Source organism: Plectropomus leopardus, chromosome 14 (assembly GCF_008729295.1).
Source record: "Plectropomus leopardus isolate mb chromosome 14, YSFRI_Pleo_2.0, whole genome shotgun sequence".
Lineage (NCBI taxonomy): Eukaryota > Metazoa > Chordata > Actinopteri > Perciformes > Serranidae > Plectropomus > Plectropomus leopardus.
Window position 1 is genome coordinate 21,454,356 of NC_056476.1, and position 121,896 is coordinate 21,576,251.

At 40.3% G+C, this 121,896-nt stretch overlaps 4 protein-coding genes across 5 annotated transcripts; all 4 read right to left on the bottom strand.

Moving 5' to 3' along the window:
* Window positions 1–19,125: 19,125 nt before the first annotated feature.
* col12a1a (collagen, type XII, alpha 1a) lies at window positions 19,126–80,598 on the bottom strand. Its single transcript, XM_042501168.1, is given in 68 exon segments — window positions 19,126–20,047; window positions 21,626–21,796; window positions 22,990–23,067; window positions 24,161–24,343; window positions 24,432–24,498; window positions 24,598–24,633; window positions 24,720–24,791; window positions 25,367–25,420; window positions 25,745–25,798; window positions 26,776–26,829; window positions 27,170–27,265; window positions 27,668–27,721; window positions 28,170–28,256; window positions 29,131–29,208; window positions 29,497–29,655; window positions 35,174–35,283; window positions 35,757–35,899; window positions 37,174–37,312; window positions 37,446–37,484; window positions 37,729–37,893; window positions 38,155–38,298; window positions 38,413–38,536; window positions 39,163–39,302; window positions 39,396–39,470; window positions 39,624–39,776; window positions 39,894–40,010; window positions 40,156–40,302; window positions 40,433–40,552; window positions 41,163–41,292; window positions 41,474–41,616; window positions 41,836–41,965; window positions 43,363–43,505; window positions 45,818–45,947; window positions 46,045–46,184; window positions 46,325–46,383; window positions 46,385–46,452; window positions 50,169–50,308; window positions 51,185–51,217; window positions 51,429–51,561; window positions 51,822–51,905; window positions 51,907–51,962; window positions 52,047–52,176; window positions 53,301–53,437; window positions 53,556–53,685; window positions 54,207–54,352; window positions 55,198–55,327; window positions 56,161–56,300; window positions 57,416–57,562; window positions 57,669–57,833; window positions 57,955–58,074; window positions 58,172–58,321; window positions 59,999–60,123; window positions 60,215–60,407; window positions 61,245–61,511; window positions 63,072–63,341; window positions 69,295–69,567; window positions 69,658–69,933; window positions 70,028–70,306; window positions 71,061–71,663; window positions 71,786–72,076; window positions 72,215–72,388; window positions 72,632–72,796; window positions 72,957–73,220; window positions 74,494–74,547; window positions 74,977–75,120; window positions 75,232–75,348; window positions 78,973–79,078; window positions 80,436–80,598. Coding segments are annotated over 67 exon segments (9,357 nt in total). The 5' UTR covers window positions 79,043–79,078; window positions 80,436–80,598; the 3' UTR covers window positions 19,126–19,898.
* Window positions 80,599–82,561: 1,963 nt separating this feature from the next.
* On the bottom strand, window positions 82,562–85,380 carry LOC121953745 (cytochrome c oxidase subunit 7A2, mitochondrial-like). Its single transcript, XM_042500958.1, has 4 exons — window positions 85,285–85,380; window positions 83,998–84,087; window positions 83,046–83,130; window positions 82,562–82,809 (listed from the first exon to the last, which is right to left on the bottom strand). Exons 1-4 carry the CDS (start codon window positions 85,300–85,302, stop codon window positions 82,751–82,753), a joined length of 252 nt encoding a protein of 83 aa, XP_042356892.1. The 5' UTR covers window positions 85,303–85,380; the 3' UTR covers window positions 82,562–82,750.
* Window positions 85,381–85,639: 259 nt separating this feature from the next.
* tmem30aa (transmembrane protein 30Aa) lies at window positions 85,640–91,304 on the bottom strand. The gene is made up of 7 exons (XM_042501282.1): window positions 90,851–91,304; window positions 89,572–89,691; window positions 88,969–89,076; window positions 88,800–88,887; window positions 88,491–88,634; window positions 88,192–88,401; window positions 85,640–86,822 (listed from the first exon to the last, which is right to left on the bottom strand). Exons 1-7 carry the CDS (start codon window positions 91,097–91,099, stop codon window positions 86,629–86,631), a joined length of 1,113 nt encoding a protein of 370 aa, XP_042357216.1. The 5' UTR covers window positions 91,100–91,304; the 3' UTR covers window positions 85,640–86,628.
* A 1,014-nt stretch (window positions 91,305–92,318) lies between these two features.
* LOC121953675 (filamin-A-interacting protein 1-like) lies at window positions 92,319–118,124 on the bottom strand. Of its 2 annotated transcripts, none has more exons than XM_042500871.1 (6): window positions 117,967–118,124; window positions 104,218–104,512; window positions 103,538–103,711; window positions 103,160–103,338; window positions 94,137–96,936; window positions 92,319–92,959 (listed from the first exon to the last, which is right to left on the bottom strand). In XM_042500871.1, the coding sequence occupies exons 2-6, from the start codon at window positions 104,503–104,505 to the stop codon at window positions 92,753–92,755; spliced, it is 3,648 nt and encodes a 1,215-aa protein (XP_042356805.1). In that variant the 5' UTR covers window positions 104,506–104,512; window positions 117,967–118,124; the 3' UTR covers window positions 92,319–92,752. The 2 variants fall into 2 exon arrangements, with proteins under 2 accessions (XP_042356805.1, XP_042356806.1); XM_042500872.1 differs by having other exon boundaries at window positions 104,218–104,506; window positions 117,963–118,124.
* Window positions 118,125–121,896: the final 3,772 nt, after the last annotated feature.

Genomic DNA, 121,896 nt, shown 5'->3' on the forward strand with positions numbered 1-121,896 from the left:
TTACCACACATAAGAGATGTTGCCTGGCTGGTAGTGTGTGAAGTAGGCATGGAACATAAGAAAATGGAAAGTGTAATTTGCATATTGATGAGCGAGTTAGCTATCACATTAACTGGCATGGTAGTTTTCCATGTTTGTCATGTCAGGCACTACCCAAATTCAGCATGAGTATCCAAGGGTGTAGGTTTCATTTCAACATTGGTGGGAACATAAATTCAGTAAGCATCAAATACTTCATTTCCTGCATTATGGTGAAGTTTTAGGCATCATTTTATGAAAGCGAAACTCAAGACTCACATGATAGGTGACGATTTATAAGGGTTGAATACTGAAACTAACTGAAACATGTTTCATTAGGCTTGATGAGGGATAGATTGGCTCTTATTTTAAAAATAAAATGCACTGCCCCTAATGAATTAATACAGATTTGTTAATATGAGGTTAATTCAAAGAAGTCACTCAAATATTGGTAGGAAAATGCTGTCCTCCCAGAAGAATTGTAGGGACATGTCGCTATTCAAACCTACGCCCTTGCGAAAATCCCCTTGGCAGTCACCTCCGCGCATTTGCTCATGTGTGACCATATCCTGACTGTGTGTGTGTGTGTGTGTATGTGTATGTTTGTTTTATAGTTTTTGGGAAAAAGTTGATGAAGTAGCTTTATCAGGCTTTGGCTATACAGACAATAGATATACTGGATTTACTGACAGTAAGCACATCAGTACAAATGTTAAAAATTGACCCAGTCTCTACAGAGATGTTGTAATATGGAAGAAACGCCAAGTCACTTAGTTTACAGTGTAATAATTTGTTGAGTGGTGCCATTTAAATAGATTCGAGGGCAAAAACAGAACTGCCAGACCACTGAAACAGCCTTTTAATCACCAGTCAGCTGACATCTCGGGCTGAAGATGAGGCCCAAATTACAAACTTCATCAAACATCAAAACCTTCCATTCATGATTCATTCTAAAAGCATCATGAGATCACACAATGATTTGACTATTTCATACAGCAGCAGCACAAAAAGAAAATGTGATTAACTCTGGCAAAATGGTCAAGCTGCCAGTTAAAATGACATAGGGCTCTCAGCCTTAATCAATTTAAACCGGTGATTGAGTTTCCATTGGATTACTAGGCGGCGCTTTTCCCAGAATCATGCAAAAACGTCAGCATGTGATTTACTTAAAAAATAGAGCACGGTGCTTTATGAGACAAAGTGAAGAGAAACATCAGGCTACACTTCAAGCAACCTTGTTTTCAAAAGCCATAAACAGATGAAAAATGTTTGTCATTTTGATATTAAACTACAGCAGGACCGCATTTTTTAAAAAATGATCTTATTAATCATTAATTTGTTAATTTTTAACTGCACACAATTTTAACAGATTTATGGTTCCGCATCTTTATGCTTCTCCAGCATTGGGATGTCTTTCCGAATAGTAAACCATGAAAGGAAAAGGCCCTTGCTGTTGAGATGAAGATCTATTAGACCGTAATGATTAATTTTGTTTGAAAAATACCAGGCCCTAATTGCAGTAGTTAAACTAAATTACAGGGATATTACACTGTGTTCTGGTATTTTGCTGTGCACCTCATATTGAAACAAGAAAGGCAGAGGACATCATGAATCAGACTTGTTTTGACAGGGGCCAAACACAACAATTTCAAATGAACTATTGAATGAGAGTCGGTCGATTTCACTAATTGACAGTTCGTGAAACCCCTCTGCCGAACAGTAATTGTCCAATCAGAGCTTAGCGACCGTAACAAGGCACAGCAGTTCTCTCAAGCTTTGTACTTCTCAACCTGTTCTTCTCCTTATATTGATACATTGTGCATGAAGCTCGAGTCAGAATGATGCTGAGTTTGGAAGTTGGTGTGGTTTCTAAAACTTTTTACAGCTAAAATATAAACGCAAAAATGTAAGACATTGATTGAACAATGATTATTTGCCCCTTAGCAACAATTATTAGCATGTGCGGCTAACTATTAGTAGAAACCAAATGCTACTTCCAAGGCCAACTAATTCATTAGTTCATTGAATTAGTTTGTGGAGTTCAATTGTTTCAAAAAATTACCAAATTTTTCAAGCGGTAGATCTGCTACAATTATCAAAGAGTGCAACTAAGCTACATGGACATGAGTAACCTATTCATGATTGGGCTTTTGAAGTGTCACGTTAAAGTTTTTGAGCTTGTAAAAACAATATCCTGTTTTCAAAAACTCAACTCAACTCAACTCTGCTTAAGACTATTTTTACACAGCTAGGCTCTGCAGGTCTCCAACAGGTAAAACCTACATAGATCTGTATAAATAAATGTGTACAGTGTCTTTTACAATGATTCAGATGAATACTTTCTTGTGCCAGAAGAAATGGGGTGCAGATGATCAACCTTGTGAGTGCTTTTATATTTCTAATTAAAATAAATCAATCAATGCATGCTGTTGTTGAAACAATCCAGTTAATTAATAGTTAATATAGCCTAAGCTTCCAAATCCTGCATAACCAATTGCATTGATACTTGAAACTGAACATACGACATGCTACAAAGATGGAGTTTGTGAGGAAAGTAAAAAAAAACCTGTTTCGTCCTCTTTACATGATGTGCCATGTCTGTGCCCCTTGTATTTCAACCATTCTTCAGGGATCATTCAGGGAATAACATCAGCTCAGGACATAGTGTATGTGTGTGTGTGGGTGTGGGGGGGTTAAGAGAAAAAGAGAGAGAGTAGATCGCATTCAGTGCAGACAGTTGTTGGCATTCGAAGCATAGAATAACTTAGCAGTAACATTATTAAGAAAGTACATGAAAGTATGTACAATAATATTCAAAATTTCCTGTCTCTTTTCCTCCCATTTCTGGTTTGTTTTCGTAAACATCAGAGGTACCTGCAAAAATAAACTGCAGTAATCAGTAATCTAGTTACTAGTAATTCTCATGATAGGCTACGGGGAATATAAATAACCAGATTTTTCTTTGCTCATGTAAACACATTCTTGAATATGATCATAACACAAATAAGTCTCATAAACAGCTTTTTCACATCCATTTAAACTGCGTCTGTGCTACCCTGGATTGGAAAGCTTGGCTGGCATAGCAACAGTTACTAAGGTGCACCGGCCTTAGCAAATGTTCAGTTGTACAAACAAAAGTATATCTCACATTTTATATGTGTATGTTGTTTATGTTGTTCACTGTATATGCAACAAATTTAAGTGTGAATATGGCGGTTGTGTTTCACCTCTGCAGAATATGCACAGCACCTTTATTTTCCATCAAATCTAATGTCCTGAAACATTGTCAGTGTATTAAATTCAAACCAGAACCACCTGCTGCCATTCCACATTATTTGGTGAGGACATATGCCTCTTTGGGGAACAAATGGGGGTGGAAAAGGGGAGACTCCTCCGCTTGTCATCCGGTTCCTCTGTAACAGCACAGCGGTGAACAGCAGACAGTGATCCTCTGTGAAATCCATCACTGATAGGAACAGGATTATAAAACCACCACTATCATCTGCTAGGAATGTCCCTCCCAGAAGGTTAAAGACCATCAGGCTTCATAGCACCTCTATCATGTTACCCTCCCTCCTTCACGTACATTCAGAGGAAGAAATTACTCATGTCACAGTAAAGTTCAAAGGAGAAAATAAACAAGAAACATGATGATTCATGTTAGAATTTCAGGTGTTTTATCTATAATAAACTCATTCCAAATATTACTAAATGTTGTTGCCACATTTCTTCATGGTGACAACTTTAAAGGCTGTGATGGAAACGTCAAGTCAACACACCGAGTCGTGATGTACTACTATGTTCTGTAACCTTAAACTAACATGTTCCACCGAGACGTTTGACAATGACCTCAGTGTGAAGCTGTAAAATGCCTCCAAATGGCTAGTGAGGGACATGGAAAGGCTGCAGCGCCTGTATAGTTTTATTCCGCTGGCTTTTCACTACCTGTTAACTGCAGCAGTATGGATGGAATTAGACCTGTTTTCTCAATCTTGTAGAAACAATGTGAAGCCTTAATTCAAGCATCCTGGTGTCATTTTCGTGGATAGGAAGCGCTGCCTTCCCTGCTAAAATCACAACAAACCAGTTCTCTAGTCTGTCATGGTGTCAAGACTCCCTTTCTTTAGCAAGCTGAAATAAGTGACAGTTTAATTTGACTAAGATACTGTTTCAGTCTATGACTTAAACATAAAAAGACACTCAAATTTTGGTCACAAACTAGGAATGACTTTGCCGAAAAATGATGTCCTCACAGATCACTGTCATCTACAACGCTGCCTTCGTTAAAAGCTACATTATTTTGACCTGCTTAATCGTCTGTCATCTGTGCCAGTCACAGACTGTATATAAAAATGAACAATATGACAGTTCCCCTGATATAAAGTTGAAACATTTCAATTGCCCCCTGGTGGCTGGCTGCAGCACAGGCCATAAAGCCCGCCCCCTCTATGTTAGTGAATGGAACATGGGCCAACTAAGTAGACGCCAAAGAAATTTTTCCCAAAGATGGTTTCTGTTATTTAAGGTAGTTCTCATCACCCTGATGTTTGTTCCAGTGTTTGTTTATCTGATGGGTTTGGTTTTAATGAGTTATTTAATTGGGTATGTGGGCAGAGACGATCACAATTTTGAAAATAAACATAGCTATTTTTGTATTTAAAGGGAGGATTAGAGCCTTGAGGATGGCAATGTCAGATGGTAAATTGGTTTAATACTGAGATCAACAGTCAGTCTACCATGAAATTAGGTATGAATAATATGTGGTCCCCAGAAGGTGTTCTAATGATCTGGAGACTCCCCGCCACAGTGCAGTTTCTCCTCGACTTATTTTGCTCGTAACAAAATTTAATGGTCTGAGGTTTACTGTAGGTTTTGTAGGTCTCCCAAAGGAGAAATCCTTGTTTTGGTGACCTCCTGACCTTTCCTTTAACGCCAACCATCCATCCATTTTATGACACTAATCCGAGGTCTGAATCACGTAGGCCACATACTCAGCATGGTAGCCCGCACATCCTTCTCCCTATAGTCTTGTTCTCCAGCTCTCCCTGGGGTATCCCAAAGAGTTTGAGCCTTTAATGACCTCATGTGCTCTTCTCTGGCACACTTAAAAATGTTTGGCTCCCTACTAATAAGATTTATTAACAGCTAAATTCTCCAGTCATCTAGTTAAATAGTTGTTGCCAGATCTGACTGGTGTTATCTGCGCAACGCTTAAGTTAAGTCTGATACAAACATAGTAAATAAGTTGATTCAACCCAAATGAATCAAGTTAGACTTTATCCTAGAAAATAACCCAAGTCAGTAAAGTTGAACTCCATCAACTCTAATAAATGTAGTTGACCAAACCCAAGTACATTAATCCACAAAGGTTTACATGTGTTTACTGGACGTTTCTATTCAGTCAGTTAAACAGTGTGTGACAGTGATCCAAAAATATTAACTCAGGAATCTTTGCTGTTCTCCTATTTTTTGTCCTTATTCTGCCGTTATTCATGACATGAGGGAGATTTGCAGTCTAATAACACAAATACTGTTATTTCTTTGTGACACCAAAAAACATAAATATACACATCAGAGGCATTAAAATGCTGCTTAAGAGCTGTGTAAGGACGGTGGTTGCATGTTCCTAGCAGTAGTCTACAAATAATTGTTCCTATCTGAGTCAGTGTATTTGGTACATAAATGGTTAAAAGATCTAAAAAGTTCTCGCCTGTGAGTGCCGCCTCTCACACACAGTATAGTGGGTATAATAGAATCATCTTTGCCATTTCTTGCTATCGTGAGAGGCCATAGCGACATCTGGCTCTGTCACTTAGATGTGCATCCTCTGACATTAATGGTGCATTATAGAAGATGCTGGAGTTTTGTGTGCACAGTAAGCCACACAACGGGGAGATTTACCCCAGATATAAAGTGTTTTCAGTTAGTTTCGGTTTTCCACCGCTGATGAAGAGCAGTGCACAGCTGCTTAAACTTCATCTCATCCAGAGTCACAAACAAGGTTCTTTGTCCGTCAGCCTGTCTGAATAAAGTAATTTATAGCAGACTATAGGGCAGGAAATATTTTGACTATTCTTATTAAATCATGAGTTTACTTTTGTGACATTACAACTTTATTATCAATACAGATATATAGAATATGTTTTGAAAGTGCTGAAAGTTTTAATTATGAGCAGAAATATTGCTGAAAGGTGTATGAGCTATTAAAGGCCAGGGGTTTATATTTGAATGAATTAATGTGTCAATGATATGAATGGGTGCCATGTGCATATTTTAAGACATTAGTTCCCCAGAAAAATAATACAAAGAAAGATAACATTAAGATAGATAGATTGAGATAAGATTAAATGAGAAAAGTTGATCTACAGGAGAATAATTATTTGATAGATATTTTTATATTTGAGTGTCTGAGAACCTTCCCTGCAATATATGTTGATTTTTGTGTTTTCCTAAAATTTTCCCAAATAACGTAATCTCTACCATAAATTGCTGCATAAAAAAAGTCACAAGAATGCAGAAAATTAAGTGTATAACATTTCCTGCGAGAGCACCCTCCCCCAGACATCCCACTTAATGTTAAAATGAAAACTACATAGTTAGTGCTGCATAAACTTTATTCAGTCATTGGAAATGTATGTGGATACTGATGATGCAACATGACAATCACCAAAACTGTTCATTCAAGTTACCTGTAAGTGTGTATCCATGGTTGGTTAGTTTGTAAAAAAGTGAACAGGAAGCAGACCAGAACTAAGATACAACAGTGTATCATTTTTTTCCACATTGGTCCAGACCAAATAAGCCAAACTACAGGTGTGAGCGCAGCCTTCTGTTTTAGATTCATAAAACGTTCCCAACTAGGCTAGGATATTACTACAGACATTCCTGTAATCTTACATTGTAATGACAGCAGATGTTGTATTTACTCATGTCAGTGATGACTCGATACTTTACTGTCCAGGGGAGAAGACGTAAGAATGTTTTCACAGACTCAATTATCTAACCATCTGAGGTTTTATCTCAAAAGAAAAGAGCCTGTTTCGTTCCTAGTATCAGTGAGTGAAAGTAAAACATAAAAACTACTCTCAGAAAGAAAGAAGAAACTTATTTAGCAAAATGTGTAACTTCTAAATTCATACAGTTCAGTTCAGTACATTTAAACCTGTACACTGTACTTACACATTTCGCAGTGATATTTACTGTAACCTTAGACAAAGTAAGTTAGAAATGCTGACCTTGAAAACAGTAATTTTATGAAAGAGGATCTCTTACTTTTTCTGAGTTTTGAACATTTCAAGCAAAGCTAGTTCAGCTGAATAAAAAAAAGCAAAAACAAATTGATTAATTTATCCTAACTATAGTTTATGCTTATCGAAATCACACACAAACAACTGACCCAAATCATAACCAAATAGGTATAACAGCAAATTCATGTATAATTTTGGCATAGAAAATAGTGCTGAATTTTTCAGTCAGTCACAGAACAACAAGTACTTTGTTTTCCATTCCTTTGTTGGTCAGTGAGAGAGTTCACAATCGTAAACCTAGATTATTTGTGGTCATACTGAAACGTGGGAATCCTTCTATAATTGAATGAGGCTTTTGTAATTACTCTATAGCTCTCAAATACCATTTGATGGAACATTCAAGCTGTTAAACCCCTCTTAAGCAGCTTTTACCGTCTATATATCTTAAAATTATTGTAATGTTCATACCAATTTCCAGTCAGAGATAAAAAGGAGTGAATGACAGCATAACCGGTGCTGACACATATTTTATTTATTTATTTTTTCCTTTTTTTTGGTCTTTCCTGGAACAGAAGGCCCTTTTTCTTTTCTCCCTGACATTCACAGACACCTCTGGGAGCTGAGTCATGGAGACTCTTCCTCCGCTGAGGGTTCACAGGTCATCATGACGGCTGCTCTGCCAGCTGCTGTGGCTGGAGGGGAAACTGAAGAGTGTTCTCAAAGTTGCTGTTCAAGGAAACGGTGTCACAGCATTACGCTGACCCCAGTGAGCGTTTTTCCTCTCTGCCCTCTGGGGAGCTTTGACTGTCCAAGCCCACACAGTCAGACCCTCTCACCATCACCCACAGAAACATCTGACTCTGCGTAATGTCTGGTTACAATATCAACTCATTTCCATCCATTCTGATATTTATCTTTTTTCAGGCCTGGTATTTTAGGGTTTCCACCAGGTCAGTTATCAATTATTGATAATACTGCATGACTGATTTTGATCAGTGGTTTGCAGCCTCAGGGATGGGACCTCCCACGCGATCACTAGATAAATCTGAGGGGACACCAGATGATTAACGAGATAAGTGAAAAAATCTGGTACAGACAGTCGTTTATTTTTTCTAACTTTTTTCATTTTTTTCTTGTGAAATGCAGGATAATTTTAACCCTGCAGGCCCCTAAAAGTCCTTGCATTAAAAGGGCCTGAAATACTGGATAGTTTCACTTTTTAGAGCTGGGACAAATGCCACATCTTTTACCACCTAGAAAATGTGAGGCTGGACACTACTCCTGTGCCTACTCTGTGCCATCTTTCAAGGGCGCGAAGGGAGGTTGTGTCTGTTGTTGCTAAGCGACCTTAGGTAGCATTGTATCACAGCCTATTTACCAGAAGAATTCGGTAAATACTGTCCTTGTGATCGATCATAAAGCTCTGGGTAGCCCTACACTAAATAAACTTCTATATATTTAACATAGACTGATATTTATTGAAAAAAGGCTGTGATTGGTTATTCTCAGAGGCTATGTCCATGACTGAAAAATGAAGCCAGTGTGGAACTCCTGAAAACTGCAGTTCCTCTAATGACCACTTGAGGCTGACTCCAAAACAGTCAATATTGATATGTTAAAATGTCCAACTATACAGCAGAAATAAACATATTTACAGCCAGCCAGCTAACACTTGGATTTATTTATAACTCACCAGGCTACACTTCATTAAGGCCCAAAGTTATGCATATTAAAGGGCAGGTCTGCATTAGTACCAGATGTTTGTGAGGCATCACTACAGTCTGTGAGTTCCTCGCTCCTCCACAGCTCCAGCCTCCCATCCAAATATCGTCACTTCTGGCTCCAAAATACCAAGATGGCAACAGCTTCAAAATGGCAGTCCACAAACTGATTGGGTGACATCACGGTGGCTCCATACATTTTTAAATTCAACTTATGGTTGTTATTTGTCACGTGAAATATGGTTGCTATGTTCCAAAAGTTTAACTTCCTTTTAATCTCAGGCTGTCAAGTGGTCTATCTGCAGACACACAGTAGTTATGGTTAGGGTTAGAAAAAGATGCTGTAGGGGGTGTCTTGCAAATAAGTGGGTCATCTGTGAGACTACAGCCAGACACTTCTCAAGGCGGGGCCATCGCACCCTGAAAAATCGGCACTCGGGATTGCTTGGGCTGTGACAGTACATCTCGCTTTTGATCACACCTTCCTCATGTCTACATCGATAACAATGGATATCAGAGCAAAAAACAACCAAAAAAAAGTCTCGACGTGTCAGGGCCCTTAAGGCTTGAAGGAGTGATTACACTTTTTTGGGAAACATTTATTAACTGTCTCGCCACGAGTCAGCTGAAAGCATAAACTCTACTTATGCGTCTGTCCCTAGGAGACTAATAGCTTAGTATATCCCAAAGACTGGAGTCTGAATGGAACAGCTATCCTGTCTCTGTCCAAAGAATTATAAAAATCTACCCACCGACCATAGACTGTATAAATAATGGCACTGCGACGTCACCCATTGGTTTAAGGACTTCTGTTCTGAAGCCTCAACTTTGACATTTTAGCTGTCACCATGTTGTTTTTTTGGGGTTAGGATTGATCATATTTGGGCGACACGTTGGTGTGATGGAGAAGTAAGTGGTGGATCTGACTGAGAAGGCCACTATCAGCAGAGAAGCCTGTCACTCAAAACAGCCCTCCCATAATTATGCATAACTTTAAGGCTTAATAAAATGTAAACAGAGTTATATTTTTTTAAAAAAAACTTTCCTCGCACATTTGTCATGAAAGGGAAAATAAGCTACAGAGACCAAAACTGTTTTTGTATCAGGCTAAAAACATTAAAAACATATTTCAGCTGTAAAGTTTGGCATTTTAACATGGGGGACTGACTTGCTTGCCACTTGCTACAAACACATCTAAGCTCCCGCATCATTGCTCATGATGGGCAACTCAGTAATGGCAAGACTCTAGCAAGTCACCACTGCAGGCCAAGAAACCACAATCTGTTGTTTTTACACTTAGATTTTTGCACAGACAGAACAAACAACATATGTGTTAATAACAGAGCTTTAAGGTCTGGCCTGGTATCACTAGGATTTTAAAATTCAGGATTTATCTGTCTTAATGTGCCCATTCCATATAAAAATACATATTCAAAAATATCTGTCCATCATTTAGTGTTGTTTATTGGAGCATCCTGTCCCCACAACACACTAAATTCTTCAAAGCATACTGCATCTCATCTTGTTTTACAGTCAACAACTCATCACATGAATACATGCGTCCTGTTCCCAGCACATCAGAGGACAGACATTTAGCATACCACAAACTTTCGAAACAACTTCCTCAGTCCTTCCATGAAATCAGTCTTCCTGTATTTACAAGTGGTTGTAACTTTATCAATAGGAGATGACACAGATGACAGCTTCCATGTTTTTCACACCTAATTTTTGACTCACGCTACATCACTCTGACAAGCAGCTTTGTTGGGATGTCGGAAATGCTAACTAGAGGCATTGGTGTGCTGCCACAAGACTTGATTTCTGCATCATTTGGCTTGTAATACTGTAAAACCTCGCTGGGCAGAAAGCACTGGAAAATAAGGCTGAACTAAGTGAGCTCTAATAGAAGCAGATGGACCATGTCAAAAGTTGGGATCACTTATTCCAATAAAATATTTCACAGCTGCCTTGGAGCATTTAAACAGCCCTAAAAAAAGGAACGAATAAACATGCAAACTGGTTGCCATCTGATGGAAATGTGTGTGGGAGAATGTTGAATCAATCCCATTTGAAAGACACCTACGCTCCTGGATGAATAGTGGACATAAAAGGAAGCTGAATTTCATTTTACAATGTGCCTGCATACACATTCAACCACTATCTTGTGTTCACAAAGATTCCCTGGATATGCTTCACCTCATTAGCCTTCCAGTCACAACAACAAAACATCTGAGACCACCCTCGTATCTCAATACACCATCAAAGCTCACGCTGCAAAAAAGGTCAGACATTTCATAAACATCGGTGCAACCTTTCGTGGGATAGGCAGAGGAATCAAAGCACTTGTGGCTCCACAGCTGTGCTCCCCATGAGCTGCTTCCTGCAACAGAGGGCAGAACTCTGAACTGGGTGGAGGACTTTTAAAGATGATCCTGTCTTGCAAAATAGATAACTTTAACTTGAGACCCTAAAGCTACAATCTTTACAATTTTCATTGAATCAAACCACATTTTTTATGATATTTGTGGTTTGCATTTTTCAGCAACGGCCATTTGATATATTTACATTCTCTCTATATGGTAGTGGTGGGTTCCACCATTCCCGCACTGCTAAATGTCATTGATATCAGTGTCAGTGTTTATTCTACACATTCCCACAACCGTATCAGACCTCTATTAAGTTACTGTTAATGCAAACATAGCAGCTCCTGCTGCTGCTGGTTTTTATTGTCAAGCAGCCACAACAAACACAATGTATGTGTCCTAGAGGTTAACACTGACAGAGATTGTTTCTGAAAACAAGCCAATTTTTTGATTGACAGATTATTTCTTAGTTTTGCGCAGTGCTAACACAGCAAGAAGGAGCAGCCACAATGAGCTGTTAGGTGAAGAGTTGCAGGCTTCTCAGCCAGGTAACCTTACATTGCCCTGCTGTTGCATGGAAAACTACTCATGTACTTTGCAGCATAAAATCTGATAGTGGCTGGAATTATTTTGGAGTGACGTATTTTTTATTATTATTAAAACAACATGAGTTTGTTTGGCTGCACTGCAACAAAATACACCAGTTGCTCTTCTCGTGTATTTCTGACAATGAAGCTGTTTAAGAAGTCTTTCCAGTAGTATTAAACTGCTAATGCTGTTATTACAGCAACAACAGGTGCTTCCAAATCAACTGGGACTGAAATTTTAAGCATTACAGTTTTAAGACACTACTCTACAACTTCAACTAAAAGCATTATATAACCTTGCTGATTCCTCCTTGCTCCCTTATTTTAAACCAAGTCTTTTCTTTTTTGTCATGTACATTATTTAATATATACAATACTATGGACGGGTGGCATGGTGGCGTCGTGGTTAGCACTGTTGCCTCACAGCAAGGGGGTCTCTGGTTCATAACCCTGTTGGAACGGGGTTCGGTCCGTGGGCGGGGGCCCTTCTGTGCGGAGTTTGTATGTTCTCCCCGTGTCTGCGTGGGTTCTCTCCGGGGTCTCCGGCTTCCTCCCACAGTCCAAAGACATGCAGGTCAGGGTTATTGGTGACTCTAAATTACCCTTAGGCGTGACTGGGAGTGTGAAAGGTTGTCTGTCTATATGTGTCGGCCCCGCGATAGTCTAGCAACCTGTCCAGGGTGTACCCCACCTTCTGCCCGATGACAGCTGGGATTGGCTCGAGCCCCCCCGTGACCCTTATGAGGACAAGCGGCTACAGAAAAAGAATGAATGAATAAATACTTTGGACAGCAGTAACAGAGACCAACTGTTATAGTCATCTACAAAACACATTGCAAGGCGCCTTGTTTTGTTTCTCATCTGGATGACATTTTAGTGACAGGTAACATGGCAAATGAGGACACAGAGTTTTTAAGAGGATCCCAATCAAAGCTCAGTTTTTACAAGGTCAGCTGGAGAGCTGCTGGTTCTCCTTTTCCAGTATTCAAAGGGGAGTGCTGCTCCACTGTTGCTTTTGGCATCTCTCTCAGTGGAAACCTACTGTCTGAATACTGACTGAATATTTGCCCTCTGAGGCGTCAAACCCCCCCTTCAAGTTCAAAAGGACTACTTCATTCCTTCCTCAGGTTTTGGTTGGCAAGAATCAAAGCCACTCCGTTCTAATGGGTGGCTGCTTCAGGCGAAGCGATTTATATACATTTGTGTCTGGTTCCCTTTGTGTGGCGAGTTCCTCTCTATACCACATTAAAGCCACGCTGAGATTAGACACAGTACAATATGACAGTACTGTTTACAGGAATGTCGTAACTTTCTTACAACTTACTTTTTTCTTTTTTTGAGTCTTTTATGGGTTTCCATAAAAGTGTTCATATCAGTAAATTATTCTACTGCATTATCCTGGAAAGTTGGAGTGTCACATATTTTAAAAGCTGCTTCAGAGGCTTGTCCACTCTGCCAAAAGTAGAATAAAGACAAAGCAAACAAAACATAAAATCAGAATAGAATTTTGGCTTGTATTACAGGCTGACCAATGAAAAAGCTTTAATATTAGTGGTCCTCATAACCCTTTTTGGTCAGCCTCTCTAGTTATCCCATAATAGGTTTGAAAACTCAGCTCAACTCTTGCATAAGACACTGTATTAAATATATTAAGTTACAGTATATGTGTAATGGAGCCCACGCTTCAGTCAGGCAAAAAACATTTGACAGCATGTTGGCCCTTTGAATTCATATTGTTGAATGTGAGTTCCTGCACTCTCAAAGGAATAATTCAACATTTCAGGAAATGGTTTCGTGCAAAGATTTAGATGAGGAAGATTGATACCACACGAGTGTCTTTATGCTAGTTTCACCCCAAAAACCTTTTGTAGGGGTGGCCAAGATGGGGCCACCAAAAATCTTGGGGTGGCACACCAAAACTAAAAGCCAGAACTGAATATCAGAAATTTGCTGCTTAAGTAGGATGGACTAGTTTTAAACTATGAAAATATGGAGTCAGCAATAGCATACTAATATACTTCCATTGCTGATTTTACAGTCAATATTGGCTATATTTTATCTGATGTACTCTGGTACAGTCAACATTTTTGTTGAGTTTCTTGAGTTCCACATCAAGCCTGTCTTAATATGTCTTACATGTGTTAGGTGATTCATAGTTTTCCAAATATGGTTGTCCTTTTCATTAAAAAGACAAATATACAGCTTTAATTTGAAGGAGTATCTTGATTGTGAGGAATAAAATATTTACTGAAAAACAAGTCAACTCAGATTTAGAGGACACTAAACTTTTCATCCATTTTCATTCAGGTATCTTGAAGTGAGACTTCAAGGGACCCCTTTGAAAATGGCAATGCCAGTAATTCCCTCGCCAAAATTTAGGCTAACTTTGGTACATAATATAGCCCTCTTCCCAACAAGTTATGCCAAGATTGCTCAGTACCAATTGATGCCTGAGGTTGTCCAGTTTCACAAGATACCACTACCTTCATGCCACAGCCTCATATGACAGTAATATTGGTGTCCAATTATCTTTGGCTAGGCGAGCAGTTGCTTTATGCCAAATTATTACATTATCTATACTGTATGATGTTTTATTTTGTTGGTTTTATTCTATAGTAGTCTAATTTGTTTTGTGCAATTTGTTAGTTGGCACCTCAATCGCATAAAACCAGAGTATACATTTATACACTTCCATTTTTGTTCAGATTAAACAAAATATAATGTGTCAATTTTTAAGCTTACAGCTGTCCACACTGCAAATGATGCATAGTTCGATGTTGGCACATCAGAGCAACGTGTATTTATATTTGCCTTCCTTTGCCAGAGGGCTGTTTCAATACTGTGTTCTCTATCTCTATGCATAGCTTACGTTGTAATGATTAATGTACTGCGGGTTACATTATGAGCACATCTACAACATGTTTTCATGAACTAGAAAAACTTTCCACATGTCTCTGTGTTCCACCGCATGTGATCTCCATCATTTTGCTGTCATCCCACCAATTCTAATGCTTGTGCTTTCATAGCGGCCCTAAAAGTCCAAATAAAATTCTACTTTTCATTCACTTATGATTACTTTTCAATACAAGGCTAATTCAACTCATCTGCTGCCCAGTGCCCACGCATGGCTCCATTCTTTTATGGCACCGATTCTTTATAAAAATCTGTGCAAAAATTCACGGTAAATTTAGGCTGCTCGATTATTGTAATGAAATGAATCGTTTAGCAAAGATATAAGGAAAATGTCTCCTGGAGTTCTTTAAACTTTTACTCAGTTACGCAGCTCCACAGTTAATCCAAAACATATGAATTGTTGTGGTGAGTTTTGCTTTCTTTCTTGAGGTTCTTTGAACCTCAGGCAATTCTTTTTTGATAAGCAAATGCTGGGTCCACATCACACACTTGATATAAACTTGTGTGATGTGATATCATACTAAGACGTGTGAAAGGTCTTTGAAAGTTTAGACTGAAGTTTGAAAATGTCTGGCCTCCAGAAAAGTACATAAAAGTTTTTTTTTTTAAAGAAATTGCATAAAGCATAGCCTTAAATATAGTTTTATTGAAGTTTCATCATCCTTTCCCTCATTGAATATGCTGACATTACGGTAAGTGTCTTGAGATTTGGAGCAGGTGGACCAAAACGCAGAAGATGACAGACAAACAGATAATTTTTTTCCAGGTCAGAGAAGGGAAGTAGCAAACAGAAAATCACACAAACAAGTCAAGGCTCAAACTGAGACTGAATCGAAAACCAGGACTTATATCCAACCAAACTGACGAGGAGCTGAAGTGCAGGTGGAGAAAAAGGACAGAGACGCTCAGGTGAGGGGAATAAACTGATGAGGCAGGAGAACAGGCAGCGAGCTGATTGGCTGAGAGAAACTGAGGCGCAGGAAGGACTAACGAGGCTGATGCAGGACAGGTGTGTGGATGGGTAACTGAGGGCAAGGCGGGAGGGGGGCACAGTAATCTGAAACCCAGAAACCAACAAAGTCATCTAAATAATAAGCCAACCAAGCGAAAACAAAGACAGACTAACTGATGAAGGCAACTGAAAAGAGCCTTAAACGGACACTTAGTAGTCTAGTTTTCCCAAAAGTCTGACAGATTCAGGACACAGCAGACTGTGACAGTAAGAGATCACAGATTAGACTTTTTGACTGGTGAGGCATTCACTTACTACAGTTTGCCTGCACATTCATATTGAATCAGCTTCCTGTATTTGATTTAGGAATATCAAAATCACTGTGTAAAACTGCTCTTATCTATATTTTTATATAAACAATACATCAAATAATTAAGCATAATGTGAGAGCTTCATGTATCTGAAGAGAATGATCACCAAACTCATTTCCCCTCATCCCTGTGCAGTATTTCAGATTATTGTTTGGATTTAAAAAGGAATTTTTTACCCCCAAATCAAAGACACATATTTTTCCTCTTACCTGTAGTGCTGTATATTAATCTAGATTGTTTTGGTAGGAGGTATTGTTCAATGCTTAAAAAATTCCCTATATAGCCTATTTTTCTTTTAAAAAGCTGTTTCCAACCAATTTGTCCACCTTGGTTTATCTGTGTTTTTTAAATTTTTCCCAATTTCTTTCAATGGACAATGTCAGTCATAAAGCATAAAAAATGCATCTAAAAATGCATCATATGAGTTGTTAGTTTCCTCTGCTTAAACATCCTACCAATTATGATTTATAAGATCTCTTTTAAGAGCCATAATTGCTTCTGGTGATTTTAATCTGACAAAATTATGAATCTGCTCATTTTTTCTTAATGTTAATTTACTGCTTATATCTCACACTGCAAATACAGGCAAATGGTCACTAACATCAGTCTCTAATAGTCCACCTTTTTATCTCAGTAATATTTACAAAATTATTGTCAATGTTGCACTTTCCTTAGTTATTCTGCCAGGCTTTACAATTAATGGATAAAAACTCAAACCAAACATAGTATTTACAAACACCTCAATTTTGTGGTGTCAGTTCACAAATTAAACAATGATGTTTGGCCTTTTTTGGGGGTATGATGTGACAAGCAGTTATATTTCTACTGTCTTAATGAATGTAAATAAATGAATGAATGTTTTTTTAGAAGTTAATGACTAAGCTTAATTGATCAATTAATTAATTGAGTGCAATTCACCTTTTGGTGGATCATCACCCTCCTTATCACCTGCTGTGATCCGTGCATTGGTGCGGTGAGTCGTCTCCAGCCCAGATATCACCAAGTCATCCATTTTTGTATATTGTTCCAGATCTCCAACTCTTCTTTCAAGCTCTTCAGTTTCCTTTTTCTTTGATCGCAGCCTTCAGCTGACGCACTTTATTAATTAAATCCAGTAGGCCCATCTGCTGTTTTGCCACCTTAACACAAATTCCCCAGACATAATATTCAGAGACTTTTTAACTTCTTCCATGTCTTCTGCTAATGTCTTTGTTGATATTTCTTTTGGTCAGTTATTCACTCAGATTATTGGTTGATTATTTGCTCAGACTGCAAGTAATCCAGTATTGCTGGTTGTCAGGCACATGTCATCAAAAGTGCCCAAAATTTAAAAAGTAGTATCAAATAATCCTGCAATTTGAAGCTTAATATTCTTGTAAAGCTAAAAAACCTAACTTCATACTTAGATGTCAAATTGTTGACATGATATTTGATGGATTGAAAGAGCCGAACAACACAGTGCATCTCACCAGCAGCCATCTTGCCCATTTAAAAAAAAAAAAAAAACAATTCATGAAGGTTTAAACCTTAATTTGTGAATTAAATGCCACATAAGGCCACCAACAGTCTTACCCACTGCTTTGTAAGAGGCACTTTGTCTGCTGTTTTTTTAAGGGGACAACCGGAGATAAAACAGGTTAGTTAAAAATCTGTAACAACCGCAGACTCTGGAACAGCCCCCTTGAAACTCTTGCCACAAAGTGAACACAGATGCACGCTGAAATTGTCAACAAAATCAGCAGACAGAAACCAGACAGGGTTACGGTGAGGATGGTATCAGGCATCACTGAAGACAGTTTTTATGCAAGTTAAGAGGGAAGCACGGTATAATTGGTCATGGTGGAAAAAGGGGACTTGAATGATGCAGCGCCGCCTTGGACAGTGTCATAAAATGATGATAGAAAACAAAATCAGAGCTTGATGTTGAGAAATATTGTGAAAAGCGTATCACTTATAACAGGTGTGAACATATTTCAACAGGGCCAGTATGTTTTCAGTGTTGCTGTGAGGTATTGAATTTATAGAAAAGCCAGATCATGAAGTGTGAGCCGAGACCATACCTGTGGTTATTTTATGTTCTCCCATATATGACAATGTCCTGCTAAAGGGAGATTTAAACGGGGGACTGTACTTTACATTTGTAAGCACTTTTCTGTATGTGAAATGCTTTAGCAGACTCTTGTCCTCTCCTTTACAGCTAACATGTACCAGCTGTTCTCATCCTGTGCTTTACCTGCAAGAATTCACAAATCTCATGAAATATAAAGTTCTACAAAATCTATTTGATGCGCTTCTTGTATTGCTTTAGAAAATAAGAGTAACGAATTAAAGGGTTTCTTTAAAGGATCTCTCCTATGCCTCCATGTGGTGATCTCGACCTTCACCTCCCCAGTCCTTATCTCTGGCATTCATACAGACCTCCTCCTCCTCAAACATGCTCTCCCTTCATCACAATAAACAGAAATGGCGTGAGTTGTTCATTACCTCATTCATCTTTTATATCACCATTAGATACGCATAATGTGTGGAAATCTGTGAGTTTCTCCAGCTGTTATCTGCCCAGTCTCATTTGCATTGCTTCCACATGGAAGTCTATGCATAATCATTACAACATGATAGGACGAGAGCCAACCGGGTGCATGTTAAAGACTGTGAAGTGGCTCACATGTTGAAAATGTTTGTTTTCACATGCTCTTCTTTCTCATCTTGTTGCCATGATATGACATTCAAAATATCTTTAGCTGTCAAAATAAATAAAGGTTCAAACTTCAAAGCGGATTTCTCAAGGCCAAATGTTGGGAAGAAACAGTTCGTCACTCAAATTAAATAAATTCTGTTTTGTCTGGAGGCGTTTAGTAAAAAAATGAAGCATGTTGAGATGTCAGGCAATGTGCAGAAAGTGTGAGAAGAATTAACAACAAAAGACAAAAATGACTCAACGCTGAAGCAAATGTTACATTTTCAGTAGTTTTATTGAAAAATGCCTCTTCTGTTTCAGAAATAAATAAGAAAATAAGGCTGTGTGGAATTCACAAAATGTGCAGTTAAAACATGAGAAAAGCAATTCTATGTCCATAGTCTTGCAACCAAATCCAAACTGCATAGATAGAAAACAACAACTATATTCTGACTTAGAAATCCTCAGTAAATATACAACACAAACATGCAATTCCACCTTTGGTAACAAAACAAAATAAAACAAAAAACAAAAACAAAACAAAAAACAAGTTTGGTTTGTTACAATAAGTCAGATTATCATTTGGTTTACAGGCCTTACAAAACATCACAATAAACAAATCTTTGGGGATCAAATTGGTTGTCCTTTTTTTGACCATTGGAGAATCTGAAACAGCTTTAAAAAACAACATGGATACTCTGAAAGTGTTCAAAAAACACACATATTGTACTTCCTTTGACATACGTTCTGCTGGTTTTCACATGATTAGTGCATTACACATTGGAGTCCGTTAAACACTTGCAGTTATATTACAAGCAGACACTTAGAGGGAACACTTAGCAAGCACACAGGTTTGTAATGAGAGAACATGTAGGTTTGTTTTCATCTTGCTAAAATTTCTCATGTCAAAAAAATATATATGTTCATTATAGTCAGGGGTATCAAACCCATATAAGTACTAGTTTTGTTTGGAAAATCACTTTGTCCTCACATGACATGATCATGGAAGTCATTTCAATATTACACTTTCTGAGAACTCCTTATTGCAGCTATGACGCTAGCGTTTCTGTTTTGTCTCGTGGTAGTGATCTCTTTCCTCGTTGGTTTCGTGAGTAACCGGGCGACCGTATCGCCTCAAACTCTCCAGCTGGCTCCACCGGTAAAGACTCTACCACAGGTTCAGGCTGGTAGTTGTTGGCTAGAAAAGTATTTGGGACGGCCAATCAAAAAAAAGGGTTCTTTCTACAACTTTTCACATGCACAATTTAAATTATATTGCACTTTGGAATTCCAAAAATAAAAAAAAATGCCTTGTGTCAAACTCCTAAAGTACCATAAAAGCTAAATAAAAACTGTTCCAAATGCTGCGGTGACATTTACAATAAAATCCATCAAGCTATTGGATAATAAAACGTAGTAAAATAACCAGCTCATACTACTTAGAACACACTGAAAATGGCAGGAGAGCAATATTTAGCACCAACGTACACAAAAAACATGATGATTAAAAGTACAAATGGAACATGCTTCAGTATGGACCAGAGCTGTCTAAAGTCACTTAAGGCGTCGTAAACAGAGGTTATGCTGGTGGTAAGTAAGCAGAGGGTTATGAGGCACAAGCTCAATTCAGATGTTAACTTGATTTTTAGTGAAATGTCCTGGTTCATACAATCATTTACAAGGCACAAAATTAGTTTTATTTACACACCTCACCTCTACATCAACACTGCTTTCAGTTATGAATTCCTCTTTGTTAGTAGTTGTTTTGGATTGTTTTTGTACATGCTCCTTCCTTCGTAGAAATGCTCAGTCTCTGTTTTACTTTATTTTTTTCCCCAACGGTTTGTGCTTCAAGATGCAAACAGGCCAGCAGGTTGCCATCACTGTAGCTTGTAGCTGTGAGATGATGTTAGTGCCAGTCCGCTCCGTTCTGCGTTTGTTTTTTTTTTTGGCTTTCGTAACGACTGTGTTTAGTGTTCAATAGTTATGTCCATGGTGATTAAATCCTTACATGCCCCATAGCAAATGGGCAAACATCTCAGAAACAGGACCTCAAAGTGTAAGCGGCACAGGTGACTTAGAGCGTTTACTATGCCAAACCTGCAAATAGTTCAAAGAGGGTGTGAGTATTTCTCTGTAAGACAAAGTTATAAGCATCTCATTTGATTTAATGTAAGTCATCATACATAAGTAGAATGCTTTACATGCCAGTCTCTAAACTGTACATCAAATGTATGGAGGTATTGGAATATTACAGGGTTGTCATTTTATATCAAGTCACCTTAACACATGAAACAGCCAGAAAAAGCTATTTCATCTCTTTCAATAGCACTAGCGTTAGCTATCTTAGCTATCTAGATACAGCGGTTAAAATGGCCTAGCAACTGTTATCATAAGCATCAGAAAAATCATTGGTCTGTGGCTCAAAACCAGAAGCCCTCATTATATACCTGTGTCTGAAATCAAAGATTTACTGTTTTAGAGTCTTGGTGTCAAAAGCACCGTTATCATTTTAAACTTTATTATGTTCCATGATACACATGTTGCAACAGTACGCAGGGTGGGGTTCTGCTAAGGGTCAGTTGAACTTTTACTTGAAATAAGTTTAAACAAATCTCTGTTCAAGACTCCATAATTTGGAAAACGTACACCTGTACCTCCATACATTATCAAAGGAATGAGTAGTGCACTGAGTTGCAAATTAAAATTAGTCTGCATACACTTAGTCTTTTCTCTAATGTAGTACCATGCAGAAGCTAGACAGTGCTGAGTGTACCTGTGTATCCTTGTCCATTGTAAGGAATGCCAACACACTGAGAGGAGTCGCAGTATCCAGGGGGTCCTGGTGGTCCCCTCACGCCTGAAGTACCCTGGCGACCAGGAGGGCCACGAGGCCCAGCGGAGCCAGAGGGACCTGGGGATCCTGTTCTTGACTCTCCTGGTGGCCCTACAAAGAAAAGAGAGAAGGTGAGTAACAGTGAAAAGTCTCCGGAGCTCAGAAGAAAAAACCCACTGACGTAATGCATAAATCTTCGGTGGAAACGGTAGGGGTAACACGAGGCTGCTGCACCGTATTTGAATTTTTCAATGGCTCAATTAAAAGGCTTGACCAAGAAAAAAAAAAAAAACAAGTTTGAGGCTGTGTGGAGAACCCCCCCCCCCCCCCCCCCCCCCCCCCACCGGCCCCGTCTGTCTAGACGGTAAAACTCGGGATGGAATTTTTCCCCTCTCTCTTTTTCTCTTCCTTAAGTGAGCCCATGTGTTGTCAATGAAGCCACCAAAGAAAGCTCATTGTACAACAATCAGATTCTCACACACACACACACACACACACATACGAGGCACATACACACAAACAGAAAGTGAATCATCTGTACGGACGTCCTCCCACTGGTCCTCAGTTGTTTCTCACTTCATTCACAGAAACAGACATGTCAGTGTTTGGTGTTGTGGGGTCGAGAGTTCCTGTTGTTTTGCAATAGCTTCCCTTGGGAAAGTAAATTGTCTAGCTTCTTAGAGAAAACATAATGGATATCCATTACTACTAAGGACCTTTTTCAAATGAACAAATCAGCCTAATAACATTTTTAATAATTGTTTTGAAAACTGCATTATGACCTCGACTAAAGACTGTCTGGAAATCGTCTAAACTCTAGACACAGAAATCCTCTCCTTAATAATGGACATAAAGACCTTCCATAACTGTATAATATTTCATGATGTGCACAGTGTTTGGAGAAGCTCAATATACACAAGACATAAATTAGTAAGAAAGGAAAGAATTGGGATTATGTTGGGGTTTCTCCAAAGAATTTATGCACTGCAGCTGCCCAAAAGAACGTGTCTGAGACTTACTGTATATACTGTTAGTAAGTTTTGGCTCTCTGGTTGGAATATGTCATTTTAATTGTACTAATGGGAGAACTGAGAAAGGTCCACGAAAAGGTAAAAAAGCTGTCAGTGAAAGTGTGTTTTAATGTAAAAATAAAGTTTTAAGATAACAGTGGGAGACCACATTCTGTCTGCAGCTTCTGGAGAACAGTGTTTGATAGAAAATGTGGTCGCTTTTCTTCCTTGCCTCACTGTGATGGAAGAGTCAACAGAAATTGGTTATTTCAAACAAGAAACCATCTGTGTTACCTGGGGGCCCATTTGCGCCTCTTTGTCCTCGGATGCCAGTTCCAGGAGATCCTCTCTCTCCCTTCTCTCCTGGCAAACCTGCATGAACCACGGAGAAGAAGAAAAACCAATGTCACACCAATGAAGTATGTTTTCGGAAAACTCTCTTATATCTGTAAATGAGTAGAAATCTAAAGGGCATCTGTGAAACATAAGGAGATTCAAGACTGAATAATATTTTGCGATGCTAACTTGAATCATGTGTAGACCACACAAGCTAATGCAGTTATGTTGTTATTCCACTCATGTTGGACTAATATAACAGTCTACCATCATGACCTTAGGAGACAGTTCACCCCCAAATCAAAAAGAAATATTTTTACTCTTACCTTTAGTGCTCTTTATCAATCTAGATTGTTTTTTTGAGTGTTGGAGATATTGGCCATAGAGATGTCTGCTTTCTCTTGAATATAATGGAACTAAATTGCACTTGGTTTGTTGCGCTCAAAATGCCAAAAAATTAATTTGAAAAACTCAACAGCAATGTCTCTTTCTAGAATTCATGACCCTGTGACTCAAGATAATCCACAGACCTTGTTGGGAACAGTTTCGTGTAGGAACTATTTTCTCCGTATCACTGTGCAGGAGGACGTGTGCATCTACTGCTAGCTCACCTAGCAACACTGAGCTAGCTAACTTTAAAGCTCAGCCGACAAGAATGCCATTAGGTTTTCATCTGGCGCTGTAACACGCAGGAGCCTCTCATCCATGAGTAGATGTACGCTTCCTTCTGCACTGTGATACAGTTAGCGGTTGTAGTTCAGCAGAAAGAAAATAGTTCCTACATGAAACTGCTCACAACAAGATCTGTGGATTATCGTGAGTAACAGGATCATGACATCATAGAAAGACATCGCTCTTGAGTTTGGCAAATGTATTTTTTTAGCATTTTCTTTGAGCGCCACAAGCCAAGTTCCATTATATTGGAGAGAAGGCAGACATCTCTACAGCCGGTATCTCCAACAATTTGCAACTCAAACCAAAATGATATAGATTTTTGGGTTGTTTTTTTTTTATTTTGGGGTGAGCTGTCCCTTAAAATAATCCATTGCTCACCATTTGATTATTATTCCCCTTCCTTCTGTTTGTAACACCACCTAACATTCAGAAAAAAAGAAGAGCGATAGAGTACCTCTTTCTCCTTGACTTCCAGGTAAACCTGGGTTTCCAGGGAAACCAGTTCGACCAGGTTGTCCTGGCTCTCCACGGGTTCCCTGGTTGCCAGGAGGGCCAGGAGGACCAGGTGGCCCTGGAGAGTTGCTACGATATCCAGAAGGAATCTGGTTGAGCATCATGTCAATTCTGCTCATCTGACCTGCAGGAGAAGAAGAAAATCAGTGGGTTCACATCGAATCAACGCTTTAACGACTTGAAATTAAAAGATTTGTAAAAATGTTCCTCACTGTTCACAAGCTGTTCACAGACTTGTCTGGCAATGGAGCGCATCATGCTCTGGGATGCAAAATCTCCCTGGAAAACAAAGACAATTTTATGAGGAAATGGCCCTGCTTCTCTCAACAGTGACATATATGACTTGTAAACAGTCATTTGATAAAACACAAAATATACCCTCTCTCCTTTCTCTCCTTTAAGGCCAACAGGTCCCTGTAAACAAGGAGAACAGTGTTACAATGACCTCTTCTAAACAATGTCATTTGACCATTATTTGCATCCTGTTATGCAGTACATACTGGGTTTCCTGTGTCTCCTGGTTTCCCTGGTTTCCCAGTAATTCCTGGTACACCTGGATTTCCAGGGCTTCCCTGAAAACACAGAGGGAGTAGTGTTTATTTAAAATTACTGCACAGTAAACATAATTGCAATGTTTAACTCCTGGTCCCTGTAAAAGGTTGAATAACAAGCTTTCAGTTGAGATCCATTCTTTGATATCTGCAGCAGGGGGGTGTGTGGCACGAGCTGCCTAAAGAGGAGATGGAAACACTCGTGCCCAATAACCAGCCTGGACAGGATGCACACACACACACATACACAAACAAACACACACACACCAGGCACCAGGCACTGCTAATGGGCCTTTGGAGCACTCAGGATGGTATAGTGTGTGTGAATTCTATACTGGCATGTTGCCTGTTGGCATGATGGCTCGATTAAGTAGATTCAGACCTTCCCCAAAAACCACAGAAGAAGAAAACTAGATGCATGCACTATCCTCAGTGGAGGGGCTTATAGTCTGCTTTTTTTATGTGCTGTTCCAGAAGAGTGCCAGTGTGGAGCCAGAGGAATAATTGTTGCAGATATATCAGGAAAGAAAGCACGCTCCAAGGAATATTTACTTGGCTCTTTTCTGCACAACACAAAGACACAAACACACACTCACCATGGGCCCTGGTGGGCCTCTGGGTCCAGATGGTCCCTCCTTTCCTGGTGGCCCCTGAGTAGAAACAACATACAATCACACATGGGTTACAACACACTAGGGACCCCGTTCATGCAATACATCAGTGTCATGACTTTATATTGAGTTCAGCCTAGAGTCTGTCTTTTTAAATTCTATTTACAAGTTGGTGGCTCAATTATTCTGGCTGACGCAAGTGAGAACATGCAGCAACATTGCAAAAACTACACGACAGTGCTTTGGTGTTCATTGAGCTACATGGGTGATCACATTCAAAACATGTGTTTAAGTAAGTGTTGGATCCATTGTAGGCTTTGAAACGCAGTGTGTACATAAAGCAGGGCTGGAGGTAGATCTTACCCGCACTCCACTCGGTCCAACAGGGCCCAGAGGACCACGTTGCCCGGGAGAACCCTGGGAAAAAAGCAGACACACTTAATCAAACGCTAATGATCAGGAACAACATATTATACAGCTCCCAAATGCCTCGGTTGAACTAGAATTTAAAGAAAAAAATACAGCAGTTTCCCAGTTCTTTTGCCAGAGATAATATATCATCTTGTTGCTAAAAAGTAGAACAATTTCCCTCTTGTCTGTTGACACATGATGTCAATCAGAAATCTGAATAGACAGTGCTGTTACAATAAGCTTTATCGTGTAAAGACAGTGCTGCCAATAAGCTCCAAAGACCCTAAAGTGGGACTTTCTCCCATGTCTGAAGTGACTTATACAGATGCCAGAATAACCAGTGGTGAAGTTCTCTCCAGCAGAATGGTGGGAGTTGGCAATATGACCTAAGCTGGATGAATGAAGTTTGCCTGGCCAAGAAATGGCTATGTAATACCATCCAACTCAAAAATGCTCTTCCACCAATAAGTTCCCCTGCAGTGTAAAATTGGTTTAGCTTGAATTCAGATTTGCTTCTGACTTGATAAAGCAGCAATATCAAAAATTAACTTTGAATTCTAAATGTTATGGCAACGTTAAGCCTGGTTTTATTCGACTTTCATTTTCATCCAAGACGTCCTCACAATGACTTCGACTGTAAGTCAAAGATGCTCAAACTTCAGAAAGTCTTCCCCAAGTCACGATCATCTTCAATTACAAGGCTAGGGTAGAACATGTTCCATTCCCTATTTCCCCTCTGGTAACACGAGTCTATGCTCCATAATAATTTAACTGCATCACTGGCCTTCTACTGTTTGTCAATCAACGGGGCTGATTCGAGAGTGTGGGTCTCCCCAGAGGATGGCATGGTAAACCTCCCACTCTGAGTGTGGTTTCAATCTCAGCATGTGGAGCGAGTCCAGGCTCCAGTAGCAACGCTGCTCTCTACGGATAGTCTCCTGTTTCCTGTTCATAAACCACAGAATGAGAGGGGGAGTACTTACTTGCAGGCCAGGCAGGCCCGGATCTCCAGGATCTCCCTTTGGTCCCGGGCGACCCTGAATGTGGAGGAGGAAGAAAAAAGGTTTGCAGAAAGCTTTTCTTTTTGTTTAATCATTTTTTAGCTTGTGATTTTGATTGACTTCATGTTTTGACAAGAACATCTGCAGGTAAGAAAAAAAAGGAGCTGTCTAGCTGGGTAGAAGCAGAGGGGAGCGTGATATGTTTTGACTTTAGCTGCAAATCCCACTCATCGGTGGATCGGCAACAAAGAAACACAAACTGCACTTTTATATCATCATGAGCACTAATCATGATAGTGTGTCTCACACATCACACTCCATTTACCAGTTAATTTTTTCTTCACTGTCTGAACTTTTGTAGTGAAGGTTAACTTACAGGTTCTCCAGGTAGAGACAGTCCGTTAGGGCCCTGTGGACCTGGTGGTCCCATTGTGCCTGGGGGTCCAATGTCACCACGTGGACCCATTGGACCCTACAACACCACAGAGACAAAAAACAATGGCCACACTCTTACAAAAGAACAACGCTTATCAAACTTCTTACAGCACAAATAGTAAAAATAAAACATCAACGGTGGAAATTGGTCTGTTTAAATTAAGTATGAACTAAAATATACAGTCGATAACTAAATTCAGATGCGTAAAACTCGCTTTTACTGCTGGTGGAATTTATTTTAAGGCTGCAGCAGAGCAGTAATAGCTTCTGAAATACAGTGGGAGTGCGTAATGTGTGGATTTAGCATTATCGATAATGTCCACGACCTTTATCAGGTATGAATTGGTTTAATTTATTATGTTAAAAAGAGTTACAACTTCAAAGTCTATAAAAAGAAAAAACGGATCATGTGCTTAAAATGATGTAAGGTGTTACTCACAGGGTTGCCAGACTCTCCTCTATCTCCTCGTGGTCCTTTAGAACCTGGGCTGCCCTGGAAAAGCACGGAGCCACAAACATAAAGTGAGTGTAACAACAGGAGCTGATTCCAAAATCCCTTAAACCCCAGGCCCTACCAAATCCTCACAGGGGCTTAGTGAGGTTACCAAGCATACATATTCCAGACGTCTCCTCGAGGTTTTTTTACAGTTGTTTTTCCGACAGGCATTTATCTTTTGACACTTCTTCTTGAGCCCACATTTCACTGCATGCCACAAGTCTCATCCTCAACTACTCGTTTCCAAAGGAAAACAAAACACCGCTCCTGATGTGAAGGACATTCTCAGTCTACTCATGACCAAACTGTGCGGCAGGCGGATGTAAAGTAGCTCATTATAGCTGCACAGTTATTATAACACTAGCAGAGGATCATATGGCTTTATCATCATCATCATCACATCAAAACAGACAAAGGTGAGGGATGATGGTGGGCGAGTCTTTACCGAAGGTCCAGGAGGCCCCTGAGGGCCAATGCTGTCTTGTGTGCATGTGCAAGAGTGGGGAAGGGATGGGCACTTGGCTTCATCTCTCTGAAAAGGAAGACAGAAGGTGAAGAAATTAGAGAAGAGACATAAACACATACTTCAGAAAAGTGATCTTATAGTCCATTTCACACTAAGCCACTCATAATTGAGACCATGTCTTGGCAATCAATAAAATACAAGGAGTAATAGAGAAAATCCTTGATGTAATTTTTGACAGCATCCTGGTAAAATGTGGTTTTGACTTTGCTCGGAGTTTAAGAAGAAGAGACAGTTTAGAAACCCACAAAGGTCACGATGGAACAGTGGCTCATGCAAAGTCAGCGTGGGGCTTTAGGACCAGATGTTCGCTGACAGCTGCAAACTTTGTCCACATTTTCAGAAACGAGTCTATGACATCATGAGTTATATAACACTGTAGTCATTGACGTGATGTATTAATATCTATTGCAAATTGTAGATGAATTGCTCATAATTGGATAAATGTGGATGCATCCGGTATTTACCATACTAAATCATAATAAATGTCACTGACTGTCTGCTCTGTGATCTAAAGGAGCGCTTGTTTTCATGTAATTGGGAGATCATACTGGCAACAGTCCAATTAGCACAATTACACAGGATACAAGATTCTATTAATTTTAGCTGAGGCAGTCTCTTTTTCAACTGCAATCTAGATATCATATACTTAAACCTATGAGAAAGTATGCATGCATACAATAATACAATGGTTCTTCTTCTTCTACTACTAATTCTAAGAACCAGTAAAGTATGATTTATGGTCTTTTTAACTACAAATTAGACGTACATGTGCATCAAAACGTGAAATAAATTTCCCAAAATATCCCTCTAGTGCGCCTACAAATGGACTTTTTTACTTGACTTTGTTGTTAAATAGTTCTAAAGTGACACTTGTCCTTACTGTGGCGGGCAGGTCGCAGCATTTGTCTCGGCTGATCCAACTCAAGCTGCAGATAATATCGAACATCTGGAGCTGGAACTACACAACAGAAGAAGGGAAAAACATTGAAGGGTGTTACAAATGGCTCCCATTCTTGATGAAAATACACACTACTGAGAACAGAATAACAATGAGTCCCTCAGAGAAAAGGAAAGATGCGAGAATTTCAAGCTTCCAGCAGTCACTGGGAGCAGTTAAAATTTAATTGTGCATCTACGCACAAGAGGATTTGGATATTCATTCTTTGGAAAGTTGTGCGATGCTCTTCCAAACGTGCTTTTCTGAGCATTTGCGTTTTTCACAAGTTTTTTTTTTTCTTTCGCTTACTGTCGCAGACTGCTTTCTTCCGCCTCCAGACTTGGACAACTTGCCGAGCACTTCATTGCCTTCCAGTGTGATGTTGTTGGCCTCCTTGATGGGCTTCTCTGCCACCTCCTGGCAGTCCAGGTTGAGCTTGACTTTCTCCGGAGAGATGCTGATGTGGATCTGCAGCAGAGAGAGGATGGAGAGAGAGCACAATTAACGAAACATTCTTGTCTTCTCAATACTTCACAACTGCCAGCTTTGTTGCAACACAATTACTTGGCAATGAGTACTAAGAACAGTGGAGCTTTTGAAAAGCTGGGTTTGGCATTCATTTGTATCTGGAAGGGGCATGATTGCCCTTTTAAAGAGCAGGGAAATTCTTTAAGATAAGTGTAACCATAAGGCCAGGAACAACTTCACTGAACCTTTTGAAACCATGTTGTCTGAAGCTTATAAAGACGCCGATACTGTATTCCACATAATTGCTAGATCGAGTGAATTGTTTAGTCTTTGCAGAACCATGGTAAGTATAGCTTCTGATATCACCCCGCAGTGGTTACTGATTTGGCATGGGACTGCTTTTTGATGCCTCTACAGATGAATGGACCATTAAAAAAAGGAAACTCACAACAGTTGCCATGTCTATGCAGCTTTAAAGCTGTGATTGTATAACAACACGGGACGACAAAGAGCCAGATTTTTGAGTTTTCTGTCCAGAGAACCCTTCTCCACATCTTGAAGCAATATCATTTGCGGTGTGCCATCAAACGTCCTACACTTTCCATACTTTTCCCCACACTGTTGCAAATTTTCCCCTTCTCAACAGTCAGACAAGCTTTCTTTATGTCAGGAAAAGCAAGCTACCATTTCTTTCTACAAAACCATAGCGACCACAGACTAGGGCCATAGTTCTTGGCAACCAATCACAAAATTACAGTTGACTTCCTTGGCAACACAACAAACTATCTGGTGGACCACAAAGAGAGAGGGGTGTCGTTTATCCCAGGGTTCTAGCATGGACATATATTATACCATGATGCTCCTGGGGGCTTACCATAACTGCTCTGGATGATATACTGGGATGGCACATAATGAGCATGTACGGTATATATTACCTCACTGACCAGTAAGTAAACACAATAAAATCACTGGAAAATAAGGTCTCAGAAGAAACTAGATTTCTAGTGACCACTGCTTCCCTCAGCTGATGGTATTTGCTGCTGAGTGATCTGGTCCTACTGCAGCGAAGTGTTGACAGATGAACAATTTTCATTCATCAATTGTTAACACAAAAGGTTTCACTGTGCTCCGCTGTGTCAACACTCAGTCAGAGTCCATATGGTAGGATTTCAGCCTGACACCGTCCCCACTGCAATACACTTGACATATTTCCATGATTGCTATCAGACTCAATTTTATTGTTCTTGGCTCTCTCTTGAATGTTCCCTCGTTTTTATAAACCTGGGCTGTAATTTCATGCATGCACTAATAATTAGGTGCGAGTCTTCTCTATTAAAATGCATCCAAGATTAAGTTAGCTTTCATTCCAAGGAAGGGGAAATACATGATCAGTATAAATCTCAATTTGATTTGGTGTCTTTCAGTGCAAACACTGCTGCGACTGATCCTGAAATTCACAGTTGGGCTGATCATTTTCATTGTATCATTCTAGATGTGAAGCTCCCGTGTCTGATCTGGCACTTCCAAACTGAAGAGAAGTTAATATGTCTTTTCCTGTATTTCTAGGGTGGTTGTTAGGGTCAGTAAGTCTACTCGTCCAGTTCACAAAAAGAAGATGTCTTCATGTCTCAAAAAAAAAAAAAAGTAATCACAATGAGTGCAGTCAGTGGACAATTTGGCAAAAACCTTCCTCTCTCTCTTAATGAGTGTATGCAAACCTTGGCACAACCTTCCAAACAGTCCCCGAAAGGAAAGTTTTAAGGACTGAGTTCAAGACTTCTCAAAGAACAATAGGATTTGTGTCTTTTTCAGCGTGGAGGCATACTGCAGTGCACTGTTCAGTGGCAATAGCTTCCAAAAGTTCTACCAGCGTAACTCTGAAGACATGACTAGTCACTACGGCTTCTGGAAAATGCCTTCTTCACTTCCGTTAACAGGAAAGCTCCCTCTATGGGCTCCCACCATGTGAGTGTGGGAGGGGAGTCCCCAGTGGGCTAGTGAGTGGCTAGCATCTGCTATAGTCATCTCTGAGAGCTTTCCCACATGTTCTATTAGTGGTAGACCACGACCTCTCCAGCCTGGGTTACTCTTTATTAACTATCACAAGAAGAAAAAACCAAATCTGTAAGCACTCTCTGACCCAGCACTGTAGCATGAAACCACATAAAGTGCATCTAAAGCTTGATAGAAACTGTAGTTTAAGTGAAATAAATTCTTTGTAAACTATGTGCAAACATTGCACAAATTTGAAACTGAGGTCTGTGTCAAAATTCTGACAAAATCAGCTGCCAAGAAAAGTCATAATTTAAGGTACTGAACATGCAGCCATAAAACTAAAGAAACTTAAACAATCAGTAAATTAAAAGATTACGCAGTTGACAGAAAATCAATTGCAACAATTTTGTTCGGGGATTTATTTAAGTAATTTTTTTCAAATTTCACAGATTCCAGCCTCTCAATTGTGAATATCTTCCTGTTTTTCTCTTCTCTGATAATGTACTAAAATTTTGGGATTTTAGATTGCAGGTTGGACAAACAAGACATTTGAAGAAACTGTAGTTCAAGTGACACAACTTCTCAATGAAATATAAACTCCAAGCAATTGAGGTTTATGTCAACATTCTGTCAAAATCAACTGCTAGGGAAAGCTACAATTTAAGGTACAAACAGTAATACAGTAAGGAAAAAAAAAAAAAAAAAAATACTGCTAGTGTTATATTAAAAGTCACTGGAATGGTTGGCAATAGATCTTAAATGATAAGTACATCAATAGATTACATGACTAACATTTTGATAATGGATATATTTAAGAATTTTTTTAAGCATTTTATTTTAAACTACTTGCTGACATTTTATACATGCTGAGGAATTAATCAATTAATTTGGGGAATGTTCTGTAAATTAATAAAAATAATGCCTATAGGTGAGGCTCTATGCAGTTGTCCTAAAACTTAACATGTGAGTTTATTGCGTTTTGTTTTGTTTATCTTCACACATGGACAACAAGCTGCCATTTGTGACAACACTCATGTTTGGTCACTCAGGTTTCAGCACAAACACACACACACACACACACACACACCTTCACATTTTATTACAGAGGTCACTTTGTCTGTAATAGCCACGGACAAAGTGTTAGGAAACCACTGACAACATGTAAACACACACCACCGCAGCTGTCGGCAGTGGCACTTACTCAGCAGACCAGTAAATAAGCAGCTAGGTAGACCGCTGCAGACTCGCCAGCTTATGGAACAACAACTACTGCGCCACAAACTAGCCACCCAGTGTACATTCAGACTACAGTCTCCACCACGGCCACAGACTGAGAGAACACACACACGCACACACACAGACACACACACACACACACACAAATCAGGCCGCTGTCCAACTAGACCAGTAGTGATGTCATTTACATCCATGTCCTGACCCAACATTTTCCAGGGTCCTATTCATTCATGAAGTCACCCAGCAATTAGTTGTGTAGATGCTAAATGGTCAAACAGAAAAGCCATTTACAGTACACTCTGATCTGAGGGCCAATTTATCGCTGTCATCAGTTCCTCAGCCCAAATAACTGTACTTTGTAAAATCAGGAAGTGGGCGAACTTTGATGTTGGATAAGATCCTGGTACATTGAAAAGGGTCATTAAGTTGACTACCTTAGAATTAGGGGAGGGGGGGACCTGTGTGTTAAATAAGCGCCAACCTGTCATTGGGAACAAAGTCAAATTCAATTGGACGTGACTTTAAGCACGTCGATTCCTCCGATGATGAAACTAGCATCTTAAGTCATTCAAGGTTACTATGAAAATATACTGTCCTTCATTGTTCTACTCTACACCCTACTGCGCTGAAAAATAACAGAGGATGTTTTATATTCGCTGCTGCTTTGAGTTGGACTTAAAGGCATTTGATGTCTCTTTTTTGCCTCTTGCTATGGCCGCATGAGACTGTACAAAAGCTGTTTATCACAGTTGTAAGCTTGGCATGTGGGCCTAATGTAGTGGTTTTACCACTGAATAGAAACAGAGAGTTAGCAAAACAATAACACCATTGTGAGTGCTTATTTCAAGCTAGATGACAGATTGTTTGAAGAGTAGTTGATGCTAATGAATCTTTTAATAAGCGCTCCCTGAGGGGAGTTCAATCATATTTGTTTCATAAAAGACAGGGCCGCTGATGGCACAGATTAGTTTCAGACTCAAGAAAATGTATCATTTGGACAGCTGGAAACATCTGGATTCAACTTTTTAATCCATTGCTTACAATGCATGCTATTCTTACTTCCACAGCTACTAAGTGTCCTTAATCCATCTGTACAGTCTACAGTTGTCTATTATTAGAGCTTCTGCAAAAATTTTAAATCAGTACTCCGACAATTCTACACACAAAGTTAAGCTTAATCATCCTGGTCAGTGCTACTCAGCCTGTCAAAGTGGCAGTATAATATCTGCTGTGGCTCTGGCGGAGCTTTGTTAAGTGTAAGACCATGACCCCAATGATGTCATCAGGGTTATCTCAGACTGGGCTTGAGATTTCAAATTTATACTGTGACACAAAGCCTTTGTTACATACTGCAGCATGGAGTTTGACAGATTTGGGCATTAACGAGGACACATTTAACAAAAGAGAATCTACAGAGTTGCATTATGGGAGATGTGGGACCCAGGATATGGAGAATGATCCATACTAAGGACTCAAAGTCAGGATATCCTATGGCTCAGTTGCATCGACTTTGGAAACTCTTTTTTAAATGTCTTCCAACTTTCTGTAAGAGCAAAACTAAATCTCTGGAGAACTTCTTTAAGTATTTAGTCAAGCATATCCAGACTTTAGGTTCTATTCTTGAAATGCCATATGCCATTTTTGAACCCAACTCAAGCTGGACCCTTAATTAAAAACGATCAGGTCCCCTGACTGGTGCTACAGTTGGAGCAGATTCGTTTGGAATTCACTTAACAACTACCAGGATAGTCTCCCGTCTTGATGTGGTCAGACCTCCATGGTTAACTGTAACAGTTTGCACATTATGCTGGGTCGTTGAGGTATCAGAATGTCCCTCCAACATCTCTTTGAATGTATTCATAACCACCACCACCCATTCATCAAATTAACTGCCTATGGTATAAAAGAAACACAGCTTAATGTCAAATCCTAAAAAAGGCCCTGAGACCTTTTTGACAGCAGATCAACAGTCTGAGATGGATAGTGGGAAACTCTTGACAGCTGACACGATACAGCTTCTTGGCATTGGCTGTTTGTCAGATTTTCACATTAAAATTCAACTTAAATGAAGCACAAAGCTCACACAGAGACATTCAGTATGAAAATACTTGAAACCAATCGGTGAAATGAAGTGAAAAGAAAGAAAACAATATTCTGTATGTAACAGGATCTAAAAAGCATAATCAAGCCAAAGGGGACCACAAAAGCTCCTCAGTCTGCCCTATTACAGTCAAACTACAATAATTTTATAGCGGTGAACACAGTAAGAATCATGCATTGTATTTACCTTGTGGAAGCTCCCATGGAAAACCCGCTTCACTTGCTCCTCATTAAACGTGGCTTTCTGGATCTCTCCTCGGGTGTCCTTGTTGTAGAACGTGATTGTTTTGCTGGAAGCTGAAAAGAGAAGAGCCTTTGATGAATCCCTGACAGTGCGTTACGATGCGGTGGCACGCAAAGCACAGACAGGACTATAGAGAACACATGGCTGTAGAGAGCAGAGAGGGATAAAGGGGGAGGCTAGGAGGGATTAGGTCCATGCTTGTAATTATTTGCATGCATTTACCACGTGTGTAAGTGCACATTTGTAAAAGATACTTATTTAAAAATGAGGGCTTTCTATTAGGGAATAAAAGAGTCAAGCCAAATCCAAAATCAGAGTGTAATTCAGAGCAGTTACTTCAACATGCTTACACTGCCTTATTTACTGCCTGTTGTATCTGGCAAAGATTAATTAGCTTTGGCTGTCTGCAAATTGAGAAAGAAAGCATCTTAAGTTGTTAATAAAGAGTGTACAGCTGTGTATATGTTGGGTCAGGTACAGCAGCTTCCCCCTTCAGCTGAGGGCCGCGGAAGGATAGGAGGCTTACGGTTGACGGTGACCCCGACCTCGGGGTTGTTGTTTTTGTCAGCAATCTGCCAGATATCAAAAGGTTCAGAGCCTGTGTCGGGCAGCAGGCGGAAGAGCAGGATGATGGTGTAGGATGGTGGAAGACCCTCTGGATGGATCTCCCTGTTAGTGTTAAAAACATACATCATGATTAGTCAGAGTTGTGTCCTTATCCCACTAGCAGTCAGAATATCACATTAGAATATCAAAGACCATCAATTCTTGCTACAATGCTCTGAATGTCCCGATCCGATCTCAAACATTGGTATCGGGTCCGATCAAGGCATTTTTTGAGCACTCATTTCATTTTAGCTCAGTGCGTTTTGCCTTCAACTATTGCACACAATGTTTTTTTTGTAGGACATCCCAGAAGTTTACATCACCTGGTTCCCTCAACAAAAAGCCAATGGGATTTCTGATTATTGCTCTGTGGCAAACAAATTATAAATTATAATATAAACAAAAGTTTATACATGATACTTATACATTTTATTCAGCAATATAATTATCAGAAACACACACAACTTTTATGAGTTTTGAAGCAAAGATGTCATTACCAGGAGTAAACAGATAACGTTAAACAATAAGCAAAGTACACAATGGTCATATGACACAACGAGGCTGTAAAGCCGTGTTTGACATGATGGCGTCCTGTAGTCTCATTTAGCCACTTCAAAATTCACATGTGGACTATTTACTGTCATATTATATATCTTTTACATACATCTTATCAAAAACCCATTCAATAAATCCATGGACTTCAAGACAAGAGACTGAATGTGCAAAAATGCTAGCTCACTTCAGGGCTTGAGGACTTGCTCCTGCAGCATTCTGTAAAACAACATTCAGTCTGTCACACTGTCTGCAGAACCTGATTGCAAGTTTTCCTCCTGGCCTTGCAGAAATTGCTCACATATTGAAAGTATTTTCTGTCCCCTCTCCATTGCTGCAATTCAAAGTGTTTCCACTTACGCACATTATGGCAATGGCTGCACCCACGCACAAAAAGTACGCATCATTATAAACATATTAACAAAGTATGCTGAAGAGGCTTGGATACTCCTGCAATTCTGCAGTTGCCTAACTACTTAAACGAGGCCCAATAAAGCGACAAAGCTCTTGACCCAGGGGTGATTTGTTTGCTCGCAGGTGGGAGGAGAGCCCGGTCCAAGAACTTTTTAATTCTACAAGCAAATTTTGTTTTTCCTGCTCGCACCTCACCTCATTGTCAAAGGGCACTGGGGAAACCCCGATGACTACAGAGGCATCATTATTAATAATGACTGAGGGTTGGGCAGGATTATAGCGCACAAGAGATAGGGCCAATAGGCTGGGAAAATGTGCATAGTAAGACTCCCTCTGTTTGACACACAGTATTATTTAGCTTGAGTCCTTACTTGGTGGGCTGGTTTATGAAGGCATCCTTGTGCAGCCTGTAGGCAATGTAGCTGTTGAAGGAGCCCGGCTCCATGGACACACCATTCATGCCAGCGAATGTCCGGTCTGTGATGTTGAAAGCCTCAAGCATCCTGAAACCTAGAAAGGATATAAAAAGGAGACGAGTTGAAAGCATGGAAATAACAAAACATTTAAATTACGTAGCATAATAGCTAATGTCTCTGGAGGAATTATTTAATGTGTAAGTTGTATGGTGAAGCTGTATGCTTACCAGGTGTTGTGAACCCATTGATGTAGATCAGAGGGCAAGCTGAAACAGGACAAAAAGTTGTAGAGGGTTGGAAAAAGAGATTAGGGCAAGTGATTCATGTCTGCTTGTACATTTCCTGGCAGCAGATCAGTTGTGCAGCAAAGGGTGAGATTCCTATTACCTCTGCAGGTGCACTAATCACCAACAACAGCAGTAACAAAATCAAGGTCAAAATATTTTCCTCTTGTAATGCAGAAAGACTCAACTATAATGGTATTTTGTGATGTATTAATGTTTGTCTTACTGGAAGTGGCTGTTTCACAGATAAAGGTGATCAGGTTGTCCTGGATCTTGGCAAAAGCGTCATAGTCGTCCACCACGAACACATGTCTCTCACTGGGCTTGCTGCCGATAAGTCTCAACTCCGTCATGTCCACATCGGCCACTCCAACCACAAATACACTGTAGCCTGTGGGGGCAAAATACACACACACAAAACACAAAGACCATTGTTAAGCTTCCAATAACCATCAGCAGTTTTATCACAGTAGGGACAATAAAAAAGTTTATTAAATCAGCCATTAAACTGTGGCTCTGATGGTGGAAATCGAAGTTTGGGAGAAAACGGGAATATGGATAATTCAAAACAGCTCTACAGCTACATACAGTATGGACTGTGTGTACACCAAAGACCAAAACACACAACAATGATTAACAATTCCATACATACCAGCATGCTGCAGTTTTTCTGCACTCTTCTTGACGTCGTCCTGGGAGCGTCCATCTGTGACCACCACCAGCACCTTCGGGACGTTCCTCCTCATGCCACTGTCTGAGGTAAAGACCTTCTCATAGACGTGCTTCAGAGCAACACCTGGATGAAGGAGGAGGATGAGAAGCAAGGAGAGAGGACAGAAAACATCAAATTTAAAGAATTCACAACAATTTACTGTCTGAGATGCCACTGTTATTTTTTTCAGTGGTGTACCTGTCTTGGTGTTGCCTCCTCTGTAGCGCACAGTCTGCAAAGCGGATATCACTATGCCCTTGTCGTGGTAGGTGTTCAACTTGAACTCAGTCTTGGCATCATCACTGTACTGCACAAATGAAACCTGTTGAAAGAGAAGAAAAATGATGAGAAAGTAACAATGACTTTCTTATACAATGCACAGGCATTAGGGTGCTTTTAAGGGTACCGACAGGATTATGTTGGTACTACCAAGTACTGATTCATGTGAGACAAAATTTCGGCACCTAAGAGCAAGGATCAGACTAGAGGCTGAAGCTCTGAAGCCTGAAAGCCAGCCATGGAGCTCCGCAGCTGCTCTTTTAGCTTCCCAGCAAGCAAACACTATCGCTGCAGCGCTGATCTGCTGTGACAGCTTTGTTGTCTGGTCTATTTTCTTTTCTATATTATTTTGGTAACAGCCTAGTATCACTGCTAGACAAGTATACACATACAAACACAAGTGAACAGACAGAGACTGAAGATGAGCTCTATGTGTCATTAGTAAAGACTGGAAAAGCAAAGTTGCTTTTAAGTCTGTTACTTTTATTTTCAAATTACTCTTTTGTAATTCCAGAGAAAGTGGGGTAGTGTAAAAGGTACTGTCGGTACCTGTAACCTGTATTGATTCATATATAAACAGTCCCTTATATTATTACATTGCATGTAGTTAGTTTACCTTGAGAAACGTACAGAGAAATAAACATTGACGATATGAAGGTTTTTTCTGACCTGCATGCCAGAAGGGCTGATGACATCAAAGGCTCCAGTCATGCTTGTGACAAACTGGATGACCTTGTTGAAGCTCTCATCTCCGATACTCCAGGAGCCATCAATGAGGAAGACCAGGTCTGCCTTGGCACCTTTGCACACTGTGGAGCGGGTACAATGATATTAATGATGACCCTAATCTTATCTGAGTCACAAGAATGATTATTTCAAAACACTTAAACAACAAGCTCTACCATCGAGTGCAGGCGGGACTGTGGCAGGAGGAGGAGGGGTGGGAGGCTCCGTTGGCACCTCTGTCGGTTTGACCACTGCAAGAGAAAACAGAAACACATGCAAAACATTTACACAGTGTGACACGCTTAAAAGAAATGGAGGATCCAATAGTTTCAGTAGATAAAGTCTGTGAGAGTGCCGTCCTTTTATACATTGGCATTAAACTGGCACAAAGGATGTTATCTTACATGTCCTCTCCTTAACGCTGACTCCAGGTCCCTCCAGGTTTGGGGTTTGGACGTAGACAATGGTGTTGTAAAGAGTGTCGGGGGTCAAGCCATCAAAGCAGTGACTACTCTCCGAGCCTCTGACAGTGATTTCCTGAGCTCCTCTCTTGGAGGCTAGAGGAGAGACAACAAAAGAAAGAGGATGAAATGAGAGATATTCAGGTTGCAGTAATCCAACAAATTGAAAGTCTATATCTAAATCAACCTTTATTAAATGACTAAAGCACTTACGATCAATAGGATTGACTTTGAGTCTGTAGGAGGTGGCCGCTCTGTGAGGGGTCCATCGGACGCAGTAGGAGTCATAGCCAACATTGTAGGTGGTCAGGTCTGTCACGTTCAGGTACACTAAAGAGAAGTCATTATTATTAATTAGCACATATTCTTTTACAGCACCACCTATTTTTGCAAGATGGTAGATTGGAGCTGGAAACATCCATAACTTTGAGCAGATAAACCTGTCAACTAATGAATAATAGCATTATTATCTTACATGTGGTGCCTTGTCCAACAAGAGGCCCGCTGAGGCCTGTGTCGTACTGTGCCAGCACCTTCAGGTCATAGGTGGTTCCAGGTTTCAGGTTATGCAGTTGGTGGGAGGTCACGTCTCCAGCAAACACTTCCAAGGACTCATCAGAGCCTGAAAGGAGATATAAACAAAGTGTAAAAGTGTTGAAAAGAAAGTCTCCCTTATTTTATAAATGTAACTTTATGAAATATTAAACTACATATTTTCTCAGTAACTAACAACTATAACAGCATCTCCATACCCTCAGGAGAATAGATAATCTTGTATCCGTTGACCCTGGAGGGGGCAGGATCCCAGGACACCCTGAAGCGGGTGTACCACTCATCAGAAACACGGAGGTTCCTGGGGCCGAGCATACCCACTGAGGGAAACAAGTCGAGACAGCAGAGTCAACACGGGCTTCTTTTCATGGCAATGAGATGACATTCCTGTGTATTCAGTGTTGTCAGCACGGTAATTACTGAATTATAGATTATTGCTCATTATGGCTTTTGAATTAAGGGTGAAATATCTTATGTTTGATCAAAGAGATGATAAATTCCACCACATCAGAGAAATTACTTTTTAAAAAAAATAAGCCGCCTCAAGGAGCGGAGTGGCATTACATTATGTAATAGGGTTTCTTTTGTTTGAAAGGCAAAATTAGTCAGGGCACCGGCCAGCACGGGAAGCATGAGATCTCCCTCACTGGAGCACAGCCAGTTATAATTATCTGGCAAAGGCTCTCAGTGCGTTTGGCCTTCATGGAAAGTCAAAAATTTCACTTATGCTACAATGATTCAGGATCCTAATCAATGGATCAGTCTATTCAGATTTTCTGCTGTGGATTCCTCATTCTGGTGTTCGCTTATGTGTGTGCAGCCCTGCATGATATCCTTAATACGTGTCTGTCAGTATGCTTAGTTTCATGTCCTTAAATGATCTCTGGATCAGTTGGAGCACTCTGATTACACTGATTAAATAATTCGTACCTGTGCGTCCATCTCCTTCAAGCTGTCCTCCGGCGCCGTCAGCATATATGGCAGTGACTTTGATATTATAAGGAGTGTCTGGATCCAGGTTCTGCAGGATCACGTTGTTTCTGTTCCCTGGTACGACAGTCTGTGAGACATATCAGAGAAAGAAAAGGATTAAAATCAAGGGTATGTTAGGAATAAATTTGTGTGAGCAATTACAGTTGGTTTGTCACGTAGGACTATGAGTAGAAAACTGGACAGTTGCCACTCTAAAACGAGAATTTATAACAGTAACTGGAAATAAGTGAAACTATAAACATGCTTACAAATTCCTCAATGGGGTCTCCCGTTGTCTGAGCGTAGGTGATGCGGTACTGCGTGACAGGACCTTCGGCATGTTCCCAGCTCACAGAGAGAGTGCTGGTGGTAGGGTCATAGACACGCATGTTCCTTGGGCCGCTGCGAGGCACTGAGCGAGGAAACATGAAATAAAAAGTGTTTGCATTGTAGATTGCAAACATCCCTGTATCTCAGAGGTGTTTTCTTTTTGTGTACTAACAAATTAGGCTAATTGTTTATCACTAAAATACCTATACTAGATATGTTCTTCTACTCTAAGAAGCATAATACATAGGGTTGTTAGATTGTTTTTCCTAGTCTCTTTAATCACACTGGCCCAGGTTCTTACATGTCTTTCCAGCATCACTAATGGTGGGTCCTTCGCCATCACTGTACAAGGCCACCACTCCGACATTATAATCAGTGTCAGGGAGCAGCTGCTGCAGCAGGGCCTCGTTGGTGTTCCCTGGTACCACAATCTGCATAGAGACACGGTTCATGTCAGGTATAGACAGTTTTGACAAGTTTCAGTGCAAAATGTGTGGACTAAACAGACTAGTGAAATCAGAAAAAGATCATATCAAATATTTATTTCCTAAAAAAAAAAAAAAAAATGAGTGATTGTGTATGGGTGCACAGATGGAACGTAATTTCCGTTGCCAGAACACTTTCTCCTCTCTCCTGACAGCTGCCTGTGTCGTACACGCGCTTTAACACCACCCATTTGCCAAGCTGCCTTTTGCTGTCAGCACTAAGTCAAAGGAAGAGCCAAATAATCCTTTGATGTTTGACAGCTGACATCGCCTTTTAGCCCGGTCTGACAGCGAGGACAGCTGATTACATAGGAATCACCTCCTCCTCACGCTCTCTCTGTCTGTGGGTTAGGTAGTTTGACGCAAGGTCACACTGTGTGAGCGTTACACCAGCAAATGGGTTTGCTGAATCTGTTTACTATTGTTTCATAGCACATGTAAATGCAACAAGGATGTGTTGTTATCTACAGACAGCTCCCATCGGCCCTTGCCAACATCATACTGAGGTGCTTGAGATTCTCAATATAAAAAATAACATCACAGGCAACATCGGTGACGCTGATAATTCATGCTACAAATCTGGTGTTAAATATGATGGCGGCAGCTGGTAAAAGCCACATCGCCGCACATCGTTGGCTCTGTTGATGGAAAAAGGGCCGAGCCTGTCATAAATGTGCACCTCTCTATCAATAAAGTTGAATACGTATGGCTCACTCTTCAAAGACGTTATTATTAGAGGCCCAGTGAAGAAGCTGTTCTTAATGGCGCAATCTTTCCAGCAGATGCTCTTGAGAGCTAATGGTGCCATGTCAAAGTAACACTTCAGAAGTTCCTTGTGGATTTTTTAAGTAACCCAGAAATCCAGTAGATGTGGGCACACCGGTGCCAGATGCCACCTATCCTGTCAAGAGTGGGATTTTAATGTGATTTAATGAACACAGTCTAGGTTAAAATCTTTATCGGTGTGTAAAAAAAGAGGAATTCAGCTGGCAGTAAGTACACACATGCATTCACACATGGACCATTTGGTCAACAGACTAATGTTTATTAAAAGTTAAAGAAGAGGCTGTTCATTTCTGATCACATGTGGTATACAGTGAATGCTTGTCAACATTTTAATTGGTTGCTGCTTCAGAGACATGCTCCTCCTTTCTAATAAACCCTCAGTGTTTGTGTGTGTATAATGGGTGATTTAAGGGCATTAGCAATAATATGGTTACTGATGGGCTGTGATGAGACAATAAAAAAGTAGTGCCATTGTGTGCCAGTGTGAAGATCTTTTTATGCATATGTTCTATATATACTATACTATACATCCTCCCACACAGTGGATGGAAACTCACCGACTCAGAGGGCCTGGCGCCAGTCAGAGGAGCATAGACCACCCGGTACTGCTGGACTGGGCCTGTGGCATGTTCCCAGCGAACATTCAGGGTGTTGGTCGAGGGGTTGAAAACCCTGATGTTTCTGACAGGGCTACGCTCCACTGCAGAGCCAGGAATGATGGGTGGCAAGGCCGTGGTTCGAGATGAGGAAGTGTGAGGTTAGTGGGAGGATCAGGGTTAAGGTAAAGCAAAAATGGGGTACAAAGTGGAAAGAAGTTTGATGAGAGGAAGGTTAGACAAAGAGGAAAAAGTGGTTGACGGGGTGGAGTCATAGGCCAGTATGTCAAGTGGTTTGTAAAGATTGGGAGGATAGATGAGAGACGGGATGAGATAAGGCAAGAGGAGACAAAAAAAGATTGATCAGCTTGGGTAACTGAGAGGTCAGTAAAACATTAACTACATGAGAAAAACATACAAAATATTGCAACCCAAAAGTGACTGTGTGTTCCTATTTGTATTTGTGTTTGGCTGCTGTTAACTTTTCTGTTATGTAGTTACATTGGGGTTATTTACAAGTGTTTAAATAACACCTTTAAGTCTAACTAGTGTCATTCTTTCTTTGTCTCATTTAACATGGTCTAGACTAGTTTTGTGGACAGCCAGAAGAGCCCGATGACTACATGAGAACATTTCAGTGAAATGGGAACAATTCTGGCCGGCAACCAACAGAGACAAGTTTAAGACATTATTTAACAATACTGCTATCAACGGGACGCTTCCTGTCAGGGCCCTAAAGGTTAATGAAAAGAATGTACAAGGCAAATGTGCAGCCCAGTGTGAAGCTTGCCTTCTAACAAACCAAAGCAGATGTTTAGAGGCTTTGTGCTGCTTCCCATTATAACCCCATAAATGCAGAGGAAAAGCGCAGTGGGCACAACACAGTGAGCGAGCTTCCGTACTTTAAAGTTTCATAAACCAAACCCTTGAAAGCTGCTTTGAATTTGAAGGCACAATTAACAGCCAGCAGCTTGCAGAGTTAGCTCAAACAGTGAGAGCAGATGCAAATGACAGAAAATTATTTGCAAATTATTTTGATGAATTTTTAATTTTTGTTTTTTAATTTGGAGTTTTGGGGGGTGTTTTCAATTTTGTTCATAGCTTTGAGTTTTCTTTTAATTTTTTTTGTCTTTTAGGTATTTTTGGGGTGGTTTTTTTTCCTTTTTTTGTTTTTTTTTTAGTTTTGGGTGTCTATCTGTTTTGTTTTATTTATTTATTTTAAATAATTTTAATAATTATGATTATTTGTTTTTTTTTCCTTTTTTAAATAATTTTGAAGGTTTTTTGTGGTTGTGTTCTTTTTTTTTTTTTTTTTTACCTTTTTTAGATTTTTCTGCATTAGTATCATATTCAAAGTACCATATTCAAAGCAGGACTTTGACTTAGAGTTTTTTTACAGTGTGGTATTAGATCTTTAAATCTGAATGTCTTTCACTACTGTGGAGATGATACTATAATCTACAGACACAAAAGAGTCACAAGGTTAGCTGTAAAAAATAATAAATTTTGTAACACTATGATCTCATGTACTGTACATACTGTATCAGAGTTTGGTTAACATGTCGAGGAAAAAAAGCCACAGAACATGAAGGACTATTGCTCCAGGAGGGAAAATGGGGGTAACAGTAGCAGGCATGGAGCATGACCTTAGCCAAGTGAGTTGGAGCCATAAAACTTATAATGCTCTCTATTCATTTCTACCTCCCCTTAACTGTTTCTTTTTCCCAAAGGAGCGCCAATTTCTCCCCTCCCCCATTCCAAGCCCCACCATTATCCTGACCACTACCCCTCATTCCAACCTATAAATGGACAATATTACCGTAAAGAGAGAGGAGACACCATTATAATGTTGCAAAGTCAGAGGAATTCCTTCCTACGCAATCAGCCCGCAAAATGCTGACTCATTCCAGCAGAGATTGGTGGTTTGAAGTTGTGGGAAAACTGGAAAAGTCTGAGTTTTTCAAAGAAGTTTGAACTAATCTGACAAAGTTTAATACTGTCATTTTATGTTAGGGCTTATGTAGCATTTTATAAGTGAGGTGTGAATTAAGTGCATGTTAATTCACCTCCTAAATAACCAATGGTATTTGATCGGTTTGGCTTGGCTTAGAGCTTTTAGAAGGATTTGGCTGATCTGAAACAATATATGGCTGCTTCATTGAAGGTTTTCTGACAATATGTAACAGCCAGCCAGCAACTGAGGCCAGTGAGTTCATTCTGGATGGACATGAATGAATTCCTGAAATCCCACTGCCGTCATGCAATATGTCATTCTCAGAGGTCCTCTAGTCAGTCTGTCTGGTCTATTCTAGACCCTGAAAGCTGTTTTCCAAGGATGTCATGACTGCTTTTAAGTGTTCATGCATGGAGCACCATTTGTGACTGATACCAATGATTATATGCATGCAGTGCTTACAGGTTTTGCCATTCTCAGACATCCTTTGTCCCTCTCCAATGGAGTAGACAGGAACCACAGTTACAGTGTAGACGGTATCAGACTGCAGGTTCTTCAGCACAGTGTTGTAGGTGCTGCCTGACACCTGGGCCTGGATAGAACAAGACATACTTCAGGTTGTGCTCTGGGCACTATAGAAGAGCACATTTCAATGTGGTCTAAGCCTCTAGAACTGTTTTCCAGCTCACCATCTCTTCAACTCCTCCAGCGGCAGGAACATAGAAGATCCTGTACTGACGCACATTGCCCTCAGCAGCCTCCCACTGGACATTCAGGGTGCTGGTAGTGGGGTCAGTGACACGCAGGTTCCTAACACCGCCCAAAGGCCCTGAGGTGAGATAGAAGTAAAATACGGTTTAAGTGTCATACCCTGGTGAGTCTGTATTTCTTCAACAGTATACATTTATCATTAGGTTTTCACTGTTATCACTTGTCATTTTTGAGTACCCTAAGAGCAGCACAACTTACTGGTCTTTCCAAGGCCGTTCAGCTCCTCGCCAACTCCTTTGGCGTAGACCCCACCCAGTAATAGAGTATTCGGTGTCAGGGGTCAACTTGGGAAGCAGGACGGTAGTTTTCTTTCCTCCAACTTGGGTCTAGTTGGGGAAGAATAAATGTCATCTTAATTGGATTTTATATTGTGAAAAAATACATAAACATTAACATGACTCTCTCAGAAACATCTCCAAATCAAAACTATGTTATTTTCCTTTTACCTGTAGTGCTGTTTATTAATTGCTTTGGTGTGAGTTGCTGAGTGTTGGCAATATAGGTTGCAGAGATTTCTGCCTTTTCTCAGATATAATGCAACTAGATTGTTCTTGGCTTGTGGTGCTCAAAGCACCCACAAATACATTTGGAAAACTCAACAGCAATGTCTCTTTTCAAAAATCATGACCTGGTTACTCAAGATAATCCTCAGACCTTGATGTGAGCAGTTTTTAGTAGGAACTATTGTCTTTTTGCTGCTCTACATCAGCCAACTGCATCACCGCACAGAAGGAAGCTTGTGTCTATTGCTAGCTTACCTGGGACCTATGTGGAGTCAAGCTCAGTTCAGGAGAATGCCAGGTATCTTGCACTGTCACAAGCACGAGCCTCTCATCCATAAGTAAATGCATGCTTCCCTCTACACAGTCATATAGTCTGCATGTGTCATTTGGTAAAAGAATAATAAATCCCAACAATCTGCAACTCACAACAAAATAATTTAGATTGATGAATAGAACTACAGGTAAGAGCAAACATGTATTTTTGATTTTTGGGTGAACTGTCCTTTAAATGTTAGTGAATTCTTGGTGATGATGTTGAATGTGAACATGATAAATTTAGCTACTCTAATACTTTACTAGTTCAGTCGTTTACAGTTAAAGCCAATTAAGTTATTCATCCTCAGAATTTACATTTTTTTTAAAAAAGTCTAGCTATAGCTTTAAAAAACCATTATCATCCCCAGTGCACACAGAGGGAAAAGATATTTGATGTGTTTATCTGTTGGAATAACGAGTTTAACAAACTCTCCATGGGTGCCTTAAATTGATTTCAATAACCAAGTGGAAAGAATTGTACCTGAAAACTGCTGGACTGTCAACATTTTAGAGGAGGAATGTTTTTTAATGTGTTTTTGGCCAAGATTAATACACAGCAGACTGGCCAAGGTAAATCTGTGCACTGATGGCTGAAACAGTCGGATGTCTTGTCATAACGGTCATGACAGGTGATGAATTTACTACATAACTTGTGGCTGTGTGTTTGCATGCAGATTTGTGTGTAATAGTGCTTTTTCTCTAATCACTGTACAGCTATGTGTCTCAACCAACTGGCTGAAACTTTTATCAGCAACAAAAAAAAGAAAGCCAAAGGAAGGGAGTATTATAAATTGGCACTGCGATAGTTTTTTCTTGTACACAATTGCAAAATGTGTGTCAGACATTTCCGAAAACAGACTTGTTGTCCCACACGAAACAATGCAAAACCCCCTTTTAGCTGTACTTGTTGAAATTCTAACAGTGAACCAAGACGACTTGGCTGACGTTAGCTTGCTAGCTTCCAGTTTTCCATCAACCTTTCAGTGTGATATCACCCAGGCAACTAAATTTCATCAAGTACAAAAGAGGAAAACATTCCACTTTGTGTTAAAAGGGAAACTAATAGTCAACCAGTGACATACAGGATGTAACACCAGCAGAGCCCAAACTGACTTTTGCACTGAACTTCTATTTACAAGGTCATGTTGGATGCAATGTGGAACTTAATTAAATAAGTGCAATAACAGTGAACCAAAAGTCAAAGGTAGGCACAGCAACTTTGTGCATTACTTAAAACACATTATATGACATCTGTGGCACAGTATTTGGTTATTACACAAACATACACTGACCTGACTGGGCAAGTACATTCCAGTTTTCATGTACACAAACACACACACACATACACAAAACGTACAAATGGCCAATAGCACACACTGCATGTGAACCATCAAAGTTTAAATCTCTGAAGTATCTGTACTCTGTCTCCCCACAGAGTTGTTAAATTATCAGCTGAATCTGCTGTGAACTTTTCATGACATCAAATTTTGATCTTTAGCAACTCCCCAAACCCATAAATGCCAAGTACTGAGGATGAAATATTTTTCACCAAAGTTGTTTGGAACATCTACCATTGATTTAAGGGGGGTTGTTTTGCATCTTATCTGTGTGCCTATCAGTCTGTGTTCTTGTGTATGGGTGTCTGCATCAGCACCGTTTTGCTTTTGAAGTGGGAACATCACCTAAATTAGGAATTCCAGTATGTTATTTTCATAGCCTAATGAAGTTTAATCAGTTCTTATGAACACGTATTTAATACCATTAATGATAGCTAAATTCCACTTAGTGGAGGCCCAGGTGTTTTGCATGCTGGCTTAATAGCTTACTGGAACATTTAATGAAACTGAGCTATCATTAATGTATCACCTGTGCTTTTCCCACTATCACAAAGTAAAAATATCTGAACTACTTGGCTCTGACCGCTGGTCTGACAGATTCTTTTTAGTGAGGCAGATTAAAGTACAAAAAACAAGATCCAAGAAGTCTTAAATTAGTGCAGACAACCATGAAAAAAACCCAATGCATTCCATCAGTTGAAATAATTTTATTTATTTATTTATTTATTCTTTGAGCATGGGCAATCTGTCAGACTAATAGCTATCCACTCTAGATCATATAATCAGATTGAAATATATACCAGGCATGAGTAACATGCCCTAGACTCAGTATGTGTTTATGTTATTTTTGAAAAAATAAATTATATGAGATTATTTCACCTGAAGATTGTGTGCTTTGTTTTTTTTTCCATGGTTGTCTTAGCCAGTTTAAGACTTCCTCGATCTTGATTATTGTACTTTTACAATAATCTCAAACTTGTCATCATGTATAAAGTCTGGAGCTGCTCCATAGACAATGAATGGGACAATGATTTTGTGGACCCACAGAACGTTTTCTTTTTTCATACCCAAATGAGCTTAAATCTGTAGTGTTCTCAGTTTTGAAACAGAAAAAGTACCTAAATAGTCAAAACAAACATCTTTCCCAATTCATTGTCTATGGAGTAGTTTTAGTTTTTCATACTTAATGGCATCACAAATTTGAGTTTTAGCACTTGTTTGGGTTTACTAATATTTTCTGGACTGTCTTCAGACAGTTGGAATAACATGTATGCATTTAGAAATGAGCATAGTTCCCCTTCAACTCTCTGTGGAAGCAATGAGAAATGACAGCAAATTGAAACCAAAACTTCAACTGTCATCCAAAAAGACTTTTGCACTTTCAGTAAGGCAGCCAAAAATGAATGTGACCAGTGGGAGAAAGGAAATATGGAGAAAAACTAGGAAGGGTTTTTGTCCACATTAATGCTGCCATATCCAAACAACAGATTAAGAGATTTGACTTAGGATAAACTAAAATAATGCAGAACTGGTGGCGGCTTTTAGCTACACAATATATTTCTTGGAGGCAAATAAAGCTAAGAAGATTAAGGAGTAAGTGGCTAATATTTTAATGCCTCATACTGCTGCTACTGCTGTATTTCCTTTTATATATTATTCTTTTTTTTTGTCATTTAACTACAGGGCATACCTTCCTCTGAGAAATGCTTATTTAACCAAAACCTCAATCTGTTTTTTGGTATTTAGCAAAATGAAAGCACCTCGTGAATGATTACTATATATGTCTTATGTTTAAATTTATGAAACATGATAGCTACACAGAGCAGTATTAAGACTTTGTGTATTGTGAGTATTGTGTATGGTATGACTGTCCATTGTGGGACTTACAGTCTGGCTTCTGCCTCCAGCTGTGGGGACATAAGTGATCCTGTAGTTCTGGACGCGGCCTGGAGCTGGATTCCACCTGGCATTCAGGGTGGTGGTGGTTTCGTTGAACACGACCAAGTTGGTTGGAGGTCCCATAGGTACTGGAAAACACACACACACACACACACACACACACACACACACACACACACACACACACACACACACATATCACAGTTACAACCATGTCAATACGTGTCTGTCCATTACATGTAGTAAGAGCATTTTTTTCCATGGTTTTCCTTGAAAATATCTTTTAAAGACACAGTCCTTGATACTTTGGTCTGCTCGTGTTAAAATGTCCACTCTGTCCAGAATGTCTTGAAATGCTTATCTGCTATCAAATATCACTTCTAGATAACTTGCTTTCTTTACCTTATGGTAAAATAAAGAAGATTAAAAACTGACTTGTATCAAGGATTGCAGCTTTAAAGAAGAAAAGAAAATCCGTCTGTAGGATTTTGACTTTTCTGAAGCAGGGATGGATTCTCGCGAACAGCAATGGATTGATGGAAGAATGATAATGGATGGACTCATAATGCATGGATAAATGCAATGGATGGATGAATAGATGAATAGATGATGGATGGATGAATACATGATGGATGATGATATGGGCTTCAAAAACAAGGAGTCAAATCCCTGTTTTGCAGTGCATGCATAGTTCATATCCATCTTCAGCCATTTGTCATTTGACTGAGTAGGAACATATTCAGAAACAGCCATGGGATGAATGGTATGGATGGTATGGACAATGGGACAGACACAGATGAGGACAGACAAACACATTATATAATCGGCTGCATCAGGTGCATCACAGCACCACTGGCACGATGGATGGGTTATGGGCCTTGCTTGATGATGTAATGATGATTGTTCAATGGAGAAAAATGCTGATGACTGGTTGAAGTAATAAAAACATGCTGTCATCACTTGAAAGAAAAAGCATCCTCTTGCTTTACCGCGAATATACTTACGTCTGTTACCACCCTGCGTGGACCCTATAGGCACTGTAGCAGAAATAGAAAGGTATAATGGGCATACCTATTGCTCAACATTTCACTCAGCATATTTCCAGAAGGCAAATTCTAACGGTTAATGATTGTTTTAGCCTTAAATCAAGATCCAACAGAGATTCTGTCAAAGCAACTGGCGCAAAACATTGTTAACTGAAGTGATTGTTCTGTCGCCATCACAGAGGTGCTAGGGTGTGCATCTTACATGTCTTCTCAGTGCCCAGCAGATCCTCGCTCTCTGATTCATCTGGATAGATTGCGGTGACGGACACATCATAAGGCGTATCTGGCTCCAAGTTCTCCAGGACGTGGGTTGTCTCATCGTTGTTCAGAATGGCCTGATGAGGAAAACACAATCACAGCATGAGAGAAGGTGCTTTGCAGAAATTTTAGCCAATACAAACCAAAGACAAGCAACACAAGATCCATATTAGAATAATTATGATTGAATTGTTGCAAAATGTCTGTTTCTTAGATGTTCTGCCTCGACTGGAAATCTTTTCAAAGCATCGCCAAAGCACTTTCTGTTGGATTCATCAAGAAATACCTACTCAGAATATAAAAATGTAAACATCTTGGACAGCTGGTTTTCTCTTACATATTGGAAGTTGGAATCACCCCTCTTGGTCCAGCCAATGCGGTACAGAGCCACGTCAGGGGCTCCATGCTCCCATGTCGACGACGGTAGAGGTCTGGGTCACTTCTGAGACTCTCAGGTTCTTTGGGGCAGGAACCACATCTGCAGAGGAGAAGAAGAGAGGTTAAGTGTGATCTACAGTGCCATTATCTCGAATGTCCCAATAATGATGATTTTAATTCTTACCAGTGATTGCATCTCCCAGCATGGTCTGACCAGGTCCCTCATCATACATGGGAGTAACAGTAAGGGCGTACTCAGTCTGGGAGATCAGGTTGTCCAACTGCCTGGTGGTCACACTTCCTCCTACTTCCAGCTATAGAACAATCAAACACACTTGTTTAATATTAATTCACAAAAATGCAAAAATATATAACGATATTTAAATGCACAAAAACTTCAGATTTTTTTTTTCTCTGGCCACGTTTTGCCAAGTCTTGCGAAATTTTTATCCGTTCTCAGCAAGTATTTCCAGGAACACTGGCGACAGTAGGAATGCACTTCTAATAAGACCAGTAGGAAATTCGACCAGAGGGTATAAAACTGTGTTTCCAGAGGAAAATGGGAACAAAAAGACACACAACAAACAAAAACAAAAAAGGCATTAGAAAAACACCTGGAATACATATAGGAAACACCACACTGGTTTTACTGCTCTTGATCTCATTAACTTTTATTAGCTGATTTTCAAGTAATTGAACTTAAGGGATTCATTCTGAACGCCCATTAACTTGAACAGTTGCTGCATGTTTGTCTGATCTTCAGCATTTTAATTTGAGTTATAGCTATAAACACACACCCTATTTGTTTCCTTGGACTATTAAACCATGCAAAATGCTTCATCTGGAGGGAATCTGTGCTACAGTTTTTGTTGTGAGTGGCACACTCTCAATTTTGGGGCTGTCCCCTAAGGTCCAACATGACATTCTACTACTTTCTGGGCAGTGAGCTCTTCCTCCCCACACAGTGCATTTTTGCTTCCCCCGCCCATGAGTCACTTTCACATGTGTGTTTCCATCAGAGGAGCTTTGCGGATCACCTCCACCTGATTTACGGCTAAGGAAGTAGCAAAACGCAGACCACAGAGTTTGCTGCTGTAGCCCAAGAACTCCTAAAAGGGGATATGCGACCATAAAGTAGCTGTCCAGTCCTTTCTCTGCAAAACCATATTCTGATAGTTTCATAATCTTTTCACTGGGCTCAGAAACATTCCCTAATGTCCATCCAACCAGCTGCGGTCTCCATTACGTGGTCTCAGCCAATGTATAAAGAGATCAGTGAAAAATATTTAGAAAAATTCATCGCCATCAAACCCAATAGCTCAAACAGACACTGAGAGTTCGTAGGGAAAACATGAAAGTATAGTAGTGGTAAAAACATAGGTTGCTAACATCTTGTTTGCATGTATTCTATGGTTTTAGCTCTATGGTTTAAACTCACTTCTTTAGCATCTCCATCCTCAGGTCTATAGGTGACAATGTACTTGCGAACAGGCCCAGGAGCAGCATCCCAAATGAGCCTCATGGTGCTGTGGGTGATGTCACGAACCGTCAGTTTGCCGGCAGGTGGCAGGGGCACTGAAGGTTAGAGGGTTGGTGTTAAATCCAGTATTAAGCATTCATGAAGACAATGTTATGTCCACAGTGGACCCCACTGATAGATATCACCAATAAACAAGATTCGGTGAGTACATACGGGTAACTCCCTGCTTGGTCAGTGGTTCGCTGGCTGATTCTCCATGCAGGGCGAAGAGGGAGAGAGAGTAGGCAGTGTTGGGGAGTAACTTCACCAGCTGGACATCAGTTGTATCCCCTCCAACTCTGATCTGTAAGGAGACCAGACCAAACCAACAACATGAAGTCAGAGGATGACGGGGACTCCTCAGTGACATAAACAGAGATATTTGAACAATGGGAGAAATAATCTGGTTGCGGCACATCTGCCGATTCCGGTTTTCTGCCCACTGGGGGTTGACACTTCATGAACAAATGATGATGTTCCCTTGGCAGAGTGAGCTCATGGTTCACCCACTCCTTTGTGACTAACAATGTTCCTCTGTGTTTCCCTTCTGCCTTGTCTGCTGAATGGTGAGACAAACACTGGTTGCTTTGTAAAATGTTATTTCACTATGTGACGTCTGTATTTTGTCAAGAAGTGCTGACAGTGCGACGAAGTGTTTACTCACCTCCAGTTTTTAGCAATATGTTTGGTGCATACAAGCATTGCATCCCCCCATAAACATGTGCATGCGTTCATTTTTTCCTTGTCTAAATCTGTCATATCCACAGCTGATTGGCTCTTTGCCCTTTGGTTTATTCACACTTTTTTTCCGGTGGTGTATCTTACCTCCTGCTCAAGGGTGGGCTGAGTGGCATTGATGGCGCTGTAGAGCAGCATGTAGCCAGTGGCACCAGCCGCCTCCTCCCATCTCACCCGCATGGTGGTGGTCTGCTCATCATAAATGTCCATATTCCTCACGGCACTCAGGGGCACTAGATGACCAGGCAATGATGTAAGAGGCAACAATTATTGGCATAGTGAAACTGAGATTACACACACATCTCTATCTATTTTCCCTGACACACACATTTCATTTGTTTCTTTGACTGCAGAGAGCACTTCTCTAGTCTTTTTGTATGCCGTTCACACTGCACAAACATAAAAATCAGTGCTGTTTTATGTGTGCTTTTATAGATACCATATAATGCTATTAAGTCTCAGCCACTCTTAAAAGCACCAGTAAAACAGAAATTAACAACATCTTTAAAATAAACAAAAAAGAAGTCAAAATTGTGCTTGAACCCCAGAGTAATCACATGAATTGCCTTTGAATTTGCATCTAATTAAGATTTACTATTGCTGTCTTTTTGAGAACATATAGTTTTATAAACAAAACCAAGATATATGTATTACTTTTGAGTATTTATAATGGGGATCACGCAGGAATCACAGTCACTGAGTGCATACAATTAGTGTTCACGCAACTGAGTGAGAGAGATTCAGTGATGGAGACTGACTCAAAGAAAAAAGTGCAGTTTATAGTCAGTGAAGACTGGAGGTTTACGAGTGCTTAAGAGGGTGAAAATTAATTAATTAAGGTGAAATTTAAACTGTTGTTTTTTGACAACCCCATTTATCTGAGCTTCCTTCAGTGGGAAATGGTTGCATCTATAACTAATGATCATGATCATGAAGACCAGTCAGACAGTTTTTGTTAGTTTAGTTTAGTTTGCTTACATTCCCAACTTTTACCATAAATGGATTTTTATAAGTGGATCTTTAAATCACATTATGAGAGCTGGAAGCCAAAATTAAAGAGAAGAAAGAGAAGACATACGTGTGGTCTCAGTTCCTCTGAGAGGCTCGCTGCTCTCCTCTCCCACCACAGAGTAGACGCTGACCTGGTACTCAGTCAGAGGGTTGAGGGCCTGGAGAACCACTGTGGTCTCAGTGCCATCCACAAACACCTAATGCAGATGGTGGTGGTTAGAAGATAAAGGTTAAAGGAATAAAGGTCTTAGTTAAAGGAATAATCTAAGAATACCTTTCAAAAGTTTTAATTTGATGAGTTTTGAGTGTCTGTAGACTTTATGAAAATATTATGAATCATTACTTTATGTATACATGCCTAAATTATATTTTTGCAGTCTCATATGTTACAGAGCTAAAGGGCAATTATCAGTCTAGCAGCATAACAAGCAAAAGCTCTTTCTGTTTACTGAGCATTTTGTACAGCTCTCCAATGAAAACAAGAAATACATCTGATAAGTTTTTTACTGGACTAAAACACTCAGCATGTTCTTCAATTCCAGATCCATAAACAACAATAAAACCTCATCCACTATGTTCACTATTAAACAAAACAATGGGAGCTGGACAAAAAGCAAACATCTCCCGCATGTAATTAGATTCAGACACCACAAATGCATCTTATTCCACACATTGTGGAGCCAAGACACTGTTGGCCGATGAAGCTATCACTCACTAAGTCATTATTTGCTTTCTAATTCTCTAAACTGAGAGCTGTGTGTTTTTGTTTCGTCGCCCTGCGTCACATCATAATGTAATTAGACACCCAAACAGCAAAGGGGCCAACACAAACAGGAGACTGGAAATAGACATTTGAGCGGAGTTTCCCATTAGTGTATGAATCAGTGGGTCAGGGCACACTGAAGCCAAAATCCCCTCAACACCCACACAGGGAGATATACTACACTTACTCCACCTTTTATTGTGATTCAATCAGTGAAATGGAGACGTTTGTTGTTGTGCATTATTGTACTGTATCAGACAGGTATACCTGCTGTGGGCGTCCAGACACAGTCATGTACTCCACACGGTACTTCTCCACTGGGCCATCAGGGGCAGTCCAGGTGGCTCGGAAGGACTGGTGAGTCACCTCTGATGTCACCAGGTTAGTGGGAGGATCAGGTGGACCTCCTGCTCAGGTAAAGAAAAAGCGGAAACTTTAGTATGGGCCATCACATCATGCAAAAGCATGCCTGATTGCTTTTCTTTCTTTTGCATTTTATGAACTTTAAGTTTCTTATTTGTTTCATGGTTATTTGATATTCATAGTTTTACACTCAGAAGTGGGGAATATAGTTTGATGTGGCAACAGACAAAAACATGACTGTTTAGCAACAAGTCCTAACAGAACCTTGTACATGCTGCGGTACTTATTGAGGCTATAAAGCCACATCCTCTCCAAGGGGTTCCCCTTCAGTATCCAATAGCAGCCCTTTAATTTGATTAAGGAGCAGACAATTTCCTACTCCAGGGAGGCAGAAATAATATTAGCGGAAGATGAAAATAATAGATCTGCAATTATTTTCAAGAGCTTGGCAGGTTCTTTGCTTCTAATGTTGCTTTCCATGATGGGCCAGGCATGTAACTGTCTGTTACACATTATATTTATTCTGCTCATCAAATGTCTGGGGATAGAGCCATTGGCCGATGCTATATATGGCTGACGTTATTTTTTGTTACAGGGCATTTGTCCTTGCGATCCAGTGTACTGTTCCTCAGGGATTCTATTAATTTGATCAGTCATGTGTGCACATTTTGATATAAATAAGCACTTTCAATATAGTACCTGAAACTGATACATAACCTGTACAGAAATATACCTAAATCCTAGATCTGTTTAGCATTTCCATTGCAGATAGTACTCTTAAATGTAGGCAGTCTCTTGCTCTTTTTTCCTTTCAACGATGATTCAAAAAAATGTCTGCACCTCATTGAACATCCACAGGGTTCCATGTCAATATTTTTGGAACAAAAGGGACAGGCTTGTGTGTTTAGCATCTCTGTCAAAATTCATTGTACACTACAAATAGCAGGTTTGAGTTCTTGTCAAGCAAGAGTCACGGTTCTCTCTTGACCAATCCACGGACTTCAGTGTTCGTCGAGCTCACCATTCAGACAGAGCGGAACAGTTCTATTACTGCTACCCACAACTTTTGACAATGGAAACCCCAAAATAATCATTTTAATGTGTAAAAACCTGAACTGAACCAAACTGGACTGCTTGTTAGAGATGAGGCTACACATACCTGGTCCCTTGACACTGTTACAGAGGTTATCAGTAAGGTTGTCAACGATGTCCAACAGGAAGGAGAAGTCAGCCACGTTGTACATGTGAATATTATCCGGATCAGAAGCAATGGACCGCAACTCATTCTCATCTGCGTTCTTCACACCTAAAGAGCAACAAGAAAGACAGTAGTCATGAGCACTTGATACATTCCACAGTTGTGCTTCATACATTTAGTTTGTGCAATTAAGCAGAACTGATTTTCACTTAACCGATGGCGTAGAGCTCGATGCCCTGATCACGCAAGTTCTGAGAGTTGACATTGACATCATCCTGGGATTTGCCATCAGTGATCAGCACACCTATCTTTCTAGAGTTGGGTCGCATCCCAACGTTCTCTTTGAAATTGTTCTGGAGGAGGTAATTCAAAGCCAGACCTGCAATGAAGACATCCATGTTCATTTTTCATCCTGACAGTTACACAAGATAAGAATTACAACTGTGCTAACAGAAGTCCAAGCGGCACCGCTCCAACTATAAATAAATAAATCAAAATACCAGTCAAGGTGTTTCCTCCTTTGTAGGGCAGGCTAGCCACAGCATCCAGGAGAGACTCCCGGGTTTGATGAGCATCCAAATGCCATTCAGTCTTTGGGTCTCCACTGTACTGAGCAAGACCTAAGGACGCCAAAAAATGTTATGCAAAGATGCCTCTTTTTGTTTTATTGGTAATAACCAGTTGACTTTTTTGATTACTAATTCTGGGAAGACCCACCAATTTGGACCCTTTCAGGACCAATGTCAAAAACTCCCACCATACGGGCGATGAAGGCACGAATTGTCTTGAAGTTGAGACGTCCGATACTCCAGGAGCCATCCACCAGCAGCACAATGTCCGCCTGTGCAGTGGTCTTACACCTCACCTCTGAGAGGGCAAAATTTCAGTGTGTTAACTGGATGAAATCAAAAGTTTAAAACAAGATAAACAAAAGAGAAGTCCATGCTCAAGTAGACACAATGGTGCAAGTGATGAATTGTAAAGAAAGAGGTGCTCAAAGAGGTGTGAGAGGTAAAGGAAAGAAGGAGAGAAGAGTTCTGCGACATAAAATTTCATTTTTGGCATTGAACCAAACAAAATGACATCAACATTCCTAACAAATAATGTATTCACAAGCTAAAACATTCAATGCTTTCTGAGTTTTTTTAATCAGTTTTATTTTCCAGGTGTCATAATTATTATCTTCTTGTCTTCTGGCATGTTGAAGCAGTATTTCTCTCAGTTCTTCTTTATGGATCCAAGCATCCCAGGGGTAAATCAACAGAGTTCACCGCTAATGGCCTGTGACATATCAAAGCCCTCCAGCAGTAGGGTAATACTCAGATCCTGTTTTCCAAACACCTGTGTGATGACAAGGAAGGCATCCCATCCTGGTTACCTAAAAGAGGGCTGCAGATGTGCACTGGAGATAGGCAGATGTTGCACTAACTGCCACTGTCTGCAACTGAAAACAGGTTACATGTTTGATTTACAGATTGGTTGAACCCAAACCCCGGCCCACGACAGACAACCAACTGTCAAGCTTAAACTGACAGCAAGGGGGAGAATAGATAAAGCCAGAAGAGGTGCAAAAACATGTCTGCTAACATACAGTATCCCCAATGGGTAGGTCTGTTCAAGGTATTAAAGGTATATTGCTTTATATGGAAGAAAACTGCTATCTGAGACTGCTGATTATCTGTTAGGATCAAATGCAAAAAGGGAGAAATTATGTGAAGGTACACTACAGGTATAATTTATGTTCTACTGTAAGTTAAAAAAAAAAGTTCTTGGTAAATTATGGCAAGTAATGAAAGAGAAGGACCTTCCACATCCACAACTTTTTTTGGCCTCAAGCTCCAGACTTGTTGAGAACTGGCCTGTCTTTAGCAGATCGTACAGTGGTGAGTGGGATTCTCTCACCTTTTCTAATTTATCTTCTGGAGCTGTCACTGAATCTGTATCCGCGTCCTTATTAGGACTGGACCTGCCGCCGAGCGGTCAAGCTGACCTTTCCTGTTCCTTCCAACAAAAACAATTTTTTTTCCTCTTCTCATCCTTGCTGCCTGCTGTGCTCTGACTCACAAGGTAGTTAAAAACATTTTATAACTGCAAACAGATTATATGCGTATGGCTTGAATCTGGCCTGTATTTGGACTGGAAATAAAAAGAGGAAGCCCAAAGTGTCACAATGAAGAAAGCGAGAAAAAGGGCAGACAGATGGAATAGCCATTACATCTGTTATTTTCTGAGACAATTAGCTTTGAGGAAAAGCATTTGGGGAAACTCATCAGCTTTTATAGGGCATGGGTTTAGAACGGATTTTCCTAAGCAAAAATTTACTATGTGATACAGAATCCAATGTTTGACTGTTGCTGCCCGGAGACATAACACACTGGAGACGCTGCCTTAAAGGTGATGACAGGCAAAGTAACAGAATGACACAATCCATTTCAGTTGTTCATGTTCTACTTCATTTTAGTATAAAACATGCTTTCTCTGTTATTTCTTTGGAGATATTGCACATTCTTATTATATATACATTGTAAAGTAGGATAACATTACCTGATAGAACATAAGGAGGAGGGTCAGGTGCATCAGAGAGAGTGGTTTGCTCCTCTCCAGCCAACGGCACACTTTCTCCTCCATCAAACATACCAAACACACTCACTGCGTATTTGGTATTAGCTCTATAGAACAAACCAAAAAAAAATTTGTATTGTTTTTTTATGATATACCAGTCAGTATTGAGAAATTGAGAAAATGAGAAATCAGTCACACCTCAGCTCCTCTAGCACCACTGTGTTGTCATAGGGACCAACCAGAAGTTGTCCCAGGTCAATGTCTTCGCCAACAGGGTGGAAAGTGACTTTGTAGCCCCTAACATCACCAGGAGCATGGTCCCATGTCACACGGAAACTGGTCCTGGCAGGCTCTGAGGTCTGGAGGTTTCTAGGGCCCTTGTAAGGTGACACTAGGGAGATAAGAGAAATGTTTAGATTGACTAAATGATACAGACCTGGACGATGAAATATTTGAACACTAATGCTGTGTCTCAAATCAAATACTTCAATATATACAGCATACTTGCAATTTTGAGTGAATCGTGTGTTCACGATTAAAAATATGGCAGAATGCAGTGCACTTTGATTTCCTGAGTGGTCCACTCTAACAGTCAAAATGTTGAATGTGAAATGTTAGACACTTTTCACCCTAAATGGTTGCGGAACAGGCTACATAGAGGAAGGAGCAGGGCCAAATTTGTGAAATGTTGGCAGGGAGGGGTAGACTATCTTGGTGAGCACTGCAGCATTGTAAAGTTGTACATGTGTATTTTTCACGACCACCACACTGTTGTCAAAAAGAAGTAACCAGTTTGTATATTGGGTTAATTCTGTAAAAATTTAGCACCACAAACAATGACGCAAATGCTAACATTAGCTTGCTAGCTAACAGCAGCTCACTTTATCATTAGGTATTGACTTTACGTAGCTTTATTGTTGTAAGCGATATAGGGTGTAAGTGACATGTAGTGTTTATGAATTGCCCTCATTGTAGAAGATTTGAGTATTAGATCCATGGTCAGTGCACAACAGCAGTGTTTGATTTGATTGATGAAATTTTTGCACTATGCAAGTAAGTATATAATGTATACCGTGTACTACATGCAAGTGAACAAGTGGACATATCTGATTTGAGACACACCATTAATCTTTTAAGTAAATGAGTAAGAACAAATAAGTACTGTAATATTGCTTTAGTCATTTAGTAGAAGTGGTAGCGAGGATTAGTAAATAATAAACCAACGTACGTGTTGTTCCCTCTCCTTGTCTTGATTTGCCCTCTCCAGAACGGTAGACCGGCAGAACAACAATTTCATAGGTTGTGAGGGGGGTAAGTCGCCTCAGCACTGTGAAGGTGGTGCCACCGGGCACCTTGGCTGCAAGTTGGCGCCCTCCTGCCTTGGGTTTGTAGGTAACACGGTAGTTGAGTACATTTCCAGGTGCCGGTTGCCATGCCACCTTCATGCTCTTTTCTGTCTCTTCTGACACAACAATTGCTCTGCCAGCGGCTGAGACTGCAAGTGAGGAAAAAAGGAGCAAAAGGTTAAATAGGAGAAATGATGAATGGATGGTCTTAGGGAAAATGTAGACTTTGGGCCTTGATCAGGTTGGAATTTTTGTTAAATGTGTGCTTAACCATGTATTTTTCCAGTATACCTTTGGAAATATAAGCAGTATGGCTTTCCTGCTGGTAAGTAAACTAAACAGTAACACGCTTGGCTACCTCACAGTCTTTCATCTGGGTATCTGCTCAGTTTCCATATGCATGTGGACACAAAGCTACCCAAATAGTTCTGATTTTTGGAAGAATACACTAAACAGGCCCAAATTTACATGATTGATCATGTTTAGTTGGCGGGTTGGTTAGCCAGACATAAATGACTTGTGAATTTGAGCAAAGCCATAGTTCTCATTTTTCCATTGTGCTCCACAGAGTGTTTCTTATTTTCAGAGCAGGAAGGGCAAGTGTGAATTGTCAGAGGCCTCGAAAACGAGCTGAGGAAAATATTCAGAAAGCTGTACTTCAGAGGGAGGACTTTTATTAACGGAAAAAAACAGCACATCCAAGTTTGCCGTGTGTGGCTCAACCCGCAGAGATCTGTGATTTGTGCAGGGCGCGAAAAAAGAGAGCAAAAGATAGTGGGTGCAGAGCAAAGGAAGAAATGAGTAAATCGAGAATTTTAGTTTACAAAGCTGCCTCATGGTTGTGTTCGGTGGGTATGCCACATTTCTCACTTGCCAGAATCAATAAACAGTAATGATGGTTGGAAATACTTTTTTCCTTGAGCACATTCCATTTCACTAACTGGTGGGACAAATTCCCTCCCAACTGGTGCGATTTTCCACTCAATGTGCTTTTCTCATCCAAGCATGAGCACAGTCTAACAAGGGAGAGGCCAGTGTCTATCTGTCCTGCATCTCCCATGAAAAGCAGGTGTGCTGGACACTACGTCACCTCTGGACATACATATAACACACACGCACAGTCTTAAAGATGTGCACGCGAAGACTCTATGTTCTTGATGGCTCAGGCGAATGCCAGCAGCAATGACGTTATCTCTTAGCTCAACACAGTAAGTGCCGCTGACAGATCTCTTTTTCTACCTAACACCCAAAAGTGGAGCTTACAGCCAAACTGTATTTCATAGATCATTTTAAACCTGCGTCACTGCCCCATATTTCTTACAAGTGATGATCTCCTAAATTATATCTAGAACTTTGCTTTAAAGCTGAAGATGACAAGTAAGTCTAGAGCCGCATTCTTGGCTGTAAAAACAATAAAAACACATGGAAAAAAACATGCAACTGTCCCTGTGTGGTCATAGAGCTTTTATGGCTTTTATGCTTTTATGGTTGTAGAGTTAGATCACACTTACCATAGCTTCATACTTTCTAGATAACCCCAAGATGAGACATTAAGAAATTCAGAAAAGAAAAATAAGAAAGGGGGACAGCATTGGGAAAAATACCAAGAAAAAGAAACAAGAGAGAAGGGAGCAGATGTAGAGAAGGTTGAGCAAGGGATCGGGGAATAGGTGTATGTTGGAAGAGTTAAAGCAGCTAAAGTAACTTACCATCCGTGGTTTCCTCTCCAACCAATGGCTGACCCTCTCCGTGGCCATAGATAGCAAACACAGAGACCTGATAACGTGTCTCTGGGGTAAGACCCTCCAGGATAGTGGTTGTAGTGTCTCCTGCTATTGTCTTTTCCCCAGTCTCTTCGGAGAACAGAGACTTCCACCTGATCCGGTACTGACGAACATTACCAGGGGCCGCAACCCAGGACGCAACAAAGCTGGTGTCAGTGACGTCTTTGGTCACCAAATCTCTGGGTGAGCCAAGCTCTGTGGATAAATGAAGTGGAGCAGCATTAGGAGCAGCCTGTGTGTAATGGATATGGAAAATAAGTAGCAAAACAGTGTTACTTGTGTTTACCTAAAGAATTTCCTTTTTTTTTTCTTTGGTTTGATTTGCTCCAATGCATAATAATTGAACTAAGATGGTAGTGTTAGTGCTTAAATGCAAAAAGGCTTCAGAGGGCTTCAGCCCAGCAATGGCTTTGCCCATTGGGGTGTTGATTAAAATGCACATATATGGAGGTTTCAGGAAGTGAGCGAGACATATAAATGGACAAAACTGAGAACCCGAGCGATAAAACCCAGGAACAATCATTCATCTGTCTTTGCTTTAACCCCTCAGGATCTGTTTGAACAACCTGATTTTCTCCCTTCATAATCAGCCACTGCTGGAAAAATCTCTGCAAAACTAATCGTAAATCACATATCCTCAGCGCCTCTCCCGGCTGCACTCTAATTTTCCATCGAAACACAGGAAACCCGATCCACAAAAGTGTGTTTGCTACAATCGCAGATGTTGCACTTTCCCTTCACTCACTTTGAGAGACCAGCATGAAAGGAGAAAGGAGCAGACATTCAGTGGAGGGGAATTTTGTGGTGGTGTTTCATGATGGCTTGGCTGAGAGGGATGTCTATGCTGAGATGGACTCTTTACGCTCAGGTCCAGCTGCCATACAGAGAATCTGCATGTACCGCAGGAGGATATGCTGCCACACATACCCTTCAACACAACCTCCGGGATCCTGAACCAAGCCCCCTAAGTCCCTTCATGCCAGGAGCTATAATCACAGGCAGAGCGGTGCAGCTGGGTGGTCTCTCTCCCAGACCTCATTTATCAACCATCACCAAATAAGACTTAACAAAAAAAAAGCCAATTGAGAAGAATGAGATGCATCACAAATGTACCACAAGTGCAGTGCAGGATCATTTGGAAATATGAAGCGACCATAGAGCAGAAAAGGCAGCCACTGTGTCTATCTGTCACCCTATGAGTCCTTCTAGGCCTCCATCTATTATGGAAGAACTGGAAACTGATCTAAACAGGAATAACAGCAGCCTGCCAAGAAGAGCGATCTGCACCTTGACAGTGGAGGCCAGATATGAAGAGTAATGGCCACGACCACAAACTAATGAAGAGTTCCAGATTTAACAAACAGTGTGGGCCACTTATAAAATACCAAGATCATTCCATCAAAAGGGTTCTCCTCGCCAAAGGCAAAGGATGAACGTGACTGACTAATCCGGCTTTGTGTGTGTGTGTGTGTGTGTGTGTGTGTGTGTGTGTGTGTGTGTGTGTGTGTGTGTGTGTGTGTGTGTGTGTGTGAACCAAGGGCAGAGAGGATCACAAGATAATGACTTCTGCAGACAGTGGCTCACTTTTCATCAGCACTTGCAGACAAACTAAAGAGAAGGGGCCAATCCTGGAAGCAAAGCCCACATACATGAAACACATGGTCAGCAGACCTAGCAAAAGCTTTGGCTTGCATGTAACACATGCATTTACACAATACTGGTGTATTAATCGTCTTTCATATTTGTTTATAGCAAGTATTTTAAAATCTATGTGCATGGCTTTCAAATAGAAGAATTAATGGCTTCTTTATAAAAAAATACAGATGTGTATACAAGCACACACATGTCATTTCACGCCAGTAAACACATTCTGGATCTCCTTATCTTAGTTGCTGTCTCAACCCCCAAAACTGCATCCCACACTTCAAGGAGAAGGGTACTCTCAAATTAGGACCTTATACAAGACCAGATCACAAATGTGAATTAATGCCTCACCCACGTCCCTAAAAAACCACATATGACACAAGTGAGGATTATCTGAGGGATTTCCTGCAGGGCATGTGCTGACATAACCTTCACATCTGTAGCCAAAGATTTCTAAAGCTTGAAAATATAAATGACTTGCAAAAAAAATTTTAAATGCCAGCAGGCAAACAAAACACACAAGAGACAAGCTCATGCTTTGAAAATTATCCTAATAATTGTACGTGGCTGGTGGATCCACCATTCTGTTCGGCCACTGTATATTCTGATTCACAACACTGGTATTGGGTCAGCCTTAGGACTGGTTAGTCAGACACTAGTCAGTTAAAAGACCCAGCTACTGTAAGCTCTGACTTACTCAGTCTTCGTAAAATCCTCTAAATCACTGCAGGAAACACATCCTCCCTTCAAAGTGCCATCTCAGCACTGGCACCCCACTTCAAACTTCCCTTACTTTATTGCTCTTGGTTCACTGAGGCATACATCTGAGCCACAAAGATGAAGTCTTCAGTGTCTTCATGCCAAGGTTGCCTGTCTCTGGCCTATTACCTCAAAGGACCTTCAGAGCGGTGGAGAAAAACAGTCTGGCGGTACCACTTAAAGAGCCTGGCGCTGCCTAAAAGTTCCCAAAGGCATCGGTTTAAGAGGAAATCAAACCAAGATGCTACAATTTCACCTGCTGTTATGCTGCTTTTAAAAGACATTAAAAAGAATCCCCTGTGGCACATGGGAAAATATTTGCTGTGTCATGCAAGTAGTTAATTAATAGAGGCATTGGTACAATGGCTGCTGCAGGGGCTGAACATTTGACCTCTCAGTTATGGGCTGAGCTTCTTATCCAATCTAAAGCATTCTAGATCAAACTCTGAAGAACCTTTTTCTACCCGTCCATGCCCTCTCTGTCGCTGCCTGTCTGATGCCCCACCCTGGAGGAAGAAGAGCAGACAGTTCTCCCTGTGACCAGACAGACAGCTTACAGAGCTTTCAGTGTCCTCTTAGGTAACATCTTCCACATGCTGGATAAAACTCCCTCTTCTTAAGTAAATAATTTTGCCATGTTTGTGTATAATATCCCTGTTGGGATGTTCATCAAAGCATTCGCTATGACACCTTCTCTGTCCTGCTTCTGAGTCATTCCAGGATGTTATAATTCTGTCCAACTCAAGGCTTCTGTATTGGCTACCATTCACTCTTTGCCACAAGGGATGACTTTGTTGCAAGCCACTCTCTTCCAGTTCTCGCCCACATGGACTTCACAGAGAGGGTCACTCAAAGTGAGTGGCACTCAAAACAATGAGATCAGTGTTGAGGCCTTCTGACGTCATTGACAGCATAATAGAGCTGGCTAAATAAAGTGCTTTGTCATGGAGCTTTTTCCTGTGGGGGTGTATGCTTGATGACAGCACAGATTTGACTTGTGGAAACTAACTCTATAATCAAAACCAAGCCTATTGGTCAGTGTGGGAACAGAGGAAAATGCAACAAAACAAACATTTCTTATTGAATTCTAGCACTCATCAAGATTTAAACAGACATACATTACTCCACTTGTGAATTTATGGTTGAAAAATTTCTATAGGACACAGAGAGAGCCTTTTACTCAACCTAGTTTACAGGTCCATGTGGTCAGCAATAAATGTCCTTGTTATATGGGGACAAGCCCGTCCCAGAGGACCTCACTACTGCCATGAGTATAAGGAGGCGACATCAAGGAACAGGAACTGTACTCTTGCTGTTATGACGAATAGTGGAGCTTTGATGTGTTGTGGGCTCAATGTGCTTTCAAAGAGGAGTCCATTTCAGGTTGAGCTAAGCATGGACACAATTAAATACGACTGCTGTTTTCATCCTAGCAAACAAAACGTTGAATAAAACAATGTAACGGGTTTTAGTTGCAACCAAAAGCTCTAAATATTTGTTGGTCTGTTCTCAAAAATTTTCCCCAGCCGATTGGGGCAGTTTTTTCCCTAGGAGTCTGAAATTTGGTATGGAGGTCAATTCTGTGTGCAAAGGTGTGTGTTTGTGTTCATGCCAATTGGCTAAGTGGATTCACAGACTTGCACAAGATTTTGGGAAAAGACTGGACATGAGCCAAGGGACAGCTGGTTAATTGCTCATGCCAATAAACGTAGAGGCAAATAACCTTGGATTGAAACATTACCAAACATTGCTAAAAGACACGCACACACACACACACACACACACACACACACACACACTGTTAGACAGATATAAATACCATTTTGCCACGTCCCCTTTCCTAGCTCATTAGCCAGTTGTTGCAGGGAGGGATCACTGGACTAGTTGGACTATTGTTTATGAGGTTGTGTGCGTGTGAAAGCATGAATACATGGATGCATGCATGTACATGGTTGGAGCTATCGCAAATTTGCACTTGTTTAGTATTGATGCTCTCACATTGTCTCAGATCCTCAAATTATCCTCACTCTAATGCACAACCCGGCCTGCCATAAACAGTTCTGGACAGTTCAGTATAGTGGAGCTAACTCATAATATAATACATGGTTAGGTAAGCGCCTATGACTTCAAATATAGTTTACTGGTTTAGTAGCCATACATGGAACTAGACTGAAAGCCAGAGATACTCCTCTGCTTGTACCTTGATTGTTGTTTTGTCCCCCCCCCCCGGACCTCAACCGCCCCCCTTCTCTCTCAAAAGAGATCATTTGACTTCCTTTCCTGTAGTGTGACACTACAACAAACTCTCTTCCCACTCTGTGTGAAACCAGCAGAAGACCTGCCCCCTGCCTATAAACATCTGTACACAGGAAAAAGATACTCAAACACATATTTGCATCACTGCCCTCAGTTAACCCATATGTAAAGTGTAATTACCATTGTCAGATGTAATGAACTTGAGATGGTCAGCAATCACCAGAAGTGGGACTATGTCATTCTTTTGCAAGTCACAAGTGAATCTCAAGTCAATGCACTCAAGTCCCAAGGGAAGACAGACAAGTCTGGAGTCAAGTCCCAAGTCAGGACTGCTAAGTACCAAGTCAAGTTCAAAGTCCTGAATTTTGAGTTTCGGATCCTAAACAAGTCATTATGCACTCTTCACCAAATGCATACCATTTTAACAACAGAGTAATGATATATTAACTTTGTAAAAAAAAAATCATGAATGCATTTTCAAAATTTGCTTTTTTGTTTGTGAAAACAAGTTTGTTAAAAACAAATGCTGCTGAACTTAATCATAAAAAGTTGTATTGACATCACACTTTCATAGAATATAGCACTGTTAACCAGTACCACAACAGAATGCATTTTGTATGTTTCTTTCCTGTCCTGATGTTTTTAACTCATCTTATACAGTAAATATGTCTGTAACTCTCCTTGATTTTGTCAAGTTTAATAAAAAGTCATCAACTTTGTGACTAGAGTCTGATTTGAGTTCATGTCATGTGCCTTGAGTCCATATGTCCCCTGCCAATCACTTACTCTGCATTAAAATGAATGGAACAATATCTGACATTAATGATCAAATATTCCCCACATGCCTTATAAACCACTGTATAACAATAAATTCTACTGCTCAAACATGCCAGGATGTAAAGGTATTACCCGCCAGGCATATGGCTGTCAAAGTCTGCTCCAAGCCCTTTCATAAGTTCTCGAGGTTTACAAGCATCCCCCACCCATTTCCATCTCATTGCCTTCATGGGCGGGAAAGCCACCCTAACCTACACTCAGTGCCAAAAGAATTACATCAAGTACCACATTCCTGTCTTTCCCCTCTAGCCACAGCCCATATACTCAACCAACCTTGCAAAATAGAAGCTCAACTTCCCTAATTCTGATGTGAGCAATGATGTGAGAAATACCAGATGGTTAATTCTTAAAGGGACTTGGAAGGAGACAACTGGCCTTATTTAAGTTTAACATCAGGCAGGATTTCATTAACTTAATTAAATATAAACCATAATTAAATACAACAATATTATGTGCCTAATCCACAGAGTTCCCTTGCATCTGGAAAAAAGCTGAACACAACAACTTGCTTGTCCACTCAGCAGTACCCACTTGCTAAACCCACAGCCACAAAGCATGCTTCACATTTCTGTCACACATTGGCTATAGAAATTATCCTCCTGTGTTTGAAATGTTTCAAATTAGACATTAGTAATGTGACATTTTCCCTTACCTTCTAAGGTGGTTCCTGTGCCCAGAAGAGGATCACCCAACCCAGAAGAGTAACGAGCACTAACAAACAGCTCATATTCAGTGGCTGGTTGGAGGTTCTTCAGCGTAGCCTGGGTATTATCTCCCTTTACGGATATCTCCTTCCTGTCACCACCTTCGGCTGGTTTGAAGGCAATGCGGTACTGAAGGACATTTCCTGGAGCAGCCTGCCATGCCAGTTTCATTGTAGATATGGTCTCATCAAAGACACGAAGGTCACGAGGAGAGCCACGGACTAAAAGTAAACAAATATGGATCAGACATTAATTCAAATCTAATGTACAGAAACCTAAGTTTCACATAGTGTGTAGTTTTCCTGACTTACCTTCCTTGGTAGTCCCATCCACTTGCATTTCATCCCCAATGCCTGTAGCATATTCAGCAGACACAGACACACGGTAGGTGGTAATGGGGAAAAGCTCTTGGAGAACTATGGTAGTCTCTGGTCCTGTGGTTTGGGCCTCCAGTACTTGCCCATCACCACCTATTGCAACGTAGGACAGTCGATACCTGATCACCGAACCTGGAGCAGCTTGCCATGACACCCTGAAACTGTTGGTTGTCTCTTCTGTAACTCGTAGGTTTCGCACAGTCCCTTGTTCTGCAACAAAGATAGATATACTATTTTAGATTCTAAATATTCTCATTTCAATGTATATTACAGCATTAGGCAAGGTCTAAGCAATCTTCATTACCTTCCAGAGTGGTCTCTTCGCCGGTCAAAGGGAAACTGTCTCCTTTCTCATACTGAGCAAAGACATTGACCTCATAGGTGGTGATGGGAAATAGATGGGGCAGAACAACTGTTGTGGTATCATCAGGCACTGCCATGGAAATGTAGTCTCCGGTGATGTCTTCAGCCTTGCGAAAGCGCACCAGGTAAGACATGACATCAGCAGCAGCAGGTTCCCATGTGGTACGGAAGCTTCTGGAGGTAACCTCAGAAAACTGAAGGTCTCTGGGTGGAAGCAGACCTGAAAATAAAGGGTTAGTAGTTATTAATGTCTTTTAACAAAAAGCAATGCACAGACCCAAATCATTTTGTTGTTTCAGACTATATTTAGCTAGATTTTATTACTTTCTCCCCTCTGTCCATGTCTTCGCCCAAGGCATTACCTCTAATTATTGGCAGCAATGTAAAACAAAGCGTTGTTGTAACCTTGTTCAGTTAAAGAGGTTTTGGGGAAAAAAGTTTCCATGAACGGCTTGCTATACTCACTAAGTTGTGTGTGTTTAGCAACCTAAGACTTCAGTATCAATAAGCATAGTGTATGGTGAGATGTCATTCTACCACTTAGTGGAACAACCAGCTGCTCTCTGTCTCAGAACTGGCGTGGCTCTTTGAACCCAAATTATGGGTTATATTGTTGTTCTAGTCACTATTGTGTTTTTAAACAGTAAGTGATAACAAATGGTGTGATAGAGATAGTCTAAAAAGCATGTATGTGGTTTTGTGGTATGCCTGTGCCTTACATAACAGCAATTTACACCATGTTATACTGCTGTGTTTTGCTTTTTTCTTAATTGCATTGGCTCTTTGCCATTACACCATCCTTTAAGGACCATGCAAACCAACAGTCAGTTGGTATGCTGTCCAATAAAGACAGTGTTGACAGTTCTACCAGCAAATGTTGGCCATCCAAACTGATGCAAAAAAGTTATGGGCATATCATGTGGCTACACTCATGGTCATAGTTTTGAGTTTGGATATTTTATCCTCCAACTTACTTCTCTTTTTGATGTTGAGCAGTTCCTGTTCAATTCTCAAACAGATGGACTGAGTCAGCTCCTTGGAGATCCTCTGGAAGGCATCAAAGTCCTCCACCTCATAGACATGAGTGTCTGATGGTTCATTAGCAATGGCCTCCAGCTCAGATCTCACTGCATCCTTCACACCAACGGCAAAGATCTCCACGTCAATATTCCTCAGTTTGGTTGACGCATCCTTAAACGAGTCTGACGACTTTCCATCTGTGATCAGGACCATAACACGTGGAACATTCTGTCTCGCTCCACGGGTGGGGACAAAGATCTTCTCCCTGACATAGGTCATGGCCTTGCCAGTGTTAGTGGAACCTCCACGGTAGGGAAAAGTGCGCACAGCTTTGACAACAGCGTTAATGTCATGGTGAGTGTTGAGGGCAAACTCAGTGTGTGGATCACGACTGTACTGGACCAAGCTAAGCTGAACTTTGTGAGGTCCAACATCAAAGGAATTGACCAGAACCTCCAAGAAGGCACGGACTTTGGCAAAGTTTTGTAATCCAATACTGTACGAACCGTCAACCAATAGGACCACATCAGCCTGCACATCCACTCCCAGAGAGCACTCTGCCAAAAGACAAGAAATACTGGGTCATTTAATAGCCTTTCCATAATGAAACAAGGTAAAGAGTGACACATTGAGTACATCTAAGAATAGTCAAGGAAAGATGCACAACAAATCATCTTACCCGTTGACACCTTGACAGGCTGGGTCTTCTCCATTGCCATGATGGGTTCACTGGGAGTCAGACCTTTCAGGGCAAAAAGGCTGATCTCGTACTCAGTCTCAGGGGAAAGATCACGGACATTGATGGTTGTCTGGGTTGACCCTGTGTACAGCTCTTGGCGTTTCATTCCAGGTAGCATGGGGATGAAGGTGAGCTTGTAGCCCGTGATATCACCCAGGGAAGGATCCCATGTCACCCTCATAGATTTAGATGCAATTTCTGTGACCTGCAGGTTAGAGGCTGGCTCCACCACTGGGGAAAATGGGGAAAAAGTGTATTATTACACAACCTTTCAAGATGTTTTCAGCATCAAAATGTTTGCTTGGCTGTGAATTAGCAGTGAAACATATAATATAATGTAACGCATTTGATTAAGGTCTCTTGACTTACTTTCTTCTCCACTGACCAGAGAGCTGAGCTGCTCATCAACACCGGAGCACACCTCTGTGATGATCTTTTTTGTTACCTCTTGGATCATGTCAAAGTTGGGAACGTTGTACACATGTTTGTTGTAAGGGGTAGAGGCAATTTCCCTTAGCTCATCCTCATCTGCTCCTTTGATACCTGAGGGAAAAAATGTGAACAACATCAACTCATATGTTCTTTTCTCAGTGGCTGCATTACAGATGTGGTAGACTGTTGATGGTTTTAGACTATTGCGTATGTTAGAGACATCAACAGTACTTGACTTTTACCAAGTCAAATGTGGATATTAACAATCAATGGAAAATCGAATGGTTTCCAAGAACAGGCAGACTTTCACATGGGAGAGCACTATTGAACAAAACACTGAATAATAAACCATACCTAGGACAAATATTTCCACTCCAATGTTCCTAAGCCTTTTAGCATACTCCTCCACTGGGTCCTGGGATTTTCCATCAGTGATGATCATGGCTACCTTAGGAAAAGCTTTCCTGGAGCCAGCTGCCTCCGTAAAGATGTTTTGCAGCAGGTAGTCTATGGCATCACCTTAAGACAAAAATGTAAGTGTATTTTTAACTTCAACATGATAGTCAGATTTGCAGGGCAATTAAAATCACCAACAACCATGCAAAAACCAAGTTGGCTCCATTACAGCGTGGTGCAAATCTACAAATGAAACTTTTCCATTTTGCGATAAACACCATACCTGTCATAGTATTTCCCCCTTTGTATGGCAGGGAGTTAATGGCTTGGAGCAAGTCTCCTCTTCTGTTGTAACGGGTGAGGGGGAACTCTGTGCGAGTGTCTGTGCTGTACTGAACCACGGCCACCCGGGTCTTGTCCTCGCCAATGTCGAAGGCCCCAGCCAGGGATGCAATAAAACTACGGATATGTTTAAAGTTTTCTCTGCCCACACTCCATGAGCCATCCACCAGAAAAACCAAATCAGCTATTGCACTGACCGAACACTCTGGGGAAAGAGAGCAGAGACATAAGAGTCAGTTAGGAATAGGCCCATTAGAAAAATGCTTCAATCAATATTTTGATTGAAGTTTGGTCGATGTTTTACTACTGGTTAATGATTGGCGTAAAGCTTAAAATGCAGAAAAAGCACATCCTTTATGTCTCAAATGAAATTTCCGTGCGAGAAATCTGCCAATAAAGGTATGGCAGCAACAGCTTTTCCTTGGAACAATATTTTTATACTGGCCCATTTCTTCTCCTGTCCATCTTAATAAAATCATATCCCTGACAGCTTCTTGGATGGCTCAGAGATATGCATTCTGACATCAAAGGATATATCTGCCAGTGCCAAACAGCGGGCTGGTATGGTCATTCCAGTAGACAGAGGCAAAAATGTGGCTTTATAGACTAAACATTTAACAGAGGTTCCACAAGCAAGTTCACTTTTATACTTTCAAATCCTACGGGGCTTTAAATCATCGATGAAATTCCCTGGAACATTTAAGATGACTCGATTGATATAATTGGCAGGGCTTCTGTGGACGGACTTTAATCCGTTTTTCCCCTAGGCCTCATTGACTCTAAATTCTGGTTCTCATGTCACATAAGCCCCGTTATTAAAAGGGCATAATTCTTTTCTAGAAATTCACTGACCTAATGTTGAAAATTATGCCATTTAAGTGGGGGCTTAGTCAAACATTTTGGGTGGTTGTGGAGGAATTTGTAAGTGTTTCACCGTGAATGAGGGTTTAGGAAAATGTGGAAATTTGGGTCTAGTTTCCAGGAGAATCAATAGTTGGGGCAGGGTTTAGCATGCACACAGATTGATCTCATGGCATAAGCAGAAGACAGTTTGACAAGGGGATACCATATTAACAAATTTAATAGTTTAATGGACAGCACTTGCCTCCAGGTGGCACAATGAACACGTCATTGCTTGACAACCCCCTCCTGCTGCCCTCCACTCAATGACGCATAACAGAACACATGTCTCCTAGCTTCAAGCCTTCCTTTCCTTTTTTCTTGATGTGCAGACTGGTTTCAATTATAGGAACCAATGTGTGCCCTCCCAGTCCCTGTCTGCTTACTGGGTGACAACCCCAACAGAAGGTAAAATGTATGCCTGACCAAATTATTCCACGGGGAAAAAATATTTGGATGACAGTCATGAAGGGAGAAAAATATTTTTAAAAAAATAAAAAAATAAAAAAAAACTGGAAAGCTGCATAGAGGACAGGCCCTGTTAAGATTTTGGTTGACACTACAATAAACATACTCACTGATTGCATCTGACTGTGGCTTCCTGACGCGTCCGCTGGTGTTACTGGACTGGACTGAAACACAGGAAATACTTGGTGAGTTAGCGCCGCACATTGCCTGCCACATTGTGTGCTTTTTTACAGCAGAAAAGGGCAAGAGAGTCAACACATCATAAAAGCTGATTGACAGCATTGAAACCACATTCACACAAACATGTGTATTTGTGCTGCATTAGCTATAAAAAGTGAGCAATTCCAGGGGTAGTAAACATGTATGATTTTTCCTTACTTTGCTATATCTCATGTTGGTGTAACATCACAGTAATTACTCAAACTATAAAAAAAAATCAAAAACTGTTAAAACTACACCAATGTCTAAAGAAACCTGACCTTGTACTTACATTATAAGCCAAAATAGCCGTGCACTTCCATTTGTTCATTAAAAATGTCATGGCATAACTTTATCCAAACTATTTAAATGAACCCACTGGGAAATGTACTTACTGGTCAGTTGTCCAAAGATGGGAATGCTCTCCTCTGACCCATAATAGGAGTTTATGGACACTGAGTAGTCCAAGTCAGGGGTCAGATCAGTGATTGAGGTCATGGTGGCATATGGATCAAGAGTAAAGTCTCTGGACGGTTCATCTAGGAGAGGAAATTTAACAGTAAATCAACTACTGTGTGTACAAACTGTGTGTGTAATAACTGTTTGGTACAGCTCATCAACATACTGTAAATGCTTACTCCCATACGAACCTGCATCTGATACAACTTGTAATCTGAAGCCATCTATCCTTGACGAGGGTCTTACCCATGACATTTCCACTGTATTCTCATTTAGAATTTTAAATTTCAAGTCTGAGGGGGGTTCCACTGCAAATAAGAGGTTAAACAGTGTTAAATCACAGCAAACATAAACATGTGTATAGATATGGTGATATTTATGATCAAATCAAAGTAAGGCATTTTCTATCAAGCATTCACATTGATCCCAACTACAAACACTTCATGACTGAAGTGGACTTGTTCGTTGTTGGGGACAGACACATAGCACTAACGACCATTTGTGAGGGTAACAAGTAAAGAACAAGTGAAGAACATGACAACATTTAAAGTGTGAGAAGCCATTTTTTGAAGTAAAATGGCCTTTGTTTGAGTTGCTCAACCAAGAACGGCGAGCAACTCAAGCACTAGCATACACAACATGTGCACGACTCCACGCAAACTCTACCAAAGTGCAAACACTGAGTGAACCATCCAACACATGCTGAGTGCAGTCATCACAACGCATGCCCCGACCACATACTGAACTGCTTTTACAATGGAGCTGGTCTCAGCATTACAAAAAATACAACAGTTACTGATTATACAATGGAATCAAGGTTGCCATAAAGCTGTTGAACTCTAGACAAAATTAAACACCATATGTTATATATACATTGTATATAAACATATTTCAAAGACAAAAAGTGGGTTGATGTTTATTTGGTTAAAACTCTTTACACGAGTGAGTGGCACACATCCATTGCAAACCTTTTAAAAAGAATACACAATTCGTCACCAGAGACCCTTGTGTACTTTTTCATTGGCAGCAAAATGCATGGGAAGGCATGAGAGAACAAAATTACTCCAGACACTCAAAAGACTTTTCAGATGTACCAAAATAGAGTGTGTACATCAAAATAAATATAAAAAAACATATACATTGTGACAAGGCCACAGGCCTTTACATTGAGCTGACTTTACAGTGTCATGCATTATGTACATGAGAAAGTTGTTTGGTTTAACAACTTTGATTGACTGGACGGTAGTTTCCATGTACAGTTGGGACCACACAGACAGAGATGACAAACATATTTTAAAATGATATTCTGTTTTTACAGCTTCTAGGCTAACAGTCAAGGGAAAGGGCAAATGGTAATTAGTGACAATGTGCTAACATTTAGTAGTCAGTTACAAAGTTTAAGGTTAGAGTTTAAGAGCGAAATTCCATTTTTTAAGAAAGTTACCCTATGTCAATTACATTTGTCATACGGTTAGTTTTAATTTTATCTTCCTAATGTAATGAAGTAAACGAAATTCTCGTTTCATGCAACCTAGCTCAAATATAATATTGTATAGCAAATTAGTGTTTGATGACAAGACATTTTCAAAGTTAGACAATGGCTGAAAGACAGTAGAGAAGATATGATAAATTAAATGAATTTTGTCTAAAAATCAAAATGTTAATGTGGTTAGCATTAGGTTAGCATGAAGTTATTCGCAAAGAGTTGTGGTGCAAGGGCAAGCCCTATTTTATCTACAGTGGTACCAGTGGTACTGTAGCATACCATGAGGGGGGTGATGCAAGGTAAGCGAGCATGCATTAGGCTTTGAGGCATCGGCAAAGACCTTTGCCATGTGGGTTCGTGCTAGCTGTAAAGTACAATGAGAGTGCCATGGGAGGCAAGAATATCATTTTAAAATATACTTCGAGGAGGAAGCCATAGCTTTGGACACACTGAATGCACAGGCAGATGACAAACAGGAGCCTGCCAAACGATTAAAAATTGGGATTGGAGGATCACCAACCTGGCATATCAACTCAAGGAGCCCCGATGGGCCGCGTTCCACCAGATTTCTCCGCGAGTATTCATCTCCAACACCAAATGGTAAGGGGTATGGACGTGTGTTTGGGTGTGTGGGTGTGAAGTGGGGGTTGGGTAGCAAGTAGCGATGGGTGGTGGATTAAAAATTTTGGATAAAATTGTTTTAGGCGGAGGCTCACTTGCATGAGTGACCTCTTGTTGTTTTGGTATGAGCATGTCATTTCAATTTGTTCCGATTTCTTCGACCATATGTCCTCCTGGTTTTAAAATATACTTGAGGAACAAAGGTGGTTTTGTCAAATTAACATCTCTGGTATGTTATTTGGACCTTGTGGTTGCTCTTGTTATATGGATGTCTGTCCCATCAGTTCCTAATAAAGGACACCTCTGGCTCCCAAGGGCCAGAGTCTGGCTACTGTTCTGTTAGGAACCTCTGCCTCCAGCCAGCCAGCCAGCCAGCTATCCTGGCCTGAGCTCTTGCCAGGAGGAGAGACCAAGAAGAGGAGGAAAGAACACCGTCTCTCCCAAAGAGGCAGGACAGATGCCAAAGTAATTCCACAACATGTGCTGACATTAAACATTACTGCATATTAACTTTCCATATGTATTGCAACTCAGCGTTTTTGCGAATGCCCGCAAAGAAGCCCTAGAAAGGCTCTTTGTCTTTGCGCTGTCTGAGGATTAATTTGCTATTCTCGTATTTCATCTTTCCATTCCGTTGGTGGAGATATGTGAGAGTAGACGTTAGACTCCTCTCACGCCGCCAGAGAGCTTTCAAAGGGAAAAACTCAGATGGTTTCCATACCATATTTCCATATTTGCCATTGTGTTGGATTGAAATGTTTGCATATGAAATTACTTTGAGTCATTTTCTGTCAAAACTACTGACAGATTGTTAACAGTCTATGACAAGTTGGCTCTTGTGACATTTACGGCAAAAAATCCATATTTAATAGCTTCTAAAATAGTAATATATAAGCACAAAGTCAGACATAGAAACTAACAAACTTATTTGAATATGATACTTAAGTACAATTTTAAAGCACTTGCTTTTTCCTTAGATATTTCCATTTTTAGAGTCACGCAAATTGTATTACATTACTCTACTTTTACGCAAGTAATTTAATTACTCAAAATACTGCATTTACTTACTGCTACCATTCTACAAGCACTGCACAGAGATTTTCACAGGTTTACACGATCCTGCTACAACCTCAGCATAATTATAACATCTTAAAATATGTGATCTAGCATTTTAATGCCTAATTACCAAGGACTTGGCAATCTTCTAAATTTTGCTTTGGAAAAAGTGCAGACGCTTGCTGTCATAAAAGTGAAACAGCAACAGCCCTGCAAAAACATTTATTGGGAAACATTTAGCCATGAAATGACTTTTGATCTATTTTTGCCCTGCTGTTTAATGCATTCAATTAGAAATTGGAAATGAAATAAACATACTAGTGTGCAAGCTTTTCTAGATTTGCCAAACATGAATGAGAAAATTGGTCTTGGGTTAATTGGTCTAAACCATTTAAATTACAGCCTAAATTCAAATAAATGACATCTGGATTTTGATTTTACAAGAAAGTCTGTAACAGGTCCTGACTGATAAATCTGACAAAATACAACACAAATACGGAATAAAACCATGACAATTATCACAACATCAGTCAGTAGTCCAAAAGTTACACAGATAAATAGCATACACAAACAAGAATAACTTTATTCAGTTTACCAATACAGAGAGTTCAGTGTCCATATGATGACACTCTGACATTAAAGTAAAAGACTAATCCCTGTAACACAGAAAACCAATGGAGATTTTTAGGTGGGAGAGAAGAAGCAGAAGATAAAGAGACAGAGTGGGATAGAGTTTGTGAGTGGACTGAGGCCAAGTGGTTTCATTTACCTTGAGCATCTATGGAGGACAGCAGGGCTGCCAAGAAGGCAGCCGTGGCCAGTGACAGCCGTATCTTCATGTTTGGCCCTTAAGGGTCAGCAGAGCATCAATCAGTCTGAAGATAAAGAGAGGAAATGCGTTTAAGCTGCAGTTCTATGACTAAGTGGTATATGTCAAAGCAGCACATGCAGGGTATACAGGCATGTCTAATATATTCACAGTCAGATTTAGCTGGAGCTGAGGAGTACAGTTTGCCCTTTACCAAAAATGCATAATGCATTTATGCAACTTGTGCAGTGGACCCAAATGCTCTCTGTTTTTTTAATGGAATCAATATTGATAGCTCTCATTATATAACCATTACTCTCCATTATGACATACTGCAAGATCCATCTAGACTCCCTTACACAACAAGTGCCACACCTTGCTGCTCCCAGTTGATTCTCATACCCTGAGGTGGGTATTTAGTTTAGGTATTTGGTAATTAGGGACTGAAAAAACATTTTAACACACCCTCATCTCTTTGATTTTATTAAGCCTCATCTGGAAATTCACTACCCTCTGACGGTCCTAATCATTTGAGTTGGTTGCTGTGAAGCTCACTACACATGGTATAGTCTTAGCTGTGGCTCTCACTTACTTCAGCCCCACAGAGTTGATGTTTAGGATGACCTTAGAAGGTCACCAAAAAACATCATTTTGCATGTATTTGAATGCATTAAATATTAATCGGCACCTTGACTGCTGTTTCGTTGAAAAGATCACATGATATTTGTGCCTCAAATCTTAAAATTTCCTCCCTAACCCCTTCACTTAGACTAGATCTATACTTTTTGACTGGGTTACATTCAGTTACACAAATTAACAAGGGACTTTAAACTGAGTCACCTCATGCTGTAAGCATACTTAAAACGAATAATGAAATGGAATAATCGCAAGAGATAGGGTTACTCTTTTTTCTATAGGATGTGTAGACCACATCGACAGGGTTTCTATAATTTTTACCACAGGCTGTGCGCCCCGCCTGGTGCACGAGTGTGAAAACTGCAGCTGCAGGGGACGAAATTAATATTTTGGCCCCTTGGACACAACAGCACAACTGGGGCTCATTTATCCTAATTGAAATCACTACATTTCACAAAGAACTATGGATACGCCAGTCTTGCTTATACAAAAACGTTTTTTTTTTCAATTTCCCTTTTTTTTTACTTTAAATAACTTGATTGTGCGCCTAATCTTGAAAACGCATTTTAATTTAAAAAAAAAAAAAAAAAAGTTTAGAAAGCTATTAAAGTTGTCTTAATGACATTTATCTTAAAAAAGACAGAAAGAGAAAAAATAAATTACGCATCTACAGCAGTGATCAAAAGGCACTAATTATCTCTCAGATAAAGTGGAATATAAATTAGTATTTGTATTCTTTAAAACGCCGAAATAGCATTATAACAATAAATGAAAGTTAGTCAACTCACCTATTCAACCCCCCAAACAATGGACCGACCAAATTGCAGAGCAGCCTGCTGAAGCCTCCCCTTCTGGAAAGTAAAGTAAAAATTTCAGGAGCTGCGGCTGGACCCCTCTCTCCTCTCTCTGGCTACTGGAAGCTCCGCCAGCAGATGTCCAAGAAGGAAAAGCCTCTTTCCAAGTGGGAAGAATCTTTCCACCATCGGCTACTTAATAGGGGGGCAGTTCCCAGCTCTCAGTTTACCATCGTATGGGCATCTTACGAAATCTCCGCCTGTCAGTTGATGTATGATCCCCTGCAAAGACCGATCAACTGTTTGGAAATTTTTTTCTGCATTCTTTTGGTCTGGTGATTTAATGAGTTTCCAGTGCCAGTAGTAGTAGTGGGACTTAATAGCAGGCTAACAGTTGGCCAGACAACACGTTTTTTTTTTTCTTTTGAGAGGTTATATACGCAACACGTAACCTTATTCGATTTATTTACTCAGATGTCAGCTCAAATAAAAGTATTTTTTTTCGCTCTGTAAACAGATACTGTTTGGCTCTTAACGTGGATATTGATAATAATACGTTCAAGATGCTTAGAGAAACAAATTTAAGTGTAGTAATGTTGGCCCAAATGTTTCATAAGTGTATTTATAACGTGGGAATCAATGGAAAACTGTTAGGAAAAGCAAAGTACTTCAGTTTACCCTGCTACTCACTGCCACAATCCACCCTTCTCACTGATTGGGTTATGGTGCCCTCTAGTGCTCAATCCAAGACCTACACTAGTTTGAACTGGTGAGGGAAATCCAATCTAGTGTGTTAAACACAGGCGTAGATTTCAGGAGCCACGCAGGGTACACACACGTCCTCTTCGATATTACAACATGTGCATTTGTCCTTCCCAATAAAAACATTGAGTGGCAGAGGACTTTAATTTTTTTATAAAATTGAATACATTTAGAAAAAAAAATCATCAAAAAGCAAACATTTTCGAGAGGAGGACCCCCAAATCCCCCAATTTCAGATGCCCCCCCCCCGAAATCTACACCTTTGATAAATAAAAATACAACAGTTACAAATAGACAGCAGTCTACCGTAAAAAAAATCAAATTATGGGGAAAAGAATAATAAATGGGTCTTGATCTATTCACTAAAGCATCTTGGATAAATACAAAACTTGCATCAAAATCTGCCAAACATCACAGGTGGGGTACTCGAGTCACATGGCTAGAGTCACAAATTTAAGGACTTGAGACTTGCTTGACTAACACTGACAAAAGACTCCACCTGACTTTGACTTGGTAGGCTATTGCCTTGAGACTTGCCTTAGATTTGAGACAAATGACTCAAACAGACTTTACTTCTCCAGATACTGAAGTTTTGTTTTTTAAACATGATTGGGTTGATGTCTATTGCAATGCCAGCAAACCTGGCAATCCCCTACCATGCTGCAGACCAGCAGAGACCAACGTATCAGGCAGTAATCATGAAGGGTTCTTTTAAAAAAATAATGAAATATGGATTCAAGGACTAAGTTGTTGATGGCAGTAATAAGAAGTGAACTGCAAAGTATGCTGCTCAAAAATCAGTGACACAACATCCAACTCCATCTACTACTGCAAAACTCACAAAGAAAGGTTGAGAAGTGGGTTTTTTAGCAATCCTGTTAGCTTACTGGCTAATAAGTCAGCAGATCATCACACTTTCACATGGTGAAGTCAACATTTGAATGTGTTACATACCAATTTCCCCACATAGTTGGGTTTACTCAAGTGGGCCCGAGATAAGATGGCCTTTTTTGGCCAAATGGTACCTGGGTAGCCCTGGCATAACCCATGTATGTCCCCCTTTAGTAAACCCACCTATGTGGGCAACTGGTATGGGGCCCTTATGAAACCTGTGAATAATTCCATGAAGGGCACATATTTCAGCCCATTTAGTGCCCTTGAGGGCCCCACATTAAAAATGCTGACTGGGGACTTGACATGTGACTTTCTTGACTTCTGGCAGGGACTTGACTTGACTCTATTGATTCTCACCACAGTAATCTGTGACTTCCTTGAAACTCTACAGTTAAGGCTTAAGACTTTCTTGTAACTTGAACGTGTGCAACTTACTCCCAAACATCTGCAGCAGGAATGAAGTTTTAAAAAGTTACACAATTTCACAAGATGTAATTTTTTATTATTATTTGCAACTCATGATTTGTATGATTCATAAATATTTCAAACATAAAACATATTGATAGGACAAGTAATTTCCCAGAAGAAAAATCTGAGCAATCTGTACAGCATGTGCATGACTGTTTCATCAGATAAATAAACTCATTCCTGTGTCACTGTGGCTTTTTGGGCATTGCAGCACTTAAAAGCTCGTACACGACATATCCACTCCCTGTGGAGAGACCAGACAAGTGTTACAGATGTGGCCGAGATACAACACAAGCTAATTATCCTGACTTCAAACGTCCCTCAATGATGCGTCATGAAATTACAGTAAATTGACTTTCAAAGTCAGTTGCAGTAGTATCATTGAGGTCAGATCAGGTGAAATGTGTTTTTATACAAAAGACAGACTGAGACGTGTGGAGTGAGCCTGAGTCATCGAATCTCAGACAAATGCTGACATACCAAACACAGTGAGAGTCATTGTGGCTCTGTAGAGCACTGCGTCCTTCGACCCGCCCTTCAGATGGATAGGCATACCGTTATCCTCCTGTTCAAAGAGCGAAGAAGGAAGGCATATAGTTATTTTAAAAGTACAGCTTTATTTCAAGGATATGAGAAAGGCTTTTAGCGTCACATGATTGATTCTGTTCCTTTGCTATTCAAAGTTTCATTGTGCTCATCTCTGGTTAACCATAGCAATTCAGTGGTGGCGTACAGTACACTGTACAATGAAGCAGTGCTTGCTCTGGGATTTAGAAGCAAGGGTAAGCTATCTGTCAACTTTGACTACAGTAATTTCTAACACTATGCATAGATCAGCAAAGCCTTCCACACGGGAACGTTGATTTTGCACTTAGCTTGCAAGCATTATTAGTATAACTCCAGCTACAGCCGAGGGTCATTAACATTGTAGAGGAAATACCCATTGATACTTATCTGTCAGGCTACAAAGAGGATAAAAATAGATTCTGTCTCCAGAACCTGGGAATAAAGTGGACACTTTAACATTATCATTATCACTATTAAATCACCTCATTCAATGTCTCACTTTAAACACTGTTACATTAAGTTGTAAAATCTCAAGTCAAACAGGCACATAATTACTTTAAAAGTATGTAAAAAGTTACCTAGACTTTAGGATTGTGAACTCATCATACGATGCTAAAAAAAAGAAGTCTCACAATCCTTAACAAATCAGTCATACTGTTAAAAGTAAGTGAATACATATCTACACGTTTCACTTCACTGTATATAACCTCTGCTCACATGTAGTTCTATATAAGACTAGACTACTCCTGCGGCTTACAGTAATTTGCTTACAGCTTCGGACACAGTTTTACAAAGAAAAAATGGCAAAGTTATAGGATGATGAGTTTACCGATGTTACCCTTGTTCTCAAAAAGATTGACCCTACCTGAAACAGTTTTTGTTTTTCCTTCACAGAGTTGGCTAACTGCCTGCGGGAACTGGTGGTGATGGTCTTCCTTGAAAGCTGCTGAAGTCTCTGGTGGTACAAACAAATAACTGAGGGTTTTATAGTCATACTCCAAGCATGGCAAACAGTAGATAATGATGTGTAAGACTAATGGTAAATGTTATACAAAACCGAAATGACACAAAATACACATAATTATGTGTTATTATGTGACACAAAGTTAGCAAAGCTAGTATGACACTTCAGCGATGTGACTTCAATAGTGATGAGGGACATTGCTATTTGTGTAGCACTGAACTACTCTGAAGCAAGTGTGCTAAAAATAATAAGTCTTCAAGCCTTTAATATTTACAATGGTGACATCTGCTGGCCAACCATCTATATTGCAATGTATGAAAGGATTACATGAAAAACAGAGGTCAAACACACTGCTGTCTCTGTTGATTATTCAGTACAAAAGTGGTGTTACGACATATAAAGTAGTGTATATATGCCCAAATTATCTGATGATAAGTGTTAGTTTGGCGATAAGTTCAATGGATGGATGGTAGGCTATGACAATTACTTATCTACCTAATTCTATTCAGCCCTGACTATATTTATATAGAAAAGACCTTACCTGACACCTATAACTTTACCTTGTCTTTCTCAAAACTCTGGCGTCCCCCTGTCTTCTCATCATATATCACGTCAATTACGTCGCTATACGTTAACCGAGAGTAGGAGGGATTCTGGGAGTTTGAGTTTCACACTCTTGACATATAACATCGCCTTGTTTGTAGTGGTCAAGTGATCTTAAAGTTGAAGTGAGGCAACCGACACTTTTTCAAGGTCGATACCATGTCGAATATTTAGCTAGCTTTGTGCGTAACATCACGTACTAACTTCCACCTGACTTTTTCATGCTCGACTTGTTGATCAACCTGTCAGACAGCTGGCGTCCTGTCCAAAAGGGCAACTACATTAAAGCTATAAACACACACAAAAAAAACCCCAAGAAGAGAATATTATACTGCGTTTTGCTGAAATTCAATAAATTAAATTTATTTTGTGTTTACTCTCAACTGCTCGCTGCGTAGGAAACTGGAGTTATAAGTTAAGTTTGAAAAGTTGAATGTTAGCAAGCGACCGTTACTCGTCACCACTAACTATGATTTAAAGTATTAACTTATTAGTTAGCTACATCATAATAACCCAGCATAATCACGTTACTGACAAACCTAGAACGTTTTATAGTAAATTCAATCTATTAAAAGTCTTTCTTACCATAAGTTGTCTGTACATTTTGGCAAACTTCTGTGTAATGCTAAGAGGTAAAGGCACCGCCGGGCACAGCACAAGGACAGACACTTGACAATCTGGCTACCCACAATCCCTTGGTGGACCTGTCACATCCGGGCGCGCGAGATTGCGAGATTGTTATAATTAGCATATTTATTAGTTGTAGTTCTAGTAGTAGTTGTAAGAGTTATTTTATATAAAACAACACCAACAACAATAATAATATTAACAAAAGTGATAATAGTAAATAAAATTGGAGGAAAATACCCACAAGTAGCTGTATGGTAGCAGTTATTGCTGTGGTAGTGGTCTGGAATGAAATCATCACAAATTACACCAATACATTCACCAAGTTGTTTAATTGGACCCTACAAACCTTATAAAACCCATAAATTTCAAATTTAAACAATTTACTCAATTAATAAACCAGAAACGAATCATTATAACAGATGGAGTGAATCAAGGGGGGGAAACTAACAAATGTGACACTATTAAAGTGCATGTAATTTGGTCAGCATTAAAGAACAGGAGATAATCTAACACTCAGGCTGAACTATAAAATAATTTTTGTGCTCTAATCAGCCTGAGACGCTGCCCAGAGTCTTAGAATTATGGATAATGGATATAGTGGTAAAGGATAGTTTACATCATTAGTAAGCATCAGATTATAGTATTAAAAAGATGCCTTGACGAGCTCAGTCTCTGTATACAACAAGTCACAGCTGAGGGTAGATAACCACACTTCTGGTACTTCTTGCAGTAAGTATTCATTGACTCTTTGAGGATGAAATACTTCTTGTTAAATGTCATTGCTTGCCATAATTAACAGCACACCAGCAACAATTTTCCCATACTATATTCAAGGTAATCTCAAAAATCACGGAGGTATGTCAATGAAATATAATTGTACATTCTTCAGCAGGACATATTACAGTACATAATATGGGACAAAAACTTGCAATACAAACACACACATCCTTCAACAATTAAGCCATTCGCAAAGCACTGCTAAAATAAAAACAGATACTTTGATCATGTATAGATAAATAGAAGATAAATACATTTTTTGAAGACAATGACAAATGACATTCTCAGCAGCCAACTTGAAGCTATATGCAGAGAGACAGACTCTAGCTTCCTTCTTTTGCCTTAGTTGCCCTTCTCAAAAACACAGCTTTTGATGAGACACTTAAGACAATGCTGTCTTTACACAAACACACAACAATACAGAGAACAGTGTATTCACGCTAAAGTCAACAAGCAGTCCAGAATGGACCCTTTAGGGTCACCCATGCATGCATAGACAGCAAAACGTGATAGAGCAACCATTTAGTTTGGAATATCTGCGCTGCTGTTGCGGTTGTCATATTTATGGTGGATGATGAGCAGAACCACACCCAGGAAGAAGCAGATGGAGCCCACAGTGATGTAGGCGATGCCAAGGAAGGGGTTCTTCCCTCCCATCCAGGAGATGGTGCTCAGGATCATTCGCTTGCGGCCATCAAAGCTGAGCACAGGGTAATCTGGTGGTCACGTGGTTAAAGAAAAGGGATTGGAAATTCTGGTTTAATAGTTTTTAAATAACTTTAAACGGAATCATTAATGTGGGAAAAATGTTTTCGTGAAAACCTGGCTACTGTAATCATATCACCACATGAATCCAGTGAAAGCCATTAAGCAATTGAGTTCACTGCCCCGTCATTGGTTAGACTTTGTTTTTCTCTTTCCTTTCAAATGGTCAACAATGTTCTTGTGATTAAATGTCAGGCACACAATTTCAGTTTAGCTCTGTGGAGTCACATTAGTTTTAGTATAACTTTATTTTCTGTTGATTTTAGGAACTTGCAGGATATGTCTGCACATGACAAATACTATACCAGGGGTCTCATTCCAGAAGTTAGCTGAGATACCTGAAAACTTTACTAAGTAAAACCCCGATCCCCCTCTAATCTGATGTTTTTGGGTGTTTTTTTGTTCTCTAAGTTGTGATTTGTCTCTTTACAGAATTTGTGAATTTGCTGCAGCTCCGTGATTTAAGATTATTATGTTTCTATATAATAATCTTACCTTGTGATGCTTGAATAAGGAAGCTGGAAAAGCGCACTGCGTAAAGTGTAGATCTATGCCAGCGGCCGTGTTCCCCGCTGCAATGTGGACTAATCAGACAGCAAAAAGCTCTGCTTCTAGAACACTCTTGGTGTGGTGTGACGTCAGGCGGCAGATGGAACAAGACCAGTTTGTAGCCATGGCAGCGAGAAACCTAACCCTAACCCTACCCTACTGAAATTGTCCCATCCAGCTTCCTTACAGTCAACATGGTGGTGAAAAAGAAAACAGAAATGGTGATTTAATTATATCAAAACATGCCAAACTTTGTTGGATCATAACATATTGGGTATGGGATTAATCTGCAGATTTTACAGATCAAAATCAGACCAAACTCTTCTCTGGATATCAGTTTTTGAGCATTAACAAAGGTCAAAATGTGGCCTGCAACAGACGGTAAGGCTTTTTGCCTTTAGCTGAGCTCATTTCCAGAGAAACTGTGGCCCCTCTCGGCCAGATAAGAGGAGTGAAGAGTCAGCAGTTGATGATGGTATAAAACAGTCAATAAAACATTTTTTTTTAAACAACTGTGAATCAGTGCAACCATGAGAGGTCTTTGAGCACACTGTCATAAACATGAACACAGAATATGCAGCTGATTGGTCCAGTAGTTTGCAAGATTTGCTGCGGACACACACAAACACAGGTACACATGACCTAATGCATGATCCCTTCCAGGCTAACACGTGATGGAGGTGATGAAGGCCATACTAGCCAGCACCATAGACTAAGGCTAGCTCTAGTTTGATTGTAAAGAAGAGTTTCTGGAAATAATTCAAAGGATACTGTAAGTGATGTCCAGGATGTATTTGCCACTGGGTAGAGTCGGAGTCATGCTAGACTTCTTCTGGATGATGCGATAGAGTTTGCGAAAGGTGGGCAACGCAGCTGTGCGCATCCACACAATGAAGTCCTCATTGATAAAGCCATTGTTCTCAGGATCTGATGGGTCCAACTCGAACACTGGCTTCCTCCAGTTCACCGGCTTACTTGTGCCTGAGAAAGAACAAGACAAACCAAAGCTAGTGAAGCAACTTAAGTGTTTATGCACCAGAATGATCCTGTGCACAGTTTGCTAAAATTACCTTGGAAAGCTAACGTAAGGTTGTTGTTTCCGCCAGGGTTCCTGAATTTCACATGCTTGTCTGTCCACCACGCGATTCCCTTCTTTACCAGAGGAATTGCATTTCTGGTGCCATTGGAATCGATATGATAGAGCTCCAGAGTGTCTGAAACAAACAATACACAGCATCGTTTCACAAAATCAGAGTTCTGTTACGTACGAAGCTTTTAGTCGGAGTTTCAATGGTCAACTTAAGCTGAAGACATGAGTAGCAATAATCCTTCGACAGCTGAGGAGAAAAACGTGAAGCTGTGCACTGTGTAACACCTACCATTGAAAAGGCTGTTAGCTATGGCCCCACATGGAGCAATGGCCTGCCCTTCACTTGTACGGTACGGTTCGCATTCCTTGCTGGGGTTCTGCAAAAAGCAGCCAGTGTTAAACAGATGCAGAAGACACTGACTGAAATCTCTGCCTCTTGTATTAGCTCAGGATTATACCGTTAAAGCAGACTTGTCACCATTCAGTTGGCTGTCATCCCTGGACTTCACATAGCGTCTGTGGTTCTGATAGAAGTTGGATAACCCGTAGTACATAAAGACATTGCTCTGCAAGGGAGGAGAGATTGTGTTACAGACAGAATTTATCAGTATAAACTAGGAAGTACTTCAGTAAGGAAGCAATAGCATCTATCAAACATAGGTTTCCTCATTTTTTCAGATGAAACAGATGTCATTCTACTCCAATTTGATTTTAGTTTAATCTAAAAATTACAGTTAACGCTCGATTATGACTCGAATTTAAGATGTTTTATCAGGAAACTCATGAAATGAAAATGCAACTGGCTGAGAGCTTTCTATAAGTAATCAATAAAAACCTTCTGGAAGTCACTGTGTATTTTCAGACTAGAATAATCAATGACAATAAAAGCTCAAAACTAACCTTGACTGCACTTTTCTTTGCACTTAAAATAGCTCTTAATGGACATTTAGTGTCAGGAGAGCAGTTTCGGTCTTTTATTGCACTTTAAGCAACACTATCAGTTCTAAAGCTGGAGGAATATATTATTCATTGGTTTCTGCAGACTGCACACTGGCGCTCACCTCAAATGGCTGCTCCAGAGTGAAGGGCACAGAGCAGAGGCATGGTGTTGTGCTGTTCCAGCTGAAGTTCTTGGCACAGTTGTAACATGGATTGTTCACATCTACACCTGTGTAATCAATCTGCAAAGAAGGAGTTTAAAATAGCAGAATTAAACATATTACATCTATAATTAATATTTTATCTATTGAGAGACTGACAGATTTTGCAATCCACCAGTCACGCTGGCAATATAAAGTTAATCGTAAGTGGCAGGTAAAAAGTTCATTTCCAACCCGGACACCAAGCTAAAATAAAATGTAAACTTTAATATATGAGCTTAAGTGCGGTTTGCAGAGGTCCACAGATAAGGGATGAGATTGATAACAATGTTAAAAATAGTTAATGATGAGATGAATGTTAATGTTTAATTATACTAAACAGCTGGGGACTTCTAAACTAGATACTCTCAGACACATGTACATTATATTGTCATTTCCACTTGCCATATGTCTCTGTGGTATCTTACCTATACAACTAATGTTAAGACTGATGGAATAAATGTCTTGGGACCATTTAGTAGTTAGCATTGAGGTTTAGTTTAAGTTTAGGTTTTAGGTTCTTGGTTAGTCTTGGGAGTTTTGTAGGTTGTAATTGTTAATGAATAATACATTCACGTTCTTCTTAAATCTAGACGTGTTCATAAACATATTTTAAAATATATTTGCTTCTTGTCTGGGCCCCTTTTCTCAATCTTAAAATACTTTATCATGGTGCCCCAATTTCACGTCTCCATTATGTTTCATGGCTTGCACTTGTTTTTTGTAACGGTTTTATTTTCTTTAATAAGATGGACTGCATAATTATAAATGAGATATTACACTAAGAAATGTGTCTAACATTGTGCTATAAATATGTGGACAAAATACAGAAAACATATTCTAATGCAATACAGCGCAACAGCACCACTAACTTTTAGCTGCAGCTTCGAAATAACTACAAAGTTTTACAAACACTGGACGTTACAACCTGACATATTGCTTTTGTGCTAGACTGCATTAGTTTTAGTTACTTAGTTACCAGCTTCATAAACAACCGAGTATTTACGGTTATTTCAATAGCGAAAGCTAACTGTATTGAGATATTGGGAGCAACTAAGGTGTTATTATTTGTTTTCTTCCTTGTTGTAGCACAGCAGGTTTATAGTTTTACTTTAAGAATAAAATAAACTGGTCGCTATAAAGTTAGTTAGTTAAAACAATAGTTAAAGACAGGCAGACATTACTGTTTCTGTGTCGTTACCTCGAACTCTTTGATGTTGTTTGACGTGACATACAGGCCGATGCCGATGGGGATGAAGATGAGACCGATAACGAAGAAAGCAGGCAGCACGGTGCCAGCTGTAAGGATGGGCTGCCAGGCTGGTAGCCTTTGCTGTTTGAAAGCGGTGTTGTCCGGCTTTTTACTTTTCACAACCCCGGCGCCTCCATGGTTCGCAGCACCGGAGTGGTGTCCGTCCTCTTCCTTAGCGTTGTAGCTTGACGCCATCATGGCTGCAATCCGCTTCGGGCAAAAATAATCAACTTCAGTTGACAGTCGCCAGCTCCTAGTCAATCACACACGGTAAAAAACGAGACGACGCGTTAAAGGAAAGCGTAAAACTATCAACTGAGGGGAATTTACCCTCTATCTAATCCGAATATCTACTCATAGTAGTGTTGATTTTTGTCCGCCTCGTTAATCTCATCCAAGGGAAAGAAGCCGGAAGTTGTTGAACCAATAGGATGATGAGACGTAGCACTTACGTCACAGCAGAAAATGAGGACGCCCCTTTCTCACATTGTTGAGCACAAACAGCTGACGATGAATGTGAAGCTCTGTGTTAGAGACATAGTTTTAAAATGTATTCTGTTTATGGAAGTAAAACATGTCTAATGTTTTAGTTTAATTAATTGTATTTTATTTGTCATTATTTTCATTTATTTAATTTCAATACCAGTTTGGAAATCATCATCACCACTAAAAACTTAACGTTGACATTAGAGCATTCAAAACGTACTTTGACATCCATTTATCTATCTGAACTTCACACAATAAGTATTTTTGTTTTAGAGTTCAAGTGTAGAAAAGTTAAAATGGCAGGAAACTGAAAAAAAAAAAATCCAGTTGTTTAATGTTGCATTTCTTAAATTTACTCCCTGGATACATCAATGAGGGGAACTGAAATTGCATGAATGCAGAAAATTGGTTCTCAAAAAATATATAAATAATAATATAAATGCTTTAAATTCAGTGGCACATTTGAGTCTCCTTAATTACTAGTATGGTTGCATCTGTTTGTTTTTGTTTTGGGAATTTAAATGTAGTTCTTTATAAAACACATTGGTCACCACTGGCTATTAATGTCCTTAATAAATGCTTAATTGAAATGTAAGATTATTGTGGCCCTTCTTGGCTTCCATGTTCAAGAGTAATAGTTTCCCTTTTTCACAAAAAATAAATATAAAGTTGCAAAAGATCACAAATATATAAGAGTGCATTGGGTTTTTGTCTCAATAAATCCAAAATAACAAAGTGAAAAAACTGGAGCGGTGCCCTCAAAATTGATTGAAACTTTAAAATGCTTTAAAAGCATGATTAACTAAAAGGACAAAAGTGAAAGTCATAAGCAACATATGCAAAGTTAAACATAATTTTCTCTCTCCATATTTGCTGCACATTTGTGTTTCTCATTTTCCTACATAAAAGAGCATGTCACACTACCCTGTGAAATCACATTTATTTAAAATACACTTCAGTACAAATCCTTTAATGAAAAAAATAAACCTCATTTACATGAAAACAAGTATTTTGTCTTATAAAGTGTCCTTAAAAAATATTACTAACTCAACTATAACTCCTTATATGTGAGAAAACCACTCAAAGCAGGAAGCAGTTAGTAGTCTGATATAATATTTAACCCAAATGTGCATCTCAATGCACACTGTAAATACAGAGAATATGTTTCCATCAATGGCAGAGATGGATATTAGACAGGAAAGTAAAAAAGACTTTACAAAAATTACAAATGGCTTATTTTATTAAAAAAAAAAAAGCATAATCTCTAGCTGAGTTGTATAACAACACAACAGCCTTTTCTGTGGGTGTTTGTTTTAATTTTTTTAAGCACCATAGATATGTTTGAGTATGTTGCTGGTATGTCTATCAAGCTTTTCCTCCATTTTGTAAAGTATTGCTATTCACAGTGGATTTTTTAACTTCTATCCTCATGGACTGACTCTCAGCACGTGACTCCAGTTTCACTCCTCCCGTGATCCCCAGAGATCCAAGCACAGCCTTCCCCGTCTTCAGGCTCTTGGACATTGGGATGCGGGTCAGCCCTGTGCGAGGTGGCTGGGCATCATGCCCAGTCTGTTGACAACAGGGAGAGAGTACAGTTTCTCAGGCAGAAGAATAAAAACAGGGGAGCACTTGAGGGGAACCTAAAGAGTAAATAATGAAAAAGGGGCCAAACCCATTACAGGAAAAAAAGGAATTTTGAATTTCTAAACAATGAAACTAATCATATGTGCTATATGAAGTGTGTGAATGAAAGATGTAAACATTTACTCATTCTTTCACCTCAATCCCAGGGGGTGAGCACTTGCCCAGGCTAGGTTTCAGTGCACTGTTACTGGTGCAGGCTGTTTTGTGTCAGCCAGAGGGCACTGAGCCCTGCAAGGCTGTTTGTGAATGTAAACACTGTGTAACAACTGTAAATTACAGCATGACTGTTGCAAAGTGGCAAAGTGCCACATCATTAGCTCTGCTGTTCTGAGGCCTGCCCATAGGACTGTTACTGTCACGCTATCCATCTGATCCACAAAGAGCATATTATAAGGTCCACAATAAACCAGCAGTGTTGCCCCATCTCCCATGTCTAGCAGCATGGGATGAAGCTGTTAGTGAACATGTTTACCTTGTGAAATCACATGTAATACTAAGCATGAAACCACTGTTATCCTCTAGACAATAAAGACCTAGTGTTTTGCAAAGAAACTGTTCAAAAATTTAAGGAAATAAGCTTATTCACTTTTTATCTGAAAGTTACACAACAAAATCAATACCTCTCCTATGTCTGTTCGTTGCATATAAGGCTACAGCCATCAGCCAGTAAGCCTAGTTTAGCACAAAGACTGGAAACAGGTTGATACAGCAAGCCTGGCTCTCTCCAAAAGTTACAAAATACTTGCCAAAAGTGTATGACTAATAACAATAACATTTTACAGGGGGTTTGTAGTTAGTGTAATGTGGTACATACCGACCGTAAAACACCAAACTGACATTTATACATTTTGGTTTTCGTAAGGATATAAAATACAAGATATAACGTGTTCAGAGGTACTTCAGAGTCACTGCAATGGAAGTAATTTTTATCTATATTACATATTGCCAAATCTACTTTTTACAGATTTCTTTGGTAGCAAGAACTTCCACTAAACTCTGAGTAGTAATATACTGTATGTGATTTATCTAGAGGTCCTCGCTGTTGGGCAGGTATCTCAAAGAATGGATATATTGTGTGATAGAACCTTTAAGCAAAACTTACCGTGCTTTGTGTGGGTCTTGGCGTGGTAGATGCAACAGGGGAAATAGTGATAGTGCTCATCACTTTGCTCTGTGTGCTCCTGGTAGCAGTGGTGGTGATTTGGCGGGGGGAGCGTAAAACTGTCCCAGTTGATAATGTCATTTCCTTGCTCTCTGTTGCAGCAGACGCCGGCCTGACTACCATCTTTGGGGTCATGCTGTTGCTGAGATGAATATGGATCTTGTTATCATCAGTGGTGGTGATGATGCTATTGTGGCCCTTCCTTATAGGCATTGGGACCATCTGCTTCTCAGGGGTAACCTTGAACACAGCTCGACCCATGGTCATCTCCTGGGGTTCTGGGGAGGCAGATGCTGCCGGTACAATAGCAGTACTTACAGTAGTAATAGAGACAGGAGACAAGGGCCTTCCTGAGGCAGAGGAGGGGACTCGGCTGCCCACTGGAGACTTTGCTCTGGATATCGTTGTGATGGTGACTGGAGACTTGGCTCTTTCAGGGCCCTGAGGTCCAATAGTCGATTTTCTCTTGTTGGTTGGAGCTGAATAGGTGGGAATGATTGTGATTCTGGATTTAGGCTGAGATGGGTTGGGGCTAAGAGGAGCTGAGCTGGAGAATGGATCCTCAGCAGTATGGCTGCTGATCTCAAGAGTGGCCATGTTGTTTTGGTGGTCTGGTGTTACACGGATGTGTAAAGGCTGTCCTTGCTTTTGGGACATGGTCAATTCAGAGGGCAAATGATCTCCATTGATGTGCATATGCTTCCCCAAGTTAGTCTCTTGAGGGGTGTTGTCTTTTTTCCTCATCCAGGGAATCCAGGATTTCTTCACGCTCAGGTCACTGCTAGATGAAGGGCAACGCTCAACACCACTCTTTTCTGTTGGCTTCTTTAGGCACTTCTGTCTGAGGTTGTTCATGATGTGATTCTCTTCTTGAACAGACTTTCTGATAAACACAGCTGGAGTATCCTCCTCTGCTGGCCCTGTGGACAATGCCTCTGTTTGCACTCCAGTAGATGTCACAGCAACGTCCACCATTCTCCTTCCATTCAAACTGGGCCTCAGTGCTCGACTGTGACGCTTTGCTATCTCCAGTTCCTTGGTGAGATGGAAAACTTCAGTGCCCATGTTCTTGGCTCGCTCCTCCTCTTCCAAGAACCTCTGCTGCAGGACAGAGTAATCCACTTGGAGCTGAGAAAGTTGGTCTTCCTTGTGCATTAATTCATGGATCTTCTCCTTTAGGGCGACAACATCCGCCTGCAGTTCCCTGGTTTTGGCCTCCTCTCTCTTGCATCGCTGTCGGAGGTCTGCTTCCTGGCTTTCCTCCTCTCCTTTCTCAATTGCTTTGTTCCGTGCTATCTGACCCCTCATTTCCTCCACCTGTTGGGAAAGAATGTTGGCTTTGTCTTGTTCTGTCATGAACTTTTTCTCCAACATCTCGTACTGATCCTCTGTCTTGATCAGATCTCCCTCAACTACTTCAAGTTGTTTAAGACGATTTTTCAGGCGCTCAATCTCAAATGTCAGCTCCTTGACTTTGTTGTCTTCTCTTTTGACAGGGTCGGACATTCTTCCCAGTTCACATTTCACTGAATTCTTTGCTGATAGCTTCTCTGCTTGCTCGAACCCATCTAACCTCTTTTTCATTTGACTGACCTTTGAATTAAGATCCTTAGTTTTATCAATTTCATAGGCTAGCTTAGTGCTAAGCTCCCCCTTTTCTATGGTTAAAGTCTCTACTTTGGTTTCCATCTCTGATTTCAACTTCAAGAGCTTTTTGCTTTCCTCTATCAATTTCTCAGTCACCTCCATAACTTTACCCTGCTCAACTTTGACCATCTTACTCAAATCCTCCTTTTTCTTCTCGTCTGATTTCATTCTTTCCATCAGGGTCTTTCGTTCTTCCATCAAAGCAACAGTCAATGATTTAAGCTTACTCAAGTCATCCTTAAGGCTCAGCTCTGACTTTTCTAACTTGAGTTCAGAGGACTCAACCTCTTTCATACGGATCCTGAGAGCTACGACTTCTTCTGAGAGCTCTTTGGTGAGGCCCTTCTCTGTCTCTAGAGCAGTGTTTAACTGTGCACATTCAGCCTTGCTTATGCTGAATGCACCCTCAAGTTTCTCTAACTCAACCATTCTTTTTTGGAGCTTCTCCACTTCCAGCCTGAGGTCTTTGCTCTTACTATCCTCCTCTTGGAGCCTCTTCCTGAGCTCCTTACACTGATTTTCAGTCTTGGTAATCTCCTCATCCTTTCCCTCCATCTCAAGCACCCGTTTCCGCAAATTCTCCAACTCAGTAATCAAATTGGAGTTGCCACACTCCCCTTTGCCGATCTTCTCCCTCAGCTCCTGCAGCTCCTCTTCAGATTTCCTCAAGACCCCGTTGCTCTCCTCTAGCTCCTCCACTTTATTTGTAAGCCCTAAAAGTTTGGCATTAAGTTGACGGTTTTGGATCTCCTGACTGGCGAGCTTGGCACTCATCTCCTCGTGTTGTTGAGTGAGCTTGGCAGATTTTTCTTTAAGCTCAGCCTCCAGGCTCAGCACCCTGTGGCCATCCTCCTTAGCACGCTCCTTGGCTTCACTCAGTGCCTGCTCCCACTGCTGGAGCTGCTGGCTGAGTTCCTGGGCCCGTTGGTTCTGTTCGTCCATTTGCTCCAGGTGCTGCTGCCGCTCATTGACCAACATCAGGGCAAAGGACTTCAACTTGACCAGCTCCTCTCGCACCTTGGCCAGACGTTTGGTGTGCTCCTTCTCCTTTTTTACCTGGTAGGCCTTTTCAGTCTCAAGCAACCTCTTCAGTCTGAAATGTGGGGAAAAACAAAAGCAAGGCGTTACTTTGGTGTTTTGTTCAAGCTAGTGACTGTGTCTCTGTGTTTGCCATCATGCCATAGAAAAATGAATAGTTATTATTCCAGGTTGCAGTGTTTTAAGATAGTGAGTGATAATCTTGATTATACAAACACTTCAAAAGACTGATTTGAATGCAAGTGTTTTTGTATGGAAGCTGTAATCTCAAAATACACTCACATCCAATGTATATTTTTTCCATTAAACATATTTTAACTATCACAGACAGAAATCCAGTAATTGTCCATTTTACCACACAAAATATTATATGCTGAAACTTTGTCAACGCTTAGCCATTTCTATCTATCTAAGACAAAAAAAAAAGAATTTGATTTAACTCATCGTTATGTACAATACATTGTGCAATAAAAGAAAGATGATAAGCAATCAACTATGCAGAACATGCAATGATATTACGAGGGAAACTGGCAAAGATTAGCACTACAACTCCCAAATACCCCTGCTTTTTATCCCTGTTGTTGGGATAGAGACTAAGAACATGAATTGCTAGTGAAACACCCCCTCACCAAGTGGTCTTCTTTTCTCTTAGCTTCTTTCTATGCTGCTCATGCCTATTCTCATCTCCGGCTCCAACAAAATGCATGCAAAGCAAATTGAATGCAAAGCTGCATCTTCTCCCAGTACACTTTCAGGGACATACTATATTCAGCTTGAACATTTTTGCAATGCAAAATAAACCAAATGAATAGACTCGCCAGCACAACAAAGTAGATTGTGCATCTGCAGCTTTAAAACTTACCCACTATGGATGATCTACAATCAGCACATAAACAATCTGGCCATTATACAAAATCCACTGGGAACACATAAGAAGTAGCAGGGGGCTCCTTAAACAGAGATCCTCCACCGTCACATTCCAGGCATGTTATCAGGACAATGAAAGGTGAATAAATACAGTGGAGCACCAGCCGACTTCTAGTTAGTGATGTCACCTCATCCATATAAGGCAGTGATGTGTGTATGAGAGTGTGTGTGCTGCTCTGTTTTGGACACTGTGAAGGGGGTGGGACCTTTGCCACAGGAGGAGTGTTTTGCAGAACTCCCCCCAATTCAAGCTTTCATAAAACAAGGCATGTTTAAGGAGAAAATAACTAAAGAGGTTTTTTCCCAAGGACGTTTTCAAAGGTATTACAAAAACTAAAAAAATATTAACATTTTTTTCTCTGACAAAATCAAGTCCAGTGCAAGTTTGGTGCAAATTAAATTATATTTACATTGTCCATAGTGCAGAGGATATTGCCTCTGCAGACCGGAAGCCTTAATCTCACTGGTACAGGAGGCAGGAGAGAGCATCTGCTGTAGTTCCACTTGGGGGGGAAACTGGACTTGAACTAGGTTCCTTGCAAAGTCAACATGTGATGAGGAAAGCAGATATGACTGAGGTGGATGTCTCCCTTGAGGTGAAGAAGATCTGGGAGGATATGTAACCATGACAATAGGTTTATGAAGCACTAAGCCCCGACTTTTTGCACGGAGCTGTACAGATACATTCAATCTTACAACAAACCACAGTTTACAATGCAACATCTCTGAAACTGAAGTCAATTTGAAATTCTAAATGTTGATCGTCAATTTGTAATTGACAGTAAACACCTAAATTGATTCATATTACCAACAGCCTTCAGTGCCAAGTGGGATCAGTGGGTCTGGCTACTGTACAAAGGAGCCATCCAGATCTCAGAGTGCAGCTCCTAAAATTCATACTTCAGATGTCACTGATACCCTAGAAATTGGCACTCTAAAATTACTTTCATGCAAAGGTCAAAGACATGATGTCAGTGGGATTTGGCTCTGATGGCTATGGCTCTGTTTCTCTGGAAGAAATAACTATGGACTCATTGGCTGTATACTGAATATACAGTCTCTCAAGTGCATTGTAGGTTTAAGAAAGTTTGAATGAGGGTTCCAACTTCTCAGGCAACCAAAATGTGCGTGCAAGATATAAAAATACATTTCCTAAGCAAATACACAGGTGCAATCCATAAGCCAACATCCACAAGAAAGCTTTTTTTTCATTATGGAACAACATCGCATCCCATGTTTCCTGGGGAATTTGCTTAGAGGCACTGCAGCCCCTCTGTGTCAGCAGGCCGAGGATTGAAGCAGACATGAAATGCCAAAAAGCTGTCAAAACACCGTGCTGTACAGTAATGACCTTTCTTGACAGAGAAAAACCATTAAGTGTTAAGCAAGAGAGTCTGTGAGAGTCGATGTACAGTATACAGGACTGATGTGGTGTTAAAAGAGGGAAATCAGAAGCAAAGAGGACATTGGACTATTTACAATAGGTCTACACATACTGTGTGTACACAGTCTGCTGACAGATGGTGGAATAATGTGAAGTTTTGGTCTTGAGGCCTTAAAATGACAAGAAAACAATCATTTTAGTTTTCAATGTCAGGTCTCCATTTTCATTTTGTGTACGTGACTTTACATGTGAGCCCTTTCTTCAGTTAATCATTGCGCATACCCCCGTGCCACTTAAATATTTTAACTTCTTGACACTTAAATTGCTGTGTTGTCTGGGAGGGTGTGAAATGCTGATGGCTACTAGTCAGAAACTGCTTCTCCTGTGCCCATCCTCTGCATTCCTGCAGGTGTTTGGCACAAGACCTTTGACTTTTCTCTCTTCACTCCAACCCAGATGGAGGAGATCACATTGATAAAGACGAGATGATGACGAGCTTCTATCCCACCTGAGAGAGTGAATGTCAAAACAGATACCAGACATGGCAGATATTTCCATGTTTCTGTAAAGGTCTTGGCGCCAATGTATTTCTGCAAAGAGAGTGATGTTTTTGTGCATTTTTAAATGTTCTTACACAGTAGACTATGTACTATTATCTGTGTTAGACGCATTGGAGTGAGCTCATCCATGAATCCTAAGTCAGTTTTGTGTCCTTCTACGGCAAAGGATAGAAGAATATGAGCTCTGCAGGCGCTGACAGATCGAGACCTAGCAAAGCTCATCCCCTTTACTCTCTCTGTGAGGTGACAGAGGCCGACCTGTGCATGAGCCAAGGAACCTGCTGGAAACTACCTGGCATGAGAAGGAGGTCGTTGCATGAAAACCAAGGATCAAGTGAAAGTTAAGTGGTAATCCATTTGTGATTTGTGCCGTATGCTTCAAACTGAAGCCCATAAACTTTTTGATCATGACACCATAAATGCTTTTTTAAGTTAGCTTAGCCATGTTAGCAGCTTTGCTCTAGGGATGACAATAACAGTCAAATGGTCGATCCACCACTTTGATAAAGGTAGATGGATTGTCTTAAAACTTCCAGGCTGCTCTTATGCACTGTTTACGTATGCCTATGAAAAGTAGGCTCAACTGTCACAACTACTTTTGTGAAGATGGTAAAATGCAAAAATGTGCCTGTGCATCCAAACCTAAAACTTCACTTTAATCGCCTGATTTTATCTCTGCTGTACATCAGTGCTCATTCATGCGTATGTTTAGCTTAAGGTTACATATGTTTTGGAGTCAAGTTTAGTAGATTATCAGTCAAATGTTTTAGTTTTACAAAACCCCAGTTGTGCATGTTGCAAGCACAATATAAATGCCTTAACCAATTTGTTCATAAAACACCCATCTTCCCTCTAGATTAGTGGCTCCCAGCTGGTGGGTCATGGTCAAAAAGTGGGTCATGGGTCCATTCTGAATGGACCGAAAGTAACTCATCAATGTGTCAAGACTGTAAAAAAAACAATTTATTTTGAAGCACAGTGAATTGTCTGCATAGAGCTTTTATTTTGCAGTGCTGTTTATGTTGTTTATTGCAATATGCCTTATTTCATTGTGTTCTAAGCCAATGTGTTATTTACATTTTGTAAAATAAAAATGAAAATGTGGTATTTGTGTGGACCATGAATTAATAACTTAGGAGAAATCTGAACCCCATATCTTGACCAGTTGGGAGCCACTGCTCTATTAAGCATGTGTGCACATTGATTTGCAATCACAAGAAAATCTTAATTGAACTGTTTTTGAATCATGTCTACCCTCTTTCCCTAACTCGTGAAACCAGCCAAAGGACTATATGTAAGCTAAAGTCTGCTACTTGTTTCCCAGCCCTCTCTTCAGCATGTGATGGCAGCTCAGCTGTCACGACTGTGATTTAGCCTTCATGGTCTGTTTCCTGTGTCCTGCGGTAAAAGCTCAGGGAAGAGAGGTAGTCACTGCCTCCGCTGTTTGAAGTTTTGACAGCTCATGAAATACAGCATATAAGTGGTCTCTAGTCTGCTCTACAGATGACTGACTATATACAGTACATAACAGATGCTCTCTCTCTGACTCTATCTCCCTTACACATGCTCTCATGCCTGTTGGCAAATTGCGTGTTCTAATATGCATAACAAACCACATATTAACATGCAGTCTACAATTAATGCATACAATCCCATCTCTCACGGTTATTGTGTGAGAATCAACAGAAACGTGTTATGGGAACTGTAGCACCAACAAGTAACAGCCAATCAAATTATTTCATCTGTGTGTACTTTAATTAGAAGGGCCTCCTCTCTCATGCGCATTCAGTGCACATCTACACGTTCACAACCATGCTTGTTTGATCACTGTGAGGCCCTCCACACCCACGTGATGCAACCATCCCCTCTCTGGTGTCAGAAAGTGTGTACGTCCCTCTGTCACCTTCCTTACAGCCTCTCGTCCCTTGTCTCCTCTTGACCAACAAGCCAGGTCGCAACCTCGCTGATGACTTCATTTCACAAATGATGTCATGGGAGATTCACCCCTGTCAAAGCTCTTTATTCTTCCATTTGTTTTTCCTCCTGTTCCTTCACCCAGTGGCCTCCCCTCCTCCCCTCCCTACCCCTGACCTCCCTCTTTCCCACACCAAAGAGCCTGACCCCTTCTCCACCTCCCCTATCTCTTCCACACACTCCATACCTCTCCCTGTCAAATGAAGGTATGTGAGGTTATCACTTCAGTAACCAACTCCCCCCTGCCCTCTTCTCTTCCCTCTCTCATTATTCACTTGGCTGACGAGGCCGTCTTTCACAGATTCTCCGATGTCGATGTATTCCTTCGCTGCTCTTTCGCACCAGATTCTCTCACCTCTTATACTTTACATGTCCTACACTGGTTTTATAAAACATGTTGACTCTCTTATTCATGTTGTCTCTCTCTTTCAGGGCTCTTCTCAACCCACACTGCTTTCACCTGTATCCCTTTCACCATGTCTCTATCCATATCCTTCACCAGTATATTTTCCCAGTAACTGCCCCCACACACACACACACCAAAAAAAACTGCATGATCAAGTGTGGCGAATAGTTATACTGGCATCAAATATTTCCTTATTGTACCACTTATACTGTATATAAAATCAATCTTGCTTCCCCTCCATATAAGTATGAGCCATAATAGAAATTGTCTGTCAGTACTACAAAAGCTACTATTTTTCGTTGAGTCATACTAATGCTCTGGACACAAATAGTATGCATCTGTACCTGTATTTTGCATGCGGCCAGGGCTGAAAAAGGACAGACGAGATGGCAGTGCCAAAAACTGCAGTTCCCTAAATGGCCACTTGAGGCTGGCTCCAAAAGCCCAATCCGGAAGCTAATGTCGCCCTGGTTCCCTCATAAAAAAAGCCTATGGGATTTTTCAATTGGATTTCAGATTATTTCAGATAAATTGGCTCTATGTTAAACAAATGTTTATGAAATGTACACGTTTTTCTCAGCAAAATAATCTTCACAAATTACACCACTTTCAGGATTTTTGAAGCCTAAGTGTCATTGCTCAAAGTAAAAAGCTTATGTTAGGCTAAAGTGAACTATACTACAGTCGCATCATCGCTGCTATGAGGCTGTAAAGCCATGTTGTTCTGCAGTCTCATTTAGCCACTTGTTAGCAAATCTTTTTTTTAAGGACACATAAAAGCTCCAAAGTTAGTGAGCAGGTTATTTTATGTCGTAGAGCATAACGTAGAAGTATCTTAAGCTTTGGTTAACCACAGTCATTTATCATAATTACCAAACGATTACATCTTTTTAGTATTCCTACAATACTTTATATGTCAAGAGGAATGTAGCTGATGAGTAAGTTTGTAAGTTTTCAGGAATTAATTTTGATGTGTTCATGGTGTGCCAGTTTAATGCCCCAGCTCCCTCACTCTTCTCCTCCTCACCTCTCTCTCTCCTGTTCCAGGAGGTTGGTGAAGTCATCACTCTTGTTCATGTAGTCTACGTGTTTGCGTTTCTCTGTGTCCAGCTCATGGACGGTGCGACGGTGGCACTTTTCGGCTAGCAGCAATTGACCCAGCATCCTCCGGTACGTCTCCTTGTGCTTCTCCTGCAGACGCTCCAGCTGAGAAAGAGTGTAGACACACAATCACACACACAGGTAAACACACAAACAAATGCAAGGAACAAGGACACATTAAAACTGAATTTTACTTTTATTTAAAGTGATAATAACCTCTTTCACATTACAGTGTTGACCACTGAAATGTTTATACAGCTGATTTTCAACATATAACTGCTGTGACTGGCAGAAGCTAACTGACCTCAACCATGGGCTTTTGGTAGACACTGGCATCATGTGGCTCGCTGCCAGTGGTGAAGCCATCCCTCTGCAGGGCCTGGAGGGCTGAGCCAGGGGCTGCAGAGCCATAACGTGATTCGAGGTCCCCTGGGACAGTCTGCTTGAACTTTAGCATGCAGATAACATCTTCTCTTGCCTAAAAACACACAGAAATATAAAGATATACAATTGATACAGGACATTATGACATGAGGAGGAAGAGTGTGACTTATTTTAATCTAGATTCTTGTTTGAAGAGACACATGTTGTTGTCCCAGACATGCAAATGTGAGAAATGATGTGTGAAAAATGGTCACACGTGGCATTTTGCTCAAATGCCTCTGGACACAGTGCATCTTCTTTTTTAGGGTGTTTAAACTCCTGCAGCCTTTGTTTCATGGATTCCAGATTTCTCCTAAGTAGTCACTTGGTGCACACAAGGCACATTTGCGGATTTTCTGAGGAATGATAAAATTGCCATTTTCAACCACAAGATAGAGCTATTGTGCATAAAATTACAGTCAAACTCAAACCACTAAAAGCATGTGCACTCTCCATTCAAACTGACCTTGTGTTCATCCATAATGCCTTTTACAGGTATGTTTTCATTATTGCATGTACTTATTACAGCAGGTCAAAGGTCAAAGAGAGCATCTAACCCACCTGAACCTCTCCTTCCATGATCCCCAGCAGTTTCAGCAGATCCTCTTTGGACAGATCCACAATGTTGCCTCTCTTTTCTCCCGCTTCGGGGGAATCAAGCAGCAGCTTTTCTTTGTCAGAGATCACCTCCACCTCCAAATTATCCTCACCCTCCTTCTGCTGAACTTTGGCCTTCAGGCTCTTCACTGGCAGGCCCACCTCCTGTTCTTGGCTGATGTCATGGTCACCCTGTGGCACCCCAAGCACCCCATTGGCCGGGCTCTCCACCCCGCTGCTTTTGGACCTCATCCTCTACCTGCACCAAGAACAGATGAAACATGTTTTTTTTGTTTTTTTTTACTTGTTACCTTTTTTGTGATAGGAAAGCTTCAGTGTGAAAGGTTGAGAGACAGAGGGGATGACATGCAGCAAAGGGCCGAGGCCAAAATCCAACCCATGACCACTGAGGCGAGAACACAGCCTCTGTACAGGCGCCTGCTGTACCAACTGAGCTACTGGGTGCCTCATGATTTTATTTTTAGATGAAATCATGCCATCCTTGTGTTGTTTTGTTATTCCATTTTAAACTATTTTAATTTCAATTGAAGATGATCTCTAAATATCAGATACTTGAAATACGTCAGATACTGTTAGTGCACGGTCACAAGGGTGTTTTATGACTTTGGCGTCTATATCTAATGACATGTTCACTCACATGACCGCAAACGTACTGTACACATAAACAGCTTTACAACTGGATTTCAGCCCTTTGTAACATTCCTAATCTGGAATAAATATCCACAATTACCCAGCACTGTGTGTGTGTGTCCATGTGTTGTATGGCAGTGTGTGCATTCCTGACACATCCCGTCCTTTCACAAGGCTTGTGTATCTCACGCTGAGTGTTGATGGTCTGGAAGCACATTTGTGGCACTCCTGGGTGCCTTAACCTTCTCTGCTGACATTAAAAGTCTGAGTCAAACATTTTATCCAGATCCTGAAAATAAATCTGTTGGTGACGGACTCTAAATTTAATTTTATGACATTAATCAGTCATAACGATACAAGTCATATTGGGATGGCCGGTAGCACGCATGATTACTTAAACATACAGCAAGCTCGCAGAATAACATTGAGGAATACGTATGCTACATGTGTACTGTTTGCTCATACTGGTTCCCATCCTTTTTTGTCTGATGTACCCCACAGTCCTGTTAGTAGCTAAAAATCTTCTGTTTTAAATATGTTAATTTGAAGTGGATGTGATTTAACACTGTTAGCCTACATATATGAAAGTAGATGCTATGATATTTTTCATAAAGTTGATAAAGTCGCTTTGGTTAACCTAGCATTCCTACTACAACACTATCGCTTACAGTGGCAGACATATCGGCTGTGTTCGTCGAAACCGTCCCCTCATTTACTCACTCACTATTCACTATGTAGTGTGTATTAAATAGTGCACTATATAGGGAAAAACCAAACGAGATTTCGGACACTACGTTGGAATTTTTTCCCCCTCAGAAATACACAACTACATCGCATTGTGGTAGACGGGAGTTGAATGAAGTGTACATCGTATGTAAACTCAAATTTGCAGTGCATTGTGGGCATTTTATAGTGCACTATATAGTGGATGAAATTAACAGCTGAGAATTCAAACACCACTACAAAATGGCAAAAACACTATAGTGCACTATATCTGTGATGGGGACGATTTTGAACACAGCTTTTGTTTGTTACTTTTATTATAGCTAACTGTTTCAGTCACTCATCAGGCTACTTTTATAAAGTACTTCAAGCAAAATATTTCAGTTGTATAAATCAATTCTATAGCCTTTTTTTAGTTACATATTTCTAACATTTAAACATTGCTAGCTAACCTTTTCAGCTTTTTATTTGTTGCTTTTTGCAAACAACTTTAACTAGGCTATTTCATTTAGCCATCAATTTCAACTGTCTATCCATTAGCCTACTTTAAGTAGGCTAATGGATAGACTGCTCTGCTACTCTTTCAACTGCTTATAAATCACTTTAAGTAACTATTTCAACAATTTAACTATCACTTTTAGCAAACCAAACTGTTTCTAAATTAGGTTTAGCTACCTATTTCAACTATTATTTTAATCCAGTACTTCTAGCAAACTTTTAGCTAGCTTATCGTAGCTGACAGCTACTGGTTATTGCAACAATAATTTAGGCTACTGAAAATCAGTAGGTTATTATACTTGTCTGTAATCATATTTGTTTGATATTTTCCTCTTCAACACAAATATATGGATACTTCAAAAATCAAATTAGGTGAAATTAGCTACCTCTGGGTGAACAATGCAATAAATGATCAAAGACATTGAAGGGCGCAGGTTTTGCTACAAAATTAGGCAAGACACATATGAAATGAGGGTTTTGAGGGTTGTTCCTTAGAACATTTTGAGTGAAAAGAACGTAATTTCCTCCATTCTAGTAAAAATTTTATTCACCAATTTGACCCATTTCTGTATACATTTATGCTGGAAATGTCTTAAATTTCTTCAAAGTAAAACTGCTACTGTCCTATTTTTAGTGCACATGTGCTATGTATCGAGGGGTACATTCGTACGTCCCTTGCATTCCTTAGCTGAAATCTACACCTATAAAAACGCACTGTAGCACATAAGAATAGAGGTGTGTGGGCCTCGTTTTGTGAATGTGTTCAGTGTGTACTGTGTGCATGTGCATACATGTGTGTTTTTAAGCTCTCCAGCAACAGCCTTGGGACATTGAGCAAGTGCAAGTCTTCTTGATTGATTTCAGATATGACATCAACAGCACTTTTTAATTACAAACAGAAAACGCTCCCGGCCCCCAAAATCCCCACCGAAGAACCGTGGTGATGTCATAGGACCCTGACCTCTGAATCATGCATTGAGACATCCTGAGCGAGCTTGCCAAAATGTCATGAATTTTCTGTTAAGCGCAGTGGATACATGCAATCGAAAACACAAAACACACTGCATGCAAACTATAAAACTATAAACTACTATATAAATATATATATATATATATATATATATATATACATACATGTACACACAACCACACACACACAGCTGCCCAGACAAAAACATCAATAAGCAGTCAGCAGTCCATCTAGTTTCAAACAAGATGATAAATGTGAATGTGCTGTTGTAAAATAGGTATTAGACTTGCAATGTCAAAAGGTTGGAAAGTGAGTCTATTAAAGGTTTCAGTTAACATCAAGAAAATGTTTATCTTCTGCTGTAATAGTGGTCAGCAAAGTTAAGACTGCAGTGAATTCTAATGATGCTTGAAACCACTCTCTTCTGTTTCCAGGAAAAAAGACCCAAGCACATGAGAGGGAAGCTTGCAAGATAACAGTGAATGTATCTCTCAGTTCAAACCAACACATTAAGAACATTTCTTATCTCAGTTCTGGGAGTTCACTGAGTGCACACTGGCTCCAATGAGAGCTGAGATTAATTGCAGTGCCTTCTTTCCTGTCCATAACTATTAGTTTCAGCTGCAGGCTCACCATCATTGAGTCAAATGTCAGAGCACAGCAGTGTATAAGAGCGCTTACTGTGTTCATCCAACCATTCAAGCAGTATCAGAGAGTTATGACCAGAGAGAAGCCCAGTGGTGGAAAGCATTAAAACTGGCAACACTGAGACTTGAAAAGAGTGATGAAACATAGAAACATGTGCAGTACTGTAAATGACTCGGGCAGAATTCCTTAGTAACGGCGACGAAATGGTTTACACTGAGTTGGGCACTCAAAGGTTTATTTTTAATATCTGGGTTGATGCCATGAAACTTCAGAGAAGCTACTGTAACCGCCCGCCTCATTTTGCGGTGTCACTCCAGTTCAACAGAGCAAGCAGGCAAATGTGGGTGTGTGTGGAGTTACAGCTGAGAGTTAAATGACTGTAAACAGTTATTATAAAAGAGCAAATCTATAAAGGAACTCACCAGCAAAATGTCTCAGAGGGCCAGTATTGTAAACACTATTGCCACCCTCCTCGGGTAAGCTATAATGTTAGCTAGCTCAGTGTTGCTAGGTCAGCTAGCAGTAGATAAGCGCCTCCTTCTGCGCAGTAATACGGTTGGCAGGTGTTTTGGTACAAAGACAATAGTTCCTACATTAGGCTGATCACTAAAAGGCCTGTGGATTAACAGTTCACGAAAGAATTTTGTATTTTGTCCCCGTTGTCTTTTATTTAAAAATTATGTATTTTCCTGAAAGTGATGTGATTTTGTGGACCAAATTTAGTTTGGCTTGACACATCAGGTTATGGCGGTGGGGAGCAGTGTGAGACTGTGGGATGCCCTGAAGAGTGTAGTCATTTTCTGTTGGTTCCCTCATAACTGCGGAAGACTGAGAAAAGCAAGTTAAGTCTCCCTGTGTCATCCTTTGTCTTCTGTATTTCAGGTTAGTAATGTGGTAAAAACCTATCAGAAACTGCTGTAACTTACTAGCTAAGGTTAAAAGACAGTTTTGGTTTAAGTGCAAGTGCAAGGTGAGTTCGCTTTTGTTTTGAAAACATGACGCCGGCCGAGAGTAACTGTAATGGCAGCGCTGCACTAGGTAACACCGTTAGCAAGAGGCTAACGGTGGGACTAGTTGGGTTACACATCTCCACTGTATAGTGTGGGCTTCTTTCTTAACAGACTCCTTGCGTTATTTTATTTGTGTTTTATTACTGTGTTAAAAATGTGTCTGTTGTTTCAGCGTGTTGGTTTTGAGCATGTATTTAACTGAACTGTGATTAGCTAATCCAAATGGTATGGTACAGTATCTTTGAGTCAGTGCATTTAAGATGCAGTTATGACCAAAACCTTTTGGGTAAATGAATGTAGATATATGAAATTGACACTAAGAGCATATGTGTTTGAGTTTGGTTTGATATTTTATTGTGTGTGTACTTGTGACAAAAGATGTGTATTAACAGCAAAAGCTGGTTAAATGAGAAACGGATAGCAATAACAGTATGCAGTATATGCAATGTGAATAAAATATAATTGCGTTAGACTGAGAAAAAGTGAGTCACATCTGCCTGTGTCATCCTTCTTCTCCTGTATTTCAGGAAACATATAGCTGTTAAAGGGTGACGCACCCCGGTACCGGTTACAAGCCCTAAAAGCCAAGTGCCATATACTTCCATTATATTGAAGAGAAGGCAGACACCTCCACAGCCAATATCTCTGATGCTCTGCAACTCACACCGAAACGATCTACATTGATCAGCACTATAGGTAAGAGGAAAAATATGTATTTCTTATTTCTTAAAAAATGTTGCAAACAGAGTACCTTGTCTCGCTCAGACTACCCTCATCAATGCACAAATATCAATTTAGATTTATTGCAGAGGGTCTGATCTTTGACAAAATTAGTTCAGTTGTTTACATTCACACCCTTATACTCTATTTGGCTCTCCTAGCATTGAGCTTCCTGTGGTGATAGATATTTTTCAAGACATGTAGGAGTTTACATAAATCTGCCTTCATTTAGTTTTTTGGCAACAAAAGAAGCAGCAAGTACAACACTGATGTATGTTTAGCTGATAAAGTTGATATAATGAAGATGTTCGCACACAGCTCACATTTTACCTAGACACAAGGTAACCTTAGCATTAATTTTAAGTCCTGTTTATGTCCAGCGGGTGAGTTCTGGTCCAATATTAAGTTGCCTTTAGCTTGGGTTTGGTCTCAACCAACTCCTAGGGGAAATATCTGCCTCTTTAGTTGCTAAATACTCCACTAAATGCATCAGCTGCTAACTTTGCATGTCTATAATGTTGCTGGGTAGTCTGTCCAGCTCATAGTTGGTTATTAGAGCAGTTTCACGGAAAACAGCTGCCTACTGCATCTGGAAAAACACTGATGAGGGCGGTGAGAGTGAATCAAGCTAGTAAAGTTGCAGGCTCTAAAACTAAACAATTAGCTGAAAGATGCTAAAACACTGTAAAAATGAATGAAGCTGCAGAGCTGGGTGATAAATCTCTGTGAGTTTGTCGGTTTCAGCATCACCTTTCATTTCACACAGTTATTTTATCCATAATTAATATAAAAATATTGATTAAAGAGGCTTTAAGTTTCATTTAAAGGACATAATTACTCAAGTCTAGCTTTCCGAAGTTACACAGGCTTCATACAAAACATTTCCGTGACAGCTGTACTAGGAGACAGTTACGATCACAAAAATTTCACAGGCCCAATTAATGACAAGTCTTTGTCATCCATACAATGTCGTCACTGTTTGATCCACTTTGACCGGTCACTGCAGTCTTGATTGTAGTGAATCCTCCCGAGCAACAAATGGTAATTCCAAAGGCACGTGGCCTGGATTCCAGTCTGACATGCAACATTCCCAGTTGTCTTGGAAAATATAAGAGAGCTGGCAGACAATGAGCCTTCACTCTAAGGTCTGCGCCAACCCGCCACAGTGCCCCCACACACTTGTGGCATCTGAACCATCGGCACAATGTTACTGATTGCCCCGCATCCAATTCCATGGTGACTTCTTATATGAAAGGGATGCCTAATACCCAGCGAGGACCCAGTCAAGGACTGAGCCTAAATTTAAAACGGGACCCCAAGTCAATCCCACAGTTTGGGCAGGTCCAGCTGTCACATATGTAAGTATTTATAGGCCCAAACAGAACATGTGCGTCCATTCCAGTGTGTAAAAAAAAGGCTATAAAATTTTTTCTGTGGTCAGCAAGTTTGTGAATCTGATGTTCACTATAAGACTTTCATCTTTGGTCTTAAATTCCATGTACTGCCAAGCATTTCATACAAGAGAGCTGTAACACTTTTTTTTTTTGAGCTCTGCTTGAAAGTTGAAACACTTCGTTAATTAGTAATGCTTATATTTGTGTTTAATCACCTTAAACTAAGAATTGTGTTTTCGTTACAAGGAAGAGCCCTTTAAATATACTGTACATAGGGAGCAGGTCCTCTTCCATAGATGATGCAATGCATGTATGAAATACTAAAATACTAGCAACCAAATTAGCATCAGCAAGAGAAACAAGGATGGAAACTTTTAGCATGATCCAGAATCAAGACTCACTTCCCGCACAGTACTGCACCCACCCAGCCACCTGCACATATGACCAGTTATTCTGCAACCAGATCTGATCTGACCTGACCTGACCCTTTGACACAAGATCCGCAACCCAAACCGTGAGGTAGCACATTTAATGTGATGATTTTGGGACATTTCATACATGTGAACCTAAAATGAATATTTTTTGCCTTTTCTCATAATGTTGAGCAGCACATTTCCACAATTAATGTGCCTGTTAGCTCTTCCTGGTGATAATTACAACTCCAGAAGACAGAGCTGCCACACAAAGAGGAGGACAAAAATGCTTAAACATTAAATACAATTATCAATATTTTCTTAATATATCTATTTTCCAACATCCACAATGACCTGCATGTTCTAACCCAGAATCTACTCTGGAAATAAAATGAAGACAAAATGCCACATACAGATCTTTTTTTTTGCCTGTATGCTGCCAGGTAGTGACTGTGAGTGTGTATGGTTGTTCGTCTATATGTGTCGGCCCTGCGATAGTCTGGCGAACTGTCCAGGGTGTACCCCGCCTTCCGCCCGATGACAGCTGGGATTGGCTCCAGCCCCCCCGCGACCCTTACGAGGACAAGCGGTTACAGAAAATGACTGACTGACTGCTGCCAGGTACCCACAGGCATGATACGGTCTGGTTGCCCTACTGCAAGCCTTATTGACACCCATATTATGTTATATCTATCTTTACACACTTTATCTCCTTTAATATTAGACTGCAATGCTGGTGAATATCATTATTATCTTTGATATTCACATACAAAGTAAAAGCCAAATTCATTTGCCAGAGATGAGGGATAAGGACAGCAGCTGCAAAAAAATGTGGCTGGACAAAATGTATTCACTGGTTTTGATACATTTACACCACACATGCAATGTGACTAAATAAGGAGTGGGAAATGTTCTTTGCATGCAAGCGTTTGGCAACTTGTTCTGTCAGAGGACACTGATAAAAAGGCAGTGCGCTTGAGAAGCTCTTCCGTCCTGACAAGAAAAACACCCCTCCCGCCAAGATATAGGAATTTCAATCAAAACTGTAGCTGTGGATGAGATTCAAAGCTACAAGTCGATCCATCTGATATTGGAAGCTCTACAAGCACCTATTTCCCAAGCAAGGCTGCAGTCTGTAGGATTTTGATGGACAGCCTAGATGGCCAGTGACCTCTGGGGTCAGATTTTACATAACAGCCATGTTCCAGGAAAATAAAGATGCTTTAGGTAGAGAACGATGACAAGCTTTTTCTGCTCAGATGGCAACACTGCCTCAAACATGTACACATTCCTTAATACTTTTCAGGAGCATTTTTCCAGTAACACTTAATTGAACTGTCAAAGAACCTTCATGGACAAAACTCAAGCACTTACAGCTTGTCTTAGTGTAATGATGGCTTCTATTAATACCTCATAGCGACAATAACTCTAACGTTGGCACATCATACTGGAGCAAAATGTCAGCATAGGTGGTGGGTTTCATCTTGTAGTATTCTCCTGATGTCACATTAACCCGATCCTCTCACTAGAGCCTGCTGTAGTTTCAGCAGTTAAGGTTTCACTAATAAGCAAACAGAGAGGAATGTAGGTGCTCAGAGCAGGTAGTTCTTGAATCTTATCTTATAAAATATGACCTATTTATCATAGTTTTGCTGGTTGTTTAATATTCACTTTGATTTACTTTAATGATCATGAATGATAGCAAATCTCTACACGTTGAAACATGTTCTAATTTGGGGTCATGCATTATGAAAACTGATGCGTATGGGAGACTTTGATGCATATCATATGCAGTCATACAGCATACCAAGCCCACTGTTCCCAATAACATACTGTCACCAAGCGTATGGATGGGTGCAGCTGCTGGAATACATGACTCATCCTCATCTGTCATAATACTTTAATATACAGGATGATAAAATGAACATATTCATTGTTTTTTAGAGTTAATTTTCATAGAAACAGCATTTAGGTTTATCCAGAGTGTCTGTAAATGGAAACTGACTTATCATGCATCAGATTCTTCAGGACTAGTGGCATGAGTGAATATCTGCTTAAGATCAAGGAGAAGATCGAGTTCTGGCTGTTCTATGAATAGAAACAGCAAGAGAACATATGGATGAAGCAGTCTCAGATACGATACAGTGTCATGGAGTCGACCATGTGTCTGAGGTCTTGTGTAGATCAAAATTCCACAGATTGGCATTTCTGTCATGGCTAGTGATCCCAGGACTAATCAGTTGGTCTCACTACCGGTTTTAAGGGCCCTCGTATAGAAGAAAGAGATTTTGGATTTTAGCACGTCAATGCTGAGGTTTTTAACAGTGAAATGCATTGTTTTGCTCAGACAGCATATTTGTTTTCATTGTACGTCTAGTATACTGGCAGTACTGTAGTATTATAATTCTAACCAAGCAGGTTTAAGAAATATTGCTCAAAGTTATGCTGATGACACTCCTATATTTGCAGCTCATAGATTACAATATTTGTCACTGCAGCTACATTGGGACCTTTGCACTGTTATAACACAGATATTTTTAAAGTTTAATTGACACATGCTCATGTCACTAAATGTCGCTGACATAGCATGCATACAGACCATAGCATAAGATTAAGGAACTATTCATCATTTAAACAATGGAACTCATTGTTGCATGTGACACAAAAATAAAATATAGAATGAAATGGGTATCGGGTCGAATAACTCTGTCTTACTAACAGATGTGTGAAATTACAGCACGCAAAGACAATGAACCACGCTATCCAATTTCTTTGTATTTTTTCCCTATTTCCTCCACATCAGTGACATCACCAAACAGATGAGATCTTTCAGTGGCTGTAATCTTCACACATCAATTTACTAGAAGAGTCATTATGATGTCACTTCCCCTCAAAAAACATAGATGAGAGATAAAAAGCATGGCATGGATAGAGAAGGTGGGGATGTGATCAAGTAATCTATCCCATCTGTTGGATTTCAAATGTCTCTTACATCAATTAATAATTAGCTTAAGAACTGGAGAAATTTGCAACACTATCTTTCTACTGTATGTGAACTGTGAATGACCTCACTAGATCTAATATTACTACAACATGTCAAGAGTCAATTAACAACCAATCTACTGTTAATAGCAAGTACACTTTGCTATCTTGCTCACTGCATATCAAGTGATCTTGAGAAGATCTTGGGTTGCTATGGTGTTTAAGGACTTATTTTTAAACCAAGGGAACATGAGTTATAAGTGCCACTCTTCTGCGAAATATCCAAATGTGTCTAAACTGCATTTTTGGAATTCAAGACGAGAGGCCCTTATAGGACCGGAGCTGTGCATGTGTCAGTGACAGCTGTTGTTGAGGCCCACCAGACGTAATGGGGAAGACACCGACTACTGGCAGCAACAAGCTCCCCCTCTTACTATACTGTGTTTATGTTCATGCACATAGACGTATTCCTCGACCAATTTTGCCTATATGTACACACAGACATGCATGTTCAACACACACACACACACACACACACACACACACAGTAAGGAAGGAATGGGGTCACTGAGTTGACAATGTGCAGGAAACCATGGAGGTGTCAAAGAATAATGAAAGCAATGCATCTGAAACATTTAAAGGCACATGTACTCTTCTTCAGTGAATGTGTCCTGTTTTTGCAACTCTTAGTTATAATGCGCACTTAATTTTTGTAATTCAAATTATTTTATTGGCTATATATCTTCTTAGTTCTTTTGTATTAGGCATTTTCTGTAGTTTCAGAGGCAAGCGGTTCTTTCATGCCACAAGCACTTACATGCCACAAGCACTTCTTGCAGAAACACATCATTACTTCTCATCCTGTGCTGGTTAAAATCAAAGCAGTAACAATAATGTATATCGGGGGCACACATCCCCCTAATATTCAAATATGCTAAAAAATGTCCACCTCAATATATTTACAAAAACTGTGAATACAATAGGCTCAAAGGCGTAAACAGGCCCTCAGGAAGTGTGGCGGGCTTTGGAACCAATTTTCGTAATTACACCATCACATGATGCCAGTGGCCCAAAAAGACTTTCCCATTGACATACATACCAAAAAAGACATCTATATATCAGGGGATACATATTTTTTGAGTGTGCAACCCCCGTGAAATGACCACTATCAGGCTTTGATCCATTCAGTGTGTTAACATTTCATCAGATTAGAAGAGCCTCAAAATAAAATAATTTTATCTACATTCAAATTAGCAGAGGACCAAAACTGGAAGTTTGCCATTCCACCAATGAAAGTTACATTACTTGGCTGCTGCAAGACTCTAATGCACATGCTCTATGGGCATGTACAGTAGGGAAGTAGTCTCACTCATCGCTGGATCATGCAGGTCATTGTATACACAGCAGTTGAACCAGTTTGGCTTCACGTGCCACTAAGCAACTCTAAAGAACGTGGCGCGCCGTGTTCAGTGCTGTATCCAGTTGTCTAAATGCATCCATGGTAATAAACTAACATTAATGTATTTATTATGTTGCCTTTGTCCGATAGCCCGCATGAAGTCTAAATAAGGTGGCATATGTTGCACTGCAGGTTTAATTTATGTAAACAGTATAGCTTTTATTTATCTAATATTTGTATTTGTATATTGTTTTTGTGTGTTTGTGGCAGGGGGCATTGGAAGTGTGCAACTTTGTCACTTGAACTGCTAAATGTTGCAACAAAGTAAAAGGTCTTCTTTCTCACAGTCTCGTGCACAACACTGCACCTTTCAGTTAAACTATGCCCTTAACAACCTGTCACTTGAGTTACTCAAGTGACATAGAGCTATAGCAATGTCATGAGGTAAGCCAGTGACATATTTAGTGCATCTCAAATCAATGCTGCTTTGGCAAACACCCAGGTATGTTTGGCTTGGTTTAAGTTCGAACAGGGTCCACATCATTGATTTACAGTGAAACTGATTCATTTACAAGCTGGGACTGATAACTGCCCAGTCAACATTCACAAATCTGTCTTTCTCGAGGGGCCATTTGGCTTATTGAGTTTCACAGACTTTTGCAGGGGCATGTGCCACGAGCTAGAGAGGATGAGCTTAGATAAAGCTGGAACAGGCACAAAAATGTTAATGAGTAATATCTGGCCACTGGTTCTCTTTGCCTGGTGTCACTGGTGATATCACTGAGAGGCCACATCAGCTGGAGAGGGTGGGAGGGAGGAAGGGTGAGGTTGCACAGAGCCCCTGGACACTGACAGAAAGGATCTTTGACAGCAGCATGAGCCACACCTGCGTTACATTCCCTTGCTGAGAGCGAAATATTTCATATTATCTTTTTCGGTTTATTGATGCAAGGTGATGTGCGCCTTGACAAATGTACAAGCGAATAGCAGGAGCCATGTGTCTCCTCTGTAAAAGGCAGATGACTTCATGTGGATGAAATGGAATTCATTTTGGCGTCATTACTATCCATAAATAATCAGGATGAAAGATGTCATCCTGTTGCGGCTCGTGAGGCCTCAGAAGCTTCACAATGTTAGGCAGTGGTGGGGGTGTTGTATATGCTGTGTGTACAGTAGGTGCAATAGTGAGGTGTTAGGTTTGTGGAAGAAATTGAGATTGAGGTAGAGATGTGTATTTCTATACACACACACACACACACACACACACACACACACACACACACATATATATATATATAGATATATGAGTGCAGAGTAACGTTCCCAGACATGAACAGACAAATAAGATGGATTACCTCTCTGTCTCCTACATTATTTCTTTTTCCTCTACATTACCTCTCTGTCTCTAACATGACTTCTGCTTCTCCTACATTACTTCTATTTTTCATATGTTACTTCTCTGTCTCCTATATTACTTCTGATTCTCCTACATTACTTCTCTGTCTCCTACATTACATATTTTTCTTCGACATTGCTTCACTCTCACTTACATTAATTCTTTCTATTACTTTACTTCCCTCCCCCTAAATAACTTTCTTCTCTTACATTACTTGTCTTTCCTCTACATTACTTCTTTTTCTCCTACATGACTGATCTTTCTCCTGCTTTACTTCTCTTTCTCCTACATTACTTTTTCTCTTACATTACTTGTCTTTCTTCTACATTACTTCTTTTTCTCCTACATAGTCAATATCTCAATATCATTCCCTGTTCTTCCCACATGCACCGCACAAAAGCCTACACACTAAATGGTCTAATTCATACAGTGACATAAGATGCAATTCATAGAGAAATGATTGATTCATAACTCTCTTTTCTGCATGCATTGTCACAATGCCAAATCTGTATTGCTGTTAACAGCACCAAGAGTAGCCCCTTGTCTTCTCATGGGCAAGTAATTAATGCAACATGTTGAAATCCATATTATTTGAAAGTATAAAAAATGAGCTGAATTAAGTACATGCTTCAAGGAAGAGTTGTTTCATTCATACAGCGCAGAGCAGCTCTAACCGCAAGCGAAGCCAAGTGGATTTCTATCAATCAATGCTCTGTTTATTAGCTTCATACACTGACGACAGCTAAAGCGGCAGCACCTGTACCTGAGATGTTTCCTGTGTTTCAGTTTGAAAGCAGAACAGCTGATAAGCCTAGCTTTGCCAGAAGCACATGGCTGTCTTTGGCTTTTTCTCATACAAGGGTGGAGGAGAACAAGAATGCCTTCATTAGGAGAAATTAGGAGACCTACCTGCTGTTGTGTTGTCCCCAGGTTGGAGCAATTAGTAGTCACGCCAAAGGGTAATTCCAAGAGACAAAGCACTTAAGTATCCACTAATATCCTTTGGCTTGTGTGGTCCACTTGTGGTGTCCGTTTGTGCTGGCTACTGATTTGTGCCAAGAGCCATCTCAAGCTATGCTCTCTCTCTCTCTCTCTCTCTCTCTCTCTCTCTCTCTCTCTCCTCACAGTTCTTCGGTTCAGAGAGGGAATGGTAGAGAGCAATAACAGAGCACTGTAACTTCCCTCTCCCTCCCTCACCCTCCCTCCCTCATTCACTCCCACAGCCTATCCAGATCTGCTCTGCACAGCGGTCTAAAACACACCTCTCATTTTCTTTCCCTCCTATCCTTTTGAGAAGTCAGTTGAGGAGTGTGTGAGAATGAAAGGCAGAAGGGTGGCGAGGAAGGAAGGCAGGCACTATTCTGCTCCCTCGCAGTGGTTGAAAAGGGTCATTGCCCAGTGAAGGGAAAGGCAGAGGTGCGGTGATGTCCTTTGTCAGGGGCCAGGTCTTTTCACTCATCCTCCATTGTCTCTCTTTACTCTTTTTGACTCGAGTCACCAAGGCTAAAAGTATAGTTCTATATTTAACTCATCCACTCCTGCCAACAAGGGTGCTGTTAGCAGCTGAGGCTAGCTGAATACTACATGTTTCTGGCTGGCCAGCTAGAGTTAACTCTCCCCACTGACCCTTGGTGACAGCTGAACTATGCCATTTTCTCATGCTGGGAAAGTCCGGTGACAGGAGCCACCCAAGCCCTAACAGTGGTCCAAGGAACCACCAATTGCTGACTTAGGAGGGCTGAGTGAGGCCAAACTCTCCAGGACTTTGGCAGCTAGACTCTCTTTTTGGCCCTGCTTGCAGAAAACAAGGCCAGCAAGCTAAATCTGAGGTACAGTAATTGTGCTCTGCATCAATGGGAATAGCTAACTTTGCTGCCAGGGCACTGTTTGGTTAGACATGTGCACAGAAGCAGTAGAAAGTAAACAGACCTAAATTTGGTTCACCTACTTTTTTTTCTGGGATAGTGCTTAAGGTCCTTTCAGAGTCAACAGTTGCAGTTCCCTGAATTCTACAAGTGGGGAGCTGATCTTTATATAAATAAAAGGCAAATAACTTGTCCCCCTCAATATTTAAAGCATGTGCATTTGTCTCTCCCAGTTAAAGCATGAAAGTAACAGAGGACTTTTATTATGACATAAATCATCATCAGACATTTCCATCATAGTTGCTGCAGAAAAGGCACAAATAGGTGCATACATTTCAGCAGAATGGAGGATAGAAAGTGTTTTAGAATATTTAATTTAGAATATTCTGGCAGACGACCCCCAAACTCCCTACTTCATAAGTGTAGGTCTATTGCCCAATGTTGACACAAAACCTAAACCCTAGGAATTGTGATTGAGTATATCAACGTCACAAATGATATGCCCAGGGTAAAATGGTTCTCCTTTTCTTTGTGAACATGGACAAAGGACCCAGTGCAATAGTTTGCCAAAGGCAAGATTCACTGGGGAATTCTTTGTAGTAATGTGATTGGTCATTATTATAAAGCAGACCTATGTTAGGTATGGGCATGAGTACTTGAGTACACATTTGAACGTTAGTATTCCTTCAATGTATAGAGTACTCGCCCCACCCCCCAACCTCCCACATCTGAACATGACCATTATTACAATTTGAAATGGGTAAAATCTTTTATTGTTGTGCTCCGTGCAGTGTATTGCCTCAGCGCTTCTTAGTCCCGCTCTCGCTGTTTATCATGGGACTACTGTTGCAGGAGTGTGAGCTCTCCACTGGGAAACAGCTAGTGAGGTCTGTCTGCACATGCTCAAAGACAGAACTAACTGACACTGCTAACATTTCCTAACGGTTATTAAGGGGACAGAGTCCAGTCATTTCTGTTTCGGTGTGAGTTTATTGGGACCGATACACCACTCTGTGTCGGATGTTAGCCACTGCTGCTGCGTTGGCTCGGCCTGACTAGGCAGAGGTAGAACTGAGCAGGATGGTGGCTCAAAGACAGCCCTTCATCCTTCATCTTTTTTTTGTTGCTGTTTTTGGTGTGAATACTCATTTAGGCTACTCTATAGTAGTCTAATGTGAGTACTTGGACAGTTACTTAAAGTTCCCATCACAGGTATTGGGGCTATGAAAATACTGTGAAAGTCTGAAAACAGTCAATCCACAGAGAGATGCACAGCCTGTATTCAGAAACTGTGCCTTTAAACTAGCAGTTAGGACTTCAGTGACGTTATGCTGTCACAGCTTTACTATGTAAAGGTAGACATTTTCTTTACAGTGCCAGTACAGTCATTCCTTGCCTGAAAGGATGTGCAGAAGCACAGAGAGCGCAGATGTGGAAAGCCTCTAAACATTCAGAGCAGACTGGTCATTTCAGGATAAAGAGACAGGCGTTTCAGACAAAGGGTGAATATAGATATAGATAGGCAGACAGTATGATAAAAATAACATGTTATTTGAACATTAAAGCACATAAACATGTTCTAGTTCAAATCCCAATTACAAGAATGAGCCTAAAAATTAGCATAAAATGGTACCTTTTATATCTGGTCAGTGGCCTCATTGACAAGGTAGCTGCTAAAGCAAAAATGTTATGGTCAAATCTCTTTCTTTCTAGCCTGACCCTATTATCTGTTACTGGTTAATGTTTATCTTGTATGTAGGTCATGATAATCACAGTTTTTATTGTTACCTCTACATTAGTTGTTGGAGGATTTTTTGTGGTACTGTATTTAATCTGGATTGTATGAAGCATGATGGGTCAAGGGAGTTCCCCACAGGCTGCTTTTTTCTTGTAAAAAGTCTTGTCTGGTCACCAGAGGGAAAGAGGAACAGAATGACACCCTTATCTCTAGGTGGAAACCAAAGCAAACAAAAGACAGCTAACCAACAGATAAACTCACAAAGGAATTATGTCAGATGGACACATTCACTCCCTCTTTGTCATTTCTTCTGTGTTGCAATGCAGATCTGACCAAGAGCAATTCTGTTCACACGTAACCATTGCTGGATAATATGGGTGTGGGGCTGACATAATGTTTTGTTCAATTAAATGAGCAGCAGACACAAATGCACAGACAGATGAACACACAGAAACACTCTTTTTCTGGTTGTTAACTCCTTAAATTCCTTAACTCTTCCAAGTGTCACTGGATACCTGGAGATATAAGGTCACCGAAGAGTTCACCAGCTCTGCAGTAGCATCAAAGACATTTTTTAACCCTTTTGTTGTAATGTATGAAACAAGTGAATCAGAGCAAAAAAAAAACAAAGCCCATTTGTTTGACAGACGCCTCCCCCCACATATGAAGTCATCCCCCTCCATGTGGTATCGAAGAGGAAGATCTATCCAAACTGAGGTCATGAGAAGTGTATTTTGATTGAATGCCATACTTCCCACACCCAAAAATGAAGTCATGTGGTGGGATCCAGTGAGGAAGAGGTTTGTTATGATTTCAATCTGTATATATAATGCCCACAGGACGGTGGTCCTCTCTGGGCCCATCGGGGCTGCGGTTGTTATGAATCATTGTAGAAATGGTTGAAGTAGCTGCCATTCCCACACTTATATGATGCGATCAAACTGAATAGCACTCTGGTTTAATTAATGCAAGATGCGTGATAAAGTGTTGCTGTGAGAATTGAGCTCTGTCATCCAGCTGCAAGGAAGCTTCAGCGTAAATCTTTGTTGACGGTTTTATCAAAGGGAACATGGAAAAAGAAGACAATAGCATGTCAAGCAAATGAATCTTGTGAGCTGATGATGTAAACCACATTACTTTTACCCTCGGTTTGTCTGCAAGAAAACACACACACCTTAATTTTTCAAACAAATCCCTCAGCGTCACCTTGTCGTCATATGCTCCCCTGCAGCAAAG

Bases quoted from the DNA above. Each gene is read 5' to 3' on its own strand.
- tmem30aa (XM_042501282.1), bottom strand. From the start codon at position 91,099: ATGATGGCGTCAAGCTACAACGCTAAGGAAGAGGACGGACACCACTCC. The intron at 89,077-89,571 runs GTGAGCGCCAGT...CCTCCCTTGCAG, and splicing joins CTCTGGAGCAGCCATTTGAG to AGCAATGTCTTTATGTACTA. The intron at 88,635-88,799 runs GTAGGTGTTACA...TGTTTGTTTCAG, and splicing joins AGCTAACAGCCTTTTCAATG to ACACTCTGGAGCTCTATCAT.
- LOC121953675 (XM_042500871.1), bottom strand. From the start codon at position 104,505: ATGAGGTCCAAAAGCAGCGGGGTGGAGAGCCCGGCCAATGGGGTGCTT. The intron at 103,339-103,537 runs GTCAGTTAGCTT...ACTCTTTCTCAG, and splicing joins ACCAAAAGCCCATGGTTGAG to CTGGAGCGTCTGCAGGAGAA. The intron at 96,937-103,159 runs GTGAGGAGGAGA...CCCACATTTCAG, and splicing joins CTGGAACAGGAGAGAGAGAG to ACTGAAGAGGTTGCTTGAGA.
- LOC121953745 (XM_042500958.1), bottom strand. The intron at 83,131-83,997 runs GTAGGGTCAATC...CTCTTTGAACAG, and splicing joins AAAAACAAAAACTGTTTCAG to GAGGATAACGGTATGCCTAT. The intron at 82,810-83,045 runs GTATGTCAGCAT...GTCTCTCCACAG, and splicing joins AATGACTCTCACTGTGTTTG to GGAGTGGATATGTCGTGTAC.